Source organism: Schistocerca piceifrons, chromosome 7 (assembly GCF_021461385.2).
Source record: "Schistocerca piceifrons isolate TAMUIC-IGC-003096 chromosome 7, iqSchPice1.1, whole genome shotgun sequence".
In the NCBI taxonomy this organism is placed as follows: Eukaryota; Metazoa; Arthropoda; class Insecta; order Orthoptera; family Acrididae; genus Schistocerca; species Schistocerca piceifrons.
Window position 1 is genome coordinate 350,721,218 of NC_060144.1, and position 133,737 is coordinate 350,854,954.

A 133,737-nucleotide genomic window follows, 5' to 3' on the forward strand; every position below is an offset into this window, starting at 1 on the left:
TGAACAACCTCACCTTAATAAACATAGAATGTGATTTGCTACGAGATGTTGGTTTGACTACTGTTATCTATAAATCTGCCCAAATTAAATCGAAAAAAATATGTTTAGTGCTATTTTATTTCATATCCTGAAGTTTGATGCCTGCCTTAATACGGCACTGGTTGACATCAGAGAGTACACTCCTGCGGTCTAGCTGTGTTTTGATGTGACCGTTTACTGTGACATGTGTGTTCCATTTACTACAAATTTGTTACTACACACGTTCACAATGATGAACTGCCTGTCATATCGCTTGTCAGTAAAGTGATCTCGTCCTTCAAGGTGTCGCATTTTTTTCCGAAAAAAAAAAACAGAATTTCGAAGGAATAATGTTTTTAAAATTATTACATGTAGTGGAAGGTCGGGTAGTAACGGACTGCAGATGGTGTTGGACAGGACCTGTTTCTAAACTCTGTCGCCAGTGACAGCACCTGTCCCGCCACTGCAGTGTGAATTACGGAGAGACCACTCACATGATTGCGAATAAAAAACAATGGTGCTTTTCTGAGTGTCAACAAGTTATCTGTTCCTACTGAGTTTTGCGGTACACAAACTTCACTATACAGGACTGTGATTTGCTAGCAATACTGCATTTTTATGGTGTCTTTAGATACAACTGTTATTAAACTCTCTGCTGCACGCTGGGACAAGTCATAAAAATGGCAGTGTTATGCTACCACCCGAGTAGGCTCGGGTTGTATCAGACAAAGCAATTTCGACTGGTACCAGAAAAAACAGATAGCATGAAGGTTTAAATTTGTACTTTTTCTCTTTAACAGTGAATGAAGGAGACGTCATGATGTAAACGGAATGAAAATATCGTGAATGAAGCCGTAGAAAATGTCGGTCGTCTTGAAATAACGGTCAGGGAAGCGAATGAGAAATTCAGTTGCAAGAAGTACGTTAGGTCATAGATTCAAAGCTTTACCGAAAAATAAAACTGTTTTATGGGATAATAAGTTATTTCTGAGGAAGAACTGTGACGGAAGAGAAACATAACTGCACGATCAGCTTCAATATTTATACAGCCAGCTTATTCGTTTGAATGAAGACATGATATTAGATCTAGTGTACAAAAGAAACGTATTAAATCTAGTGAACAAATAAGCAGAGCAACCGAAAATAAAGCATCGGTTCAAGAAGGAGAAGGTGAAACGGAGTAAAGACTTTTACTAGGATTTTATGAAAATACTTGAAGACTGAGAACAGCTGAATCCACGAGTTTGCAACGGTCAGCAGGCTTCACAAAGGAACAAGTGGAAAAATTCCTTAACAGACTACGTGATCTGAGGGGCGCTTTCAAGTTTATGACTATTTACGATAGAACTGAAACGTTTTTGCTACAAATATGACTCTTTTAGACACTACAGTTTCTGTCCGATACAACCCGCCAAAAATTTAAACGATAGAAGTGAAAAGGTAGAAAACATATTTAAAAAGTCAAGGAAGGTACACTCTTATGACATCGAACCCTATAAATCAGTCAAGTTGCCTATCACAATATTGTTTAACGTGAAGAATGTACCAATACAAACACCAGAAAAAATGTCAAACAAGTTTACGTGTCCTACAGTACCCGACCTTCCTCTGTCCTATAGCCCATGAACAGGATGAAATGAAAATAAGAGAAAGTGAGATCTCAATTTCTCCCGGCATACATAATATTGAAATAACTTACGGGACCGCAGCCGGGTGACGTCGTCTACAACCGATGATATATCCGGATATTATTATTATATTTGCGAACAAGGACAATGCTACCGTTGTTTTGGACAGGCAGAATTACAGTCAAAAGATGGATTGTTTACTGTCTGAGTCAGCGAATCGCAGAATCGGTGCTGACCACACAAGAAGTGTTGAGATAAAGACTGACAGCCTCCGGAAGAAAAGTTGCCTATCGCACGATACTATCAAAAGTCTTAATTGTTATTGTGTTGTTCCCTTTAGGTTACATGTTCTCCCTGACGTCCACAACGAAGGGATTCGTCTTCGTCCGTTTGTAACATTGGTGCTCCGACATATCGCGTAGCAAAACACATTGCTACTCTGTTGAACCTTATAGTAGGTCGGCGTGTGCACCACGCTAAGAATTTTGCAGATTTCTTACGTCGACTGGAGGGAGTGCGTTTGAATGACTCTGATGTTCAAGCAAGTTCTGATGTGGTCTCTCTCTTCACTCGTGTTCCTCTGTCTCATTTGTTAAGATTGATTGGGGATAAGTTTGGTGGTGAAATAACGAACTTATTTCGACATATGATGACTCCAGTCACTTTTTATTCAATAGCCATTAGGAGCAGACAGTCCGCCCCCGGTAGCTGGGTGGTCAATCCTAAGGGCCCGGGTTCGATTCCCGGTTGCGTCGCAGATTTTCTCCGCTCAGGGACTGGGTGTTGAGTTGTCCTAATAACCATCATTCCATCCCCATCGACGTGCAACTTGCCGAAGTGGCTTCAAATCAAAAGACTTGCACCCGGCGAACTGTCTGCTCGACTGGAGGCCCTCGTCACAAGACATTTATATTTATTTTACGAGCAGACAGAGTTGCGATGGGAAGCTCTTTCTCACTTATTATTCCAAATTTTTTTATTGAAGATTTCGAGGAATGTGCCTTGGAGTCGGTGGCTTTGAAACCTGCGTGTTTCCCAGATATGAAGACGACACTTTCGTTGTTTGGCATCATGGCCGTCAGAATTTCAACGCGTTTTTAGTACACCTGAATTCAATCCACCCGAATAGTCATTTAACGATGGAGATGGGAAAGGATAACTGTCTTCCCTTCTTTGATGTGTTGATCAGGATGAAGGTGGATGGTACGTTGGGATATGCCGTTTATAGGAAGCCTACTCACACTGACTTGTATCTTCTGGCTGATAGTTGTCATCATCCGGCTCAACGTGAAAGGGTACTTCGACCCTTGATTCACAGGGTCCATGTCATCTTGGACCCTCAGAGTTTGTCAGCTCAGGTAGCCCATCTCCAAGCCGCCTTTCGTCAGAATTGTTATAGCGAAAGATGGGTCAGACGAGCCTTGGGCTGTCGACCAACTGTGCACAGGGTGACTGATAGCGAGGTGGCACCAAAGTCTACTGCCTTTTTGCCTTACGCAGGGAGTATTTCAAATAGGATATATCGTATTTTTCGGAGAAATGTAAGAAAATTGTATTAAGTGTGTTTTTCGACCACCATCTAAGATCAGGTTCTTTTAAGTTCCGTAAAGGATGGTCTTTGTTTGCGTAAGGCGTTGTCTACCGTATTCCTTGCAGTTGCTGCATGTCATATATTCTCCACTGCCGGGACAATGGAGGACCGGTATACTGAGCCTAAACGTCACACACACTCACAACAGCCGATCAAATGCGTCATTGCGGACCATTGTCTCGGCACCTGTCGTATAGAACATAGCAATACAGGGATTCTGGGTTGCACTCCGAGATAAATGCATAGTGTTATTAAGGAAGCTGTTGAAATTTAATTAGTAAGTAACCTTATCGATAGAGATGGCGCTTTCTTTTTTTTAATTCTGCATAGAATCCTGCTCTCTTCCTCGTCAAAAAACAGAGGGACATAGTTTATGCTACCTGCTACCTCACCCGTTGCCACGCGGGGTAGCCGTGCGGTCTCAGGCGTCTTGCCACAGTTCGCGCGACTCCCCCCCCCCCCCCCCCCCCCCCCCCCGTCGGAGGTTTGAGTCCTCCCTCGGGCATGGGTGTGTGTGTTGTCCTTAGCGTAAGTTAGATTAATTGGTGTGTAGGCCTAGGGACCGATGACCTCAGTAGTTTGGTCCCGTAGTCCTTACCACAAATTTCCAATTTACCTCACCCGTTGATAGTTAATTTTACTATCGACAACTTCTGACGTCGGTCATCTTTGGTCTGTGATCGCGCTAGTGTTTCTCTGGAAACCTTATTTAAATTCCCTTACACAGCGGTTACTTGCTGCATTTTTGCCTTGAAAATGGCAGGGTGTCCTCCGCTCGAAATACCGGCGGTGGTCGACGACGTCACCTGGCTGCTTTCCCGTAAGCTATTTGAACAAAAAAGAAATATCCATGACAAACTTAATTTTTGTATCCCAGATTATAAATAATACAAGGACTTCTCAGTTTTTCTGAGGCAGTACAGTGTGAAATAGCATCAAAAAAACAGTCTTTCTGCAGTTGTAAATTACCGAGCATCCTAACTTCTCAGCGTGTACTGCATCAGTGGCGGGAGCTCGTGTTTTGTAAACACCGCCTGCAGAACGCAACGTCATTGTCAATTGCCTGTTGGCGTGGCGCTTGATATAGTACAGAGGTCGACTGCGCGCAGCCTTGAAAAGAGCCGGTCTGCATCGTACCAGTCAGTACGCGCGAAGGTTGCTGGCAGTAACTTCCTTCGCGAAATGCTGGACGTAACGGCTTTGCTGATAGCGGTCTTTGTGATCGCAGTCTCTGCGAGCATCATCTCCAGGAAACTGTTCTGGAGAGAGTTCGAGAAGCTTCCTGGTCTCGTACCTCTGCCCTTCATTGGGTCTGCCTACGTAGCATTCTTCGTTAAGCGTGAAGGTAAGTCGACGTTTTCCAATTACGTGGCTTCCAAATAAGTCGTACAAGAAGATGTTGGCAAACGCAGGCGACTTCGTAGTTATTTTCCTCCTCTCCATTTACCAATCCCAAAATTACTATCTGTACACCTTAAGTTGTAGTTATGGGGAAACATATACCTTGGGGTACGAAGTGTGTCACAAAAATAGTGGCCACGCAATAATATCTCTCCGCAGTGATTATCCTACACCCATGAATAAAAAATGGTTGCCTCTTAAGGGGCTATTGTGAGTCGTCTGTTGGCCAGAAAATTAATCGTGGAAACATGTGCTCTCTGGACCCCCATCGCTTTACGACTACTGTCACTGTATATCAAAGATATTCAATCCACGTTGAGCTCTTCTACCAACTATTTACATGCAGATGTCTTCCGGTTGTATTGAAGTTCCAGCCCTAAGATCATTTAAGATCATTTCTGTTGCCGTAACCGGAGTGAAAATAGCTATGATCCGTATTGCCTTGTACAAAAACACCTGGGCCTTAAACAAAATCCTAAGAACTCACAGGTATCCTCGTATGATGTCGAAAGTTCGTAAGCGAACATTTTGTGAGACAGTTACTCCAATATTCCTTGCTAGTATCAAACTAGCCCACCAGAAAACAGTAAATGACTTCGCATAATCTTGAATGTGCGTCTACGTGCAGAATGACAAACAGTTACAGCAACCAGAAAGCGCTCCTTATATGTTTCGTTTTTCTGTCTTGCAACAGTTACGCGACTACAAAAACGTTCCAAACATTAATTAAGTGTGTGTACTATTTGATGAATAGCTGGGCGATTCAAAACCGGTCTTTGTAAATAAAAATTGAATCATTGCAATGATACTGTAATCGTTCTGCTGATAAGCCTATGTGTGAGCTTTAGCATAAGCTTCAATTGTGGTTTCTCCAATACCAATCAGAGGACTTTTCTTCTGTGGTTACAGTTTTCGTTTGTCATTCTCGTCGATTATTATCAAAAGAAGCGCGGCCACTTTGAATTCAGCTGCCCAAACCCTATATAAACATTTGCCACCATTGTATATGTCTTCAGTTGTCGATGTAAAATACAAAATAAAAAAAATTACGTCGGTACAGTAATACTGTTTTATGCTTTGAACGAAAGACACACATCAAGACTATTTTAAACTCTGTACCTGCACATAAAATAAAACTGAAATTTCATTCATATCCACTCCATCTGTATGTCAATCTAAACACTTTTACAGTGCCCTCACATAGTAACTTCGGCAATAACCTCAATGCCTGTGAATGAATGGCATCGGAGGGAACCTGAATATCTTTCCCTATACCTTGAGTGTTGTTGTAAGGTGATTATGTTTGTATCTTAGATTTCATGGTCATTAGTCGGACAAGAACGTGAGAAGAAATCACCGGTGTCAATGACTGATTACCCTGACGTAGATTCGAATCATACTCTCCCTGTGCCCAGTGTCTTCACCACAGAGACGTTTTGCTCGGCAGCTGTTTAATCCTAGGACGCTTATAGTATAACGATATCTGACTAATATAGCGACTTCAATCTCATTCTGCACAGTCGAGACATAAGGTCTCTCCCCATATCAGCGGCAACGTTATTTTGTGACCAGAATAGTGCACTGGGATAATTAACAACGTAAGAAATGAACCGTCAAACAATTTAGAAACTTAGAAGTACTCTTAAGAACATATGACGAGAAAAATAAAGAGTTGATACTTTTTTGATTCACTAAGGTGCACGATCTCACATCATACTGACCACACCGTACGGTACATTGGCCGGGAACTGGCCAAACAATCCCCTTAGGTTATCACTTGGAATCAAAGAAAAGTCTCGGTTTTCACCGTTTTTAAATACTGAGAGGTTGAAGTCTACTTTTGCGCAGCTAACTGAAATATTAAGTCGGCAAATTGTTTTCTCTGGTGAAGTCTGTCCCGTGCTGCCATAAGAGATTCGGGGACAATCGTAAATAGAGCGGAGAAGTTAGACAGTGTGTGTATGTGGATCTCACTATAACTTTTTGATTTTTGTATTTTGTTATCTTTCGCAGAAAGTCCACGGCTGCTTTTGCACAGCTTCTTGCATTTTTCAACGGAACAGACTGTCTTATCGCCATTTACCGCAATCGATAACAGCCTGTCTATATCAGTGTTTACGTACTTTATCAAGTGTTTATTCAGAATGGAGGTCACTCGCTGCGGAAAATCGATTTTAATTATGAATAGTTCATGAATTCTTCCAACATCAGCAGTAATTATATTTTCATAAAGATAAATATTAGTAACTCAAAGAGCTGTTCACAATTTAAGATAAAATTAGACCATAGGCAAGGCAATCGTGCTGGTGTGGATGACACACATAGACATGCTACTTTCACGTCATCGTTCGGACATCTAGAACACTCCAGATTTTCTTCACTATACTGACGGAAAAAAATCGCAACATCAAAAAATAATAAATGTACAGTAATGAAATTTCGGAAATACATTTGTCTACGTAACATATTTAAGTGACTAACAGTGTTAGATCCCAGGTTAACGTAAGTGCGGGATAAACTGTTACAAATGTGAAATGTTGGTACATTAATAACAGATGTAACCGCAAGATTGTTAAATGCAAGCATGCAAAAGTGCATGAATTGTGTCGTACAGGTGTCGGGTGTCAGTTTGTGGGATAGATTTCCGTGCCTGTTGCATTTGGTCGGTCAATACAAGAACGGTTGGTATTGATTGTGAATGACGCTGGAGTTGTTGTCCGATGATGCTCCATATGAGCTCGACTGGAGACAGATCTGGTGATTGATTAGGCCAAGGCAACATGTCGACAATCTGCAGACGATGTCTGTTTATAACAGCGGTATGTGGGCGATTGTTATCCTGTTGGAAATCATCCCCTTGAAGGCTGTTAATGAATGGCAACACAACAGGTCTAATCACCAATGTGACGTACAAATTTGCAGTCAGGGTGCGCGGGATAACGGTAGAGTGCTCCATCATAACTCCAAGTGTACGTGCAGTGTGCCTAGCTCGCAGATAGGTTGGTTGCTGGCCCTCAATTGATCTCTTTCTAATCCACACACGGCCATCACTGGCACCGAGCACAACCATATTTCATCAGAAAACACAACAGACCTCTACCTGCCCTCCAAAGAGCTCTGGCTATGCACTACCGATGTAGCAAATATCGGGTCAGTGGAAGGCAACGGGGCGTCTGGTTCGGAGCTGTCCTTCAACTAACCGATTTGTAACTGTTCGTTGTGTCACTGTAGTGCCGACTACTTCTCAGATGGCTGCTACAAATGCAGTACGATGCGACAGAGCCATTCGCCGTATACGACGGTCTTCACTTATCGGTAGTGTCACGTGGTCATCCGGAGCCTGGTGTACTTGCAACAGTACATTCCCGGGACCACCGCTGCCAGGGATCATGTACAATAGCTACATTCCTACCAAGTCTTTCTGCGTTATAGTAGAAGGAACATCCAGCTTCTCGTAGGCCTATTACACGATCACATTCAAACTCAGTGAGGTGTTGATAATGGTGTCTTTGTCGCTTTAAAGGCGTTCTTTACTAATATCAACTCACCACGTCCAATCACAAAGGTAATAAACGCTCACGACCCTTGCAGCGTGTATTTAAAGCAAACCTTATTTGCATCCTCATAGTAGCACTACTAGCACCACTCTCATGTGACTGGCGCGGAATTTGATCAGACATCAGCTTTCAGATGCGTAAACACGCCTACCAGGTTTCGTTTATGTTGCACAACTCTTTCTTGATGGTACGATTTTTTCAGTGCGTTACTGTCCTGTTGATAATTTTCCGCCTCATGACAAGAGAAGTCTACTAATTTCTGGGAGAAAGATAATAAAACGTAAAATACTTAGATATTCCCAGCATACAATCAATCAGAAAAAATTTATTTGCTTTGCCCTTTTGTCGCTTTCTTGTTGTGGTTAACGATTAGCGCTTTCGGTACCAGTTATCTTCACAGTACATGATTGAAAAATTGTTGAAAGGAGCATTTATAAAATATGCTCCTTTATGATACCTAACGTATGACACAAAGTGCAACTACAAATTTAGACAGCACCTCATTCCTGACGTTCAAACGGCAAGCTTGCCTAGCCGAGTAGGTGTGTCTGGTACAAAAAATCAAGCTCAGTGCTATGCTTTAAACGGACGCAAACTGCAGCCGTAAGTGATAAGAGTTCCACTATGTACGTGGTTCCTTATTCCTTTGAAACAGAATCATAGCGCAAAAGATATCTAAAAATAAAAATCACACAAAATGTGGAATATAAGCAGATAAATAACAAAACATAATGAATTAAATACTAACAAAAACGTTTAGTTTGGCTTGTCGTCGACAGGTAAATAATGACAAATGTTAGGTAAACTATTGCAGTTGGTCAAAGATGAGGGATACAATCGTTTAAAGCTGATACAAACATTTTCAGTATTCCTACTTAAGTGATTGGTGGAAACCATATCAATCTAAATATTCATAGACAGACAAGAATTTCATTCACACTCGTCTCGAATGCTCTTCCAGTACCTTATCCCGTTATGACAAAAAAGTAAACAAAACTACGCGACACCCAAGTGATACGTAACCGTTTGTGTCGTAAGTGCCACGTACCATTACCAAACACTATTGAAATTATTAACCGAACCAATCTAAATTAATTCGAAAGCAGAAACCAGGGAGGAGTTGAGCCCAGTTTATTGCGTGCGGCACAAACTCCGATAGAGGGGTGCTATCCGATTTTGTGTCCTAGACGATGGAAGGCTATTGTGAACTGTCTTTAACGTGGGGAGTCCGCTGGCACATCGTGAGCTAACCGTGACATGGAGCGCTGCATTGCAATACCTCGTACCACGTAGGAAGCCCTTATTCTGAGAAGTGCTGGCCCACGTTTGTGCAAAGATAAAATCTCTAAACTAGAATGAGAGAAGAGGTTATCTAACTCATTTGTGCTTAAAAACATGGAACTGCACGCACCAGGTTGTGTCAAGTTAATTTCATTAGTGTTGACTCCGTTAAGAAACAGTAAGAGCGGCTGCCATTCGATAACATGAATAAATTCTGGAGTAAGAGAACCAAACTCGCTTGTGGAGAAGGCATGGTTGGCTGAAAAGTGAAATACGACATATTGTGGGAAGCAGATGGAAGCTTTTTCTGATATCCAGCACTAAAAAAGCTTACGATTGACTACCATGTTAAAACTGAGTATGGAGGGGAGATAGTTGCAACCTTACAAGGACTTGAAAGGCTGGCATTTGGAAGCATCACTCTCATTGATGATCAAAATCACGCACAATGATCACACTCAAAAAGACGGAGTGAAAAAATCTACTTCTTTCTGGGAGAACTCAGTAGAGGTTCCTTCCACTCGAGTTATACCACAGTACCCTTCAGCTGAGAGAGGGATTACAGTTCCAGGCTCTAAGGGAGAGCAACCCACGTTAATTAAAATTTTCAGCAACCACAGTCACCACTCGCAGGCACCGATGTGTTGAGCAACTGCAGCAGTCTCAAATTAAGTTACAGAATGTGCTCAAAGGTTTCAGATTGACGTCGTGATTTTTACATTTTAACTCAACTACGTTCTTTAGCAGACCCGAGCTAAACATCCGAGTTCAACATATCTTTAACCAAGAAAGTCGGTGCATGCATGATTCTTTTTTGTACACTACTGGCCATTAAAATTGCTGCACCACGAAGATGACGTGCTACAGACGTGAAATTTCACCGACAGGAAGAAGATGCTGTGATATGCAAATGATTAGCTTTTCAGAGCATTTACAAAAGGTTGGCGCCGGTGACGACACCTACAACGTGCTGACATGAGGAAAGTTTCCAACCGATTTCTCATACACAAACAGCCGTTGACCGGCGTGCCTGGTGAAACGTTGTTGTGATGCCTCGTGTAAGAAGGAGAAATGCTTACCATCACGTTTCCGACTTTGATAAAGGTCGGATTGTAGCCTATCGCGACATTGCTGCTCGCGTTGGTCGAGATCCAATGACTGTTAGCAGAATATGGAATCGGTGGGTTCAGGAGGGTAATACGGAACGCCGTGCTGGATCCCAACGGCCTCGTATCACTAGCAGTCGAGACGACAGGCATCTTATCCGCGTGGCTGTAACGGGTCGTGCAGCCACGTCTCGACCACTGAGTCAACAGATGGGGACATTTGCAAGACAACAACCATCTGCACGAACAGTTCGACAACGTTTGCAGCAGCATGGACTATCAGCTCGGAGATCATGGCTGCGGTTACCCTTGACGGTGCATCACAGACAGGAGCGCTTGCGATGGTGTACTCAACGACGAACCTGGGTGCACGAATGGCAAAACGTCACTTGTTGGGATGAATCCAGGTTCTGTTTACAGCACCATGATGGTCGCATCCGTGGTTGGCGACACCGCGGTGAACGCACATTGGAAGCGTGTATTCGTCATCGCCATACTGACGTATCACCCGGCGTTATGGTATGGGGTGCCATTGGTTGCACGTCTCGGTCACCTCCTGCTCGCAGTGACGGCACTTTGAACAGTGGACGTTACATTTCAGATGTGTTACGACCCGTGGCTCTACCCTTCATTCGATCCCTGCGAAACCCTACATTTCAGCTGGATAATGCACGACCACATGTTGCAGGTCCTTTACGGGCCTTTCTGGATACAGAAAATGTTCGACTGCTACCCTGGCCAGCACATTCTCCAGATCTCTCACCGACTGAAAACGTCTGGTCAATGGTGGCCGAGCAACTGGCTCATCACAATACGCCAGTCACTACTCTTGATGAACTGCGGTATCGTGTTGAAGCTGCATGGGCAGCTGTACCTGTACACGCCATACAAGCTCTGTTTAACTCAATGGCCAGGTGTATGAAGGCCGTTATTTCGGCAAGAGGTGGTTGTTCTGGGTACTGATTTCTCAGGCTCTGTGCACCCAAATTGCGTGAAAATGTAATCACATGTCAGTTGTAGAATAATATATTTGTCCAATGAATACCCGTTTATCATCTGCATTTCTCCTTGGTGTAGCAATTTAAATGGCCAGTAGTGTAGTTCTTTCCTTCCTCCCTGATTAACGATCGACACTCACTGTGTTACATCCTTAAAGTTAGTTTTTTCCCCCGAATGTTGTGTTGACTTTCTCACCTCAGACTCATTACCAGACTTTCTCCAAAGTATGATATTTAATTTCCATTATAACCTATGTTAATACTGAATGTATCTAATAGTTTCTTGTGTTTGTGCAAGTGTGTGTTAACTTGAAATCTACAGCGAAATGAAAAAACGGGTTTTACAGTGACCATTGTTTTATTCATCAGTTTGATGAACTCCCTATTTTACGACTTTGTGAATTATAGCAGCAGTGTTTCACTTATGTTACGGCCATCCTTTTTAATAAAATCAGTTAATTAAGTTATCCATCGCGTTACACCGGTAATTACATTCGCATAATTCTATAGGGAGACATCTCCTTATCGGTAAGATCACCCAATACAGATCTTTCTGACGTCCACCGGGGCATGTTGATGTCTCAGTCATAATAGCAGGAGGAGGATTTCTGTGACCGGCCAGATTTTCGGTTACTCGTGGTCTGATTCAGTAGTCAGAACTATATTTACAGATAAAAATTTTGCCTTTCCCTTAACGGTCAGAGCAATGAATAAAGAATGATTATCGCAACCTTAATATAAAAATAATTAAGTCGCTGGTACGTAGCTAATGCATGTATTTTTTTTCAGCAAGAAGGGGTGGTGTGTATCTGTAAGTCGTTGTCCAGTTTGAAAATTTTCATTTAACTTTTGAAGGAATTTTATTTGTTTAGTCCATATTTTAAAGGGTTTTATTCTGTAGAGTATGTAGCTTTATCGAATTTAGTTAAGATCGTGTGAGCTGTGTTCAAGGTAGTTTTATCAGGGCATGCCGAAATTATCACGTGCATACCCGAGAAGTCTAGTAAGGATGAGCGAAATTGGAAGAGAATTATCTGGAATTCAGAAAAGATAGATAGTGGGTTGAACATAGATATTGAACAGGTGAGTATTCAGTATGTTGAGTGCAGTTAACTGCGGAAATAAAGCTCACAGAATGGAATAGTTATAGAAGAGGGCCAGATCAATACGCAGAGTAGGGGGACTACATTGGAAACAGACTCCATGGGCGAGGATAGCGTGATAGCTTCACAAGTGGAGGATGGATCTAAAGTCACCTGTCAAGAAACAGTGGCACAGAGTGTCGCAAACCGTGAACCGAATCCTCAAGATTCAGCAGCATTTGATCTGCAAGCTTTTTTAGTGCAGTTGCTCATAAAGCGTGACGAACAGTCTAAAAATCTTAGAAAAGAAAAGTGACGAAAACTTCAAAGAACGATCATAGTAGGAAGACGAGCGGGTGAAAATTCATGACGAACAATTTGCGAGATTCGATAAGAAAATCTGAGAGCAGGTTATAAAGATGCAGGAACAATTAACGAAGAAAACTGACGAGCGTGCATCTGGTTTTCACATTAAAGTAGAGTCACTGACACATAACATTAAGGGAACCACAGGAGAGTTAAGAAAGGACATTGATATTGATGCGAAGAGTATTGAAACAGTCAGCGGGTGGAAAGGACAAGTCACATGGGAGCCAAAGATTCTTAAAGAAAGTAAGAATTCGCAGAGGTAAGCAGTAGAGGAAAAAGATGAACGAGTCGAAGTTATTGACCACAGCCATAGAACAGCTGTCTATGCATAGTAATTTGTTTCTGACAGATCGTTCCAACTACTTTGCGTGATCATGAGGAGATCAAGGAGTTATTTCAGTTTAAAGAAACACAGAACCACATCAATTGGCAGAAGAGGAAATTATTGGTTGCATTACAGAAACAGAAAGATAGGAGTGGCAACTCAGAAAATAGTGGAAAAGATAGTGATGCAAATATGAGCGAAACAGGGAAGAGGTGAGAAGAGGAGCAATTGCGAGACCTAACAGACTTTTTTGTACTACTGAAGTGCCCACACATTCATCTCCATCTGTAAATTTAGCTGCTATGGTAGCAACGGTGTACCAGGGCAATGATGAGGATTAAATCCGAAAAACACTTCGTTTCACTACAAAAATAACTCATTCTACAAAAATACTCATTACTTCCCGGTACTTTATATAGTTTCAGTGCCAGAATTTGGGCTGAACCGTTTCAGGAGACACAGCCGATTTTGTGGGCACTTGCATTAAGAATAAATTTTCTTTTTGTGCATTTTCAGGAAGAGACAGCCACAAGGATGTGAATTATCATGAGAGAATGTAAAACATACGAACTTATTAAGTATGTATTATCGAACGAATAGTGGTAGAAAGTTAAACAAAATAAAGTTAGGAATTCTCATGATGGAGACATACACAGATTCCAAAGGGACAGATCCATTTTTTTAAATGTTACCGGTTTTGTTTTGAACTTGAAGTAAAGGTTTGTTGTGGCGTGTCTGAGGGATCGGAAAATAGAGTTAAAGTTCAGGGATAACGCAAAAGAGTTGGAAGAAGGAAGTTTTGAAGCACTAGTCTTGTTGTCATGGATAACAGTGAAGAAACATCTAGGAAGCGAAACAGAACCGAAGTGAGACGTGAGCGGCGAGGAGGCCAGTCAGGAAGAGGATCGTAGTGTACATGTGCAAGCACATGATCCCGAAATAGCCACCATTCCAAATTCAGTCACAAACAGAATTAAGATAGATAGTAAAGAGAAATGCGAGGATGACGGAGAGTGGGAAGACATGTGGACCAGCGGGTCTGAGGACGAAGAGATGGATAAGTGGAATGCAATGCGATAGAAGAGAGTGGTCATGCATTTGCTGTTTTTAATTTTAGGGTGTTCGTTGAGGAGAAGAAGAAGAAGAGCAGATGGGTAAAGATGAGAGCAAATTAGTTAACGGCGAGTGTACAGTGAGGGACCAAGAAGAAGAACATACTGTGATGAGGAGAAGTTCAGCGCTTCTGTTGATGGAAGCGCCAAAGGAGGAAGAACGCAACAAGGAAGGACTGGAAAGAGACAGCGACGGCCGTCCAAAGGGTAACCTACATAATGAAAGTTCACTGTAGAAGGGTAGTAGGTACTGGGAGTATTAGGAAGTATTGGCAAGGCTAGAAAGGGTTGTTACGCCTTCCAAAATAATTGCTTTATAGGTTAAGTTGTCTGTGTAACATGAGAAATTTAAAGAACATTTGTATGTGAATAAAACAGTGGTTTCTGGAAATCAGAAGGGTCAATACCAAAAATTAAATTCCAAGTTGGGGGATAAAGTCTTACTGAAATCAAGGAGAAGATCCACGAAAAATAAATACTCATGCAGCAAGTTCCTTTACATATTTTATATATTTTGTGGTCCATAATAAACGACAGTTTGGTGGAATTGGAGACGTTGCAGAGCCGCAAGTCGAAGGGTAAACAGCTCATTAAGGAGTAATTCGTAATAAGATGCAGAACAGTATCTCCAGTCTCGTACCCATTAAAAAAAGATGACACTTATGAACAGCAAGTATGCTGAACCATGTAAGACAGAGTCATATGATCGTATTTAGTATTTTTGTGTTTGGGGTAATACCAGTCGCCATAGATGGAGTCAAAGAGACAGTGTAGGTTATGCAGAAAGAGGAAGCATTAGTCAAATCATTGGATGAACTTAAACAGGGTAATATGTGTAGTTTGATAATGATGGTTTTGGTAAATCATTGATGAAGTAGTAATGTGCCAGGTGTACTGTAGAAAACTGAGCCATTGTGAGGTAGTGACGATCTGCTGAATTGTGGGAATGAACCAGCACAGCGCTGATGGGGATTTGTGTGAGTGAGTCAGTTGTGAGGCAGCACTTTACCATAAGTATTAGCCTGGTGATTAAGATGATACGCGACTTTTACATGAGGATACATATATCTGTTGAGAGTAGGATATGTGAATATTTTGTGTGCTTTACTGTTGATAGCATGGACATCTGAGCTATTAGAAGAAACACATACTGAACTAAGCAAAAACGAGCTGTATTATGAGAGATGGGATTTTTTAGGTACAGCAGCAGAAAGGGCTACAGTAATGATGAATACAAGAAAAATCAATATACAGACCATTTAAGTAACCTAACTCCAAGACGTATAAGTGGTGGTAGGACCAAATCAAGTAAGAAAGTAAGAATAATATGAAAAGACAATGTGCAAGATAAAGGAGTTAGGCTGTGTAATACTTTAGTGTGGAAATGGGCAGTACTATGAGAATGTTTGGTAGGCTGCAACGCAAATCAATTAGTACAGTAAAAAAGTGTGGCAACTGAGTAGGGAACGAAAGATGGATCATCAGATACGAAACGACAGTGAGCGAGAAGACCTATATGGGAGTACTGACAGGACGAGTTGAGTGGCCACAGTAGATGCATTGGCACTGTTATTTGTGAACCAGAACGTAACAGCAAGATATTTGCTCCAGTATCAGAAGACATCTTAGGTGTAATAACGTAATGCATGAATAAATGAATAACTGCATGCTAACTAAACCATTAACAAACCAAACCTAAAAATAAATAAGAAATGTTACAAGTTTAACTCAGTATTAAATAAGAAACTTTCACTACCTTGTTCATGGTTGATTTGTCTGTAAATAAAGCCAATGTAAATTGTGCTTTTGGATTAAAGTTTACTCAAAATCGTTACAAAACTTAAATTAAACTTCATAAGGAAAATATGTATAACAATTTTCGTGAATTAATAGGGGGGGGGGGGATAAACTATGATAAAAGGATGTAACGCTGTTCTACACTACTGGCCATTAAAATTGCTACACCAAGAAGAAATGCAGAAGAAAACCTGATATTCATTGGACAACTATATTATACTAGAACTGACATGTGATTACATTTTCACGCAATTTGGGTGCGTAGATCCTGAGAAATCAGTACCCAGAACGACCACCTCTGGCCGTAATAACGGCCTTGATACGCCTGGGAGTTGAGTGAAACAGAGCTTGGGTGGCGTGTACAGGTACGGCTGCCCATGCAGCTACAATACGATACCACAGTTCATCAAGAGTAGTGACTGGCGTATTGTGATGAGCCAGTTGATCGACCACCATGGACCAGACGTTTTCAATTGCTGAGAGATCTGGAGAATGTGCTGGCCAGGGCAGCAGTCGAACATTTTCTGTATCCAGAAAGGCCCGTACAGGACCTGCAACACGCGGTCATGCATTATCCTGCTGAAATGTAGGGTTCCGCAGGGATCGAATGAAGGGTAGAGCCACGGGTCGTAACACATCTGAAATGTAACGTCAAATGTTCAAAGAGCCGTCAATGCGAACAAGAGGTGACTAAGACGTGTAACAAGTGGCACGCCATACCATCACGCCGGGTGATATTCCAGTATGGCGATGACGAATACACGCTTCCAATGTGCGTTCACCACGATGTCGCCAAACATGGATGCGACCATCATGATGCTGTAGACAGAACCTAGATTCATCCAAAAAAATGACTTTTTGCCATTCGTGCACCCAGGTTCGTCGTTGAGCACACCATCGCAGGCGCTCCTGTCTGTGATGCAGCGTCAGGGGTTACCGCAGCCACGGTCCCCGAGCTGATAATCCATGCTGCTGCAAACGTCGTCGAACTGTTCGTGCAGATGGTTGTTGTCTTGCTTACGTCCCCATCTGTTGACTCAGGGATCGAGACGTGGCTGCACGATCCGTTACAGCCATGCGGATAAGATGCCTGTCATCTCGACTGCTAGTGATACGAGGCCGTTGGGATCCAGCACGGCGTTCCGTATTACTCTCCTGAACCCACCGATTCCATATTCTGCTAACAGTCATTGGATCTCGACCAACGCAGCAGCAATGTCGCCATACGATAAACCGCAATAGCGATAGGATACAATCCGACCTTTCTCAAAGTCGGAAACGTGATGGTACGCATTTCTCCTCCTTACACGAGGCATCACAACAACGTTTCACCAGGGAACGCCGGTCAACTGCTGTTTGTGTATGAGACATCGGTTAGAATCTTTCCTCATGTCAGCACGTTGTAGGTGTCGCCGCCGGCGCCAACCTTGCGTGAATGCTCTGAAAAGCTAATCATTTGCATATCACAGCCGGTTAAATTTCGCGCGTGTAGCACGTCATCTTCGTGGTGTAGCAATTTTAATGGCCAGTAGTGTACATTGTCTGTTTGTAAGGTATTTTTGTAACGCTGTTCGAGATTGGAAGAGTCAGAGATCGAGAAGAGATACATCAGAGAGACAGCTGGGTCAGGATAAGCATCACAGGGCACAAGGCATATGGCAAACCAAAGCTGAGCGAGGCCTATGACCTTGGCTACACCTAGAGTCTAGAAAACGAATTTGGCATGACAATAACATGGCAGTGCATGTGACATCGCACCACACTCAGATAATCTAATTCTGACACGCCCAGTAGTGACGTAATAGAGGGGTCATAGATTTAGCTCTGTGAGCTGACAGAGCTGCTTGCTGTCATGGACTAGTTCTGAAGGAAAGCACATTGTAATCCTATCACTGCTAAGTCAGAAGCACTCATTGAGCTGTCTGCCCAATATCCAAACGAATGAGCCAGAAATGATTCTCAAAAGATCTGGTGGATAACCATTTCACGTGAAGTCTTCAAGTGGACGCTACAGGAATATTCATAATGTATAGGCCACATAACCCAATGAAATAACTTTATACTGTATGAAACACTGCACTAGAACGACTGTGGTGAATGAATATAAAGTAGTGTGCGTGAGAGACAACTTACACATTACACAATAAGATTGTAGACAGGTATGAATTCTATTTTTATCTTGAGCCAATGTTGTTCGCTAAGTGAAAAGGGACTGTGTAATCCATCTCACTTTCAAGCAATAAATAATATTTGAACTCTTGAGCAAGTGAAAGGACACCACAATCTACTTAAGGTTCCATGAACTTCATAGTGTTATTGAATGACTGAACATGTGCTAGATAACATAAACTTGTGTATAATTAACACAAGAAAGAGTAGCAGTAATCAAATCACAGACTTGAACAATTATGAATGTAGACAGGGTGTGATCATAAACAATATGAACACCTGGGTAACTGAATGGAAACTAATGCATGACGAGAAGAAGATGGGATAAACTTTGTGCTGAGATGAATGTAGCAATTTCAGCCGATAGTTACTCAAAACCAGCTCTGCAGTGAAAATGTACATAGGAATGTACCAGTGAACTCTACCTTGTTATTTCGTTTTCCCGTGCCAGACTAGTGGCAGAAACTACCTTGTGTGATGAACAAACCAAAGGACCTACAAAAATGATAAACTTGTGCATTGGTTTCTTTTTTAAACAGGTACTGATAAATAAGCCTTAAAATGTTAGATGGATTAGAAATTTGCTTACAGGCCTTAACATTGGACAACAAGTACATTGCAATTCCAATATAAAGGAACTGCCAGTCTGATAGTAGATTAATAAAAACGCCATTGGAGGCGTAAATGTAATAATCATCGAATATTAGATGCAAAATCTCACACTGATTAAAAATATTGTGTTATTTTGAGTGCTATCACGTAAAGGATACAAAACTTATTTAATGCTTTAGCATAAGTCTTATGCTACTTTTATGTGCAACTACTATGGAAATGAACACGATTTTTTCTGATGCACACAAACATATACAATTGAAGTTATTTCTGATAACCTGTATAAATGCACGTTTGTGTTATTTATATTTTGATGTTGATTGTGTATTGATGGACATATATGCTGTTGAAGAGTCTGAAGGATAGTAAATATTTAATTGTATAAAGTAAGGGTAAATGTGACTTAACAATTCTGTGTTCAACAAAGAGAGTACCTGAAATAGTTCTTAAGCTATCAGTGAATGCCACTTCATAATAAATGACTGAGAATAAGGAATGTAAGTAAAGGATAATAGTTGTAAAACTGACCAAAAGAATGAAAGAACATATGTGAGGCTGGTGCTCTGTTTGAACATGATTTTCCATTAAATAAAGTTTACCTTCACACTACCAGTTAGTGTGGAATCTATTGTGGCTTACAGTAAGTGTGAATGCATTATTTGGTAACATGTATTCTTGTAAAAATCTTCTCCCTTACCTAACGATCTGTGTCGTTAATGCACACAAACCTTATGAAAGACAGGTGATAATTTCCTTGATGTACTTACCCCATGACAACTCTAAGTGCAATTATATTTGCACAAATTCTAAAACCGAGGGAGGAGCGATGTTATACGACCATTTTTGTCAAAACTGACATGTACCACAATCAAACTCCATTAAATTTATAAAATCAGCCAACCCAAATTAATTTTTAGCTAGAAATGAGAGTACTAGTATGGTTAGAGTTACCATCAATGATTTCCATATCTAATTACGAAGTTTCCAAAGTAATTTCTTATTCTGGAGTATTGCTTAAATGCTTAGTTAAAAATCCCACTGGTTGCATATTGAGCAGAGGCTAGATGAACAAAGGAGAGCGAGTCGGTGTCTGACCATTAGAGTGGCTGCAATCCCCTTCAACAAAGACCCACAACGACGGGGAAAGGAGAAGTTTTGAAGTCTACATCTAACTGTAATAAAGTCACTCTTTTAGTGATCACTGTTTCATTCAGTAGATTGCTAACTCCTTATTTCACCACTTTGCGAGATACAGCACCCTTCTTTTTCACACGCTAGAGCGACCCCTTTTTAATAAAATAAATTCATTAAGTTGTCCATTGCATGATAATAGGGCTTAAATTTACGTGATCCTATGAGCAGCAATCTGCTTATCGGTAAAGTCATCCACAACAGATTTTTCTGACATCTACATGTGTATGTCGATGACTCTTCCGCAATGTCACACAAGAGTCGTTTTGATCATTTAATTATTAATTTCGTTCTCGGATGTTACTAACATAGAAGAAGTTCACTATTTTCATCGTAAACTGCATAATTCAGTTTTCATCATTGTTCTTTACGAACCCCCGATGACCATTTTTCTCGTCTGTAAACATTCCTTCAGTATACGAATCTACTATAGAATTTTATAAACTAGTATTGTTACAGAAGTTTCTGTAGTGTTATCAGATTAGAATTTTATGTGTCAGTGGATTTGTACACCTTCTCTATATACCTGGTTGTTGATTTGTCTTTACGAAGACTTAACTGTCTTGCAGAATTTTCTTTGTTGTATTTATCCACTGTTATTTTGAATGCCTCCTTCTGAGGCGAAAAAGAAATAGAAAGAAGAACTTCATGTTCCATTTCTCAATTGTCTGATTGCTCAAATTGGCCCTCCTAGCTCTTTCGAAACCGTAACATTGCAAGGTAACATCTTTGCTTCGCTTCGTCGACGTATCTCCCTGTACACAAATACAAGCACATATCTGCATACACATAAAAATGGATGTAAATGAAAAGAAAAAGAATAATACCTAACTTCACGTCTGTAGTACAAAAATAAATAATTTCCTTTTCTGTTCATCGGCTTAGAGACGTGAGCAGTTGCATGACGTGTTAAGTGTTTGACTTTTTATTCCCAGATCGAGTGCGCAAATTTGATGAGTTGGCCGCAAAGCTCGGGCCAATCTTCCGAGCGTGGATTGGACCATACCCAGTGGTAATGATCCAAAAACCGGAACACATGGAGGTAAGTAAATATGTTTCTTTCGTTGCACCGAAACAGAACAATTCGCTACAGCGATTGTGTACAATACCTACAGTGGAATATTATACGATTAATTAAGAAATCTATCCCGTAGTTCGCTTCGCATTTAATTTCTATTAAATTCAGAAATAACGTAAAGTGAAACACTTCTTGATATATAAGTGATTTCCCACTTCTAGTACAGCAACTTAACTTCCATCCTCAGTGAGTGTCTTGTCATGACATCTCCCTGTTAGTGATCATTCACTGTGAGGGCGCGTCCACCGTAATCATAATACACAAAGCCGTCATTCCTGTAAATTAGTTGGCAGGTTAAAGACATTGGGTACCTAAAACAAACTTCTTTCTGTCTTCGTTGGCGATAGGATGTGTTGAGACATTCAATTCGCGTTTCGGGCAGTGTGGATTCAAATCATCGCCCAGCTATTGACAGAAAACCGCGATTTTCGTGTGAGTTACTGAATGTGAATGTTTGGATCATTTCCAAACAGGCCATAATATTTCTCTTCCCCACACTTTCTCCAAGCAAACCTATTTTCTCAACAGTGATGAGAGGCTAGTCATCTTCTGCACTGTTTTTACTCCCATGACTCGTTCACACTCATTACTCACGCCTTCAAACCACGAGAGGAATGCACAGCACTTGTATGGTGGTCAGCGTGTGGACAGTATTTCGGCTGTTGACACCAAGTTCACGAATACTGTTCCTCACACTCATGTTGCCACGTATATCTGCCACTGATGCAGAGTCAAAATACCAATTTGAACTTCGTGTGCATAAAAAATCTTTTTATTGGAAGATTTTTTCTGCCAGTTCAATGTGTCACAAACTTTCACTTTCAAACCGTGTTTGTCATCTACTGGAAAAGACACTTAACTGTGTCAGAATTACAAAACAAATCTAAATTAAATCTAACTTGTCACAAGTTCTGTAAATCACCAGTTTATTTGAAACCGAGTGTTTTAAATTTCTAGTAATAGTAAGCGTTCGCAAGAAAATAAGCCTGGAATCGTATAGGGTGGAGATGAATTCCCACGTACCTGCCTACCTACCTACCTACCTACATAACGACCTACATATCTCTCTACATACATAAGTTCATACATACATAACTGCATGGATAAAAAAGGTACCTTGCAATTACAGAATTCGTAGTTTAACAGTGTAATGAATATATTTTGTCATACAATACAGCAAATTTCAGAATTACTAAAAATAGTAAGATATTTATAAATTGAACATATATTCATGGCGGTGTACAAACCACCAACAAATGATGGAATAGGAAGTTCACACACAATCAGCCTAAAATTTTATTTTTTTATGTTGTTGATCAGAGCAAACATACGGAAGAAGAAACGGAAAAATCAGGGACCAAAGGGATGAACATCAGTTTGACTAAACGAAATGTAAACATATCAGATAATCAATTTTGACCTAATACTTGTCAATAAAAACGCATATCCCGTATGGAATTTGTCAAACTAGAAGGCGGATACTTGAAATGAAACTTCGAAAAGTCTTATCTGAGCTATAAGTAGACATACAAGTAAGTAACAATATCAGTAGAAGGCAAATGGGACTATATAATGCGGCAAATGAAGAAAGACGGGCTGCTATAGTTGTAAAGCAAGGGAAAAAAGGTAAATTTTGGACGAGAATAAGCTGTTGAAGGAAGTGGGCTAGCTACAAAGCACTGAATTTATATGAACAGTAAATGAAACAAAAACAAAGATGATTAAACGTGGCTTCGCTTAGTGAGAAATCGAGTCCAAACCTCAGTTACCTCTTCCATTTGATTTCTCTGTGGTTTCCTGGATGGAAATCTATGGGACAGATAACGCCAAAATAGTTCCTTTGAACAGCCCATAGCGAGAACATTCGCATACTACATCCATTCTCATGAAACACTTCCGCCATCAAAACAGCATAATTACAGAAACTCTGAATGCACTAAAAGCAGGTAAGTAGAGGTGACAACGGCCACGAACATGGAACATAGCTTTTCAATGTTCGTTTAGAACACGGTATCGAAAGAAATTGAACCACAATAAAAGAAAATTTGGAGAAAATGATTCTGGACGGAATCGAAATGTGGTTGACGCATCGTTCGGGATTTTACTGCCGACAAGCTTAAATTGCAACACCTTGAAGACGGCTTGCAAACACGCCAACTGGCATGAAATTTATTACATACATGGATAAACAACCCCACGAAGTAGCAAGGGATATCGCCATGCGCATTCTGATCATAAAGACAGATGACGCAATCATCCTAAGAGACACCCCTGTATGTGTTTGCGAAGATGAAGAAGATCCTAACCGTATATTCTTACAATGTCCTCAAAACACGTGTCGCATCGTCCTTGCAAGTAATCTTCGGGAGCTTGAGCATCAGTTCCCAAGCAGCTTCCAAACCTTGTTAACATCCAATGATAGTGCAATGTATGAAATACTATATTAGTCCCTCAATAGAGCCAACATCAAGATACAGCTCCCTGAGTGGCTAATCTAAAGCTCTTGCTAATTTGAATGCCAGGGGAAGACCAAAGCATAGTCAACTGAATATATTCTCAAGTGCTACTCAGAAGGATGCGGAACGTTGAGCATGTAAGTGTGTCACTATGTTCCTCCTATGTGTATGTGCATGAATACTCGTGCAACAATACGCGTGGCTGCAGTACCCAAGCCTGACTACTGTACAGTGTCCTCATATTCTGTCTAGATGGTACTCACAGACCTGCACAAATATTCAACTCACAGCTTTTGAAACAATTTGTACAAGACATACATAAGAACATTTTATTTTTAATTTGGATACGTAGCGATTATTGTGGATTGAATTTGGAAAATGTAAACCAATGCTGATTTATCATTTCGAATTGTGTTAACGGTAGAAATGCCATAGCATACTACCTCTGTGTATCCAGCGTCATATTTTCATCCTGTTTACTCGTCTCACTATACAGAGGTTGTAAAACTTATTTTATATCTTAATCTGTCCTTTGTTAAGCCTTTGTAATTTCGTACTAGTGCACGATGTATGTTCACCATTGTCAAAACAAACTGTGGTCTAACATTTCCAGTGTTGAGATGACTGTATGGGCACGCTCCGGAAGCCAATAAATTAAAAAAGAAAAAAAAAAAGGTTGTGCAGTGGGTTTCTTATACAGAAATCGCACTGGATGTTTTCGAACCCAGCCACTGCTTGAGTTTTGAATAGAAATCATCAGCGATGGTAATCGAAAGTGTCCGGCATAAGAAGTCACCCTCGTTCTGCCTTCGGGCTTGTCAGAGAGGGTGGAGGAGCAGACAGAGGCTCACGACACGTTCTTGGGGAGAGAAACTTCTTTAACGTCTCTGCCCATTAAGTTGAAATTAAATTATTATGAGTGAATGCTATCTAGTTACATGAACGGAAACTTTTGGGAGAAAGAAGTCTCCTCCGCAATATTTTTAACACAAATATCCCTTATTCCTACGTATAAATTTAATTCCTGTTTGCATTCTCAAGACTATAAAACAAAATATATTCTGTCTGCCTCTCGACATCGAAGTCAGCACCTAGAATAAAATTCCTGTGGCTCTGCAGAATTCCGGCGATAGTCGACTCTAAAAATTCTTAAAACAGTCAGAGGCACAATCGCAATCCGTTGGGAAGCCGTCTTGGGTGCTATGACGTACTCACTCTGCAGCGTGGCAATCAGTGTCCAAGCTGTGTATTAGTAGTAGTAGTAGTAGAAGTAGAAGTAGAAGTAGCTAGCTTTATTCATCTGTAGATCTCTTTCTACAAGTATATAGGACATGTCAAAGTATTTAAAAGTTTAGAGCAATATCAAATAAGCTAATTCGTATACACATATATCTACAGTCTTCTAGTTAGAGACAATCATTAGATTTACTCCTGGAATAAAACACTTTTTTTAACAAATAAATTATTAAATAATTTAATACTACACTGTTCACTCATATCTCACTGTCAGTCACTGCACACACTATACACACATTATTTCATAACACTTCACTCAGTCACTCAATACAAACACACAAACACATACACATACACACACACACACACACACACACACACACACACACACACTGGTGATTCCTGCACAATTTTCTGTACCGCAACTTCCCATTTGCTATCCTGAAAAACTGATTCAGCATCCCTCCATAATGACTGAGATGTTGAGCTCGGAAAGAAGAAGAGGTGTTAGTATTGTGCTATGCATAGCTTGGAGGTAAGTATTTCTAGAAAGGAAAAAAGAAGGAAAAAAACATAAAGTGAGGGTGTTATGTGGAATGTTGGATGTTTTATAATCCTTATTATTATTATTTCTTTGTATAACATTTTTTTATCAAACCCCTACTCCGTTTTATCTAAGTAATCTTTCAATGTATAAAATGTATTGCATAACAGGTACTTTTCAGCTGCCTTTTTAAATAAGTGTATTTTTGCAATTTCTTTAATCTCTTTTGGTATTTTATTGTACGGTTTTATTCCTTGGTATAAAATGCTGTTTTGAGTTCTATGTTTATTTTTCTTGGTAAATGTAAGTTGAATCTATCTCTTGTTGCATGTCACGGACAGAGCTGCTTGTGCAGTAATTACCAATTATATTTTTGATGTGTAAGACTGACTGGTAAATGTATTCACATGGAGCAGTTAAAATCCCCACTGTTTTGAACAGATTTCGATAAAACCCCAGAAATTAATCTCTCAAAATAGAATACAAACAACCGTGGTACAGGCTTTACTGATTTGCCAGGATACGAAGTTTCCGGCGATTTACAACATACCAAATAATGTTCTTGAGCCACAGACAAGGAAGATGTTGAAATAACCAAAGAATTCAACGAACCTTTTCCATTCATGAAATTATATTGTTCCGTGAATGATCTTCATAGCTGCATTTCAGGATACATACTACTATTGTATGAGATGAAATGTTATTATAATTAATCAAATTACATTCTCTTTTCGAAATTGCAGCTTCCAACAATGCTGCTAATTACAGTTCAGCTGCGATCATACACTCAGATTCCTCTCCGCAATTGCTAAATCAGAAGTAAGTCAGTCCATAGTACACGTAATATTCCACATTATATCCACAGAGTTTTTGTATCACGAGGCAGAGATAATCTCTCTCTCTCTCTCTCTCGCAGTCGCAGTGGATCTTTGATGCATATACATTACTTACGCAGTTATGCACAAGCATTTGCGTTAAAAGGCAATAAGTGACAAATAACGGGTGATACAACACTTCCTGTTAAAGCCGCAAGAATCAGTAATGACCAAATACATGAGGATACGTAAGGCAATGGAAACCACTGCATTAAAGTCACCACAGCTGTGTGCATGGGATATGTGGCCCGTCCTTAAATAAATGTGTCATAATGACCATTCCATTGACTAAAGATTCCGGATTAGGCTCCCATTCGGATTTCCGAAACGGGACAGCCAAAGAGGAGGTGACTATGAAAAAATATGGCATAACCAACGACGGCATAACGCTGTACTTGTCGGAGCATGAAATGTCGAACGTTTGAACGCAGTAAGAAAGCAAGAAAATCTGAATAGTGAAACACAAAGGCTCAGTCTAGATATAATGCGGGTCAGTGAAGTGAAATGAAACGAAGATAATGACTTCTGGCCAGATGAATATAGGGTAACATCAACAGCAGCAGAAAATGGTATAACTGGAGTAGGATTCGTTATGAATAGGAAGATGTGGCAGAGAGTGCGTTACTGTGAATAGTTCAATGATAGGGTTGTTCTTATCAAAATCGACAGCAAACCAACACCGACAACGATAGTTCAGGTATACCTGCCGATGTCGCAGGCTGAATATGAAGAGACAGAGAAAGTATATGAGGATACTGAAAGGATAATATAGTATGTAAAGGCAGATGAAAATCTAATAGTCATGGGGGATTGGATTGCAGTTATAGGGGAAGGAGTAGTTCTAGTATACATGGAAACATCGAAAGCGTCAGATGAATAGAAAACGCATTAGAGGATACTGAACGGGTAATTCAATATCTAAAGCAAGATGAAAGTCTAATGAGGGATTGGAATGCCGTTGTAGGGGAAGGAATAAAGGAAAAAGTTACAGAAGAATACGGGCTTGACAGTAGGAATGGGAGAGGAGGAAGACTAATTAAGTTCCACAATAAATTTTAGATGGTAATAGCGAATACTCTGTTCAAGAATTACAAGAGGAGAAGTTATGCTTGGAAAATACCAGGAGACACTAGAAGGTTCCAGGTGGATTACACTGTGGTCAGAGAGAGATTCCGAAATCAAATATTGAACTGCTAGGCGTAAATCAGGGTATCAATTTAGTAATGATATATATATTATACTGAAGCTTTAGAGAATCAGTCGAAAAAGTCAGTGTCGATGGAACAGAGGTGCTGAAATACTGAGGAATGACGGGACGCCTTTGAAATTCATGTGGATACTGTGTTAGGGAAATCCAGAGTGCACTCTGAAAAGAAATGGACATCTATAAAACGCAGAATCACAGATGCTGGACGAACGGAAGTAGGTGTAAGGAAGGTAAGCCTTGGTTAACAGATGATTTAGTAAAAGAAGGATGTAGAAAAACGTTCCGGGAAAGACAGGAACACATCAGTATAAATCTCTTAGGAATGAAATGAATAAGAAGAGCATTAAAGTTAATGCGAAATGGCTGCAGGAAAGATGAGAAGAAATCAAAAGAGAAATCATCGTCGGGACCAAGTCAGTCAAAACAGGCCTCGAAGAATTTAAAAGCAAAGGTGGTATCATTGAAAGTGCAATGGGAATTACACTATTAAATGCAGAGGAGAGAGCGGATAGGTGTAAAGGGTACATCGGGGGCTTCTATGAGGGGGAGGACTTGTCTGTTGTGACAGATAAAGAAGCAGGAGTCGATGGAGAAGAGATAGGGGGGCCAGTATCAGAATCTGAATTTGGAAGAGTTTTGGACGGCGTAAGTTCAATTAAGGCAGAAGGGATATATAACATTCCATAGGAATTGCTAAAGTGACAACCGAATGTCTATTCAAGATGTAGTTAGAAGATATTGGACTGGCGACATACCATCAGACTTTCGGAAGAAAATCATCCACACAATTCTGAAGAAAAGAAGTACAGATAGCGCGAGAACTATCGCACAGTCAGCTTAACAGCTCACGCATCCAAGTTGTTGACAAGAATAATGTACAGAAGAATGGAAAAGAAAACTGAGTATCTGTTATGTGATCATTTTGGCTTTGGGTTTTAGGAAATATAAAAGCACCAGAGAGGCAGTTCTGAAGTTACGCTTGATGATGGAAGAACAATGAAGACACGCTCACAGCATTCATCGACCTAGAAAGAACATTCGACAACGTAAAATGGGGAAAGGTGTTCGAAATAACGAGAAAAATAGGTGTAAACTATAGGGAAGGCCGGGTAATATTCGATATGTGCAAGAACCAACAGGAAACAATAGGCCTGGAACATTAAGAACGAAATGCGCGGATTACAAATGTGTTAGACAGGGATGCAATCTTTCGCTCCTACTGTTCAAACCATACATCAAAGAAGAAATCGCAGAAATAAAATAAAGGTCAAAGAGTGGGATTAAAATTCTGGTTGAAAGGATATCAATAATAAGCTTTGCTGATGACATCGCTGCCCTCAGTGAATGTGTTGAAGGGTTTCAGGTTTTGTTGGATGGTTCAAAAAAACCTAACCAACCTAAGCACATCACACAAGTCCATGCCCGAGGCAGGATTCGAACCTGCGACCGTAGCGCTTAGAACCGCACGGCCACACCGGCCGGCTTGTTGGATGGAGTGAACAGTCTAATGAGAAATGGATTGAGAGTGAACCGTAAAAAAAAAAAAAATGCAATGTGATGTAGCAGAAATGTGAGTAACGAGAAACTTAACAACAGAATTGATAATTGTTGTGTTTTCAGAAGAGCCAACACCGTGTTACGAATGGAGGCCAAAATGCACGCGTTTTAGCTCACGCAGGCTGGCGTGAGGAGGGAAGAACTATACTGACGTGAGGTCTGGAACACGACAAGGAATGAGAATTCAGAAAGCGGACGTAATTAGTTTGATACGTAACTTTAATCCATTAATGATGAACGTCGCTCTTGACGGCACATGATTCACAATATTAACTGTTCAGAATACATTCTAGTAACTGAATATGGCACCTTGCTATGTCGTAGCAAATGACGTAGCTGAAGAAACTGTCGTCTCTGCAAATGAGAGCGTAAGTAGACAGTGAACCATCGCTAGCAAAGTCGGATGTACAAATGGGGTGAGTGCTAGGGAGTCTCTCTAGACTAGACCTGCCGTGTGGCGGCGCTCGGTCTGCATTCACTGATAGTGGCGACACGCGGGTCCGACGTATACTAACGGACCGCTGCCGATTTAAAGGCTACCACCTAGCAAGTGTGGTGTCTGGCGGTGGCACCACAATAATCATGAAGCAGACGAGGTTAGAAGATTTTCCTACCTTGGAAGCAATATTACCCTTGACGGTCGAAGTAAGTAAGATATAAGAAGTGGATTAGAGAACTTTCCTGGCCAACGGGAGTCAACTGGTATCAAACATGGGTCATAATTTGAGGGAGGAATTTCTGAGAATGTACGTTTGGAGGATCGCACTGTGTGGTTGTGAAACATGGACTCTGAGAAAACCGGAACAGAGGCATTGGAGCTGTGGTGATACAGCCGATTGTTGAAAATTACGTGGGCTTAAAGGTAAGGAATGAGGAGATTCTCCGCAGAATCGGTGAAGGGAGTAACGTATGGAAAGCACTGGCAAGAAGAAGGTTTAGGATTATAGGAGAGTTTTAAGGGATCCGAGAATAACCACCACGGTACCAGAAGAAAATATCGAGGGTAAAAACTGTAAGAGAAGACAGAAACTGGAATACTTCCAACAAATAATTGAGGATATAGAGTCCAAATGCTACACTGAGATGAACAAGTTAGCCACGGGGGAGGAACTGATGGCGAGCTGAGTCGAACCAGTCAGAAGACAGACGACTAAAAAAAAAAAGTTTACGAACATGTGCCAGGTTCACACCCTAGCGAAACTGTGGTTAATTGTTCTGTGATACTGCAGCTAGCGTTGGTCGGAACCACACAATGGTCATGTGAGTAAGGATTGGATGGATTCATAAGAGCCATACTCAAAGCCAAGCAGAATCTCAACAGACCCGCGACATTAGCCTTCGAGAAGACAGACAAATCGTACTCGCAGCTGTTAAGGACCAAACAGCCACGTCACGTTCTTTGGGTCAGGAATTGGGACTGCCTGCAGCAAGACAAGTATCTGAAAGGACAGTGTGACGACGTCTGGAACACCACGGACTGTCCGACCGTTGTTGGGACCTCCGTTGACGGTGCTGAAGAGAAAGGTGCGCTGACATTGGTGTGCCCAATGGCTAGAACGTACCCAGGAGTGGTGCCACTTCGCCGCTTTAGGCTTTGAATACAGCACAATGAACGGTGTACCCGTGTTTGGGGAGTACACTGAGAAAACGAAAGTCATGGGATAGCAATGTGCACGTATACAGATCCCGATAGTATCACGTAAGCAAGGTATGAAAGGGCGGTGCATTGCCGGAGTCGACATTTGTGCTCAGGTGATTCAAATGAAATGGTTTCCGACGTTATTATGGCCGAACGACGGAAATTAACAAAGCGAAGTGGTAGTTGGAGCCAGATACATGGGAAATTCCATACCGGAAATCGTTAGGCGAGATCCACCGTATCAAGAGTGTTCCGAAAATATCAGATTTCAAGCATCACCTCTCACCACAGGCAGGACTGTGGTCCATGTCCTTCACTTAATGACTGAGAGCAGCGGCGTTTGCGTAGAATTGTCAATGCTAATAGACAAGCATCACGGCTTTCAATAACCGCAGAAATCAATGTGGGACGAACGACGAACATACCCGTTATAACAGTGCGGCGAAATCTGGCGTTAATGGGCTATGGAAGCAGAAGACCGACGCGAGTGCCTTTGCTAACAGCACGACACCGCCTACGCGCCGCGCCTGGCTCGTGACATTGATTGGACCCTACACGACTGTAAAACCGATCTGGTCAAATGAGTCCCGATTCCAGGTGGTAAGAGCTGATGGTTAATATACGAGAGTGGCTCAGACCCCGCAAATCCAAGGACCCAAGTTGTCAACAAGGCACTGTGCAAGCTGTCGGTGGCTCCGTAATTGAGGGGGCTGTCTTTACATGGAATTTACTGGAATTGACGTTTCTCTGCTTCGAGACCATTTGCAGCCATTCATGGACTTCATGTTCCTGTTACGACTTCTGCACCACTTGTTAGCAGCAAACATAGTGGCTGCGCCAAAGACTGACATGGCATGGAGTTTTACAATTATTTATTGAACTTTCTTTACTATTTCTCCCTCGTCGTCACTGCCCAGCCCTGAGGATCCCTCCGCCTGGCTGCTGCTGTGTAGATTCTCCGACAATGCGCGCAACGCGCGCCGCTGATCGCACTCGCGAGCCTCAGGCAATGTGTCAACGTGACGTCCCTTCGTTCGGCTGAAACAAGGAGCAGCCAAATATTTGGGACAGGCGAGAATGTAAGTGCCATTTAACCCTAGATTACTAAACTCTCGTAAAATTTACAGTTGCAGGTGGTACCAATTCGCGATTCCCGCCAATCTGGTATTGTGTGTAAAATTGGACATTTTTTACTTATTTTAAAAATGACACACCATTAGAGACCGTATTATTATAGTTTACTAGTGCATAAACTATAAATTACGACTTCCTTTCAATAAGATACGGAGCAGTAAATTTTGCAATGGTTCAGTACTATGTAATATTTTTGCGCTTTAGTGTTCTAGGATTTAGCTGCGCTCTTTGATTTCTGGCGAACCACACGCTCATAAATCGCTATATATTTGGGAATATTTGTGAGGTGAAGGAATCTAAATGTCCTTATTGGTTGTTCACTCACAGTAATTTCATCCTTCATGAAATGGAAGAAACCAATTACTGAGAGAGCTCGCTGTTATATGTAAACAACAGCGAGCATTCCACTTTGTATTTCCGCTACAGTATTTCCGTTACAGGAATACGAAAGCCCCAGAATTTGTTACGAATGTGAAGATGAAAAAAGGAAAAGATCAGATACGAACTTACGAATATCTGTTCCGCAACTGGAATTCTCCAACCACAGAGCAACAGCGATGGCTGATAACTTTTGTCTTTATTACTGCTCATGTTACAGCCAAAGAAACATGAACTGGCCTTATAACAAATCGTACCTCCAGTGAAATGTTTGTGATAAATCTTCATTAGGCCTTTGCGTCGAAATGACATAACACGCAAGGTACCTCCAAACACGATGAACCCCGACCTCTCGTAAGCAGCAAGCAAGGAACATCACGTCACCTGGATGCCAAACACATGCTGCAGTACTTGAGAAGCAAACTATTTTATACTACGGGCATCCGCAGCTGTTGAAAGGTATGATGTTAGCAAGAATTCCGCTAACAGCTGGTAAAATTGTTGTTTTTTAAAACACACCCGGTTTCGTGGCGTAAAGCCGCATCATCAGGCGCAACAACGTTAAAAGATCAGAGGCATACCCATCGCCCCTAGTCAAAATTTACTATTCAGTGGATATTGTCAATACTTTGACGAGTGGTAGGAGACAACGACGTGCACCATTCTTTAAAATTTGCCTGCATTGGTGTCACAGCAGGGCAACTCGGTGCTAGGTAGAGTAAAAGCGGCCAGAAAGTACGAGAAACAGGGACAATTTTACTAGGTGTTGCAGAGTTCTTCCTAACATCATGGCTTTCAAAGCAATCGTATTGGCTCTCGTTAAGCTGAAATGCTGTTGGTTATTCCTGTTTCGGGCCGAGACATCTCTAACGACGAGTCAGTTGGCGTGGCGGTGTGGCGTACCATTGGGCACACTGCACGACCACCTCTGGCTCATTTTAGTCTTTCACTGGAACGAAAGGTGATACTTGTCTGACGTAAGTCCGTGACACCTTTCTGCAAAAGAGCTCAAGACTGCACGTTTCCTGCAAAGTCGTGGCATTCCTCAATACTGAGAATGTTTGCCTGTTACCTTGCCAGCACATTCTCAAGAACTTCCATCCACTGGAAACACCTGCTTATACATTTCCGCGAGTATGACGTACCACCATTTTCTAATCACTACAGTTCATAAATTCTGAGTAGTTGAAGCAGCATGGAACGCCTTCCCAGTTTGTGTCACTGCAGATCAGCTCGACTCGATGCTCAGCCGGGTTAAGGCCGTAGCCTATTAACCAGGGCCCGTCTCAGCGCGCCAGACTTCACGACCGCCGGGAGTACGAAACGCGTGCGGGCAAAGGCCCGGCCTGTCTCAGCTGTACTCGGTCGCGCCTGGCAGTACTCGCAACAGCGCGGCGTTTCGTTGAGTATTGCGGTGTGACATTTTTCTGTTGGCGCAACTTTCTTCGGTTCGGCTGTGTACTCTTTGCAGGGTGACAGTTATTGAACTACACTACTGGCCATTAAAATTGCTACACTACGAAGATGACGTGCTAAAGATGCGAAATTTAACCGACAGGAAGAAGATGCTGTGATATGCAAATGATTAGCTTTTCAGAGAATTCACACAAGGTTGGCGCCGGTGGCGACACCTACAACGTGCTTACATAAGGAAAGTTTCCAACCGATTTCTCATACACAAACAGCGGTTGACCGGCATTGCCTGGTGAAACGTTGTGGTGATGCCTCGAGTAACGAGGAGAAATGCGTACCATCACGTTTCCGACTTTGATAAAGGTCGGATTGTAGCATATCGCGATTGTGGTTTATCGTATCGCGGCATGCTGCTCGCGTTGGTCGAGATCTAATGACTGTTAGCAGAATATGGAATCGATAGGTTCAGGAGGGTAATACGGAACGCCGTGCTGGATCCCAACGGCCTCATATCACTAGCAGTCGAGATGACAGGCATCTTATCCGCTTGGCTGTAACGGATCGTGCAGCCACGTCTCGATCCCTGAGTCAACAGATGGGGACGTTTGCAAGACAACAACCATCTGCACGAACAGTTCGACGACGTTTGCAGCAGCATGGACTATCAGCTCAGAGACCGTGGCTGCGGTTACCCTTGACGCTGCATCACAGACAGGAGCGCCTCCGATAGTGTACTCAACGACGAATCTGGGTACACGAATGGCAAAACGTCATTTTTTCGGATGAATCCAGGTTCTGTTTACAGCATCATGATGGTCGTTTCCGTGTTTGGCGACATCGCGGTGAACCCACAATGGAAGCGTGTATTCGTATTCGCCATACTGGCATATCACCCGGCGTGATGGTATGGGGTGCCATTGGTTACACGTCTCGGTCACCTCTCGTTCGCATTGACGGCACTTTGAACAATGGACGTTACATTTCAGATGTGTTACGACCCGTGGCTCTACCCTTCATTCGATTCCTACGAAACCCTAAATTTCAGCAGGATAATGCACGATCGCATTTTGCAGGTCCTGTACGGGCCTTTCTGGATACAGAAAATGTTCGACTGCTGCCCTGGCCAGCACATTCTCCAGATCTCTCACGAACTGAAAACGTCTGGCCCGTGGTGGCCGAGCAACTGGCTCGTCACAATACGCCAGTCACTACTCTTGATGAACTGTGGTATCGTATTGACGCTGCATGGGCAGCTGTACTTGTACACGCCATCCAAGCTCTGTTGGACTCAATGCCCAGGCGTATCAAGGCCGTTATTACGGCCAGAGGTGGTTGCTCTGGGTACTGGTTTCTCATGATCTATACACCAAAATTGCGTGAAAATGTAATCATAAGTCAGTTCTAGTATAATATATCTGTCCAATGAATACCCGTTTATCATCTGCATTTCTTCTTGGTGTAGCAATTTTAATGGCCAGTAGTGCATATGAAATAAAATTGTCGTAACTTCAGGCGTTACGACGTTCAAATTGCACAACTGGCCGGAGGGCATGATGGGAATTAGTATGATGTGAATATTGTTTAGTTTAGTGACGAAGCCCACTTTCACCTGGATGCCTTCGTCAATAAGGAAAACTGGCGCATCTGGGGGGCTCATAATCCTCATGTCGCGGTCGAGAAGTCTCTTCGCCCTCAGCAATTGACTGTGTGGTGTGCAATGTCCAGTGCGTTATTCCTTGGTGCCACAGGGACTACCGAACGGTGTGTGAAGGTTTTGGAAGATGATTTCGTCGCCATTATCCAAAGTGACCCTGGCTTCGACAGGAGAGTGAATTGCTGCAGGAACACTTTGGCGACCGTATTCTGGCTCCTGGGTACCCAGAGGCCACTGGCATGGGACTCGATTGGCCGCCAAATTCTCCGGATCTGAAAAATTGCGACTCACTTTTGTGGGGCTATATTAAAGACAAGGTGTGCCACAAAACCATTGCTGATCTGAAAACTGCCATTCAGGAGGTCGTCGACAGCATCGATGTTCCGACACTTCAGTGATCATGCAGAATTTCGCTATTCGTCTGCGCCACATCATCGCCAACGATGGCAGGCATATCGAACATGTCATAACCTAAATCCGAATATCTGTAGTGACATTTCCATGTTGAATAAAGTGTGTGAACGCCGTAGTTTGTAACTAATTTTCGTTTTCTTTCGTATAGTTCAATAATTGTCATCCTGTATGAAGGTCGTTCACAGGACCAATGGCTTTCTGCACAAAAAGAGGCACCTAACAATCTATCGTCACAAGCCAAGGTTTAGTTGAGAATGAAAGAGCAAGAAATTACAACTATCGAAAGATGGGATTCATTGTTATGTACGCAAAGAAGCACTTTGCGTTAAATTTGCAGGCGTAGAGCACTTGCAAAAGAAGAGTGCTGAGAGTTTGTATACTGAAAAGTATGTTGTTAAGTCAGAAGGCCTGCCAGGAACGAATTTCGATTTAAAAATCGCTTCTGTTGAATTTACGATGGAAAAAGGAGTGCAGGAAAGTAAATGAAAACATCCGGAATGCATTGCTCACCTCGCATTATAAGTTGATTTGACTGCACGAAGTCCACAGTAAGACACTGTGAGGTGAGAAAGAATTTCTTTCTGATTTGATGGGGACACATTTAGAATGAAAATCTTTTGTGGAAGGATACATTCTGACAAACACAGTCCAGTTCTCTAAGCTCACCGGCATTTAAGAAAACGTGAGATTTGAGAAATTCATTGTGGCCTTGAAAAATAACAAGGATAGTTTCCTAAACGTTTTGAGGACACTCCCAGTCTTAAATTTGTTTTCGGGCTGTTTTCGAAACCGTTTGCAGTTTCAGTTGAAAGCGCATCTGTACATATGCAGATGTAACTGATGGATCTGCAAGCTAATTCCTGTTTTAAAGACAAATCTCTCTAAAGTTAAAACTGTCCAGGACGTCTACATAGCTTTCCACAGTCAGAGTCACCGCGTCTCCATAATAGGGTTGCAAAAGTGCTACAATATTTCGATCAACGTTATGTGTGTAAAGACGGTTTTTGTGATTATGAAACTAAATAAGTCCCGATCACGTGGCAACCTGAGTGCGAAAATCCGTGACATCGTAATCTTCTGTCCGTATGCAGGCAGCTTGGTCAAATAAAAGTTATATTGTGTCTTCAGCACGCCAAAAGTACCGGATGATCAAAAAGTCAGTATAAATTTGAAAACGTAATAAACTACGGAATAATGTAGATATAGAGGTACAAATTGACACACATGCTTGGAATGACATGGGGTTTTATTACAACCGAAAAAATACAAAAGTTCAAAAAATGTCCGACAAATGGCGCTTCGTCTGATCAGAATAGCAATAGTTAGCATAACAAAGTAAGACAAAGCAAAGATGATGTTCTTTACAGGAAATGCTCAATATGTCCACCATCATTCCTCAACAATAGCTGTAGTCGAGGAATAATGTTGTGAACAGCACTGTAAAGCATGTCCGGAGTTATGGTGAGGCATTGGCGTCGGATGTTGTCTTTCAGCATCCCTAGAGATGTCGGTCGATCACGATACACTTGCGACTTCAGGTAACCCCAAAGCCAATAATCGCACGGACTGAGGTTTGGGGACCTGGGAGGCCAAGCATGACGAAAGTGGCGGCTGAGTACACAATCATCACCAAACGACGCGCGCAAGATACCTTTCACGCTTCTAGCAATACGGGGTGGAGGGCCATCCTGCATAAACATCGTACGTTCCAGCAGATGTTTATCAGCCAGGCTGGGGATGATGCGAATCTGTAACATATCGGCGTACCTCTCACTCGTCACGGTAGCAGTTACAAAACCAGAGTCACGCATTTCCTGGAAGAAAAAAGGCCCGATAACGGTAGATGTGGGAAATCCAACCCATGCCGCGACTTTCTCGTCGTGCAATGGAGTTTCCACGACAGTTCTAGGATTTTCGGTAGCCCAAATTCCGCAGTTGTGGGCGTTGACGGACCCTGGGGGCGTGAAATGAGCTTCGTTGGTCCACAACTCGTTACTCAACCAATCGTCATCTTCCACCATCTTTTGAAACGCCCACACCGCAAGTGCCCTCCGCTTCACTAAATCGCCAGGTAACAGTTCTTGATTCCGATGGATTTTGTACGGATAGCATCGGAGAGTACGCATAAGTGCCAACCAAACAGTAGTATATGGAATGCCGGTGCGACGCGCGATTGCACGAGCGCTGACTTCCCCGTGCATAGACGAACCCGCTACAGTCTCAATTACTTCCTGAACTGTCTCAGCAGCATTACGCCTTGTGCTTGGTCGGCCACTACGAGGTCTATCGTCTAAATAACCCGTGGCTTCGAACTTCGAAATCATTCTCGCCACAGCTGCATTTGTCAACAGACCTTTACGCGTTCGAATCCCCTTCCTATGGCGATAGGATCGTAACGCTGAACTAGCACATTCCCCATTCTGATGGTACAGATTCACTAAAAGAGCCTTTTCAGGTAGCGTCAACATGCTGCGACTGCTGGCGCATCTGATTCTCTCTCTCATTACAGCTCCTTTTGTACACGATCGTCATGCACAGTCACTGACGTTTTGCTGTCCAGCGCCATCTGACGGACATTTTCTGAACTATGTTTTTTTTTCTAATAATACCTCATGTCATTCCAAGCATGTGTGTCAATTTGTACCTCTCTATCTACATTATTCCGTGGTTTACTAAGTTTTCAAATTTATACTGACTTTTTGATCACCCGGTAATGAAATAACGCTGAAAATTTGTTTCGTTTGTGGTCTATGTTGTTGGGAGGTGTGAAATACAAAACCAAGTCGTATGCAATATGACTGCATTGCCATTTAAATGCGGCACATTCGCAGTTTCGCCCTATTCCACCTCCTCGCTCTCAGACTGCATGCCATGGTGATGGGGGATGTGTGCCAGCCGCGCTGAGTACTATATTATTCATGCAAGGGCGCAGCTCGAGAGTAAAATTCTTGGACACCCCTGTTATAAGCTATCCCTGAAGTCGTGCTTCACAGCTTCCACAAAAAACATGTTTTTGTACAAACTACACAAGCTGCAAACAATTTTTGTTTTTCTTTCAACCAGGTAGGTGATGATCTAGCTGAACTTTCATAATACTTAGTGGTTAACACTGCATGTCTACAATTTTAAAATGTAATCGATAGTGACAAATATGGATTATGTTTTAAAATTGTAGACATGCAGTGTTCCCTTTGAAATATTTTACAAGTTTAGCCAGATCATAGAACTGGCTGAAACACAATTACAACAAAAATTGTTGTCAGATTCTGTGGCTTGCTACATCAAAATATATTTTAATCGTGTACTCTTTCTACTATCACGTGCACACACATTAATTAAAATTTCTTTGTTTGATATACTTCCTAGTGTCGCACTTTTAATAGACAACAATGTGATAACAGGCACATTTTCGGACTGGCTTTTGCTATGATAGCTGTCGTGCAATCAACTAGGTGACGATCGCTTTGTTATTTGAATCGAAATTAATAACGCGGTAATCTGTCTGTGTGATGAAGATATCTTCGCCTTTAAAGCGACTATTGTTGTAGCTAGTTAGTATATGATGTACCAGTCAGTAACAGTGTTTGTCTTGACTCCTGTTGGTTGTCCTTCATAGCGAAAACTAGGAAACGTGACCTGTGATTGAGCCTGCATACAACATTATTTTACACCTTATATGACCTTTCCCTCTGAGCAGCATATACAATTTGTATAACTAAATGAAAAAGATCTCTAATGAATCGCCGGTCGCTGTGGCCGAGCGATTCTAGGCGCTTCAATCCGGAACCGCGCTGCTGCTACGGTTGCAGGTTTGAATCCTGCTTCGGGCATGAATGTGTGTGATGTCCTTAGGTTAGTTAGGTTTAAGTAGTTCTAAGTGTAGGGGACTGATGACCTCAGATGTTAAGTCCCATAGTTCTTAGAGCCATTTGAACCATTTTTTCTAATGAATCTTTGGCGTTTTTCAGAAAGTATTGTCCAGCAGCGAATTAATAGACAAGGCCGCAGTCTACTCCTTCCTGTACCCTTGGCTGGGGGAAGGTCTCCTCACCAGCTCAGGTGGGTACCTCTTGTATTCCAGGTATTACTCACTAAAGATAAGACAAAAAGTCATATAAACAGGAGCTATCACATTTACAAGCTACAGAATAAAAAATTTGGCAACGAAAGGTATTCAGTGATATTTTAATCAAGTACTGTTCCACATGCTACAGTCGGCATGGTTTCTCGGAGTGTGACTGCATCTGTACTAATAATAAAACTGAAAAACTGCCACGTATTTTTGTTTGAACGCGTTAATCTACAAAACTACTAAACCAGTCTTCCAGGGGTTTGCACAGATAACTTTATCATAGCTTGGCGCAACATATAGGCTTCATTTCATCGAGATCGCACCACAAAAAAGAAGTCACAATTTAAAATTTGACGACTCTGCTCAGCTTAGTAGTTTGACTGTTTACCTTAGCGACAGCATCCTCACGACTTAATACACCGAAGGACCAATGGATGGCGCTATCAGGATCATAGTATACCATAGATGCAGTATATGGTGCTCTTAGGGTTTTTACCTCAGAGGCAGAAGTATTTTAGGAATTTTAAAGTCACTGACAAACTTAAACGACGCAATCTCATCTCTACAAACTGACTATAATGAGTTACTGGTTTGGCTTTGTGTATTAAAAGCTTAAAGAAATTGCTTTACTTCTTTCGTTAAGATTTTTTTAATATATGTTTCAATCGTTGGCTAGGGAAAAACGAATTCATTCACAAAGTGATCGTATAGGGTTCCGCATTTACTGATCGAGGTACGGAACTCTAAAAAGCGACTGTATGCAAAGGCCCTTCTTTAACTTCCATTGTGAAGCACCGGCGTATAGATAGTAACTAATAATTTTTCAAGTGTAGCATACAGAGAAATAACACGGTTGGATGTATCTTACCACTTAGCATTTTTTTAAATTTTAATCACTTATTATCACGAATTATGAACAAAAATTGTTAAATTTGAGGTTAAATCGTACAGTAGGAAACTTCGAGAAGGCTGAAATCTAGGCTGATAGATTTGGGTCCTTATCCAGGACAGACATCTGTAGTTAAATGTTTTCAAATTAGCTGACAATGATGTATCCGCTGGTTATAAATGATGCTGCCCATCAACAAAGAGCGTGTTGCAGCATATGAAACTGTCGCATGCAGTTTACATATCTGCAAAAAGCAGTCACTAAATATAGCACAGGGACCTTTATGAAATTCAAATTTAACGTATGACATAATACACTCCAATTTAAAAAAAATCTTTAGTGTGATGTCTCCTGTGCAATTAATGTCAGCATAGACAAGATAAAGTCATATTAAAATGAATTTCCATATTTATGTTTACTTATTAACAAAATAATAAAAAATTGCCACTTGTTTGAATGTGGCATTCATATTTCACTGAATTTGGCTTTACTTGTTTTGCCCTGTTAAAACCAGGCTGAAAAACTGATTTAATTATGCAAACGACCAATATAAATAGAATCAATTTCTAACTGTGCGAAATCTCATTCAGTACTCTGCTTCTTGTGATGCTTTTTATCGGAGATAGTTTGTTATCACACAGTAGCAAACATCTAATGTTATTTAACTGCGGAATTCGCTAGAAATGAGAATACAAGCACTATGAATGTGTAATTTCATTATAATTTCTGTAGCATGGACTGTTGCACTTCTGCGTATCGCCTAACTTTAAAATCTTGTAAGTGGCAAGGTGGGATTAGTTAGTTATTGAGCTTCCACTTTCTTGGACATGGTTCTAGATAATATTTTTTTTTTTTAATTGAGAGAGGTTATAATTTTCAGTATGGCTGTGGTGAAACAGCGAACAATAGTTAAAAGCTCTAATAGGTTCATTCTGTTTTGGCACAATCGTTCCAAGGATCCTGTGAGTTGATTATAGATTAGAAATAATCTCACACCTGTAGCTAATGATTGTTACCACTGTTTTGAAAAATTAGTTGGATGAAATATTAAAAAGAAATACTGAAAATTGTTAATATTTCTATTATTTCTCTGTCACTCGGGGAAAGAATTGTGCATTTCTGGTAACCTTCGCGACCAGATTACAGTCCTTATCTTCTCGAATGTTTCATCGAAGATTCTGCTTAGTATCTTAATCTGGCTGCTGCTGGAAGGCAGGCCATCTTACATGAAGGTAGAGTTTTTGTCTCCTTGAAATATCAGAAAGCTTGCAGAATGTTATCCGTCGATAGCAAACACGTGAATGTATTTTTCAGTTTCTGTATCCCGAATATCAGTCGCTGTCGACCGTTGCTAATATCAACTTTTATATTTACAGGTTCCAAATGGCATATGCATCGGAAAATGATTACACCTGCTTTCCACTTCCGCATTTTAGACAACTTCGTCGATATATTTGCAGAAAATGGGAAGGTTCTAGTAGAGAAACTTAAACCTAAAGCTGATGGGAAAACGTTTGACATATACCCATTTATTACAAGCTGTGCGCTGGACATCATATGTGGTAAGCCAGCATAATATCAGTAAGGTAACTGAAACAAACTATGCGTAAAAGAGAAAAGAGAGTAGAATTTAAGTTTTATTCCAATTCTCCGACGCTTGTCAAATACGATCACTGCCGAAAAACCTACACTGAGACCAAATTATCCCTTATTCCTAAAATAGAAAAATTCATTAGCTGTATAAGGGAAAAATTACAATGAAAGTTTTTGCCGGACCAGGAATGGAACACGGATTTCCCGCTTTACATGAGCGATGGCCTTAATCGCTTTGGCTAGATGTACATGAGTCACGGCCAAACATCTATGCGTGTCCGAAGGAACATTCCATGATCTTTTTAACAACACAGCCAGCCACTGCACTATCGTAGTAATGCATCTACTGTCTCATCTCACCGATCTGATTCCAATAGCAGATCTCTCCCTAGAATGTAGTGCTAATTAAGTTATGCATTAAGTTATGCATTGGATTTTGGATAATGCAGTCTACTGTAAGGGACCCTAAGCACTCTATTCAGAGTGTGGCCTCTTTGGAACCTCTCTAATTCTTTACTATGATATGGGATTTACTAGCTATGAAAGTTATAATATCCATACTTTATTTCTTAAACAACAATGGAGTCTGCAAGGATTGAACATTTATAATGCACAGTCTCAGCTCAGTTCATGGATTACTGTTCACGTTGACAATCGTCATTATTGGATGCCAAGGTTCAGGAACGAGGAAAGATATCAGTCAGGGTATGACGCGATCCTATCAAACTTATCCTATCATACTTACAGACATATGAAGTCGTATGGTAGGAAAGCACTGACTGCACAGAGAGGAACTAACAGACAATGAAGATAACTCGTCTACTGAGGCGTATCAACCATTCTCAAGGCCCCGCTTCCATTCGATCGAGCGAATCGTTGTGCTTATCTGTACTAGCATGCTGTTGCACCAATGTATTCTCACCGTGAGCTGCAGCATCTGCTGCCGAACCATAGTACTTAGATGACCCTGCATCATTACTGGTAGGGTGTGCCCCAGCTGGCATCCTCTGATACCGTTGGGATGTTGCGCAGTTGCTCTCTTCCGTGTACCTCGTCCGAATGTTAAAAGTAAGCTCTTCGCCCCCCCCCCCCCCCCACCTGCTCCGAATCTTAATAGTCAGCCCTTCTCCGAATGTTACTGTTCTCTCTTTCTACTCTGTCAATAACCTCTAAAAAGCGGAATTATCTTCCCCAGCCTACAGCTTTTCGCATATTCTAAAATTTGCTATCCAATGTCACGCTTTGCCACCAACGATGGCCAGTCATATAAACTCATAAAGTCTCTCTCATTCCATCCATTAGCTCCTTGAAAGCATTTCTCCAAAATCATTTCTTTACTTCCCATCTCTATTCTAAAGGTGGAATATGGGCCGGATATCACAACGTGTCTGCCAATGATAGGTCACTTTCTTCTCACCAGCGCGTCCTCACCGCCATAGGAAAAAAGGTTAAAAATAGGTTCTGCTCCTTTAGCATTGTTTGAAATAGTTACTCATACCGCTATAATTGTGTTTTCTTTTGGATTGTGGTGCTTTTTTGGTTGGTTTTCCCAATTTCCTCACGGTGCCAGTTAGTTTTTCTCGCTCACCTGGCTTGCTCTATGCTGCCCACAGGCTGGGTTGGTGGAAATACTAGAGGTTCGCATGCTCACCGCCATAGCTCAGTCCGACCACATTTTCCTATGCCAGGAGAGGCCAGGGTCCAGTGCCTGACTACCCACCGACACAAAGGCTCGTCCTGCTACTTTGTTCCTCCTGTGAGTCCACGACCCATCTCTGGAAAGACACCCTTACGTGTGTCCTAAGGGAGCGACCTCCGAACGGCCCAGAATCCCCTTTTACACCACCTGTTATAGAATCCCAATAAAGAAGGAACAAGCGTAGATAGTTAATACTACCTCTGAAATATCTGCCACAACTGATCTTATGATTCTAAATGCAACTACTAATACTGTCTGTCATTATGTCTTCGTCAGATATCTCTACTCAAGGCTAACATGTGGCTAGCCGGGAATGACTGCGCTCTTTCATGTGACATTAATGTGAGCAGCATCAGGAACATTACCAGACAGTCATCGCGTGTCATTATAATATGGCCATGATGTATCAGTGTCATACCCAAGGACGGTGATGATGTCTCCAGTGCAGTATTAACTGGCACTCGAAGTTCTCAAAATTTCTCTCAAACAGAAGATACTTCATATTTCCTAGGTTCATACCGTCTTACTATATTGTCTAATGCTCATCAACTCATCCTGGAAAACAGATTGAGTGAAAGTTCTGTCAGTTATGAAGTCTCTAAAGAATTAAGTAGTAGCAGTGATATGTTACCATAAATATTGCTTGAACCTTGAACTATACTTGGGAGGCAGTGGGGTCTTAACTCTGCATGATAACCATCATTTCGATTTTCAGTGCCTTACTTAAATGATTTCGATTGAATACTAGATTGTTTACATACGAGTAAAATGTCCTATGTAACTCTGTATTCTATCCTCCTCTATGTGGGTTAGTGCAGAAACACTATCAGTTGATGACAAGTGAACCCTAGTCTCTTCTTTTTAAAAACAGTCACTTATTTGATTATCTAGCGTTCTTTCACAACAATTGTTTTTTTTTCCAGTTTCAACATATAGATCGGGTAAGAAGAAGCTACACAGATAAGACATCATCAACTGTATACTTGGCAGTCTCCTATCCTTGCTATTAAATACAGTTATCCCCATCGATTAGAAAAAATTTTAGATTTTAATCTGTCAAAAAAATAAAATGCTTTTAATAATGAACTAGGGCTCCACCTCAGCCTCATGTAGTGCAGTGGACATTATAATTGATTTAGATGGTGAGAAATTTGTAACTGAAACAAAACAGGTAGAGAGATTCTGAACTACCAAAATTATTTTCACCTACATAATTAGCTACTTATTCCATATACGAGTGTACCACAGTTTAAAAATAACTGATATTGATGTGAACAATGAATGGGCAACAAACTTTGTTAGCTTTGTGCACAATAAGTCAGAAGGTGTTTTATGGCCAACTATTTTATAGGGAAGTCTCATCAAACCTTTGATTGTACATAGAACAAGTTAGCAATTACAATGAATATATATATATATATATATATATATATATATATATATATATATATATGTGTGTGTGTGTGTGTGTGTGTGTGTGTGTGTGTGTGTGTGTGTGTGAAATTAAACATTTGAAATATGTAAAATCAATGGGTACAAAACCCACAGGCTAATAATGTGTGCTAAACTACATATTTTAAAGTCCAGTTCAAAGAATGCTTATTAAATAAATATGCACATTTATGAGAATTATGGCGTCACATAGATTTATCAACTGAAAGACAATGAAACACTTAAGTAATAATTAATTATGTATTGTAAAATGTATAGTGCAAAAGTCTAAAGTGAGCACCGCACTAAATCACAAAATCATATAAAAACATAGTTAGTCTTTAAATTAACAGCAAGTGCTTCAAGTTTCAAACTGCAATTCTCACTCATAGTCGCTACAAAATCTGTAGTTTATTAAATATATTCACAGCTGCAAATATGGACAACCATCAGTTGTAGAATAGAATGATGACAACGAAAACTTGTGCTGGACTGAGACTTGAACCAGGATTTCCCATTTGTTGCAAGTTGTCGCCTTACTGTTTGGCTACCTGGGTATGACTCATCTCCAGACCCAAACTTTGTCAAACACAGGCACTACAATATCATATAAATTTGATGTTTGTTATAGCTACTCAGTAACTATCATGACAAAACAGCTAATAAGTTCGTTACACTCTTATCTATACTACTGTATAAAGACAACAGATGGTTAAATATTGTTGCTATAACTCTCAAAAAGTTCTTAATTTATGTATTACAGTTACTTACATGATTCTCTAACCAATATTCAGATAGCTATAGGCTATATGTGTTTTAATATATGTGACATACAAATATTCATATTACATATATAGGAGATCCATAGCTACCAAACATTTCTTAAACTTCTTGTCCAGTTTACTTCAGATTTTTACACAATACTCTAATACGCATTTGGATGGGTCTACGATGTATATTTTAGATGTATATGATATATAAATATATATAACATATAATAGGGAAATGTTGGTAGCAAATATCTCGAAAATTTATTGATGTATTTACTTCAAATTTTATATGATGCTCAAATACACATTCAGACAGAATTGGGTTATATACTTTTAGTATAAATAAATATAATGTATGTAGGGAAAATTTTAGCAAAAATCTCGAGAAGTTCTTGATTGATTTATTTCAAAAGTTTATATGATACTCCAATCAACATTGAGAGGATATACATATGACCTGAAGTTAGTTACTCAGGAAGTTTATGAGGTTTTTGCTAATAAAGTTTCCCCCTCTCAATTTTCGAGATATTTGCTACCAACATTTCCCTATTATATGTTATATATATTTACAAATTATATACTTCTAAAATATACATTCTAGACCCATCCAAATACGTATTAGATATTGTGTAAAAATCTGAAGTAAACTGGACAAGAAGTTTAAGAAAGTTTTGGTAGCTATGGATCTCCTTTATATGTAATATGAATATTTGTATGTCATTTATACATAGCATACTCTTATAAACATTCAGATGGTCATAGTATACATATACTAAACTACAATGTACAGGTTTTTAATTGCAACTGACTGTGAGAGAGAAAATGCTGTGCTGTGAAACTTGTGATTTAGTTTTCTTTCTCAGAATCAATTTTAACTAGGACTGCCAGGCATTTAAGCTATCAGACAAACATGCAACAGCAAGTTTTGGCACCCTGTATATACTTCCTGAGGTCAATACCCATACTTTGGAAACCATGCTATCTAGAAGGCCGTGAACTGCCTTATCACTGTTACATCTAAAAGTTAGCATTGCAACTAACAAATCAGTCCTTTGTTTCTAGCACTAGTTTGTACAAAAATAGTGCACTAGTTAGTGATTTCTTTACTGTATTTGTATTTATTGTTCTTCTATATGTATATAAAAGAAATAAGTGTAAAAGTATGTTTAAGGAACTCACATTTGCAGGTAGCAAATCTGAAAGATCCGAATTTTCGTCTGAACCTATAGTAAACTATTATGCAAACAGTGAAAGGGGTCTAAACAACCAGAACAGCCTATCTAAAGTTACCACGCTTTTTAGTGATGATGTAACGCAGGATGTGAATGACTCCTTTAACATTGTTTTGGTTGGTCTCATGACCCCAAAGTTAGCAGTGTCTGTTGCTATAAAAATTTTTAAAGATGGGAACTATGAAGCACTGAAGGTTATGGAGAAGTTAGAGGTGGGATTGGCGCAGAACACAGTTGGTGGTCTGTGAGAATAGATGTGTGTCATATAGGTGAAGCAGATTTTGCTGCTCGGCACATGACAAAAGAAACAAGAAGGAAAAGTAGAAGGCATGCATTTGGAGATTGTGGCACTAAAGAGAACATAGATAATGGACCAGCACCAATGCTTGAAAGAGTCAGAACTGTAAGTCCTTATATATATCTGTCATTATAAAAAGGTTTGAACCTCAGTATCCCGGAATGACATCTTTCCCTGTAAATGACTAGCTGTCCCAAAAGGTGTTGAAGGTAGAAATCATGAAATTTTCACAGAATGCTAAGAATATGATTCAACACATACGGAACTAAAGTAATAAAAATATTCAGTCATTTAGTTTTTATATCCATTTATTTACAAATTTCTGCTAGAAAAATTTCGAGTCTGAAAAAAATTATTATAGCATAGCTTGTTGCAATAATTCTAGTTCACTATATGTACATAACAACATTCGAAAATTGGAAGTTAGTAATGGATCACTGAGATTGATAATTTAGCATTGGGAGCACAGAACATATAGTCTCCCCCAAACAGAAAACAGGGACGTTGTATTTATGGCTTATCAGCTTGTGATGAGAATAGTACCATAGGATTGAATCATCCAAAAAGTTGATAATCCTTTTCATTCAAAAATTGTAACTATGTGAAATACTTTCCTTGAAACTGTTATCATCACAGATCCATTAGCCAGGAAGGTGTCTCTCTACCCTGCAGACTGATTTATCAACTCATTTTAAGCGACTCAATCAAGAATGTTCTACCGACTGAGCTACCCAAGCACAACTCATGCCCCATCCTCACAGCTTTAATTCTACCAGTACCTCGTCTCCTACCTTCCAAACTTCACAGAAGCTCTCCTGCGAACCCTGCAGAACTAGCACTCCTGGAAGAAAGGATATTGCGGAGACATGGCTTAGCCACAGCCTGGGGGGTGTTTCTAGAATGAAATTTTCACTCTACAGCGGAGTTTTGCGCTGATATAAAACCTGCTGGAAGATAAAAACTGTGTGCCGGATCGAGACTCGAACTCGGGAACTTTCCCTTTCACTGGCAAGCGCTCCACCGACTGAGCTACCCAAGCACGACTCACGCCCCGTGCTCACAGCTTTAATTCCACCAGTACCTCGTCTCCTACCTTCCAAACCTCACAGAAACTCTCCTGCGAACCCTGCAGAACTAGCACTCCTGGAAGAAAGGATATCGCGGAGACATGGTTTAGCCACAGCCTGGGGGATGTTTCTAGAACGAAATTTTCACTCTACAGCGGAGTGTGCGCTGGTATGAAACTTCCTGGCAGATGAAAATTGTGTGCCGGACCGAGACTCGAACTCGGGAACTTTACCTTTCGCGGGTAAATGCTAAGCCATGTCTCTGCAATATCCTTTCTTCCAGGAGTGCTAGTTCTGCAGGGTTCGCAGGAGAGCTTCTGTGAAGTTTGGAAGGTAGGAGACGAGGTACTGGCGGAATTCAAGCTGTGAGGATGGGGCGTGAGTCGTGCTTGGGTAGCTTAGTCGGTAGAGCACATGCCCGCAAAAGACAAAGATCCTGAATTCGACTCTCGGTCTGGCACACAGTTTTAATCTGCCAGGAAGTTTCATAGATGTGCCTGCTTGTAGAAGTTGTACTTCCTGTTTATTACTGACGTCACATCATATTTAAACTCTACTAGTTGTTTCACTGACTCATTATTAATTTTATAAATTGTAGCAATTAAAACCATATATATCTCTCGAAGTATTTCATATGCATTTAAACTTAATATTGTAATCAGACTATCTCATTGGTACGGTTTCTCTGTTGTACTCTTTGCTCTCATAGTATGTATGTAAGGTATGGTACTAATTTTTCACCAAAAATGTACCATTCATTCTCTTTTCAACCATCTGTGGACGCCAGTATCCATTCTGCCTGGCATGAGAGTGTTATCACTCCCTGTATGGGATTTTCCCTGCTAAACTACTATACAGCCCCACTCCCTGGTGACCTGTTGGCAAACCGGTCGTGGGATCATATAATAATTATGTTACTGTGTCTTGCCTCGCAAATCAACCTCTCATAACTTTACACATAGATGACAGGTATGTGGAGCGTATAAACAGAATAAATATAGAACGCATGTCGTATATATTCTAGTCACAATTTTTGTACTGTAGTGTTTGCGGGACACGTTTTGCAAGAGGATCCATACTTTCAAATTTTTTTGTTTGTTACGCTACTTATTCATGATGTATTCGACATGTGAGGTGCTGCATTCTTTGTTGACTCTACTGTTACACATAAAGAAGAGCAATTTTGTAGTTATTTGCGATCTCTGTATAGAGTTAACAGCGAATTTGGAAAAACCTTCAGCTTAAGGTTTTCTTGTAGTTCACTGAAGCAGAAGCTCACACATATTAAACATTACACGTGGTGCACAGCACACATTGAAGACAGCAAACATAGAAAAATAAAGCAGTCACAAAGATATTCTTACACATACCCAACAGATGAAACGCTATGGATCGTCCACACGAGTTGCTACATTAGTCTTTCGTACAGAGGGTATTATTCTTAATAATCAGGATCATTATTTGTTTATATGTTCCAATTATGTATTTAAATAGGCTCTTAGTTATAGGTATTGCTTTCCTTCCTTATTTAAAGATATTAACTCTGAAGTAATTCCTTCATTACTTCCCAGTTTTTCGTTTAATATTTTGTCTTCATAGCTTTTTTACTTGAATATATCTCCTGTTTTTCTCAGTATATCTGTTTTATGACCTATGTTTAGTTTGTGAAGTACTTTGACATTTTGCTGTACATTTCCAAATGGGATCCTGTATTGTGTGACTATTGCTGATGCTGTGTCTGTGTGTTGGCTTTAAAGTGGAAATCTCGGATGCTTTTGCCATAGGTAGAACATGGGGTATTCTTGGCATGTTATTTTTTATATTCAGATTTAGAATCTGAATATTGGTTATGGTAATGCTTTTCATTATTATTAGTTTCTATTGCAGTTTATTAGATGAAGGGAATCCAGTTTTTGGTTTGTTGTTTTCGAATATTTTCTAAAGTATTGTGAGATATTGCCTATGTATGGAATGGCAGATATCCACATGTTTTTTTTTCCTCTTTTTCTTCTGTGCTGTTTATATTTGTCTCTCTTTATGTTGCATAGGACTGATTCAACCATGGAAGCTGTGTAAGAATTCGGAATTGCGATCTGTTTCGCTATGTGAATAACAAATGTATATCTCACATTCCTATGCTTTCGCAATGTATCTCACAAGATTGCAAATATCTTCAAATATCAAGAGGTACAAATGTAATAAACTACAACAGAAACTCAAACGTAACGTAAACAGTAATCAAGACCTATGTTCAGATTCTGGAATATATCAAATAACGTGCCGGGAATGTTCCATGTTCTACCTAGGAGAAATATCAGAGATTTCCACACCAGATGTATGGAGCGCAGTAAAGTCACAGTATGTGTAAAAATATCTCTCAGGCTGTTTGGTTTTTGTTCCTTTACTGTTTTCCATACGTACTGTGCACAATAAATTGTGTGCGGTGTTTAATAAATGTGGTCCAGAAGAAAAGTGTAAGCAGATGTCTTTTCCCAAATTCTTTCAAATTCGTCACTAAGGGGCTTTATTGAGGTCGACCATTAATTATAAAATTGAGGGTGATGATATATTACAGTAAAATCTTCAGGGCACTATAGCATCAAATACGTTGGAAACATCATAAATAAATGACATAATGCATGAAAAATGTACTTCGTTTTAGAAACTCATTTGCAAAAAGTAAATATAAAGAAAATCGTGACTCATAGCAGAAAATGTTATTTTGTAAGCAAATACATAGTATTTAATCTACATTTCAAACTGCGTAAACTATGTGTCAGACATTTTACTTCCACAGGTAGACTGTCCAAAGGTCTTATAACGGTGTGCCAAAGTTAGATTCACTGAATAGCAGTGCAGATTCTTTTTTGTAATGTTGCACTTGTGAATATTTCTGTTTCTCTCAAACTGAGATGGAATGTTGATAACAAACTTCACAAATGAACAATTGTATTGTGAGGCTCTGCTTAATATTCCCAGCTGCTTACAAGGTTGCCTACAAGTTAGTTGAAACCTACCTGCAGTTCCAATTGATTTCTTTTGTTCAATGAGTACTTGTTGACCAAATGGGTGGTTACCTCTGAACCTTATCCCATAAGACATCAGCAAATGAAAGTAAGCAAAATATGTTAACTTACTGAGATCTGTATTCCAAAAGTTGGCAATTATTCTAATGGCAAAATCAGCCAAGCCTAAATGTTTTAGAATGTCTACTATATGGTTTTTGCGGTTGCTAAATTTTCACCAAAATTGACACTAAAGAACTGAGAACACAAAACAGTCTTGGAGGACTTTTATGTATCACTGAACTGTTGGCTGTTGACATTATACAGTTTGCCCCTTTGGTTCACCAGTTAATGCTACAAGCTAAAATAGAATTTTGCAAAGTAGGCCATAAAATCTCTTATAGTTAACAGGATTTTATTTATATGCATATCACCTCAATATGTGACATTTCTTAATATTTCTATGTCTCATATATAAGTTTTGTGTATGTGTAATGGGCATTGATGCTATCTTTTGTGTAGACCTAAGCTATAAAGTGAATTCAACACAAAAATACGACATTGACACAACAGTGCAGCACCAATGAAACCTACTCCTTCATCATGTGAAACATTCATAGTTTATAAGAATGTAGGAGTTGTAATTCTGAACCATCATGCGTTTTCATTTTTAAAGGTTTTGAAATGCTGATATTGTACTTCTTTGTCATTGTGACCAGAAACAGCAATGGGAACATCAGTCAACGCTCAGCATGAGACACAATCAGCTTATGTTAACGCCATTTACAGGTATGTGTTTGAAAATTAAGTCCATCACATTACAGGTATCATTGCATTACTGTACCTTCCACTGTTTCCAGTGTTGATTGCAATTGTCTCAATATTCTTATTTAAGATGAACATTGTTTTTTTTTTAAGAGGATGATGGTACTGCATCAAAGTAGTCATCTGCTAGTTATCTAAAGTACCTCGCTACTAAGGTAGTGCTTTAATGCTGTAACTAATATAAACATAGCATTATTGAATCAGATATTAGTTACTAAGCCGAAGTTTTATACCGTCATTTGTGAGTAGGCAGCTCTTATATAAATACAGAAATTAATAGTGTTAAATGGTCTGTAAGATGACCTGTATCACATCAATCCAGTAAGAGTTTTCAGATGACCTAAAAAAGTAATTACCCAAAATAAGTCATTCATGCTTCACAATGAGACTAAAGTTTTAACTTTGGGTAGATGTTATTCTTTACAGGATCAGCGCACTAACCATAGAAAGAATGCTTAATCCATGGTTGTACCCTGAGTTCATCTTTAAAAGGAGCCGAACAGGAAAAGAGTTCTACAACCAGCTGCATGTCTTACATGGTTTTACAAAGAAGGTACTGAAATTGTGTTCCTTCCAAGTTTAAATTAGCTTTCTCTCCTTCTCTCCTGTATTATTAGGCAATCTTTACTTCTTAAAATAGTGTTACATTGAACAGTTTGTGCCATTAGTGAATTAATAAAAGTACCATCTGGAATTCATACAACTCGTAAAACATGGATAATACCCCAACAATACTTAAAGCTTTACTTGAAAACGGCTTATGAGCCCACTTAAGGTGCTAGAAGTGAGCTTATAATCTCCTTCTTCTGCCAGTGTGAGAACCACCTCGTCACGAATGTGGAGGTATTGCAGTTCTTATTATTCAGTCTCAGAGAACGACATATCTCGATACAGTAGAGCATAGATTATTCAAGGAACTATTGTGGGATGAGTAGTGGCAGCTTTAGCGCCTGTCACATGGATGGAGTAGTGTAAATAGAGAGAGAGAGAGAGAGAGAGAGAGAGAGAGAGAGAGAGACAGAGTCTGTGGTGTAATCGTAATGTATTGTTTGAAATTGTGTTTTAAACAGACAATGGTTAATTATTTTATCATAGATCTTCTTACAATCTTTTAAATAGTAAAAATGTTAACACAGACTTATTACACTTAACGCCTTGGTATGCTAAATAACTGATTATAATTATTTCCTATTATTGAAGTTACGACAATGTACAGGTACATTATTGCAATTACTGCATACTAAAGCAAAAACAACATAGGAACATGATCTTGTTTGGTCTCAGGGGTTGAAAGTTTAGGTTTCGTTTGTATGTATATTTATTAGTAATGCACTGATTTGTTGATTTTAATTGCAGGAATCATATTTAGTTATAGCACTCTGTAATGATGCCTAAGTAATAAATAAGTGATTCGATATTTGTGGCCCAGTATGGCAAAATTTACATTGAAAATGAAGATAGTGACGCAGGCATTTTAATATTTTCGTAAATGTATAATCTAAATTAGTTACCTCACTAACAGCTGTGTTAGAAGAACCAAATTACTAAAAACAGTTATACCGACTGCAATGGCTGACAAAAATAGGTTAAGATCGCAACTAATACAACCTTCAATAGCTGCAGGAAAGGACGCAATTCTTCTATAAATAAAAAATGGTTTCAACAGCAACAAATAACATCTTGTATTCTGAAAACGATTTAGATAAAACAGCTATTATTACGCTTATTACAGACCTTTTAATATGGGATGTATGAAGACTGCGTCTTGCTAGGTCAGCAGACCTACTCAAAAAATTACAATGTCTTATCTTTTATTGGGCTAATGAAAAATTACAGAATATATATTGTCCTGTTTACTCATTGCCTGCACGGATAATAAATCGTGCTTATTCTCTTTGACCTTTTCATGCACTTCACACGAAACATATTACAGAATAATATTAAGTCCTTATTTTTCAAGTATATACACAAGACAAAATTTGCAAGGAGTCGGCACAAAGCCCTATGGACTGTTTAAGACAATTACATGAAATGTTATGGCTTAACAGGCCATGTACGTCGAACTGGCGAAGTTCATTTTGTATATTACATACAGTCGCAACAGTTTTCATACATGAGTACATTGGATTGTAATTGCATTACTTGAGGTTACAAGGTTACACAAATTTTGTGTTTCATTTAGTGTAAAATAGCCTTTTCGTCATTACAGAAAATATTTGTATTATTGCTGTGTTTAGTAGTGGTGTATTTTATTATCATGTGTTGTCAAGGCAGACGTAGTCCAGAATATACTTCGTAGGCTTCCTGGGACTATACTCGTCTTTGCTCCCCCATATGGGTTACAGGACTGTGGGAAACCTGGGATTAACACCACACCAAGAGCCTGCAAACTACTTAACCTGATATGTGCTGTATTCTTTCACAAACGTTAATAGGATGTGTATGTATAAATATGGGAATTGCTTGTAATTTACGAAACTTAATTGAAAAACATCAATTCGTGATGAAGTTTGCAATATTCGTTGAAGATCACCAGTTCAGTCCACAATTTTGGGTAAAAGTTGTCATACATTTGAAAAATAGTATACTTGTGGTTGAAAATCAGTTCGTTTATAATGTTCTGGATAAACTCGAAGTTTGAGTGAAAGCAGGTCTCATGTTTGTATAGCAAATCAGTAATGCTTTCGTCAAATTTACAGTCTTCATTCTTGCTTTACATTACTACGTGTAGTCGATGGTAGACAGCTCACACCGCAAGACGATCCGCAACGCACCGCTCTCCGTGCTGTGGAGTCAAGCTACAGCTTCCTCTGGGGCTCGTACCTTCAAACTGCATGAAAAGACGAACAAGGGCAATCAGTTCACACAGCTAATACCTTACTAGCCTGCAAGGAAGGGAATTGCTCCGATTCACACACTTCACTCGCTCGTAGTTTGTAATTTTTGAATGTTTGTGTGTCTGTTATCACTACGTAGTGCAGCCTAATTCTGGCAGAAGTACTGTAATTGATAATGCGGACAGCACAGCAGTTCAGTGTTTATCACGTCTATCAGCGATGCACGTGACTGTATTTCATTAGGTCAACATTCCGCTACATTTTACTGGGCGCCGCGACGCCGCGACGATTGCGAAACATTGATTGTTAACCGCTGAACTGATACAGTCCGTGCCATAAGGTTTTGACAATGCACAATTCCAATCCCAAAGAAAGCAGGTGTTGACAGATGTGAAAATTACCGAACAAACAATTTAATAAGCCACAGCTGCAAAATACTAACGCGAATTCTTTACAGACGAGTGGAAAATCTAGTAGAAGCCGACCTTGGGGAAGATCAGTTTGGATTCCGTAGAAATATTGGAACACGTGAGGCAATACTGACCCTACGACTTATCTTAGAAGCTAGATTAAGGAAAGGCAAACCTACGTTTCTAGCATTTGTAGACTTAGAGAAAGCTTTTGACAAGGTTGACTGGAATACTCTCTTTCAAATTCTAAAGGTGGCAGGGGTAAAATACAGGGAGTGAAAGGCTATTTACAATTTGCACAGTAACGAGATGGCAGTTATAAGAGTCGAGGGACATGAAAGGGAAGTAGCGGTTGGGAAGGGAGTGAGACAGGGTTGTAGCCTCTCCCAGATGTTATTCAATCTGTATATTGAGCAAGCAGTAAAGGAAACAAAAGAAAATTCGGAGTAGGTATTAAAATCCATGGAGAAGAAATAAAAACTTTGAGGTTTGCCGATGACATTGTAATTCTGTCAGAGACAGCAAAGGACTTGGAAGAGCAGTTGAACGGAATAGATAGTGTCTTGAAAGGGGGATATAAGATGAACATCAACAAAAGCAAAACTAGGATAATGGAATGTAGTCGAATTATGTCGGGTGATGCTGAGGGAATTAGATTAGGAAATGAGACGCTTAAAGTAGTAAAGGAGTTCTATTTGGGGAGCGAAATAACTGATGATGGTCGAAGCAGAGAGGATATAAAATGTAGACTGGCAATGGCAAGGAAAGCGCTTCTGAAGAAGAGAAACTTGTTAACATTGAGTATAGATTTAAGTGTCAGGAAGTCATTTCTGGAAGTGTTCCTATGGAGTGTAGCCATGTATGGAAGTGAAGCATGGACGATAAATAGTTTGGACAAGAAGAGAATAGACTTTCGAAATGTGGTGCTACAGAAGACTGCTGAAGATTAGATGGGTAGATCACATAACTAATGAGGAAGTATCGAATGGGATTGGGGAGAAGAGAAGTTTGTGGCACAACTTGATTAGAAGAAGGGATCGGTTGGTAGGACATGTTCTGAGGCAGCAAGGGATCACCAATTTAGTATTGGAGGGCAGCATGGAGGGTAAAAATCGCAGAGGGAGACCAAGAGATGAATACACTAAGCAGATTCAAAAGGATGGAGGTTGCAGTAGGTACTGGGAGATGAAGAAGCTAGCACAGGATAGAGTACCATGGAGAGCTGCATCAAACAGTCTCCGGACTGAAGACCACAACAACACGCTTTCGTAGCAACTTTATTCCTACATCAGTTTCGGTTGTTCTTTTACTTAGTTCTAAAGTTACTTAGAAAATGAGTGTTTTTTCATTCAAGTAAAGAGATTGAAAGGCATTCTCAGAGCGTCTCTTTTCATCACTGATCACATTAATACGAAATGTAAGCATTGTTCATGTACAGTTCACGTTTAGCATAAATGAAGTAAGCACTCTCCTTTTTTACGTACTTCAGTGTGGGCCACTATCGCTTCTTATTGCAGTCTTTGTCCAGTTTCATTCGTCACATTTGCTTTGTGATTGCATACATCTTGTCAGAATCTACACCTGATGCTGCAGGAAAGGACACAATTCTCCTATAAATAAAAGATGGTTTGAACAGTAACAAATAACATATGGTAATCTGAAAACGATTTAGATAAATTAACAATTATTACACTTATTACAGAGCTCTTAATATGGAACGTAGGAAGAGTGCTTCTTGCTATGTGAGCGGTGCTACTCAAAAAGCTACCATGTTTTCTCTTTTATCAGACAAAGGAAAATTAACAGAGTACATATTATTTTCTTTAGTCATTGTCTACAATGACAATAAATTGTGCTTATTATCTTTGTCCTTTTCACTCGATACCTTTCACATGAAAAAATTTCAATGTTTTTCACATATTACAGAAAAATATTAAGTCCTTCTTTCAAGTATATTCACAAGCAAAAATACACCAGGAGACGGCACAGAGGAACAAGGGTGGGCTTACCCTTGAGTTTACATGGATAAAAACGGAGGACAAAATATAGCTTAAAACATTAATTTATTGACCTTACGAAATTCGGCCAATAAATTAATTATAACAGACATCATCAAATCTCATATTTGGTTTCTATTACAGATTAAATTTAGATATGTGAGCTGTGAATTTATAGTCACTGCATACGGTTCTTGCAGTTATTGTGTGCATTTTTGTATCTGCATCAACTAAAGGTTCATTGAGAAAAAGAATCAAACTCCCATGTATAAAACAGCTGCAGACATCTGATTATTTAACAAGTGCGCTAATGTGTCAAATATTTGAATTTAAGCATGTAAAAGCGAAAAAGTGTTTCAAAGGTTTCGAATTATACATAAAATTTATTGTAGGTTGTTACGTTTTTCTCATAATCAAATACCGGATAAACATAACCTGGGTAATTTGCGTCCCTTTTGAAGCAAATGCTAGTATTTAATGCATCTCAATGTTATGACGTCATATCACCTGAACTGTACATGTCGTACCACGATATAATTTTGCAGGTACATTAAGTGATTTATGTGGATACTGCTTAAAAACTGTGTTGTGAATAGAGTTGATAGTAAAGAATGAATAAATTAAAACCTCATACCTAATGAAATTTTGCTGAGTAGCATTTTAGGGAAAAGTTAGTTTTCACGTATCTAAATGTATATGACATCATGTCTCCTCAATCGTTCGCTTCCAGCAGGTTGAGTTTATGGCCTGGAAATTAACAAACATCTTGCTCACAGTCCAGATCTCATCCTAAATGACCAGACACAACTCAACACTTCCCCTCTCCTAAACTTCATATAATCATCTTTGTTGTTCATTACTTCCCACAATCTCTCTTCCTACATATTCCCATTTTCCTGTAGTCATTAAGTTGTTTTATTTGTTGCAGTTGTCTTTATATTCCACATATGCTCTAGTTTCAATAGTTAAGGGTTTGCTTTTAACTTGTACTTGTATTACTGTCCATGTTTAACTCCCCTTGTATTTGTCTCATCAAGTACTGTTCATATTTTACTTTGCTCATTTATTTAATGTAAACTGGTATACAGCCACTGCTTTGATTATAATGTTAATGTTAAAATGCAGTACCATCACACTCTCAAACTGTAGGTTCCCTCAAACACCTCAATTTTCCTGCATTTACTAATTTCTGTTTATCTTATTGATTTTGCTTAAGTTCCTCGTGTATTCTGTATTTACATTGACAACTGTCCATTCTTTTCCAATTGTTTGTATATCACTCTCCATGTTTCATACCTCTTGATGCAGCCTTGTCTAGTACCAATTTTATCTTATTTTATTAGTTTTGTTTATTAATAGAAACTGTTATGTAGGCATGCTATTCCTATTTTGTGCTAAAGGTTTTCCTGTCAACTCCATTGTTATTTATGTACTGTTCAGTTTTTACTATTTCATTGCAAAGATGTTACTCACTGTATGTTTCTACTTCACTCTAGATGTGTTACTTCTCTTCCAATGTTGTCTGCTAACATTTAACTTCTTTGGTGATAATACTCAGTAAATGTCTGAAGATAGCCCTGTAAGCCGAAAACCGGTTACCAATAAAAATAATATTGTAGAACAAAAGCAAACTGGTGCTTTTCATTTATTATTATAATGTTGTTCTACCAAGAACCAACGGAAGATTCTGTTAATATGAGAATAAAGCATTTGACTAACATTTCAATTCTACATTTCCTTTTATTGCTGGGGCCATAAATACAAAAGTCCCTTTTACTACTTCACTATCATCACTTCCTATGCCAACCTCCCCTAAATCTAGACTGCCTGGCATTTTCTTTCCGCTCCAAACGAACTATCAGGAGAGAAGCAAAAATATGGGGCTTCTGAATGGAGACAATATCAACACTACCAAAAATTAACAATAAATGAATTCGTAAGCTACATGGCACCTATAAACGTAACTATATCTTCCAGTACATGAACTCCCAAGCACTAACAGTAAAATGTTGACAAACATCCCTATATCAGGAACTTCATTACACCTGTATACATAAACAATTTTTTCCAATACTAACAAGCTTGTGTTAGCTTTCCATAAAAAATACCGTCTCTATGTGAGAGAACTGAATACATTTATTTAAAAAACTATCTCCTCATGTAACGTTTACTACTTTAGATATCGTGTTCAGTTGCTGACCAAAACCCACTGTTGGACTGTCCTGTGTAACGTATGTCGACAGTGTCGTGAAACAAAACTTTAAACTTCATGAGATGCAAAATCTGAAATAAAGAAAATTAATCTAATTACATGCCAAAATAAACTAACTTTGCACTCTATGACAACTATATAACTAAAACTTAGTACCGAAATACATTATGAACGTTGCCTGATGTGAAGTACAACGTTTGACTTGTAATATCCGCAAAAATAAATTAGTGCACTACTCGGAATACAATAACTGTTTGAAATTACCAATATTGTTCATTGAAAATTAATATGCTTGCTAGCACGACACCTTACAATCCCGACTACCCACTGTTTGCTCAGTAATACAAGGAGAGATCTACCCTGAAATGAAAGTGACTTACCTCTTACATGCTGTTTTTGTGTATCATGTACTGACGTTCTCAAAAGCAAACACAATCAGCAAACGCAGCAGCTAAAGATAAATAATCTACTATAAATTTTTTTGCTTGTCAGGAACAGTGTGTTGCTGCGTATTGTATAAGGAGCAATGCACGCACGGCAGAATATTTGAAACTGTACTATGCGTCATGGAGGTGGGTTTCGCATTTAAGAATTGTGTTTGAGGGATCAAACTAGAACTTCTGTTAATTTATTGAAAAAAGTGTCCACACTACCACTGGGAGATCTATACACGCATAAAATGATTAATTTCTTGGTGACATCAAGCCCCGTTAACTCAATAGCTGATATTTCAATGTGTTTGTCTCCACTTGCTGTATTGAGGTCATATTTTGATTTGAACGGTGTCCCTTTTCTGATATAAATGCATGATCCTTGACGCCTTGAAGCAGTTCTGCAGTAAGAGTTTGCCCTTTCATATGATAATAACACTACAGGTTGGATTTCTGTCTCTCTACAGCAGTGGTCAGTAACACAAACTACTGTGCAGTTCAGAGATTGGAGCCCAACTTTGAGTAGATGTATTTTATTTTTTATTGATTGCATGTTTTGCTAGAGGATTGTTGGGTCTGTGAACTACCCCACTTTACTCTTTCTAATTGTTGTTTTTCTTTGTAACATCTGGTATGTGTGATATTTGGAGTGTTAAAATCTGTCTTGCCATTTGGACCGAGTCCACCTTCAGTTGCTATGGCTACGGGTCAATAGCAGTGTCATTTGAGCCTCTCTGCTGACCAACGGTATATGACTGGCTGCACCCGCCGTACAGGCTCCTCCAGGTGTCACCGATTCTACTTAGTATCCATGACTGTAATCCGTCCAGTCACAGAAGACCTGTGACAGTCAGAGTGGGCTACAACCTCAGCCAATCACGAGACGCCATTCAATGTTCCTGTGGGATGGCCTCAGCATTGCTCCATTTCTAAGTGACAATAGTTTTCAATCAGTATTGACAGCAAACATTTTATCCTACAATAAAGCCATTCACTTTAAAGCACTGCTTTCGGGACTGGGAGGTTCGCTGGCCCCAGTAGAATCTAGCAAGTAGGTTAACCACGACGGTTAGTGTGCCAGGCAGCCTGTACGTGGATTTTAAGTGGTTTCTTCGAGCCCTATAGTTGAATAACAGGTCGATACCCTAGTACCACCTCAGTTACACGATTTACAAGTGTTAGAAACCTTTCGCCCATTTTCACATGAATAACACACAAGCAGACACCTTGGGCGCACTTATTCTGTCCGGGGGTAACTGAGTAGCAACAGGAAGAGCATCTGACCACCACTTCAATTAACTTCGACCAATCAGTTAATAACCATGCCAAACCTGCGCTGATACGGGGCAAGGACAAAGAAAAGAAAAGTCTGACAGCAAACCTGCGCACTTCGCGGTTTGAAAGTTGGCAACAGTCCTGCAGCTGTCAAGGACTTTCTTTCACCATATGGAATGCAGGGAATCCATTCTGATTTTTCATTGCTCTTGATGCTGTTACGATATTATATGGCCAAGTTACACTGACCTCTATATCGCTCACATTTTTATTGAGCAAGACTGGCCTTTGCACTGTAGGCACCAGGGCATACATTCGCTATTCAGATACTTCGTAACTTGACGTTCCAACTTTTCAACAGCGGAGATAGTTAGCCAGTTTGTAGAAAAATAATGTTAAGCCAAATGTAGACAATGAATACCCACATAAAAATTAGCCCTGTCCACTGGATCCAAAGAAAATACTAATGTGCACAATTCCAGCGTAGACAGTCAACAGTTCCCCATCTAGCTATATATAGTACTGAGAAATTACTTTTACGCTATAGTACATTCCTTTGATGTAGGTTTTCTCAGTTCCTATCATTTATCCAAAGTGGAAGTATGTCCATGGCCAGATAATGTGATCATATCAGCTACAATCAGGCAAACCGTTTTCGTAAATTTTTATCTGAAAAATTTCGTTTGTTATATTTAGCTATAGCTTCGGAAGCTACCATTAACCAACGTTAGGCATGTCAGCTGCGAAACAGTTGACTAAAATCATCTCTGTACTGCTTCCAAAAAAGAAGAGCAGAGTGTAATTTCTTTCTGCAAACAATGAATAGTGAATACTATCTTGCCACAACACTGGACGGAGCGCCAGCTCCTATAGTGTTCGACTGTAGTGTGTAAAGAAACTACTTGTACGATTTCAACACTTATTTGTCTTGCAGGTGATAAGTGAAAGGAAAGCAGTCCGTAAAACGAATGGAGGCCAAGTCAAGGAAGCACAGGAGGACGACGTAGGTACGTGCTGTTCTGTTTAGAAATGAGATACAATAACACTATGTCATGTGCTGTAAGGAAATCAGCACGTAACTTAAGAAACCTTTGCAGGCAGTAAGCGGCGTGTTGCTTTCCTCGACATGCTACTGGAAGCTTCTGAGGACGGCCATAAGCTCAACGACCAGGAGCTGCAGGAGGAAGTGGACACCTTCATGTTTGAGGTAACTCGCTGCTTTGGAGGGTAGGGCATTTCGGGTGAGGGAGACATCAACAGTCGAAATCTTCAAGTGAGAGTCAAATGAGAGCCAGACAGTTGGAAAATAAAGTACGAAAACTGTAGGGTTGGTGCATGAGTTGGCAGTGTTTTCCTTTGAGTTTAATAAACACAACAGATTAATGTAACGGAGACTTAAATCATCAGTAATCTACTCTCCTCCACTATTTATAACAGTCTACCAGCGTTGGGAAACTTTTCGATTACGTGAATGTCGAAATCAAGTGAATCTGGGGCGAAGAACTCGTTGAGCCATGTTCGGAGCGCATTTCTATCCGGAAAGGAAGTATATTAAAGGCTGTTTGATAGTGGAAAAGATGAAAATCTAGGGTCCAGTATCAGGTGAATATGGTGGGTGCGGAGTGACTACTCAAAACAGCTACTGTGTAATACTTTTAGCCGGTCTAGCAGAATGCGGATGGACGTTGCAGTGGAGTAATGTCACTTTATGCAGTCTTCCTGGCAGTTTTAGTTGGACTGTGTATGCAAGAGTCTGAGTTGTTGACAATAAATATCAGCATCGATGGTTACACCTCAGGGAAACAATTCGTTATACACCACGCCATCACTGTCTCACCAGATGCACAACATTTTATTTTATAAGGGGGAAGTTCGAGACTGAATGAAGGCTCTGTTAGGGATTCCCAGCGGAAACTCTGCGGTGTAGTTGAAACAATCTTGGGAACATGCCATTTCCATATTTTTGCAGCTTGAAGAAAGATATTTGTGACCATCGATTTGCTTCGGATGAAGAGATGAAAGCCTAGGTACAATCATGGTTCCATAGGCAACCGCAAGCGTTTTTCCATGAATTCATTGACAAACCTGTCCCAGTGGGATAAATGTGTTAACAGGTATGGAGATAACTCTTGAAATAATAAACGGTTTATTTAGTTTTCCTCACTTGTCTAGTTTTCAGTTGATTGCCCATTATAATATTTAGAGAACGTGTTTCGAAACCAGGGCGTGTAATTACTGATTCCGGAAAGGTATTGATGGTATAAATACAATAGTGCTACAGGAAATGCCGGAAACTCAGAACAACCCTCTACCCTTTTCAGGCAAGCGGTTATCTCGGACTTCGGTTGAGGACTTCCAGATAAGCAATTTTAAAGTGGCGCGAATAATGAACCACTGTGTATATTTCTCTGTCATTTGTCTCTTAGTACCATGTTCGACATACCATCACTACGTGGAGTATTCAGGATTCACACTGATACCAGTGGACGTTGAAAAACATAACAAAAGCAATTTGTTTCATATGTGAAATTCGACCATTTTTTTCCGTTACCATTGGCTGCATCAACTGCTTTAGGTACACTTTTCTTCATAAGTAAGAGAGATTCTTCAATGAATTCTCCACAGCATACAAATCATACTTAAAGGAGTATGAAATTCTAGAATTTATTTAATTTATGGAAAAATGAATGAGTTCTTACATTTTAAACTTCATGTTTAGAAAAAACTCAAATTTTATAGTTAATTTTCCCAATTTTTAATAGATTTGGAAAATTCTAGAGTTTTGTATTAAGGATTTTCTGTTTAATAAGCATACCAAGTTTGATAGTAATAGGATATTTATTTTGAATGCTACATGTACCTAAGTACAGAAAATTGTGTTCTGCGGAAAATGGCTTTTAACGTTTCTGCTTGTATTTGGCATAGTCTTAGAACTGTCCAGAACCATAAGCAGGTTCTTTTTCGGTTTCAATATCAGTTTCCTTCCTCTTCACATTCCTATGATGCACTCTTCTTGATTTTATGAACTCCAAAAATGATTTATCCGCTTTCACTGCACGCTCTCTGTCTATTGCGTACAAAGCTTTGATACAGTTCACTCCGGGCTTAATTCCCATTTTCTATAATACATATTTCCTGCTTTGCACACCGTCATTAAAACATGAAACTGCATCGTAAACGCCAATAGCAAGTGCATTTCTTCCCACAAAAACGGTTTTTGGCAATCTTTCGCCTACACATTGGTTAAAACTTTCATTTGGGTTTTGGGTACCACCATGAAGGCATTTCTTCAGTAAGTTTTCATATGCAAGGTCCCTGAATATAGGTTTGATGGCTTCCATTACAGCAGTCGGTAGAGGATTCCTATGATGATATTCTTCACCACCAACAATTGACCTTTGGTAGCCACACCATGATTCACTTCCTTTTGGGCATAAGTTGTGGACAGGGTTATTGTCTGTGGACATTTTGTGGAAGTATAAGGCCCAAACTGCTTGCTTCATATTTTTCAAGTCTCCTGTGTTCCTTCTTTTTGCCAAACCATAATATGACTGTAGTTTGTCAAGTTATGCATCCGTCAGTCACCCTCTCCCTTTTATTCCTTTCCCATCAAATAATTTTTTTCCTGACAAATCTTGCCTCAGCCTTCTAAGTGTAGTGCCAAGTCTTTTCTGTACATGTCCCACACATTCTAACTTCTGCAAAATAGTCTCAGCTCCATATGGTGCACACTTTTGAACCTCAAGGAAAGCTTTACTGTCACCATCACCAAGGTACTTCACATAACGCAGGCCACGGGAGGCAACAGATCTGGTAAACAAGCTTACGACTCCCTGCACTTCCATACCTCCACTTGAGCCTTTATAGTTCACATTACATACATGACCTGCAATCCCTTTCAGATAACTATGACAAAATTTACTCAGCACTTCAACATCTAGCACCTTACCAGTGTCAACAGATGTTGCTCTTACAACACCATTCAATGAAGTGTGCCCTCTTTTTTGCCAAGTACCATCAAAAGCAGCCACTATGTCCCTGTCACCATCATTTTCGACAATAGATTCTTCTGCAGCACTTGAAGATTCTGCAACTTCTTTTACAGCCTCAATCATTAAGCCATAATACCTCTCAAACTTCGCTGGAGGAGGAGGAAGATTCATCACTGCACAAAGTGTTCTTGCTGCCTTCTGTCCCCTACCAATACAGCGCATGCCATATGCTACCCTCAAATTTACATCATAACCTTTGTTTGCGATTTTAGATGTCATGCAAGACGCACCAACGTTGCATTTGCTGCATATCACAGATAAGTTAGTAGCAAGGCCTTTCCTGGGACTCTTATCTTCCACCAAAGAAACACACTGAACACCAAAGCAATGCTTGCACATAACATTGGGCAATATTAATTGTGACAGTATGTTAACATCAACGATAATATTACATGAACCTTCGGATTCACAGCCTCCATTTTCATTAGCACCAAAAACAAGTTTCCTTCTAGAAGCACTCGGTGGTGAATTGTTTACTGGCTCTGAGAGGTTGCAGTCTTGAGCCATATTTGTTGTAACACCCTTTACTGTGTATGTGTTGCCGTGGTGACGTTGTATACGGTTGAAGCAACGAATTCTAGGCATCCTGTGCCATAATATGCCACAAACGAACACAAAACAACACAGCAAAATGAAAATTGTGTCGAAGATCACAGCACCACACTGCACGCCTTTCAAAACATAGAACAAACAAAACCAGTGATCAAAAAAATGCATGTCGATAGCAGCAGAGAAAGTATCGATATCGATAGTCCTTTGTTTGACGTATGACTATCCTTGGCACAACTATTACATTCGAATTCTACAAAGCGAAATACACTTAGGTATGACAGAAGAATGCTGTGCAGAGGGGCGTGGCGCTGCACCTGCATACACTTAAGACCAAATTGTGTACCTTATAACTCCTCAAATATATATGTTTTATACATCAAATTATTCAGGAAGATGTGCGCTACAAAATAAGCATATTTTTGAAAAATCGTTTTTTTATTTTGTGACGTCCTACCCCCCTTAATTTTAGTTACTTCGTTTTACTTTGTCTTCAAGGAGTTAGCAGGAATGGCTCTGCCTCTAATATTATTGAACAACACTTTTAACTTATTGAAGCCTCACTATTAATTCCTTTTAATTATCTAGCAGCAAACAAATGAAACTGGCAATGATTTTAATACATTTATTTCAGCTATTTAAACAACAACTCTCGGATACTCAATAACAGGAAAGCAATACGACCCTAAACACATGACAATGACTGAGGATAATGACAAGATCAGATACCTACAGTTTTTACATACAACATTCATTATTGCAGTAAGTTTCACTGAGAATGAACCTGGGCAAATGTTAAGCCGTCGTCTTCGCTATCGAATACAATGCTCGCATTGCTCATTGTAATACTGCGAGTATACCTTAATTGGTTGGTTGGTTTGTGGGATTGAAGGGACCAGACTACTAGGGCCATCGGTCCCCATACTTTAATTCGCAATGACTAATTATGGGGCAGGATCTTGATGTTACTGGGGCCTCTTTCTTCTGCCCACACTCGTCATGTTCTTGGTATCTCGCAAACATTAGCTGTAGCTCACATAGTCCCGACAGCGCACGCCACTTACGTGAGTTCACTCTCACATCTCAGAAGCAGGGAAGTCTCCAGCGCGCTCTGCTCTAACGTCACACTCCAGTATAGAGATAGTGCTACTAAAACAGTTTTTTGTTCTCAGTCACGACATCGCTTTTCCTAACTTTCTCTAATGGCATTAACCCAGAATAAATATATCATTATACAAAATAATTTATGCAGACTATAGCATATGTCACATTTCTAATTAACACATACGAGTAGTACTTAAAGATTAACATAATGAAACAAGTGCAGTGCATCATATTTACAATAAACTAATGGTCAAAAATTTTAGGCAGCACATCTGTATTACAGTCTTAAACAGTGTTTCAGCTATTGAGTAACCTCGCTCGATACAATTATTTTAGAAATATTATTTGCAATTTAACTTTTGTCAGGTTTTAGTAATTGGTAATGAATAATTCATATTTTGTAAAAACTGTTCTTTTTAATTGCTTACAGATTGTATCCAAATGAAACAGCACAAAATGTTTTCAGTAATCTGTGTGCTTGGAACCTGTCGCGAGTAATTGACCAAAGCTCGAGTATTTCTACCAAGATGGCGGTTCCACAAATTTGCAGCTAGTCCGAAATTACATACTGATTGTGTTAAGCTGTTTCTGAGACATTCACATTTCTCTTCTTTTCTTTAAGGGCCACGACACGACGTCTGTTGGCATGTTGTGGGTTTTGGTACTGCTCGGACATCACCCCGGTATCCAGGTGAGTATTAACCCTTTCCTATCCTTTCCTGTGCATCTCGTACAGCACCAAAATTTACCACAACTACTTATTTCACTGTAGGATTGTCACTGGTTCTCAACCATATTCACGTGAGCTTGTACTGGCACACAGATAGTATTAATAGAAATTATTGGGCAGAAGAGGAAAGATGGAGGAGAGAGGCTATACTATTGTTTCGTGCATAGCAATTAAGTTTTTTCAGATTGTACTGATATAATGGCTCCATAGTTAGCAATCACATGCAATTGCTGTCTCGACGAAAGATCCGTATCTAAGGACTGAAAAACTGCACAGTTTACACCAATATACAAGAAAAAAAGTAGCAGTTATACAACCGTATCACTGACGTCGATTTTCAGCAGAACTTTGGAACATACACTACTGGCCATTAAAATTGCTACACCAAGAAGAAATGCAGAAGAAAACCTGATATTCATTGGACAACTATATTATACTAGAACTGACATGTGATTACATTTTCAAGCAGTTTGGCTGCATAGATCCTGAGAAATCAGTACCCACAACAACCAACTCCGGCCGTAATAACGGCCTTAATACGACTGGGCATTGAGTCAAACAGAGCTTGGATGGCGTGTACAGGTACAGCTGCCCATGCAGCTTCAACACGATACCACAGTTCATCAAGAGTAGTGACTGGCGTATTGTGACGAGCCAGTTGCTAGGCCACCATTGACCAGACGTTTTCAATTGGTGAGAGATCTGGAGAATGTGCTGGCCAGGGCAGCAGTCGAACATTTTCTGTATCCAGAAAGGCCGGTACAGGACCTGCAACATGCGGTCGTGCATTATCCTGCTGAAATGTAGGGTTTCGCAGGGATCGAATGAAGGGTAGAGCCACGGGTCGTAGCACATCTGAAATGTAACGTCCACTGTTCAAAGTGCCGTCATTGCGAACAAGAGGTGACCGAGACGTGTAACCAATGGCACCCCATACCATCACGCCAGGTCATACGCCAGTATGGCGATGACGAATACACGCTTCCAATGTGCGTTCACCGCGATGTCGCCAAACACGGATGCGACCATCATGATGCTGTAAACAGAACCTGGAATTATCCGAAAAAATGACGTTTTGCCATTCGTGCAGCCGGGTTCGTCGTTGAGTACACCATCGCAGGCGCTCCTGTCTGTGATGCAGCGTCAAGCGTAACCGCAGCCATGGTCTCCGAGCTGAGAGTCCGTGCTGCTGCAAACGTCGTCGAACTATTCGTGCAGATGGTTGTTGTTTTGCAAACGTCCCCATATGTTGACTCAGGGATCGAGACGTGGCTGTACGATCCGTTAGAGCCATGGGGATAAGATGCCTGTCATCTCTACGGCTAGTGACACGAGGCCGTTGGGATCCAGTACGGCGTTCCGTATTACTCTCCTGTACCCACCGATTCCATATTCTGCTAACAGTCATTGGATCTCGACCAACGCGAGCAGCACCTCAATCGCGATAGCCTACAATCCGACCTTTATCAAAGTCGGAAACGTGATGGTACGCATTTCTCCTCCTTACACGAGGCATCACAGCAACGGTTCACCAGGGAACGCCGGTTAACTGCAGTTTGTGTATGAGAAATCGGTTGGAAACTTACCTCATGTCAGCACGTTGTGGGTGTCGCCAGCGGCGCCAACCGTGTGTGAATGCTCTGAAAAGCTAATAATTTGAATATCACAGCATCTTCTTCCTGTCGGTTAAATTTCGCGTCTGTAACACGTCATCTTCGTGGTGTAGCAGTTTTAATGGCCAGTAGTATATATTGTGTTTGCACTTTATGAAATACCTCAAGAAAGCAATCTATTGACTCGTAGTCACCACGCATTCAGAAAATATCGATCTTGTGAAACACAACTGGCTCTTTATTCACACGAAGTTGTGATTGCTATCGACAGGGGATCTCAGATTGATTCCATATTTGTAGATTTCCGGAAGGCTTTTTACACCGTTCCCCACAAGTGGCTTCTAGCCAAATTGCGCGCCTGTCGAGTATCGTCTCATCTGTACAACTGAGTTTGTGATTTCCTGTCAAAGAGGTCACAGTTTGTAGTAAATGACGGATAGCCATCGAGTAAAACAATTGTGATATCTGGCATTCCACAAGCAAGTGTTACAGGACCTCTGCTGTTTCTAATCTACATTCGCTCATCCACTCCTCTGCAAAATTTAAAGAAAATATAGATAAATTAATATAACATATTAACAACTCAATGGAAATGAAAGGAAGTGCGGCAGAATGTTTCCAAAGGTCACCTAATCAAGCGTAGGAAGCTGGACATCACATGACGTGAGATGAGCGCGACTGTAGTGCCAAATCGGGCTGGTCCCGTAACACAAGACAGTTGAAAGAACGAGAAAGGCAAGGTGTGTCAATCAGCGAGCAGCTACGGTACACTGTGCTGATGGTCTTCATTACGACATGGTACAGAAACAACTTTTGGATGGCTTCACACAGGGAAGAATCATCGGTAAACTGGAAGAACGACGAAGCGTGACGAGTGTAGCCCAGGAGTTTGGGATCGCTCACAGCATTGTTTCACGTGCACGTCGAGCATTCTGAATCAAAGGGACTGCTGCCCCAAGGAGAGTAGCTGCTTGACCACAGTACACTACAGCAGCAGATGCTACATTGTGCAACAGGCAAGAACGGACGCACGTTAACTGCAACCACAATTAACAGGGCTGCAAGCTCTAGATCTACAGTAGTACGGTGACTGCATGGGGGTGGTCTCTATGCCCGACGACCAGTACGCTGTATTCCGTTGACAACTGCTCCTCGGCGGCTTCGTTTGTGATGATGCCAAGCACTTAATTGCAAATTGGAGAGGCATCATTGAGATACAGACGGTTTCATTGCTGGTACAATACTACAAAAAACACACATCAAAAAGTGTTTTGCATCACCTCGGTTCCGAGAGTTCCGGAACCTGCGCAGGAAATTGGAATAACCACAATTTCCGCCCTTTCTATTGCTCATGAAAACCACACTTTGCATGTTGTACCACCATACAGCGAGACCTTCAGAGGTGGAGGTCCAGACTGCTGTACAGACGAGTACCTCCAATACCCAGCAGCACGTCCTCTTGGATTGATGCGTGCCTGTATTCGTCGTGGCATAATATCCACAAGTTCATCAAGGCGCTGTTGGTCCAGATTGTCCCACTCCTCAACGGCGATTCGGTGTAGATCCCTCAGAGTGGTTGGTAGGTCACGTCGTCCATAAACAGCACTTTTCAATCGATCCCAGGCTTGTGCGGTAGGATTCATGTCTGGAGAACATGCTGACCACTCTATTCGAGCGATGTCGTTATCCTGAAGGAAGTCATTCACAAAATGTGCACAATGGGGGCGCGAATTGTCGTCCATGAAGACAAATGCCTCGCCAATATGCTGCCGATATAGTTGCACTATCGCTCGTAAAATGGCATTGACGTATCGTACAGACGTTACGGCGCTTTCCATGACCACCAGCGGCGAACGTCGGCCCCACATAATGCCACCCCAAAACAGCACGGAATCTCCACCTTGCTGCATTCGCTGGACAGTGTGTCTAACGCGTTCAGCCTGACTGGGTTGCCTCCAAACACGTCTGCGCGACAATTGTCTCTTTGTAGGCATATGCGACACTTATTTGTGAGGAGAGCGTGATGTCGCCGGCCGGGGTGGCCGAGCGGTTCTAGGCGCTACAGTCTGGAGCCGCCCGACCGCTACGGTCGCAGGTTCGAATACTGCCACGGGCATGGATGTGTGTGGTGTCCTTAGGTTAGTTAGGTTTAAGTAGTTCTAAGTTCTAGGAGACTGATGACCTTAGAAGTTAAGTCCCATAGTGCTCAGAGCCAGAGCATGATGCCAATCCTGAGCGGTCCATTCGGCATGTTGTTGGGCCCATCTGTACCGCGCTGCATGGTGTCATTGTTGCAAAGATGGACCTCGCCATGGACGTCTGGAGTGAAGTTGCCCATCTTGTAGCTTATTGCGCATAGTTTGAGTCGTAATACGACGTCCTGTGGCTGCAGCATGGTGGCGTTGCTGTCAGGGTTCCTCTGAGCCTTAATCCGTAGGTAGCGGTCATCCAGTGCAGTAGTAGCCCTTGGGCAGCCTGAGCGAGGCATGTCATCGACAGTCCCTGTGTCTCTGTATCTCCTCAATGTCCGAACAACATCGCTTTGGTTCACTCCGAGACGCCTGGACGATTCCCGTGTTGAGGGCCCTTGCTGGCACAAAGTAACAATGCGGATGCGATCGAACCGCGGTATTGGCCGTCTAGGCATGGTTGAACTACAGACGACACAAGTCGTGTACCTCCTTCCTGGTGGAATGACTGGAACTGATCGGCTGTCGGACTCCCTCTGTCTAATAAGCGCTGCTCATGCATGGTTGTTTACATCTTTGGGCAGGTTCAGTGACATCTCTGAACAGTCAAAGGGACTGTATCTGTGATACAATATCCACTGTCAACGTCTATCTTCAGGTGTTTTGGGAACCGGGGTGATGCAAAACTTCTTTTTACGTGCGTAGAAGTTCGTGAGAGTATTATCTATATGTGCGTTCGGTTTTTGTGCCCGGGTGTTCGGTTTATTTGGGGGTGTGTGTTTGTGTGTGTAAGGGAGGGAGGTGGGAACGGAGAGAGAAGGAGAGAGAGAGAGAGAGAGAGAGAGAGAGAGAGAGAGAAAGAGAGAGAGAGGAGGTGGAGGTACAGTGCATGTTTGTCTGTGAATGTGAGCGAAATGTTGCGTGTAAACTGTTTGACCGTGGAACGAATCTAACTGAGGCTGCCCTCTGCTCGTAGGAGAAAGTCTTCGCTGAGCTGGATGATATATTTCGAGACGATCCCAACAGACGTCCAACTACACATGATCTGAACAACATGAAGTACCTCGAGATGGTTATAAAGGAAGCCTTGAGGCTATATCCTAGTGTGCCCGGTATCGGTCGCCGAGCGACGAAGGAAGTGGAAATTGGTAGGTACAAAACATCGTAGATGATTTCTATTTAGGAGACTGCGAGTCAGTTCAAATGCTACGACGTACAAACTGTAGTACATTTAAATTTTTTATTTGTTACAAAATTTGAGTTTGATAGCGAGATAGTTGGATGATGAAGAGCTGATATTCTGTGGAGACAATTCTCAGTACGTTCTGATGCCTTCATCTGTTCTCAGAAGCCGGCCGAAGTGGCCGTGCGGTTAAAGGCGCTGCAGTCTGGAACCGCAAGACCGCTACGGTCGCAGGTTCGAATCCTGCCTCGGGCATGGATGTTTGTGATGTCCTTAGGTTAGTTAGTTTTAACTAGTTATAAGTTCTAGGGGACTAATGACCTCAGCAGTTGGGTCCCATAGTGCTCAGAGCCATTTTCTGTTCTCAGAAATATGTGGAATCTTTTCAATGTCCATAAATAGAAATTTTATCTCAACGTAGGCCACTGTAACAATGTAATAAAAGTATGAAATCGTATTTTATGTCGCTGTTGGGCCATATAACTATCTGATCTTAATATGTCGACCATCAGCTAGTAGCCATTGTAATCGCCGGCCGCAGTCGCAGCATCTAGACAAGCTGAAAGTGACTCACTGAAAGTGACTCAAAAGGTGGTTGGCCATTATGGAAATCCGAGGCCCGATCTCTGAGTATTCCTTCACCTGTCGTATAGGCATCTCGAGAAGTAAGTAACGCTGACCGCTCTATAGTGTAACAAAGGTCTGCAGGAATACTGTATATGCCGCAATGCAGTGCAGTGTGGGTAGTTATAAAGATCCCTAGCAGATTTAGACTGTGTGCCGGAACGGGATTCGAACCAGGTACCTTTGCCTTTCACGGGCAAGAGCTCCAACGACAGCTATCCAAGCAGAATTCACGACTCGCCCTCACACCTTTACTTCCGCCAGTATGTCTCCTGCCTTCCAAATTGGTGATTAGTATTTTGTTTCGTGGAAAGTGTTAAATTCTTGAAAATGCTGCGTGCTTTTTCTCATTCACTTACTTGGATTTATAGTTATAGCGAACAAAGGAAAGACGCATATGACAAGAAAAGTACAACAGACCTGCAAATTTAATCGGAACAGCACGACCGATAGATTTAATTATTGGTATTTTAGAGCTGCTTCTAAGCTAGAGTAAGCAGTTCCAAACGGAAATACTAGGTACAATATCTGCGTCAAACAAAGTTTGCTGTACACATTTGCAAAAAGTTCAATTCCTAAATGTACCAATTACAAATTATTGAGCTCTCCATGAGTTGGCTGTTATTTATCATGCAAGGATTTTTTGGATGCTTCTTGCTCATTACGGAAGACAATGTGCGTTGCGTCCCCATTATGCCTAAAGCATACTTTCCCTATCCCTGTGAGAACTACCCATTTGTGTACTGTCAATGCATCGGTCATTCATTATTCTATTTACTCTATACCAATATTGAAATAAGTAATCCCAATGTTTTTACACATTCTGTCATACAAACTTAACAAAACGTATATTCATTAAGAGGTAAGAACACGCAAGGCACTCAGGAATATTGCCGAACGTGATAGCTTTGATGGTCTAGGTTTTATTGTGTGTGAAAGTACAATGTTGTATGGGTCTAATTATCCCCAAATCTTTGAACAAGGTACACTCACCGCTCAACGTTGTTGCACTACACTGTAGCAGTTCTTTCTACGTATGATTCAAGTTTAGCCGACCTAAGTTACTTGGCTGTGACACATCATGCAAAAGCTACTTTCGTCATTAAGTTTGCAGACTAGTGTATATGTTGGACGTTGTATGCAATGAAGTGAAGCCTCTACATCATGTTGTCCGCAGCTCGTGGTCTAATGGCTAGCGTTACCACCTATGGAGCGTGGCGTCCCGGGTTCGATTCCTGGCCGGGTTGGGGATTTTCTCTGCCCGGGGACTGGGTGTTTGTGTTGCCCTCATCATTTCATCATCATCATCATCACTCGTGACAGTGGCTAGATTGGCCTGTGTAAAAGTTGGACTGTGTAAAAATTGGGACTTTGTATGGGCAATGATTACCGCGCAGTTGTGCGCCCCAAAAACCAAACATCATCATCTACATCGTGTTGTGCCACTGAAATTTCTAGAAATGAGCAGAAACCTGTGTATTTATGGTACGGAGAGCAAGATAACCTTCAATGTCTAGACCAAATTATTCATATGTAGCACTTATAAAGCTTAAAAGGAAAACATTAAAAAGTTGTACCTGTTGCAATTGGAGGGGTTGAAAATGGGAAACTTTAGTATTAGGGCGTATGATGCTAAACATCAGCAGTGACAGTAAATTATCGACAGACTTTGTCAATCTGTGGATAAACGTAAATCTCTCTCCCTTTCCTTCATTGTTACATCATTGTGTGTTTCATCGGAGGTGTTCTCAGAAGCGACGCACCTTTGACATTTTCAGATAGAGCAAGCTTGTTTTAAAATTCATTCCCACGTTTTATGGCGAAAAGCTTGCACAGAGTGGAATTCCAGGTAACTCTTGATTACACGCTTCTCATGTCTCACAGGTGGTTACAAAATTCCTGAGGGTTGCACGATAACCCTCAACATCCGAAACACTCATCGCGACCCTGACTACTGGCCGGACCCTGATCGCTTCGACCCGGACAACTTCCTGCAGGAGAGGGTGCAGGGCAGGCACCCCTTCGCCTACGTGCCCTTCAGCGCGGGGCCCCGAAACTGCATAGGTAAGACGTGTAACTATTGTATTCTTTAAATAATGAAAGGTACCAGATACTGCATACTTCGTCGAATGTGATGCACCTGATCCACCACTGAATCAGACTTCTGCTCACTTACAAACTCTTTCAAGGCTTTTCGCATTGGATGAAATAACTCTCGGATTATGGTAGATTATTCAGTCTCCGAACCAGAAATCAATAATTCCTCGAATCAGCTGGACTAAGAGCGCTGCCCACGGCCAACCCGTCAGTTTACTCATAAAATTCATTGCTGTACTGGAAATGGGTTTCAGTGAGACAGGGTCTAAATATAGTTTTTATATGAGGAGGAGGAAGGAGAGTAATGTTTAACTTCCCGTCTAAAACGAGGTCGTTAGAGACGGAGCAAAAGCTCGGATTAGGGAAGGATGGAGAAGGAAAGTGGGCGTGCCCTTTAGAAAGAACCATCCCGGCATTTGCCTTAAATGATTTGGGAAAATCACGGAAAGCTTACATCTGGATGGCCAGATGGGAGTTGATCCGTCATCCTCCCGAATACGAGTCCAGTGTGCGAACCACTGCGCTCGCCACTCGCTAGCTTCTATATGAGATACAAAATATTTGTTATATATGAAATAGCTTTGTTCAAATATCTTACTGGAATGCAGTCGAGTGACGTCGTCCACAACCACAGATATTTCGACAGGAGCACACCCTGCTTGTTTCAAGGCAAAACTGCTGCAAGCAAGCGCTGTGCAATCGAATTTAATACCTCGGTTTTCAAAGAAACTCCATTGAGATAACGCACGCACGCATGCACACACACGCACACACACACACACACACACACACACACACACACAGTAAACATTAGCGCCATCACAAACCTAGAGATAATCGACGGCCGGCCGGAGTGGCCGAGCGGTTCTAGGCGCTACAGTCTGGAACCGCGCGACCGCTACGGTCGCAGGTTCGAGTCCTGCCTCGGGCATGGATGTGTGTGATGTCCTTAGGTTAGTTAGGTTTAAGTAGTTCTAAGTTCTAGGGGACTGATGACCTCAGAAGTTAAGTCCCATAGTGCTCAGAGCCATTTGAACCATTTTTGATAATCGACGTCAGAAGTTATCGATAATGAAATTAATAATCAACTGGTGAAGTAGCATAAACTCTGTCCCTCTCATTTTTGACAAGTGGGAGAGCAGGATTCCATGCAAAATTTAAATAAAAACAACCATCTCTATTTATAAGGGTACTTGCTAATTTAATTTCAACAGCTTCCTTAATAACACTACCGCAATAGCTAGAAGTGCATGCCAGAATCTCCGTACTGCTGTAATCCATAGGATGACTGCTGCCAAAGACACTGTTCTGCATTGGCGGATTTGCTCGGCTGTTATAAGCGTGTGTGCCGCTTATGCTAACAAGGGAACATCCCCATCGCACCCACCTCAGATTTGGTTATAAGTCGGCACAGTGGATAGGCCTTGAAAAACTGAACACAGATCAATCAAGAAAACAGGAAGAAGTTGTGTGGAACTATGAAAAAAATAAGCAAAATAAACAAACTGAGTAGTCCATGTGCAAGATATACAACATCAAGGATAGTATTTGCGCATGAGTGCCGTGGTCCCGTGGTTAGCGTGAGCAGCTGCGGAACGAGTGGTCCTTGGTTTAAGTCTTCCCTCCAATGAACAGTTTAATTTTTTATTTTCAGACAATTATCAAACTTCAGCACTCACACATGATCCACTTCGCTCTCCAAAATTCCAGGACATATTCAGATTTGCTTGGACATACGCACGATTTGACGGTATACACACGGAAAAATTTGAAAATGTTAAAAACATATGTTTTGACAGAGCACAGGGAAAACTGTGCGACTGTGAAACTGTTGCATTCATTTGTTGCAGTTTATGTGACAAACTCTTATGTTTTCATCACTTTTTTTGGAGTGATTATCACATCCACAAGAAAACTTAAATAGGGCAAGGTAGAAGAATTTTTTTACCCATTCGCCAAGTGCACAAGTTTGGTGGGTCGACAACATATTCCTGTCATGTGACGCACATGCCGTCACCAGTGTCGTATAGAATATATCAGACGTGTTTTCCTGTGGAGGAATCGGTTGACCTATGACCTTGCGATCAAATGTTTTCGGTTCCCATTGGAGAGGCACGTCCCTTCGTCCACTAATCGCATGGTTTTGCGGTGCAGTCGCAAAACACAGACACTAAAAAAACACAGACACTAAACTTATTACAGTGAACAGAGACGTCAATGAACGAACGGACAGATCACAACTTTGCGAAAATAAAGAAAGAAAACTTTTCACTCGAGGGAAATCTTGAACCAAGGACCTCTCGTTCCGCAGCTGCTCACGCTAACCACAGGACCACGGCGCTCCTAAGCTCAGATCGACCTTGATGTTGCCTATGTTGTGCATGAACTACTCAGTTTGTATATTTTGCTTATATTTTCCATAGTTCCACACAACTTCTTCTTGTTTTCTCGATTGATCTGTGTTCAGTTTTTCAAGGCCTATCCACTGTGCCAACTTATAACTAAATCTGAGGGGGGTGCGATGGGGAGGTTCCCTTGTAAGTATACCGAGCCTCCACAGTCCTGATAGTCTGACCAATATACGACATGCCGCAACTGCAAGAAGTGCGGTAGATACGCGCCTTACGCCAACCAAGATCATCCTTTACCAAACTTAAAACGACCCTGATCTTGGGTGGTGTTCGAAAAACACTCTTCACGTCATATTTCCACAAAATACGACTAATCCTGTTTGAAATGCTCCCTGCGTAAGGCAAGAAGGCCGTAGGTTTTGGTGCAATCTCGGTATTATCATCACTGACCCGGTGCACAGTTGGTAGATAGCACAACGCACGTCTAATCTGTCTTCCAATATATCCATTCTGACGAAAAGTGTCTTCGAAATGGGCTAACACGGCTGCCAAACTCTCAGGGTCCGAGATGACATAGATCCTGTGAACCAAAGAACGAAGTACCGTTTCACGTTGAGCCGGATGAGATACAAGTCAGTGTGAGTAGGCACACCATAAACGGGATGTCCCAACGCACCACCCACCTTCCACCTGACCAACACCTCCATCGTGAAATGAATATTCGGGTGGATTAAATTCGGGCGCTCTAAAAACTGGTTCAATTTCTCACGGCCAAGACGCCAAGCAACAAAAGTATCGTCTACGTATCTGAAAAACACTCAGGTTTCAAAGCCCCCCGACTCCTAGACACGTTCCTCTAAATCTTCCGTAAACAAGCTGGCAATAATAGGTGGCAACGGGCTTCCCATCGAAACTCCATTTGTCTGTTCGTAGCACTGGTCATTGAATAAAAAATAAGTGGAAGTCAACATATGTCGAAAAGGTTCGTTAATTCAACACCATAACCAACCTCAATCAACCGTAACGGATCCGACAGAGGAATACTAGTGAAGAGATGCATAAAAACTTACAAGAACATCGGAATCATTCAAACGCATTCCGTCTAATCGAGGTAAGATATCCGATAAGTTCTTAGTGTGGTGCTCACACCGATCTCCTACAGGGTCCAACAGAATAGCAAGGGGTTTTGCTGCACGGTATTTCGGAGCACCATTGTTACTCACTATCGGAAGACGCTTGCACAGCACTTACTTGCTACAGTTTTCCCTTAAAAATGAGATGGTATGCTCCTGTAGAAATATCGGCGGATGTCGACGATGTCAGTCGGCTGCATTCTCGTAATTTATTTGAACGTTATATGCACCGGATGAAACTAAGGCCTCATGAATCTTTATTCACGAGAATCGTTGTAAATAAAGATACAATATCAAAGCTACCAAGAATATCACTTTGATCCACGTTCATGTCATTTAATTTTTCAATAAACGCTTTAAGTTTCTAGTACGTCAGTTCCACCAACATCAGTTTTCAGTAATGGGGGTGGTCACTACATGGTAGGGAGACCAGACAGAACATACAGAAGGTCGCAAAAGAACCTCTGGTTTGTGCACTTTTTATAAGTCGTATAGTCTGGACAAGTAAACTTCTGGCTTGCAGAGAAAGAAGATGCTTTTATCAGTTGATTGGTAATTCTTAAAATTTTTGTCCTAAAATCTTTCTGAAGCTTCGTATAAGTAGTCCTATCCTAAAGATATTTAATCTTTTTTTGTAATCTTCACCTTTCATCACAATCGTGGTGTTACCTTTGTCAGCGATGAGGACAAGGTTGCTACCGTCTGCACTGATGTTCCTTCCCTTCCGCTTGTGACAAATTACTGGTAGGTGGCTTGGATTTATGTAATATCCTAGCCGTTCCTGTCCTAATTTCATCCACGCATTTTGCTAACAAACGGATTCCTATCTCAGTATTTGCTTTAATGTTCTTCGTGGGAACCTTTAGTGGCTTCACAGTAGAATTATCTCTTTTGGATAGAACTGAACATTCATCTTTGGTTAATTCGCTGGCAAACATGTTAGTAACCATTCGAGAACTGACAGCGATTAAAGTTTCCGATCTGTTTTTCTATAAGTTACCAAATTTCCTTTTCTGTGTATTAGTTGGCGCCTCTGCACTGAGTTCCACAGTCCTGAACATCAGGCCATCAACCTTATTCCTGTCACAACACTGCATTTCTTTACTGATATGCAAATGGAGATTTAATAGATTGTCCCCAGTTCTACCAGCGTCAGATGGATCCGCTTTCGTAGCGTAGTTGGTTGCATGCGGATGTAAATACGATTAGCTTTTTCCGAGCGAAACATGCTCCTCACCCTCAGAATTTATAAAAATATCACAAAAAATACCCAAAGGGTGAAGTAGTTGTTCTCGTAAAGATCCCGGGTTTAATAACGCAAAGGAATGTTTACTAGCTGCGTAAATGCTGTCAGCAGAAGAGGATCTGACTAAGCTACTGACTCAACCAAAAACACGAGAAATAGTTACGTCTACACGAAGTATGAGTCCAAGTCTTCGTAGCTAGTCACTGCTACCATCTTATAAAATCTGTTCTTCATTTAATAAAATTGGTGAGATGAATTAATCTGAAGTAAAGATATGCAACTTCATTTATTTTAATACTTATTATTTGAGCTAAAGAATACAAGGATTTCATAAAAGACAAACGGACTGAGGTTACACGAGGTACTTGGCGCCCCCAGCACAGACATTGTAATGTTACCTTATTCTCGCACCTGTGTAGATTTTATAAATGTTTAGAACTGAAAGTAAAATATTTGCGGAATAATGCCGCATCATTTCGACAATAGCATGAGAACAATATAATCACGGAAAGGATCGTAGACTTTGAAATTAATTGACGAAATTAAACGTCACCTGTTTCATTGAATAGTCTAAAGATTAATTAATACCTGTGTAATTATATGTGCCTTATGGCACAGAAGTTGTTGTTGGCACGTAGGTAGGCTTGCTGACACAGGACCGTGATAATGTTAAGTTTAAATGCAACAAATAATTTACATAATAACAATGGTAATTGGACTTTGCAAAGAACATTCGATTTGAGGCTCGAATTGCGAAAAAGAGAAAGCCAAAAGATAGCTTGCTGAAGGTCCGTGACCGTTGCGTCACCTAATCAACCACTTCCAACTTACTTAGCTGGCTGAAATAAGATATAAAATTTAAATATTATTGGTAGAAGGACTTAACCACATTATTATCAAAGCCAAATAAAATCAAGCTTAATTGTTCTTAGTATTCAAACCAAATTACAGATAACCAAAGACACAGCACCGTACAGCTTTGCGGTCTAGATGCAGAAGAGAAGCAAGAAGAAAACTTACCGGATTTCGTTTTTCACAAAAAATTACGATGAATAAAAATCTGTAATTTTATTTGATTTGAAAGATATAAGCTCTGATTTAAATATAATGATGCGTAACGTAGGGACCTGTTCCACCGCACGAACACCTGATCCGCAACGCAAATCTCAAAAAGCACATAAGGTGCAAACCTTATTTGGTGAATGAAACACTGTCTTACTAAACCTGATCACGAATCAAGTATTGCCAACAAACAGAACGGAATCTGCCTCACTCGATAGTAACCGTACGTACCACTCTTGCCTTGCGTCATCAGTGCCTAAGAAATCTCGCCAATCCAATATGGCTCGGCAAATATTTAGCTGTAGACTAACGTTACCTTTTGATCCAAAACAGTTTCGTGAGACGAGCATTTTTAGTAGCACTTATGTATATCACCTTCTCAGCGTGTCTCTTATGTAGTAAGACCCCTCTGCTGGCAAATTGTAACTGAAGTAAACACTGTCAGTGAAAACCTACAGTGTATGAATTCCAAATGAGTTTCGTAAATTGTGTCTAAGCTGATTTACGACTGAATCAATTGCATACGATAGTTAAATTTGTTAGCCTTACATTCAGTTACATACGAAAAATAATTACCGACACACAGTTGCGCGGTTATAGTGTACGTAAAAGAATCTGTGACGTAATTCTCTAAGTCGGCTTTGTGAAACTTAAAAATTAATAGAAAGAAAAATCAAGAGACGTTCATAGGATTTGTCGACCTGGAAAAAGCTTACGACAACCTTAAACAGTGCAAGATTTTCGATATTCTGAGGGAAATAGAGGTAAGACATAGGGAAAAACAGCTAATATTCGGTACGTACAAGTACCAAGAGTGCTCGGATAAAATGGTGTAAGACACGGATGTAGTCTTCCACCCCTACTGTTCAACGTTTACATCGAAGAACCAATGACGGAAATAAGAGAAAAGGTCACGACCAAATTAAAATTCAAGGTGAAAGGATGTCAATGATAAGATTCGCCGATGACATTGCTATCCTCAGTGAAAGTGAACAAGAATTGCAGGAACTGCTGAACGCAATGAACAGTCTCATTAGTACAGAATATGTACTGAGAGTAAATCGAAGAAAGACTGATGTAATGACGAGTAGCAGAAATGAGAACAGCGAGAAACTTAACATCAGGATCGAGGGTCACGAAGTAGATGAAGTTACGGAGTTCTGGTAACTAGGCAACAAAATAACCCATGATGTACGGAGCAAGAAGGGCATAAAAAGCGGATTATCATTGGTAAAAATGCCATTCGTGTCCGGAGGAAGTCTACTACTATCAAACACAGGTTGTGAAATATGGGCTTTCGGAAAACCGGAGCAGAAATGAATCGAAGCTTTTGAGATGTAGTGCTACAGAAGAATGTTGAAAATTAGATGGACTGGTAAGGTATGCATTGAGGAGGTTCTCCGCAGAATCGTCGAGGAAAGGAATATGTGGAAAACACTGATAATAGGAAGGGACACAGTGGTAGTACATCTATTAAGACATCACGGAATAGCTTCCCTGGTACTAGAAGAAGCTGTAGAGGGTAAAAGCTGTAGAGGAAGACAGAGACTGGAATACATCCAGCAAATAAATGAAATAATAGTTCGCAAGTGCTACTCTGAGATGAAGAGGTTGGCACAGGAAAGTAATTCGTGGCGGGTCACATCAATCCAGTCAGAAGGCTGATGACACAAAAAAAGCACTGCACTTATGGCTACTTGAATAGATAACAGGCACTGCTACACCCACTACTGTTATAGGTAGCCACACATATAATCGTAAGATATTCACGCACAAATAACATGTACCTCTACACAGTCAAGGTATCCCAGTACACGTATCAGTTTGAACTTCGAATACGCGAAGCTCGGACGACAACGAGCTGTCCCTTTTGGCTTTGCCATTGTGATAAGCAAAAGAAACGAAAGATTACTCTTGATGTCCGATGTGAAATGTGGTTAATGAATCGAAAAACTTGTCATCACATAAATAAACTCTTTGATTTAGAGCCATATGCTTGTTACAAAAAATTTCGGATTAGTGGAAAAACGTATCTGAAGCTCCTAACATCCGCAACGCAGATGATTAAAAGCCAGTAGCGAATCGCGGGAAACACTATTAAAAGCCTATGTCAATGCTCCCGAATCACGGCTGGCTTCCACATACTCACATAAACTTCTCCTACTGTTTGTAATTGAGTGGTTTCACTTTGTTCGACATGGTGCCACTACGACGTATGATTATTCAAACTTACGTATTGTCGCTACACACACGCTCGGTCACGTGTGCCTTGGTATGATTACATACACTTCCACAATTGAAAGACGGCCAAGAGTCTGGCAGTTTGAACAGTTCATATTTCACTACAGACGGTCAGGCATCCACATACAAAGTGCTTGCCTCGCATGCTAGTCTAACATGCAGCTACGTAAATGGCCACGTTAAAAGCTTACGATGACGAGGTGCATTCGGCAAAGACCAAACCCATAACGGTGAGAAAACCACTCTAGAAACTCGCAGATAAATGCTACCTCAAATATACGCCCTCTCAGCATTGAATATAGAGGCCTAAGGCAGGGTAGAGTTACGTATCTCTTGATATTTTCTGGAGCTTAAAACTGAGTTTATAGTATCTTGTCGGTGAACATGCGCTACTAAACTCTACAGCTGAGGCATTACGTTTTCATTCTGCTAGAAGTGACAGATGCAAATTGTAGTGAACAATTGTGTCTTTTGCAATCTGCAGGCCAGAAGTTCGCCATCCTGGAGGAGAAGGCGGTGCTGTCGTACGTGCTGCGAAACTTCCGCGTGGAGACGGTGGACAGGCTGGAGGATCTGAAACTGAATGGCGAGTTTCTCCTGAGGCCAATGAACGCCGTCAACTTCAGGCTGTGGCCGCGGTAGCGCAACGTCTGTTGTGGCGCTTCTAGCTGTCTCCTGTACAATTCGCCGACGGTGCTTCACGTTCTCACTTAGTTATCAAGTGACCTGTATTTTTAATACCATTTTATATATGTTTTATAATATATTTAATAAACATTACTTTCTCAGTGATTTGCGTATTTCAATAACTTCGTGTATATTTTTGTAATTGACTAGCTGAGTCCCCAACATTGCCTGGGTACGTACTTATTCCAATCTTTAGCAGTCCATCTCGTTCTTCCCCTTCTGTCCACCACCTCCTCTCATCTCTGTCCATCTCTTATTCCCTCTCTAATTCCATCTTCCTCCTTGTCTCCACCCTTCTCTTTGTCCATCTCCTCCCCATCCCTTCCTCTGCCCATTTCCTCGTCCCCCTCTGGTTGTCCATCTTCTCCTTCCCCCTCTCTCCGTCTGTCTCCTTCCTCCTCTTTCCCTTCTCCGTCTATCTCCTCCTCTCGTTTCCCTGTCCTTTTCCCACTCCCCTTTGTCCATCTCCTCCTTACGGCTCACTGTCCACTGCCCCCTTCTCTCTCCACCTTATCACGCTCGCCCCATACGAGGCTGGGGTTCTTACCACTACAGTATTTCATTCCAGATTGTAACTAATATGTGTACTAAATTTGGATGAAATCGTCACACGCCAAATCTAATTCATACATATTTAACGTATTTTACAAGTATTTGAACGCATACTTCACCTGTACCTCTAGCGAAATTCCCCCTGCAGTTTCATTTTCACCGAGCTCAATGATCTACATTGACATAATTTTTCAGTTACATCCAGTGGTATATGTAGCTACTGTCCGCGAAATGTGTTATGATTAAAGTTAATAGTAAAGAAGTAATAAATTGAATGGTCATGTAAGAGGCCGCAATTTTTCACTCATCTCGGTGTCTATGACCCCATATCTCCCGAACTATGATTCGTGTTATAATATACTTACCTAGGACCATTTAGAAGCATGTGAGGATACTCTCTGCGAAATGTGTTGCGAACAGAGTTAATACCAAGGAAGTAATAAAATTAAACTCTTTGCATGCTGCGACAGTTTTCGACGCATGTCAGTGTTTATAACATCATATCTCTTGAACTATGTACGGTACAATGATATAATTTTTCTGGTAGTTTCAGTGGTATACATTAGTGCTGTCTGCAAAATGTGTCGCGGGTAAAGTTAGTGGTGAAGAATTAATTATTAAATCGTCGTGCTTTATGCGGTAATTACATGAACAGCGAAAATTCCTTGTTGTCGTTGTTGTTGTTGTTGTGGTCTTCAGTCCAGAGACTGGTTTGATGCAGCTCTCCATGCTACACTATCCTGTGCAAGGTTCTTCTCCTCCCAGTACCTACTGCAACCTACATCCTTCTGAATCTGTTTAGTGTATTCATCTCTTGATCACCCTCTGTGATTTTTATCCTCCACGCTGCCCTCCAACACTAAATTGGTGATCCCTTGATGCCTCAGAATATGCCCTACCAACCGATCCCTTCTTATAGTCAAGTTGTGCCACAAATTTCTCTTCTCTCCAATTCTATTCAATACCTCCTCATTAGTTATGTGATCTACCCATCTAATATTCAGCATCCTTCTGTAGCGCCATACTTCGAAAGTTTCTATTTTCTTCTTGTCTAAACTATTTATCGTCCATGTTTTACTTCCATACATGGCTACACTCCATACAAATACTTTCAGAAACGACTTACTGACACTTAAATCTGTACTCGATGTTAACAAATTTGTCTTCTTCAGGAATGCTTTCCTTGCTGTTGCCAGTCTACATTTTATATCCTCTCTACTTCGACCATCATCAGTTATTTTGCACCCCAAATAGCAATACTCATTTACTACTTTAAGCGTCTCATTTCCTAATCTAATTCCCGCAGCATCGCCCGATTTAATTCGACTACATTCCATTATTCTCGTTTTGCTTTTGTTGATGTTCATCTTATATCCCCCTTTCAAGACCACGTTCATTCCGTTCAGCTGCTCTTCCAGGTCCTTTGCTGTCTTTGACAAGCGATAAACGTTTGACTTTCATCATTTTGTGTGGATCGTCAGCGAGGAAAAGTTTCGTAAAGGTTTGAAATTATGTGTAAAGTTTGGTGCAAGTCACTAAGTATTTTTTCTAGTGGTTTAGGAGGAGATGTGGAACATACATACACACGTTCAACCATTTTTATAATATGTATGGATTAAATGAACATTCTTTTGTAATTCATTTAAGACCAGGGAGATGTACATAATACTGCTAAATATGAGTCATAACGATGGAACGTTATGAAGTTAACGTTCACTGTAGCTTGGTACTTCGTGTGGTGGGTACTGGGGCTGGATTTAAGCGATCCCTGCCGCGTAGACAGAGTTCTTTTGCAGGGTACGGAGCACGCCCACCTTTCTCACATTTCTATCGAAACTAATGCGACAAGCCCAGGTACGTGCTACTGAAATAACTCTGAAATCATATCGTAACAAAATACTACTATATCAGGGTTTATCATACTCCGAAAAATTAAGCTACATTTTTTTCGCTGGTACGTGTCTACAGTCCAGGCACACATTGATATCTCCGAGGTACAGTACCATATAGGGTACTAAAGGAACAAAAAAAAATGTTCAACCCAAATGCACTTCATCAACTGACTACGCCATTACGCTATATGGTTCCTCTGGCGGCGTATGTGGTACTGTGGTGAGGAGATTGCAGTTTATATCAGTACTGCAGACATATACGTGAAAACACACATAAAATTAACTACTCAGCTTTGTTTCTCCAGGTGATCATTGAAACCTCATTACTATTGTGACCTCATGACGGCCCATCGTACAGTGTTATCGGGAACAGTGGCTACATTGCTAAATAGCTCACCCGAGGCACGGTACCATTATCAGGTCACCTAACTAACGGCTTCAAGGGCAGCAAAAAATTTGATTTTCGATATTTCATGCAGTTATTGACCGATTTTAAAATTTAAATGCATAATCTACGCATTACAAACTGAAATCTTCTATTAAAGGCTTAACAGAATAAGTTAAGTATTACAGACGAAAACTGTATATTTTTCTGCAGGTGGTGTAGCTCAAGGCATAAATATTACCCGGCTTATATTCATACAATGTTTGAGAATGAGAGCACTTAGCGAATTCCGACGAGCTTTACACGGAAGTTCCAAGCCTTTACGAAACTTTTTCTCGCTGACACCCCCCCCTCTCCCCCCCCCCCCCCCCCCCCCAGTGTTGAAGGGGAAGAAATTATCCCTTACTACATTTCTGATGTCAAAGCAGTAGAACTGCTGCATTAGACATTAGGTTTTATTTTTTATTCTTTTAGTACCAACTGCATTCGCAACACACTTTATAGACGGTGTTCACCTATAGCACTGATTTTACCAGCAATATTCAAAATTGTATCATTGGACGACACATTTTATACATGGGAGTTCGATTCTTTAAAGAACCGAGGGTGAGGCTTCATTGGTTGTTTGCTAACCAAGAAAAAAACCCACTACTGTCCGACTTCTACCATTTTTTTCGTTTCCAGAGAGAATTTCCAAGAAAAGGTACGCATACACTAACTGTTGAAAACCAGTTGTTAAACTTATTCGTATAAGCTCTGACATCAACGATGTTTGGAATCTGTGGATGGAAATTAAATGCAGAGTGACGATACATAAAATAGCAACATAGGAAAAAAAATTAAGATTTCTGTTCATCAACGGAAATATTTTGATTCAAACACCACAATAAGTTGAAACTTCTTTGGCGGAAGTTTTAAGTCAGTGCACAGTCCGCTGCAGAGTGAATATGCGTTCCGGAACACAATAAATTTATGCTCGTACTGTCACAATTTAAATGGATTTATCGAAACAACTAAACCAAGTTCGCAGGTAAGATTGAGGCTTATCAGGGAGCTTTGTTGTGACGTTAATTTCGATTTACTAATTATTTACTCGACTGCTTGTCCCGATGGTGCCTCAGGCTACTTTCAGGAGCGTACTTCTTAACTGTACAGTCGATAGCTGCCATTGTGACGTTCGCCACCTGTAAGCTTACTTTATCACAGAAAATCTTTCAGATTGCTAAGCCTATAAGCAAGAACATAACTAGTCTAAAGGTTGTTGGTGACAATTTCCTATGGCGACGCACTGGTCTCTACACATCTTGCTTCACCTATGATATCAAAACAGTGACGTAATCTGTGTCTGGCACCATAGTGCACAGAGCTCTCATGGAAGACAATAAACTCAGTATATGCCATCGTTGTGTATTCACCGTAAAGCTATGAAATCCATGGAAACTTTATCTTCATGTAGAACGAGAGCGTAATCTTACTCATACCAGTATCCGTAAAACTACTTTCTGTCCCAAGCTGTTCTTGAAATAAAGTAGTCTGAACACTACATGTTTCCTCTGCATGTTTAGATCCATATCTTAGCAGCATAAGAAGAATGGCCGCATTCACTGAGCGCAATGTACTGCAACCATTCTGTTGAAACACTGATCCGAAAAAACGAAACAGTTCAAGAAAAAGCACACAGCGTAAGCTTACTTACATGATCAGAAGAGAGGGGCAGAGTCTTCAGTGCGTAGTTCCTTTTGTTGCTTCCGAGATGACAGCGGTTCAAACCCAAATCCGATCATCCTGATTTAGATATCCCGTGATTTCTCTGAATCGCTCCAGGTAAGCTAACGACGGTTCCTTTGAAATGGCACGGCCGATTTCTTTTCTCATCCTTGAATAAGTCTGTGCTTTGCTTCTTCTCTAATGACCTATATGTTGAAGGGACGTTAAACCTACTCTTCCTTCTTCCTTTCTTTTCTTATCACGTACTTCACAGATTAATGACACACATTAAACAAAATTGAACTCAAGATCTAAATCTTTATTTTGGCATTTGCAGGACACGCCCCCTAAAAAACGCGGTTCCTTAGCGGACTTCCGAGACGTCTGCCTTCGCTCATCATCCTCCGACGAGTGTCTCCCAATATCACCCAATATAACACTAGATATTTCTAGTATCTTTCTCACACGTCAGACTTCCATAATGGATTTTCAGAAAATTTATTCTCATTTTAACGGCCCGTGATTTTCTAACGTCCCCCCCACCCCCAGTCTCCAACCAAGCCAGTTGTATGAATCCATTTACATGGCTGAAGGGCGTATTCGCAGGTTTCCTACGTATGTTAAACTTCAGTAGACTGGAAAACCACCTACTCATAATGTCCATCTTCAGATGACGCCAAATGTGCAGGATAGGAGTGGATAGCGATCATGCACACTTCTCTACACAGTAGACCATTAAGGTCCAATAGTATTGAGATCTGGAGACTGTGGAGGCCTACGTAGTTAAGACAATTCATCCTTGTGCTCACAAAACTAGCCCTGGACGATGCGGGCTGTGTGAAAAAGGGCCCTCTGGTCTTAAAATACAGCATCGTCATCGATGTGCAAACATTGTTGCACGGGTGGACATGATCACCTAAACGGTCACGTAGTCCTTAGCAATAATTCGAGCTTGCAGAGTAAACTTGGGGCCCATGGAATACAATTATGTGGCTGCACAAATCATCATCGGACCTCCGCCATATTTCACTCTTGGGATGTAAACTCGATGAAAGTTGACAACAGACTCATCCGTCTAAATGGCTTTCTCCCATTGCTCCATTCCCCAGGTTTTATGATTTCGGCACCAATTTTCCCTTCACAGCCATTTGCACAAGGCTGAGTGATTTTGCAATTCCAGGCCACCCTTCAGTACCCTGCTTATGGATCTCTCTCTGTGTAGCTTTGATGCTGACAGATTCCGTGACTACGACATTCGGTACTGCAGTGACTTTTGTAGCTGTCGTCCTCTTCATTTTCATCACAGTCTTCTTCAATGAAACCGTGTCACAAACACTCAACTCACGCTGCTGTACGCCTTATGATTTCGCTGATGATGTTTCTCCGCTATCCCTATAAGCGGTATAAGTCTTCGATGCGGCGCGTTTATTAAGTCATATAAGCTGCTTCGTTCCACCGAGGATTTCTATTTCGAAGTTAATCATGTTGGCAGCTGTTCTTGGTTCGACTTTTGGAACGTTCTTGACATCTTTTGTGGAACAATTTCCGAAAACGGTGGTTAGTAACTCTACTTAAGTGCCACTGTAATCGCTAACATTGCCATTGCTTATCACACGATGAAGGTGTTAAATGTGTCTTGGAGCTGGTGTACTTTACATATGACCACATGTTTCTTGGATTTTCGGCCAAATTTCGAGCCAGAGTTTCGTTATGAAAACTATTAAAAGCAACTCGCATTCAAGCCCGCACTAAATTTCGAGCTTCAGTAAATATATCGCCAATCTTGAACATTTTGCGTTGTTCTAAACTGGGCATGCTTTTTTCGTTGCCTTCGCAGCAGACTTCTCACCATTTTGTGTACCATAATGGGACCAGTACCATCTCTTATTAATTATCGTTTACTGAACAAATTGTTCGTTCCCGCCAGCTTCCCCACCACGCAAGTCGTTCAACTTCCAGGTGCCGGGGTCTGCTCGTATCCGTGCTAACGCTCTGGAAGAGTCCACCCAAAGCGTTGGTTTGTAAACGTGAAAGGTGGTGTCCTTGCAGTACTAACATAAGTTTCGTTTCCAACAACGTAGCTAGCAATTCTTGATGGGTACTAAACTGTTTCTGTTGCAAGAAGGATGTGTACTATGTTTAGGCCTTCCTCACACTTGATGTATAAGCAAGTACACTATGTGATCTAAAGTACCAGGACACGTGGTTTAAAATGACTTACAAGTTCGTGGTGTCCTCCATCGGTAATGCTGGAATCCAATATGGCGCTGGCCCACCCTTAGCCTCGATGACAGCTTCCACTCTCGCAGGCATACGTTCAATCAGGTGCGGGAAGGTTTCTTGGGGAATGGCAGCCAATTCTTCACGGAGTGCTACACTGGGGATACGTATCGATGTCGGCCGGTGAGGCCTGGCGCAAAGTCGGGGTTCCAAACCATCCCAAAGGTGTTCTATAGGATTCAGGTCAGGACTCTGTGCAGGCCAGTCGATAACAATGATGTTATCGTCGTCATACCACTCCGCTACATGCCATACATTATGAGCAGGTACTCGATCGTGTGGAGAGATGCAATCGCCATCCCCGAATTGCTCTTCAACTGCGGGAAGCAAGAAGGTGTTTAAAACATCAATGCAGGCCTGTACTGTGATATTGCCACGCAAAACAACAAGGGGTGCAAGCCCTCTCCATGAAAACCACGAACATACCATAACACCACCACGTCCGAATTTTACTGTTGGCACTACACATGCTCGCAGATGACGTTCACCGGGCATTCACCACACCCACACTTGCCATTGGATCGCCACATTATGTACCATGATTCGTCACTCCTCACAAAGTTTCTCGACTGTTGAGTCGTCCAATGTTTACTCTCCTTACTCCAGCCGAGGAGTCGTTTGGCATTTACTGGCGTGATGTGTGGCTTATGAGCAGCCGCTAGACCATGTAATTCAAGTTTTCTCACCTCCCGCCTAATTGTGATAGTACCTGCAGTGGATCCTGATGCAGTTTGGAATTCCTGTGTGATGGTCTGGACAGATATCTACCTACTACAAATTGCGACTCTCTTCAACTGTCGGCGGTCTCTGTCAGTCAACACACGAGGTCGGCCTGTACGCTTTTGTGCTGTACGTGTCCCTTCACGTTTCCACTTCACTATCACATCGGAAACAGTGGACCTAGGGATGTTTAGGAGTGTGGGAATCTCGCGTTCAGACGTATGACACAAGTGAAACCCAATCACCTGACCAGGTTCGAGGTGCGTGAGTTACGCGGAGCGCCCCATACTGAGAGGTCGCTGACATGGAATACCTGGCAGCACAATGCACCTAATATGAAAAACGTATGTTTTTAGTGGTGTCTGGATATTTTGATCACATAGTGTACAATATACTCAGTCAGAAGAATCGCAAAAAAAGGCTGAATGTGCGAGCTTCTGTTCTCAGAGACAGAGATGCACGCAGGTGAAGAAATGTTAAATGGATCCAGAAATGGCCGCGTGGTTAGAGGCGCCATGTAACGGATTGCGCTACTCCTCCTGCTGGACGTTCGAGTCCTCCCTCGGGCATCGGTGAGTGTGTTGTTCTTAGCATAAGTTAGTTTAAGCAGTGTGTACGTGTGGTCTAGGGGTAGCGTCTGTGATTCATAATCGTAACGTCTTCGGTCCCGGGTTCGATCCCCGCTACTTCCTAAATTTCGATAAATAATCAGCATTGGCGGCCGAAGACTTCTGGCATAAGAACTCAGCCTCATTCTGCCAACGGCCTTGTCAAAGAGGGCGGAGGAGCGGATAGAGGTTCAGGGCACTCTCTTGTCCTAGGGGTGGGAAATTGTCCCTAAAGGCGGTAGAATCAGCAGTGATCAACGACATGAGGATGCAGAAGGCAATGGAAACCACTGCATTAAAGACACGTGACGTGTATCCACAGGAAATGTGGCCTGTAATTGAAGAAGTGTCATGATGATCTCTCCATTGGCAAAAGATTCCGGAATAGTCCCCCATTCGGATCTTCGGGAGGGGACTGCCAAGGGGGAGGTTACCATGAGAAAAATATTGAATAATCAACGAAAGGATAACGTTCTACGAGTCGGGGCGTGGACTGTCAGAAGCTTGAACGTGGTAGGGAAACTAGAAAATCTGAAAAGGGAAATGCAAAGGCTCAATCTAGATATAGTAGGGGTCAGTGAAGTGAAGTGGAAGGAAGACAAGGATTTCTGGTCAGATGAGTATCGGGTAATATCAACAGCAGCAGAAAATGGTATAACAGATGTAGGATTCGTTATGAATAGGAAGGTAGGGCAGAGGGTGTGTTACTGTGAACAGTTCAGTGACCGGGTTGTTCTAATCAGAATCGACAGCAGACCAACACCGACAACGATAGTCCAGGTATACATGCCGACGTCGCAAGCTGAAGATAAACAGATAAAGTGTATGACGATATTGAAAGGGTAATGCAGTATGTAAAGGGGGACGAAAATCTAATAGTCATGGACGACTGGAATGCAGTTGTAGGGGAAGGAGTAGAAGAAAAGGTTACAGGAGAATATGGGCTTGGGACAAGGAATGAAAGAGGAGAAAGACTGAGTTCTGTAACAAGTTTCAGCTAGTAATAGCGAATACCCTGTTCAAGAATCACAAGAGGAGGAGGTATACTTGGAAAAGGCCGGGAGATACGGGAAGATTTCAATTAGATTACATCATGGTCAGACAGAGATTTCGAAATCAGATACTGGATTGTAAGGCGTACCCAGGAGCAGATATAGACTCAGATCACAATATAGTAGGGATGAAGAGTAGAATCAATACGCAAAGAAGTGGGATACGGAAGTACTAAGGAATGATGAGATACGTTTGAAGTTCTCTAACGCTATAGATACAGCAATAAGGAATAGCGCAGTAGGCAGTACAGTTGAAGAGGAATGGACATCTCTAAAAACGGCCATCACAGAAGTTGGGAAGGAAAACATAGGTACAAAGAAGGTAGCTGCGAAGAAACCATGGGTAACAGAAGAAATACTTCAGTTGATTGATGAAAGGAGGAAGTACAAACATGTTCCGGGAAAATCAGGAATACAGAAATACAAGTCGCTGAGGAATGAAATAAATAGCAAGTGCAGGGAAGCTAAGACGAAATGGCTGCAGGAAAAATGTGAAGACATCGTAAAAGATATGATTGTCGGAAGGACAGACTCAGCATACAGAAAATCAAAACAACCTTTGGTGACATTAAAAGCAACGGTGATAACATTAAGAGTGCAACGGGAATTCCACTGTTAAATGCAGAGGAAAGAGCAGATAGGTGGAAAGAATACATTGAATGCCTCCATGAGGGTGAAGATTTGTCTGATGTGATAGAAGAAGAAACAGGAGTCGATTTAGAAGAGATAGGGGGGTCCAGTATTAGAATCGGAATTTAAAAGAGCTTTGGAGGACTTACGGTCAAATAAGGCAGAAGGGATAGATAACATTCCATCAGAATTTCTAAAGTCATTGGGGGAAGTGGCAACAAAACGACTATTCACGTTGGTGTGTAGAATATATGAGTCTGGCGATATACCATCTGACTTTCGGAAAACCATCATCCACACAATTCCGAAGACGCCAAGAGCTGACAAGTGCGAGAATTATCGCACAATCAGCTTAACAGCTCACGCACCGAAGCTGCTTACAAGAATGATATACAGAAGAATGGAAAAGAAAATTGAGAATGCGCCAGGTGACGATCAGTTTGGCTTTAGGAAAAGTAAAGGGACGAGAGAGGCAATTCTGACGTTACGGCTTATAATGGAAGCAAGGCTAAAGAAAAATCAAGACACTTTCATAGGATTTGTCGGCCTGGAAAAAGCGTTCGACAATATAAAATGGTGCAAGCTGTTCGAGATTCTGAAAAAAGTAGAGGTAAGCTATAGGGAGAGACGGGTCATATACAATATGTACAACAACCAAGAAAGTGCGCGTATTAAGAAGGGTGTAAGACAAGGCTGTAGCCTTTCGCCCCTACTCTTCAATCTGTACATCGAGGAAGCAATGATGGAAATAAAAGAAAGGTTCAGGAGTGGAATTAAAATACAAGGTGAAAGGATATCAATGATACGATTCGCTGATGACATTGCTATCCTGAGTGAAAGTGAAGGAGAATTAAATGATCTGCTGAACGGATTGAACAGTCTAATGAGTACACAGTATGGTTTGAGAGTAAATCGGAGAAAGACGAAGGTAATGAGAAGTAGTAGAAATGAGAACAGCGAGAAACTTAACATCAGGATTGATGGTCACGAAGTCAATGAAGTTAAGGAATTCTGCTACCTAGGCAGTAAAGTAACCAATGACGGACGGAGCAAGGAGGACATCAAAAGCAGACTCGCTATGGCAAAAAAGGCATTTCTGGGCAAGAGAAGTCTTCTAATATCAAATACCGGCCTTAATTTGAGGAAGAAATTTCTGAGGATGTACGTCTGTAGTACAGCATTGTATGGTAGTGAAACATGGACTGTGGGAAAACCGGAACAGAAGAGAATCGAAGCATTTCAGATGTGGTGCTATAGACGAATGTTGAAAATTAGGTGGACTGATAAGGTAAGAAATGAGGAGGTTCTACGCAGAATCGGAGAGGAAAGGAATATGTGGAAAACACTGATATGGAGAAGGGACAGGATGATAGGACACCTGCTAAGACATGAGGGAATGACTTCCATGGTACTAGAGGGAGCTATAGAGGGCGAAAACTGTAGAGGAAGACAGAGATTGGAATACGTCAAGCAAATAATTGAGGACGTAGGTTGCAAGTGCTACTCTGAGATGAAGAGGCTAGCACAGGAAAGGAATTCGTGGCGGGCCGCATCAAACCAGTCAGTAGACTGATGACCAAAAAAAAAAAAAATGTAGGGACCGATGGCCTCAGCACTTTCGCCCCCTAGGAATTCGCACACACACATTTAAAGTTTTGCTGGGGAGGCAGAATATCTTCAGTAGTGGGATAAAAAGAGATCAAGGACAGAACGTCCCCTAACCTTCCCTCTCCTCACTGATGTAGATGTGGCAACATGACACTTTTGATATAAAATTAAGTAATTAAACTGATCAATTAATTATCCCCTCCCACCCTCACCCCTTCTCTCCCCCCCTTCCTCTCACCACATAGAAAAACAGCAGGAAAAATCGCTCAGTCTGTCGTGAGTTGCTGTTGTGGAAGGACACAGAGTAGTTTGTTTCCTTTATTTTGGATGTTATCCTGTTGGAAACTGGCTGGAAAAGATCATCATTCTCTGCTGTCTACTTAACTGTAGAAGATGCAAGTGCTGTAAAATATTTCGAAAAAAAATTATCAAAATTAAATACGTAAACAGATCACTTTTTCTGACTGCACATGTAATAGAGCCACGGAATTGGCAACATCAGCATAACCACATGTAACTACCGCATGTAATTACTCTTCTACAGATCGTAATCATAACACTAAACATAGTCAGAACAGACGTATCTGGCAAAACAGAGGTCTTTTTGACGGTAAATTATGCATATTGTGAAAGTGGTTTGTTAAAAACGTCGTAAAGGGTAGAAATACTCAAGAAAAGCCGCGTAAAACAGAGCTGGCACCACTTCACACCGATTACACACGCATAAATTGATGATAAATCATAAATATCGCAAATAAGCGGTGGTTAAAAACAGGAAAAAACACAGTGCTAATGATAGTGAAAGAAAAAACGTAATTAGACGCTTGGGGAGCACTTGCTTCATCCATGGGAATGAGCAATCTGTGTGTATTGTAGAACAAACACCGAACTCGTAGTTCCTTCAGAAGCACCGACCCCTGTGCGCTGTCGCCCTACATTTACTAGTGTTGGAGTCAGCTAGTTGTGGTTGTATCAAAGGCATTTCCTGGTAGGAGTGCTCACTTAACAACATACTCTCTGCCCTCTGTCTGAAGAACGCTCTTCCCTTGTGAACCACCCCATCCTCCAGCATGACTGAGCCAGCAGACCTGTAGTGGCAGCATCAAAGACCTTCCTAGAAAGACAGTCAAGGAATTGTGCGTCTTTTGTCATCACACACAAGCGCTTGCTTCAAAGGCATCCGGAAAAGTGGTATGGCAAACAACAGGAGGCTGACATTGGCTCTGATGTAGCCAACAACTGTTTTTCTGGGGTAAACTAGTAAACACTGACACAGACATTCCTGGAGAAAAAATAACGGGTTACTGTTCACCTCCATTTAGGGAGGCAACACCTAACATGTCTGAATTTGCTCAGGGTTTTCCATCTCTATAAGCATTCTATTAGTTCCAGACAAATTTGTGGGTGGAGCTTGAATCTATATAAATCCTACCCCCCCAACACTCACCTTCAGTCTGCTCTAGTCTGTGGCTATATTCAGCTGTCATCATCATTAATGCATCTGTCCACGTCTTTCGTCGAGTTGTCGATAGCGCGTCTAACACCATGAAGCGATCAGCATCTTCAAACAGTGTCAGTAGTGTCACTGGTAGTCGCAAGTGAAGACAGCATCACCAAAACACAATCCTGTGCAGCACACCTCATCTGACAGGAGGAGGCTCATGGCTATATGAGCCACATCCACCTCAGCCATTAGCGCCTCGCCACTGCCGCTGCTGGCACTACCCCCTCTGCACCATTTCTCTAGCAGCCATGGGTGACAAATGGTCCATAGGCTTCTACCCCTCTGACTACACTCCACCAATCCATTAGGATGTCACCAATGGATGGGTCAGGGGTAACCACCACCACCACTGCTACACCTGCGCCATTGCTCCTGCAGTCATGGGTGGCATATGGCTCACAGGCCATGGCTATGCTCCATCCAATCATTAGGATGCCGCCATCAACTGGGTCAGGGCTAGGTGTTGCCAATACACCAAATCCCCCCACACGGCAGCCATCTCATCAACGCAGGTGCCCCTCTTCGACTGACATGGCTGCACCTCGCCACTGGCGTCCCCAAAAGGGTGATGCACCATGTTATGTACCTTATCACTCCACCCTGCAGCTGGCCTTGCCTGTAGGATGGTCACACTCCTCAGATGCTAGTCATAGTTGTAGTAATAGCGATTCTGTGGCTAGTGGCATTTCTCTCTCCCATCTTATTCTAGATGGACAAAAGATTAGTAATGTGATGCCAAAGCTAATCTATGAGGTCACTGAGGATGCAGTTGTGAAGTGCATCTCATTTTCGCATATATAACACCTATGAGGTGGGCACAGAGCCCCAATCGATTTTCTGAAAGCATGCCTTCTTGTTCTGGAGGCAGAGCTCCTCAAAACCATTAATGATCCGTGGTACCCCACCATGAAGTGCAAAGCTGTGCTCTGTTGTGAACTTATGCATGCCCCCAAATAGGACTCTGGTGTTGAGAAGATGATCATTTTATGTGTTTGGGAGCAAATAGCGTCACTAAGTGGTTTCATGAGTCCACACATTGAATGCTATGCAGCCCAAGTTTTCTGAGAAGGATGTTCTTCGATCCAATAAATGGAGGGCTCAGCTATATCAAGCTTTTCTAAGGCTATAGCTGATGAGTCCAAAATAAAAAAGACATCTAATGTTTTGCATGGTCAATCTTTGCTTGTGAAAAAAATTACTTGTTTCATCTGGAGCGTACATCTCAGTATGGCAGAGATATTGAAGTTCATAGGTTTTATAACTTGGACAGTATCGAGTTCCTCATTAAGGTATATGACATTTCTAAATTTGAGGGGCAGAATGCCGGGATATAAGTTCATGTTTATAGTCTGAAGATGGTAAAGTTACAAACTTGGATCCCTTCCTTTCTCTGAATATGCTGGTCAGAGTAAGGTGCTATTCTCCAGAGAGATAGTTATCACTATGTATGGATCAGAGATATGTCCTGGCACCCTTCATCCCAGTTGAGTAAGCATTATGGTAAAAAGCATATTTGCAGTATGTGCCTCAATTCCTTATCTACAAGCGACGTATTAGGAAACCATATGTGACTGCTCTACCAGGAAACTAGTATGTGTCGTCATGACCACTGAGGAAAACAAAATCTTAAAGTTTAAGAATTCCAGCCATCAAGATATGCCCTGATGACTTCGAGTTCCTCCTCACTCTTGTGACATGCTGTGAAGGCAACACTATAGCTTCAAACACCGCCTTCACAGAAAAATATGTACCATATATGGTGGCATACCAGGCTGTATGTTCAAATGATTCGAATCTTAGCCATTACAAATCATGTGTTAGGGATAATACTGTAATTTGGCTGCTCACTACTGGAAAAACTTTTGTGTGAGGTTGATTAACTTTACAGCACCGACAACCCTATGACCAAGTCAAAGGAGAATGATGATTAGTACACGAAAGCGGTTTATTGTCATAGCAGGGAAATTCCATGGTGCTGCCCATAACACATGCAACCTGAAGTATAAATTATCTTGACATATGCCCATCTTTACCACAATCTGAGCAGTCATAATGCTCATTTTCTTGTTGAACACTTGGCTGATTTCGGTATGGAGAAAGATCAGGTCAGTGTCCTGCCTGACAGTGTTGAGAAGTATATCTCATTCTCCAATCAAATGACGCCCAAAACTAAGCTTTGCTTCCTAGACCCATTACAATTTATGCAGGCACCACTCTAGAAACTTGTTGAAACTCTGCCTCAAGAAGATATGCATTTTATTCAAGGTGTGTATTCCAGTGACCCAAAGTTTCTGTTTGTGACAAGGAAGGGGATTTTCTCATAAAATTATTTGGACTCTATGTGAAAATCCAACAAAACCAGACTACCCAACATAACTACATTCACCAGCAATCTTACATTCGATGCCATATCGGATGCATAGTACGACTCTTTAGGAGAGAATGTGAAACTTTAAAGGACACAAACGCGCATTTGCTTGCTGATGTTTTCGAGAAATTCCAGACTGTATGCATGATCATATATGCTCTGGAGCATGCCTTTTATTACACAGCACCTGGCTTTTCTTGTAACACCATGCTCAAGAATCCGAAAGTTAACATTGAACTAGTGACTAATGTTCACCTGCTTCTGTTATTTGGTTGAAAGTGTGTATCCATTTAAACACCGAGAAGAGAGTTTCTGTGATGAATGATCTCGAAAAACACTTTTTGAAATTATTGAATAATGCAATTGCTGGGAAAATAGTGAAAAATTTGAGAAAGCACCACGAAGTTCTTGTTAGAATACAATGAGATGGGCATTGGGGTGTAAGGAAATCCATCACCAGACCAAATTTTAAATGGGTCACTATCTTCTATACGAATTTTGTTGCTGTGGAGATGGCGAAGATTGCAATAGAGTTCTTGAACTCTGTCTATGTGGAGATGTGCATTAGGCTTGTCCTAACTCCACATGCACTAATGCCATTATGAGTTTGCAAAAAATTCATTTCGGTGACCCAAAGTTACATCATATGGCTACAAACAGCTTCATCTACTGAGTGAAGGACTGTGATCCATAAGAAGCAATGAGGTCCCATGTCAATATAATCGACATGTCCTCATATATGTCTGATAACCCTTATGGTGTTGATCCACAGAACAAGAAGGTTATCAGTCTAATGAAAGATGAGGTGAATAGGTTTTCCAGCTGTGGAGTTTGTGAGCCTTAGTTCCAAAATCTATGTGTATGACACATTGGGAGGCGCCACCCAGAGCCAGGCAAAGGATGTATGTTGTGAGGCATCAGTTGTCCTCACAACTGAAGATAATTGCAGTGCCAGTACAGTAGTGTTCACAGTGGTCCCTACAGCAGAATATGGTACAGCAAACTAGTATTCAACTGTGAGGGCACAAGGTGTACACTGTACTTCAATCTAAAATCAGTATGTCACCTCATGTTGATGAGTGGGTCATTTGTGAGGACTGGAGTGAAACTCGCCTGTGCTCACACTGTTCACTTGATGAGAGTGATGTGAATGAGAAAGAGTAAGAGTGCATGTGAATAGTGATTGTATATCGAATGGTATGATCTGTTTATCACAGTGTGAACATTTTTAGTGTAGCATATGCATTCTCTATGTGCTAACATAGTCAGGCACCTATAAATACATGCATACCATGTGTGCAGTGGTAATGTAAATAGACCAAAAATCGTGTAAAACGTATGCACACCATGTGTGCTGACAGAATGCATAATTGTGAATAGCCCTTTAAAGCATACACTTGTAAATAATCCCTGCATATGACGCAAATAGAGTAGCTTTTAAGTTCCACCTGGTGCTAGTCATCCAAGTTTGATTAGTTTTTAGTGTAGATACACTTAGCCCCAGATCATTGAAAAAATTATGAATATTTTCAGCAAATGCTTTTGTGTTACAAAAACTGTAAATGCCCAACCAGTGCTACTGCTGGGTGGTCTGTGTGTTCTTTTAGCTATGACCATTAGTATTAGCAACAGTATTTAAATAAAAAAGTATCTCTGCATTGAGAAATATTACACGAAAAAGAACCAAACTGTATCAGTGTTGTGAAGAAAAATCAGATTTTATCTCAACAACCAAATTGTATCAGCATTGTGAAAATAAAGAATAAAACTGTATCTGAGTAAACAGATTCATATATCTGTGAGGCTCGTAAATGAATTTCGTTACCATATGTTTTTGTTGTTAATTACGGAAAAAAATCTATATCCAGTGCATTCTACACATGAAGAGTAAGGAAGGCACACATATCACAGTTCTGAACATGAATACTGTAAAGGAGGTGAAGTTTAAGATGGAGAATGAAAATCTATATATTTATTGGTTGCATGGGATTTCGCCTAAGGCTACACGTATTGGGTTATGAGAGTAGGTGGCATGTGACCATGTCTGCCTACAAAGACATATACCAGACATGTGTAAAATTATATCTCCTTTGTTTGAGGAGAGCCACAAATACAGTATCTGGACACAGTCTCATACTATACAACTGTCAAAGTGTGAGCAGGGTGATATCGGTAAATGAGTAGACGGAATGTGGGGTAAAAATTCAGTTATTTGTTATTCAGTTTAAAAGATATATATTCATAAGCAAACAGCAACACTGTTTTGACACATCTTCTTCCTCTTGAGCTGATGGAGAGCAGAGCATCCACACAACTCCACCTCTTGAACAGCTGCGTACTTGTAAGTTTTGCACATCCAAGTGATCTTCTCCTTTCCTTTGACGTAGATGATGGTATCTACGTAGTAGAATAATCAAAGCAATGTCACCATATGTTTATAGGGTACACCTGGATTGTTCCAGTGAATTCCGTGGAAGAAATGTGTTAACCACTTTACACTACTCCACGTTTTAGCACACTCCACATCTTTGAATGGCCTCAGTGATGCTATACTTGCTGAGAGTGTATTACACCAGCTTCTACTGTGAACGCTATAAATGCAAATCTTTAAATACGACCCATCTGAGCTCATTATTATAGAAACCTTGACCGTCTGCAGTGATGTTCACACTTTGAGATGCCATTGTGAAATGCTCTTGGTATGGCATAACACCTGTTCATTTATACAGCTCGCTGCACAACACCAGTGAGCAGTCAAAAGTTAATCACATGGTCATCTAGAAACAGAGCATACGCCACAATGGATTTTGGGAAATTCGCTGAAGATTCTAATACAATTTGTATCTCTATTGGTCCTGATGTAACTCTCTCGTTCTGTTTTGAGCAGTCTATTACGATGATTGGTGACAGTTCCTTGAATTTCCGTGAGCTGAATAGACATCCTTCCTCTTCAACACATTCATGGTAAGAAGATGGAACTGCGTATACAGTCAGATGCTAGACTGTATACATTTTCATCCTACTGTAGCAGTAAATTGTCGTGCAGATAGGATTATGAATTCAATTAGACTCTGGCATTAGTTAACTTGAAGGTGCCAAATGCAGGAGAACAGTGGAATTCTTTGATGTATTCCACCTCCACCTCCCATCGGTGTGAAATGCAAATATGATGAATCTCGGAGTCTCCAATTGAACAGAGGTTTTAATAGCCCACGTTTGTCTGGTTGCTACAGGTAGCATTGGGTACCCAAAAAGCTCTCCTGAACAGAAACTTAGTGATAGGTATGCACCAGCATTCAGAACTTCCAAAAGCTTCTCATCTGCAGCAGTGATGTGTGGTATTTCCCATATTACTTTACTGATGATGATCTCGTTCTCGTCTAGGGATCCTTGAATGTAAAAATTATTATCCATCGAACTCTGTACCACAGTACCTTCCTGTTGAGCATTCATAATAATTCACCATATGTCCTCAAGCCGTTTTTGTGGTATGCATACAGTAATTCTCTTGTACGCTTCCATTGGTCTAACCACTGGTTCTTCTGTGAACCATAGTGCGTTTTCTAAAACTCCCCATGCTGATGGTGAGGCAGAGACATATGTTTTAAGGGTTTATGTTATGCCTACTTTATGTATATGGTCAGCTCAACCCCACTGAGTTCATAGTGCATCTCCTGAAATAGGAATGCTAAAACGCTAAAGCATTACATATAAGCTTCGAGCCCACTGTAGTAGAACTATCCTTCCTCCTAAAAGCCCCATCAAAAAATGTGAAACTCTTGCACAGGTGGTTTAAAATCTCTTGGTGCTGGATGACAATCCTAATTTCGTTGTTCTTGTTAATTGTGGTTGAGGCATAAGTTTTATGCAAGAAGTACTCTTGGCATATAACTCGCTCATCATATGCCACCAGAGACATTGTATTAAGCGTCGTCGTTGCAGGGTGTAAGGCCTACTGATTTAAGAAACCCATAGTTCGCACTTGTTTTCACCTTTCGGTTCTGCTGTGAAGTGCTGCGGTGCAGGTTGTGTGTGCTGGTTTTGTACCTTACACGCATCCTGTCTTAGAGGTAGCTGCACCATGAAAATCAACAAGTTGATTATTCTGGTCCGCAATACACAGTTTCAGATACCCCAATGTATGGACCGTCACTGGAAGCTATATAACGTTGGTGGGAGTCTCAACAATCTTATACCTTAATCCAGCTGATGGGAAGAATCTGTAAATTGTGTGAGTCATGCTACCATTGAGATGGGAATTCGTTGCACTGGTTCATTCGACGCAGATTGTACTGACAGGGAGTATATTCACAGTCTGATCATATCTGTAAAATTTATTAGAATCTTTCTTCAAAACCTGTACATTTGTGAAACCCATTCGTGGTTAAAGTCAATCAACGCGATTGCATCCTTATTTCAGATTGTTTTAAAATTTTGTTTTAATGTTCTGTTTTCACAATTCCATTTCTGCCATTAATTTCCAGATGCACGTTATTGTTAGCCTCTGTGACATTTGGGATGCTGTTGTGTGTCTGCAGCCCAGTCAGCGCAATACTCTCTTCTCCATTGCTCAAATCAATCAGTGGGAAATACTCATCTTTTGGATCTACAGCTTTTGTCTTTCTTTCCATGTTTGCAGATGAATTATTTGATATAGGGTCTGCCTATTATGCAGACCGAATTACACACAGGACCTAAACACAATAAAATAGATAACAGAGGGAATTGGTTACACACCCCATATGAGAGAGAAAATTAAACCAACTAATTTGTAAACAGAAAAGGAATGAATGTACAACACACAAAGAAAACCTCACACAACACAAATCAACACAACATACAATAACTACATGCAAGGAACAAGAGTGCTACAACACAAAAACAAAACAAAATTGCACATACTCACCTACAATAACAAAACTGTCCACAGAATAGGTAACATATTGAACAAACAGCGACTTCAAATATGAAACAGGACAGACATCACAACGCAGAAACAAACTCAGAACACAGGACACATTCACAAAAAAAATGGTTCAAATGGCTCTGAGCACTATGGGACTCAACTTATGAGGTCATCAGTCCCCTATAACTTATAACTACTTAAACCTAACTAACCTAAGGACATCACACACATCCATGCCCGAGGCAGGATTCGAACCTGCGACCGTAGCGGTCGCGCGGTTCCAGACTGTAGCGCCCAGAACCGCTCGGCCACTCAAGCCGGCAGACTTTCACAGATAAATTCAACAGATAAGGGATATATGAACTCACATGCAATAATTGCGAGTCAGTATACACAGGACAAACATGTAGGAACTTTAAAACAAGATACTCAGAACACGGCAGAGCCCTAAAAAGTAACAGCACCCATAGCACATTTGCTGACCACCTAATAGCCCATAACCACCACCCAACTACAATAGCAACAGATATAAAAATACTGAAATCCAGCAGCATCCTATACCACAAGCTAACTACAGATGAAAACTTCCACATACAGAAGGCACTAGCAGAAGGCAAACAAGTTTTAAATTAAATGCTAACCTCTGTAAAGGCACATTATTTAACACATTAAAGGAATTTTACAGAAAAGGCAACATAAAGAGCAAAAGGAACTTACACACACACACAGAGAGAGAGAGAGAGAGAGAGAGAGAGAGAGAAAGAAGGGAGGGAGAAAGAGAGAGAAAATAATAAGAATTCAAATTCGGCGTCAAACTCTGTAGGAAACAAATGAACGCCAACGGGTTTAGAAAACACAATAACATAGTGTTCACAGCGTTTTGCAAAGTGAAAAGGCGTTTATAAAAACTATATTACACGAAGTATATTAATATTTGTGTACAGAGCCCTCAGAAAGCAAAAGAAGAAAGATTAGTCAAACAAAACGTGAATAATAACAAATATATAAACAAAATATTTTGCCACACCAAAATCATGTTTAAAAAAAAATCAGAGGTGCGTTAACTCGCCGATGAAATTCACATTCACATCGTTTGGTTTGCAGATGTACAGGGCACCATACAGATGGTCCTGCAAGATCGTACCATATAACGTAAAATCACAGTAAGAAGAAAAACGAACAAAAAAAAACTTCTTTGGATCCCACTTTGTTAGATCAGTTACAACTAAAATACGTTCATTTCCTACAGTTTTCAGTAAACAAAACCCACTGATGATGGCACAGAGGTTCTGAAACATGTCTGGGTAACAAGAATAACCAGTGGTTTTGTACAAAAGCTGGAACCTATATCCAGTGGGAAGTAATTCACATCGATAGTGATGATCGTCCTTTTAAAATTAGTGTATATGACACTACATCTGAACCTCAACTATTTAATGGGTGTTTAATCACCTCCTTATGTATTATTCCTCTTAAACATCAGGATGAATATGATACACAGGCGACAACACAGCTAAATATTAAAGTCATGGTAGCGTTGAAAATGGTAGAACACTTGTCTTCTGTTAGTGAAGTATCAATGTAATTCTCCTGGAGGTTGCAGTTCACTAAATGAGTTGAAATAGTAGACGTTATTTGTATTTTATTTTCAAATATCCCACCCAATGCATTCCGTGCCCTCCAGCAACATCTAAATTCACAATTTCACATTCTCTGGATGTCCACGTAATCTTTGGTAATGTATCTCGCATAAACACACTGCGGAATATTAGAATGTAGAAATTTTTCCTAACAAACATAAGCAGATCCGTATTTGTAAGCGTTCTATCCGGTAGGATGGCTAAGAGGCCTTTTATTATTTATGAAGAGACCTAGCCCTTTCTTGAATTGTTTCAGGTATAATCTTTTACTGACGTCTACGGCTTCCATCATGCATTTATGTGTTCTTGCTTCCTCCAGCTACTCATGGGAGTTTGGACGTCCTTGACTGTTCTAACATTAGCCACAGCACCACCAGCCAGTGAACCCGTTGCTGAGAGAACTGCGAGGGCGGGAATAAGAAATGGGATAATTTCCCCTGATGTTTGGGGTATCAGCAGAATCCACAGTGCTTGTACCGCTCCTTTATGCTTCAGAGCGCTTTTAGCTGCTTACATTGCTCCCAGGGTACTGCCTTTTAAGCATCCCTGCTCTGTTTTTATCATCATCATCATCTTCTTCTTCTTCTTCTTCTTCTTCTTTAGTGTGTGACGTGTTGTGTTCAAAACTTGCTTGAAATTCATCACCAAACCCAACTTAATTTTACCACACATGGTTTTTTCAACCTCAAATGCCACAATGCGTTGATCTTCCTGCAAGTATTGCCTTGGCCCTATCAGCTTTTCGATGTGCAGCTTGACACCCTGGAAGATATTTGTTTGCTGCATATGAAATGTCATGCTCCATACACGCCTTGCCAAGCAGATTAATCCATTTGTCACTGCATGCCAACTATATCTGAAGCTTTGTTCCAGGTCCACAGTAGTTATATCTGGGAATGTGTAATTCGACAGGCAGTTTGTTCAGAATACCACCGCCTCCTCTAATGCATCTCCTGTCACTCATGTTACACTGCTGTGGTTACTGTTGTCTGCACACCCAATTATATAGAAAATCGCCAGCGTCAATCCAACTGTTTTCTCTAGCACGAAAACCAACCTATTCAACTACTGCTCTATTCTGTGCTCATCTTATGACTCTTTAAACAAGAAACGCAGCCAGTTCTGAGGTTTTCTGCACTTCCTCTGCGTAACAGCACCCTGCAATTTCAGTACTACTGCTATCCTTGTCCTTGGAAACTACAAATATCTCAGTGACCAGTTTGGTAGGTATGACTTCTCAAATCCTGTTTTGTGTTTTAAAATATGAGGTTTTACAATGGTTTTGTATTTCACACTGCTTTCGCGTTTTGGTACTCCATTTACTTTCTTATGCAGATCAGTCAAACACAATATTTCACGATACATTTCCTAATCTTTACCTGAATAATTTAGGAGTTTCTAAGGTCTTAGAAAAATAAGGTTAAGCAGATCTGGTGTTCATTGAAATTCCCTATCAAACAATCTATATTATGTTATCAGTTAATCTTACAGGGTGTGTGCCCAGCATGTATGGTCCTACCCAGCTGACATCGAATATTCTGTCTGTCCTAGCATTGTTGTGGTGATCAATGAAAATGCTGAGTCATCATAAATTGATGTGATAAATAGCATCAGGCTAGCATAGTAAATTTCTGGGGCAGCAAAAACGGGTTATACTCTGTAGTCACCTGAGCATTGATGTAGGGTATTGCATGACGTAGACCTTCCCACCTGAGCTCGGTAAATGGCATTTTAACACTGTTCGTTGCATTTTCAATCTCAGTCAACACATGCCAGTCACTGTCTCCTGCTTCTATGCCTCTATTCAAACACTTTCATCCACTAGCAGTTAAATTATACGTTGTTGTCGTTGTTGTTGTTGTGGTCTACAGTCCTGAGACTGGTTTGATGCAGCTCTCCATGCTACTCTCTCCTGTGCAAGCTTCTTCATCTCCCAGTACTTACTGCAACCTACATCCTTCTGAATCTGCTTAATGTATTCATCTATTGGTCTCCCTATTCGATTTTTACCCTCCACGCTGCCCTCCAATGCTACATTTGTGATCCCTTGATGCCTCAGAACATGCCCTACCAACCGGCCCCTTCTTCTTGTCAAGTTGTGTCACAAACACCTCTTCTCCCCTATTCTATTCAATACCTCCTCATTAGTTATGTGATCTACCCATCTAATCTTCAGCATTCTTCTGTAGCATCACATTTCGAAAGCTTCTACTCTCTTCTTGTTTAAACTATTTATCGTCCGCATTTAACTTCCATACATGGCTACACTCCATACAAATACTTTCAGAAACGACTTCCTGACACTTAAATCTATACTCGATGTTAACAAATTTTTCTTTTTCAGAAACGCTTTCCTTGCCATTGCCAGTCTACATTTTATATCTTCTCTACTTCGACCATAATCAGTTATTTTGCTCCCCAAATAGCAAAACTCCTTTACTACTTTAAGTGTCTCATTTCCTAATCTAATTCCCTCAGCATCACCCGACTTAATTCGACTGCATTCCATTATCCTCGATTTGCTTTTGTTGATGTTCATCTTACATCCTCCTTGCAAGACACTGTCCATTCCGTTCAACTGACTACAGCCCTGTCTCACTCCCTTCCCACCCGCTGTTTCCCTTTCATGTCCCTCGACTCTTATAACTGCCATCTGGTTTCTGTACAAATTGTAAATAGCCTTTTGCTCACTGTATTTTACCCCTGCCCCATTTAGAATTTGAAAGAGAGTATTCCAGTCAACATTGTCAAAAGCTTTCTCTAAGTCTACAAATGCTAGAAACGTACGTTTGCCTTTTCTTAATCTTTCTTCTAAGATAAGGCGTAAAGTCAGTATTGCCTCACGTGTTCCAACATTTCTACGGAACCCAAACTGATGTTCCCCTGAGGTCGACTTCTACCAGTTTTTCCATTCGTCTATAGAGAATTCGCGTTAGTATTTTGCAGCTGTGACTTATTAAACTGATAGTTCGGTAACTTTCACATCTGTCAACACCTGCTTTCTTTGGGATTGGAATTACTATATTCTTCTTGAAGTCTGAGGGTATTTCGACTGTCTCATACATCTTGCTCACCAGAGGGTAGAGTTTTGTCATGACTGGCTCTCCCAAGGCCGTCAATAGTTCTAATGGAATGTCGTCTGCTCCCGGGGCCTTGTTTCAACTCAGGTCTTTCAGCGCTCTGTCAAACTCTTCACGCAGTATCGTATCTCCCATTTCATCTTCATCTATATCCTCTTCCATTTCCAAAAAATTGTCCTCAAGTACATCGCCCTTGTATAGACCCTCTATATACTCCTTCCACCGTTCTGCTTTCCCTTCTTTGCTTAGAACTGGGTTTCCATCTGAGCTCTTGATATTCATACAAGTGGTTGTCTTTTCTCCAAAGGTCTCTTTAATTTTCCTGTAGGTAGTATCTATCTTATTCCTAGTGAGATAAGCCTCTACATCCTTACATTTGTCCTCTATCCATCCCTGCTTAGCCATTTTGCACTTCTGTCGATCTCATTTTTGAGACGTTTGTATTCCTTTTTGCCTGCTTCATTTACTGCATTTTTATATTTTCTCCTTTCTTCACTTAAATTCAATATTTCTTCTGTTACCCAAGGATTTCTACCAGTCCTCGTCTTTTTACCTACTTGATCGTCTACTGTCTTCACTACTTCATCCCTCAGAGCTACCCATTCTTCTTCTACTGTATTTCTTTCCCCCATTCCTGTCAATTGTTCCCTTATGCTCTTCCTGAAACTCTCTACAACCTCGGGTTTAGTCAGTTTATCAAAGTCCCATCTCCTTAAATTACCACCTTTTTGCAGTTTCTTCAGGTTCAAGCTACAGTTCATAACCAATAGATTGTGGTCAGAGTCCACATCTGCCCCTGAAAATGTCTTACAATTTAAAACCTGGTTCCTAAATCTCTGTCTTACCATTATATAATCTATCGGATACCTTTTAGTATCTCCAGGGTCTTCCATGTATACAACCTTCTTTCATGATTCTTGAACCAAGTGTTAGCCATGATTAAGTTATGCTCTGTGCAAAATTCTACTAGACGGCTTTCTCTTTCATTTCTTACCCCCAATCCATATTCACCTACTATGATTCCTTCTCTCCCTTTTCCTACTCCCGAATTCCAGTCACCCATGACTATTAAATTTTCGTCTCCCTTCACTTCCCGAATAATTTCTTTTATCTCATCATACATTTCATCAATTTCTTCATCATCTGCAGAGCTAGTTGGCATATAAACTTGTACTACTGTAGTAGGCGTGGGCTTCGTGTCTATCTTGCCAACAATAATACGTTCACTATGCTGTTTGCAGTAGCTTACCCGCACTCCTATTTTTTTATTCATTTTTAAACCCATTCCTGCATTACCCCTATTTGATTTTGTATTTATAACCCTGTATTCACCTGACCAAAAGTCTTGTTCCTCCTGCCACCGAACTTCACTAATTCCCACTATATCTAACTTGAACCTTTCCATTTCACTCTTTAAATTTTCTAACCTATCTGCCGGATTAAGGGATCTGGCATTCCATGCTCCGATCCGTAGAACACCAGTTTTCTTTCTCCTGATAACAGCGCCCTCCTGAGTAGTCCCCGCCCAGAGATCCGAATGGGGGACTATTTTACCTCCGGAATATTTTACCCAAGAGGACGCCATCATCATTTAACCATACAGTAAATCTTCATGCCCTCGGGAAAAATTACGGCTGTAGTTTCCCCTTGCTTTCAGCTGTTTGCAGTACCAGCACAGCAAGGCCGTTTTGGTCAGTGTTACAAGGCCAGATCAGTCAATCATCCAGACCGTTGCCCCTGCAACTACTGAAAAGGCTGCTGCCCTTCTTCAGGAACCAAACGTTTGTCTGGCCTCTCAACAGATACCCCTTCGTTGTGGTTGCACTTAAGGTACAGCCATCTGTATTGCTGAGGCACGCTAGCCTTCCCACCAATGGCAAGATCCATGGTTCATGTGGGGGGTTAAGTTATATGTGGAAGCATATACTAGTAATAGTGCACAGGGAGCAATTGGTATCTTCTCATCCAGCACATCGACATTCTCTCCTTGCATTATTACAGGAATGTTCCACAGTCCAATTGATGGTTCGTATGTTGGAGTCAAGAACTGACCAGTACTATAATGTTTGCAACCCACAGTGTGCTTCTGGAAGACGGGGACAAGATGGGTTCTTCACTGATGAGAGGCACAGACAATAGCAGCTCCTTGTCCTCGTCCAATATGCTGACCAGGTGCGCTACAGGATCCCCTATGTTGGCTGCCACTACAGGTCCTGACAAGCTGGAGATCACTGCAGGTCCTAACAAGGTGGAGGTTGCTGCTGCTGCAGGTCTCGACACACTGGAGGTCACCTCAGCTGCTGAAGAGAAAAGAAGAAAAACTGTTACATATGAAACAAAGAAATACAGCTGGACAAAGAAAGAGCAATACCAGTAGCAAAAGCATGTAATTAGTATTTACTCTTACACTTCTTCCTATTCTACTGTAAGTCAGTGACCAATCTCAGCTACTGCTACTATTGACATATCATGAGCCTTCCACTGACTGAGACTAGTGGGCTACCGTGTTTGCCTTTTGTCCCTGACATTATGACAACAATAGTGGATGCTGCATTTTCATTGGTTCCTGCCAATTTTTTCACCCATACCATTACAACTTCGAGCACCTACTGGTGGCGGAATTGTGAACTGCATATCAAGGTGAGTACAAGCACAAGAAAAATAAAGAAAATTCCACACTATGTCCTTCCCGCCATTTTTGTAGGTGGTGCAGAGGAGGAGGAGATGGGTGGGGTGGGATGGGAGGGGGAAGGGGGTAATTCATTGATCAGTCTAATTCATTGATTTGATATCAAAAGCGGGATGATGCCACATCTACACTAGAGGACAAGGTGAGGGTCCATCATCTTGCATAAATTAAAATTGTTCTAGAACTCTCTTTATACTACTACTTTTGTCCCAACACAATCATAGTATGAGCACTGAATAAATGTTCAGTTGCCAATATCCCAAAAATCATTTATTCGTATAGATTATGTGTTTTGGCAATCTCTGTTGCCATCTTCAGATCTGCAAAAAGTCGTACACCAGCTTGTACAAACGGCATGTTTGCTAACAAAAATGCTAAAAATTAGTTTTAGCTGTTTTGGTAAATAGAAACAACGTATATTTTCCAAATAAAAATATCGTAATTTTCAATTGCACCTTTGATTTCGAGCATTTATAGATGTAAATAAAATTAGCTCACATGTGGCATTATTAGACAGAGATAGGATTTTCTTTAACTTTTAGGCTTATCTTGTGTAATTTGGTTTTTCAACAATTTTTAGAAATATTTTTGAAAAAATATTTTTAAAAGAAATATTTGCACATAATGTAACGCTGTAAGAAAATTTGTTTTAAAGATTTGTTGTAAAATATTTTGAAAATTAAGGCTATAATTTGTTACATGATGGCGTTTTTGACGTCGCTCATGTTGGGTAAATATTAAGAAAACATATTTGTTCTAACACAGGCATGTGTAAAAGTGTACTAGACCACAGGCTAAGTTTAAGAGTGATTGCAGTCCCAGATGATGTAATAATAGTACAATGGTTGTACTAAACATTGAAAGACTTAACTTTGGTATCAGGTGATCAGATTGCATGTAGGCGTCAGGCGACGAAATTTCACCTGGACCTCGAGCGACATGTTGTATGGATAAGCTCATGGAAACATCGTGACTGAACAAAAGTGCAAATATTAAAGAGCTCTGTTGTTGGTAAATACACTCCGAAAGTATTCTTGATGAAATATCAGATCTGTGTCAATAGGTACAGAGGTACTCCTCGATGTATTAAACTCATCTTACATATGATACCATTAGATGTACAAAGAGTGGTTGTGGACTGTCATATTGTTTGTGCTTTTGTATAAAGAAAAATTTGGTAAGGAATTTTTAAGAATTCTGTAAAAGATTGCTTTTAAAAATTTTTAACTTTTTTTCTAAAATGATATAAAGCGATTTATATACGAAATATGTTTTATGAATGTTGCAGATGATTTTGAAGACAGTTTTTCAAAACAGTAGAGTATGGACTTGGCTTATTTGTTATACGGAATTGTATATCCATGTCTTACTGTAATGTTAGATGATAATATCTATTCTTGCCACCACTGCACCATCTGATTTAGCTTATGTATCACTAAGAATGTTTACGCTGGGATCTGTCAGTTGTAAAGCGGTGATGAATCTGAGCACTTGTCATCGGCGCAATAACACATGTGTACATATGCGTCATTTTAAAATTGAGATGCCAACTCCTAGTATAGCCAACACGGACGTTCATTGTATAGCACCACTTTCTGTACTGAAGGGGAAGATCGTGTAATGATGTAAACGCAGGTACGATGTTATTCCCTGTATAGCAAATCTTGGATACAATTATATATGCTGTTATGTTAGTTGCTGTATCCTAGCGTTTTCGGTCCCACCGTCTGTGGATCGGAAGATGGCAACAGAGAACTGCTGAAACCGGCAGTCTACATGAATAAATGATTTTAGCTACCTTGACAATTGAAAATTCAGTATTCATAATACTACAGATCGCTCCCGCGCTGGCGATGTCGTAAGTGTGCGATCCTAGTAACCAAATGTCTTGGAATAAAATCTTTCTGGTGATGGACACCGGCGGCATAAAACCCAGAGGATCGTAGAAACTTCCAGTAACTCTTAAGAAATATCTTTTGGTTGCTATCAAGTCCTATGTTTTGCTAGTGATAGCCGTTTAAAGAAAGCATGTCTTTTGTAGTGTCCCATAATACACCCAATAGTGCAGCATTCGTGTTTATGTCTTGTTTTTTTCTTTTTGGACCTTCGATGTTTCGTTCAAGCGCGTTTGAATTTGGTTGTATTTATCTGCAGAGCAAAGAGCGATCTGTTTGCTTCTTCCTCTAGAAACTCTATTAATTTTAGAACGTCTTCAGGTAAGCTATATCTTTTTACGGGATTACCCACGCAAGATTTCTTCTTGGATTGTTCGCAGTATTTTCAGGAATAAAACTCTGCCATAGACAATGACGTCTTCCCCTAATGATTTTCATGCCTTTCTTCTTCGTTTAATTTCTATGAACATTAAATTGAGATTTTTCGGATATACGAAATGAATAGTCGCAGTCGCTTCCAAACATCTAGGAGCGACTGAATGACTCTATTAATTTCTATAAAAATCTAATATCTATAAAATTATTAAAAATTCTTTGCCAAATTTACTTAGTAACTTCGTTAGTGGACACGGTTACGGTGTCAACAAGCATCTTAAGTTCATCTTCGGGTAGCCTCCAAAGAGGACATGCTTATTAACAATGGACAAAGAGGGATTGCTACCCGCTGAGGTTCCCAATTGTTCCTAAAATCTAGGCCAGGTCCCCACGTCTCATAAGGAAGGCTCTAATTCTGTAGTTCCCAGCCTTTTTTAAGCCATTACCCTGAAGTACAATCGGATATTTTGTAGTAGGCTACACTCCAACCGCCTTCCTCCCCATCACCAATTTCAGCAACTTTAGAATGAAAAAGAAAACGCTTGGAAAATTTTAGTTTTAAAATTATGAAAGATGAATGATATTTAGTTTTTGTGGGTGTACGAACTAGTGCGTCAAGGAGACAATTGGTACTGCTTATTTGTATTTGAGTTGTTCTCAATCAGTGTACATCATAAATCACGCTCCAAATTCATTCACTTCCTTGTTTTTAATTACATTGCTATCATAGTCAAAATTCTACTCTGACATGTTTAAATCTTGAATGGTACACTTCTTTTTCATTAGCTGTGTTCTGGCAGTGTGTGTGTGTGTGTGTGTGTGTGTGTGTGTGTGTGTTGGAATGAATGTTGATGCAGTTCCCAGTGTACTGCAAGAGCTCCCTTCAACTCCTTTTGAGACAAGTAATCTGACTATCCACAGTAAGCGTGGACACTTGTTACAAAACATTTCTCCTCCGCACTACCCTTTGCCCTAGCGGTAACTCCTTCAAGTGACTGTTCATCCCAATCTAAAGTAAATTAATTTAAAGTCTGTATCCAGTAATTACTGTTTTTAAATTACTTGATTGGGTTCCTTACTTCTGCACAGTGAGAATCTGGTACACTTCAGACCGTTAACACTTTATGTCTGGTGAATATAAAAATAATAATAATAATGATAATACTGTGTAGAGTGCTATACTAACCGTTTGTACTTACTGTTGTTTCGTGCTGTCAATTATGAGGGCGCCCAGAAAGTAATGCACCGCATTTTTTTTCTCAGCCGAAAACAATGCTACGAATGCGGAAAGTTACAAATGTATTATTTGAAATCACCTGAGTGAGAGCGCCAAGTTTCCGTCGCTTCCGACCGATAGCGTAGCAGCAGGACAGTTTCAAAATGGCGTCTCTAGGTGATGTACGTTACAAGCAACGTGCCGTCGTTGACTTTCTCACTGCAGAGAAAGAAATTGTGGGAAGATTCACAAACGCTTGAGAAAAAGTCTATGGAGCATCAGCTGTCGACAGAAGTACAGTTAGTCGCTGGGCACGAAGGGTGATGTCATTAGAAGGCGGTTCGGCGGAGCTCCACGATTTGCAGCGGTCGGGAAGACCATCCACGGCTGTCGCAGCTGACATGTTGCAGAGAGTTGATGTCATTCGCGAGGACAGCCACATTACGACTCGGCAGCTGACGCTGCTCTGTCAATCAGCAAAGGAAGTGTGGATGTAATTATCCGCACTCTTGGATTTTCAAAAGTGTGTGCGAGATGGGTCCCGTGGTGTCTAATGGTTGATCACAAATCACACAGAAAAAATATTTGTCTTGATTTGTTGCAACGTTCTGAAGCTGAGGGGAAGGCCTTCTTGTCCCGGATTGTAACAGGTGATGAAACCTGGGTTCACCATTTTGAGCCCGAAACAAACCGACAGTCGATGGAATTTCGCCATTCCCACTCCCGTCAGAAGAAAAAATTCAAAGCAACTGCTTACGCCGGTAAGGTCATGATCATGGTGTTCTGGGACAGTGAAGGTGTGATTCTCATTGATTTGATGCCAAGAGGCGGTACCATTAATTCAGAAGCACACGGTATGTCAACAAATTAACAAAACTCAAGAAGCGCTTATGGGAATTTCGGAGCCTCAACAACCTAGGAAATGTTTTGCTGTAACGTGATAGGGCTCAGCCCCACACAAGTCTAACGACTGCTGAACACATCGCAAAACAGCGTTGGACAGTGTTACCCCATCAACCTTACAGCCCTGACCTACCCCCCTGGGTCTTGCACTTGTTTGGGTCATTAAAGGATACCATACGTGGAAGACGTTTTGAGGACGATGGAGGAGGTGATTCACACAGTGAAGCACTGACTCCGCCACCAGCACAAGGCTTGGTACCGACAGGGCATACATGTCCTTTTTTGCGCTGGAGGAAGGTCACAGAACGGGATGGAGACTACGTGCAGAGGGAATAGCATTCTTTCATGTCTGTAATTCTCATTATGTTCAATAAAGAATTTTCGAAGAAGAAAAATGCGGTGCATTACCTTCTCGGCAACCCTAGTACTTCATTTATGAGATTCAAAACGAGTAATTACACAATTTTTGGTGTACTGCAGGAACTATCTGCAACCTGGAGAGCATTTTTTAATCAAATATTTAATATTTGTTGTGTGTATGTCTCACTTTTCCCATTATCGACCTATGGTAGAAAGCAAAAAGTATGTATTTTGTGAGTGAAATGTGTGAATAACCAGTAGTCTCCACCGCATAGTGTCATCTATTAATGTAAGTAATTGAGAAAAATCATTATTTAGAAAAAGTAACTAGGATAACTCATGTAACTAATATTATCATTTAAAATAATTTAATTTTGTGATAAACAGAAACAATCGCTTGTTGTTTTCACGCCTCAGAGAATTTCGTTTTACCCCTCATGTGATGATTACCCCATGTTGGGAACCACTGCTCTAATTAGATGGAAGGTAATTTTACTGTCGTAGTAACTGTGTTGGCCGAAGAGACCACATTATTGAAGATGACACGGATGCAGACACATTCCTTTCGATACTGTCAGGCGCCATGATAAGGGCGTGATTCGCTTCATCAATACCCCTGATGCTCACATACAGTTATGACCTCATATGTAACTATGTTACACCCTTGGTCTAAAAAAAATCAAATGTGTGTGAAATCTTATGGGACTTAACTGCTAACGTCATTAATCCCTAAGCTTATACACTACTTAACTTAAATTATCCTAAGGACAAACACACACACCCATGCCCGAGGGAGAACTCGAACCTCCGCCGGGACCAGCCGCACAGTCCATGACTGCAGCGCCCTAGACTGCTCGGCTAATCCCGCGCGGCCACTTGGTCTAGGTGTAATGCCTACGATTAATAATCAAAACATTATTGGTCCCGATTCGAACCTAGACACTGTTTAAATTTTAAATAAAAATCATTGTCAATGCCAGCCGAAGATTTCAGGCTTAAGAAGCCACCCTCATTCTGACAGCGGCCTTATCAAATAAGGCAGAGGAGCAGAAAGAGGTTCAGAGCAATCTCTTGACGCTGGGACGGGAAACTGCCCCTAAAGGCGAAAGAATTGGCAGCGGACAACGGCATGAGGATGCAGAAGACAATGGAAACGGCTGCATTAAAGACACCTAATGTGTATCCATAGAACATGTGGCATATAATTGAAAAAGTGTCATGACGACTTCTCCATTGGGAAAAGATTCCGGAGTAGTTCCCCATTCGGATCTCCGGGAGGGAACTGCCAAGAGGGAGGTGACCATGAAAAAAAGCATGAATAACCAACGAACGATAACGTTCTACGAGTCGGGACGTGGAATGTCAGAAGCTTGAAAGTAGTAGGAAAGCTAGAAAATCTGAAAAGGGAAATGCAAAGGTTCAGTCTAGATATAGTAGAGACCAGTCAAGGATTTCTGGTTCTGTGAGTACAGGGTAACATCAACAGTAGCAAAAAGTGGTATAATGACTTACTATGAACAGTTCAGTGGTAGGGTTGTTCATATCAGAATCTACAGCAAACAAACACCGACGGTTCAAGTTACATGACAAGAGACAGAGACAGCATACGAGGATATTGAATGGGTGAACTAAAATCTAATAGTCATAGGGGAAGGAGTAGAAGAAAAGATTACGAGACTGTATTGGTTTAGTGAGACTGTATTGGTTTAGAACGAGAGAGGAGAAAGACTAGTTGACTTCTGCGATGAATTTCAGCTAGTACTAGCGAATACTCAGATCAAGAATCACAAGAGGAAGAGGTATACTTCGAGAAGGCCGGGCGATGTGGAAAGAGTCAGATAGATTACATCATGGTCAGCCAGAGATTCAGAAATCAGACACTGGATTGTAAGGCTACCCGGGAGCAGCTATGGACTCAGATCACAGTTTAGCAGTGATAAAGAGTAGGTCGAAGTATAAAAGACTAGTCAGGAAGAATCAATGCCCAAAGAAGTGCGATACAAAAGTACTAAGGAATGAAGAGATATGCTTGAAGTTCTCTAAGGCTATAGACGCTGCGATAAGGAATAGCTCAGTAGGCAGTTCAGTTAAAGAGGAATGGACCTCTCTATAATGGCGAAACACAGAAGTTGGAAAGAAAAACATAGGTACAAAGAAGGTAACTGCCAGGAAACGATGTGTAACAGAAGAAAAGAGGTAGCACAAAAATGTTCAGTGAAATTCAGAAACACAGAAATACAAGTCGTTTAGGAATGAAATAAATTGGAAGCGCAGTGAAGCTAAGGCGAAATGGTTCCATGAAACATGTAAAGAAATCGAAAAAGAAATTATTGTCGGAAGAACTGACTCAGCATACACGTGAAAACAATCTTCGATGAAATTAAAAGCAAAGATGATAACATTTAGGGTGCTGTGGGAATTCCATTGTTAAGTGCAGCGGAGAGAGCGGATAGGTGGAAAGAGTACACTGGAAGAATCTATGAGGGAAGACTTGTCTGATGACGTGATAGGAGAAGAAACGGGAGTCGATGTAGAAAATACAGGGGATCCACTATAAAAATCATAAGTTTGGAAGACTTAGTATCAAATAAGGCAGAAGGAATATATAAAATTCTGTCTGAATTTATAAAGTAGTTAGGGGAAGATGCAACAAACCGACTATTCATGTTGGTGTGTAGAATACATGAGTCTGGCATATACCATCTTTCGGGGATTTCGAAGATTGCAAGAGCCCATCAAATGCGAGAATTATCGCACAATCACCTTAACGTCTCATGCAACAAAGTTGCTGGCAAGAATAGTATACAGAAGAACGGAGAAGAAAATTGAGGATCTCTTACATGACGATCAGTTTGGCTTCGGGATAGGAAATACACCAGAGAGGCAATTCAGACGTTGTGGTCGATAATGGCAGCAACACTAAAGAAAAATTAAGACACATTCATCGAATATGTCGACCTCGAAGAAGCGTTCGGCAACGTAAAAAGATGCGAGATGTTCGAAATTCAGAGAAAAATAGGAGTAAGCTATAGGGAAACATGGGTAATATACGATCTGCACGAGAGCCAAGAGTGAACAATAAGAATGGAAGACCAAGAACGATGTGCTCAGATTAAAAAATCTGTAAGACAGGGACGCATCTTTCACCCCTACTGTTCAGTCTATACAACGAAGAAGCAATGACGGAATAAAAGAAAGGTTCAAGGGTGGAATTAAAATTCAAGCCTAAACGATATCAACGGTAAAATTCTGTGATGACAGTGCCATCCACACTGAAAGTGAAAAAGAATTACAGCACCTGTTGAAAGGAATGAATGATCTAATCACTACAGAATATAGATTGAGAGGAAATCGAAGAAAAATTAAAATAATGAGAACAGCGAGAAACTTAACATTGGAATTGGGGATCTCAAAGTAGGTGAAGTTAAGGAATTTTGCTAGCTAGGCAACAAAATAGCCCATGGTGGACGGAGCAAGGAATACATAAAAAGCAGACTACTAACGGCAAAAAGACCATTCATGGCGAAGTCACCTAGTATCAAACAGAGCCCTTAATTTGAGGAATAAATATCTGAGAATATACGTTAGGGGCACAGCTTTGTATGACAGTGAAGCACAACTGTGGCAAATCCGGAACGAAGAGAATCTAAGCATTTGAAATGTGGTGCTACAGGAGAATGTTGAAAAGAAGGTGGACTGGTAAGGTAAGGAATGTGGAAGGTCTCCGCAGAATTGGCGGGGAAAGGAATATAAGGAAGGCGCTGAGAAAAAGAAGGGACAGGATGGTATGACATTTGCCAAAACATCACAGGATAACTTCCATGATACCAGAGGGAGCTGTAGAGGGTAAAAACTGCAGAGAAAGACAGAGATTGGAATGCATGCAGCAAATAATTGGGGACGCAGGTTGCAAGTGCTACTCTGAAATGAAGAGGTTGGCACAGGAGAGAATTTAGTTGCGGCCCGCAACAAACCAGTCAGAAGACTGAAGACTCAAAAAAACAAAAAAATACAATTGTATCATCGTTGCTACTCTACTTTGACGAAATGTCGTGTATTTAGTCGTCCAGCTATTCAAAAACTGACAGTGCGTCCTCGAAACGAGCATTATCGTGTCTAAATTCGGAGAGCGGTGTCTCAACTGAAATTTCTCCCATTGCGTTGACGAATTGGGTAATATTTGATCTCTCTAGATTACTATCAAAACTTAATAACCTTCTTACAAGGCAGTAGGTGTCGTGTACGAACCAAAACGGTGGCAGCAGCAACTAACAGAAGTTGACAGCTGCTGCTCACAGAAGCAGCACGGGAATCGACCAGAAATAACAACAGTCGCGAGTCATGGTAATCTTCAGGACACCAAGGTTTGCAGTTGGGCTTTTGATGGCCTGTAATTTTCTCTGTAGGAGGATCAAGTCGAATTACATAAAAGGCATGAAAGTGCCTCCTTCCGCGAGCGTGAAGGTGATATTGCTCATGGTACCTTAATATGATTGTGTGGCTGCTTGTTCCTTCTTATTAGCGTAGATAGAAGTGTTGGTCGCAGAGCAGTAGGGCTTTGGAACAGATGCACACAATTATAGACCCATATCGTTGACGTCAGTCTGTTGTAGAATTATGAGACATCTTTTGTTGTTGTTGTTGTGGTCTTCAGTCCTGAGACTGGTTTGATGCAGCTCTCCATGCTACTCTATCCTGTGCAAGCTTCTTCATCTCCCAGTACCTACTGCAACCTACATCCTTCTGAATCTGCTTAGTGTATTAATCTCTTGGTCTCCCTCTACGATTTTTACCCTCCACGCTGCCCTCCAATGCTAAATTTGTGATCCCTTGATGCCTCAAAACATGTCCTACCAACCGGTCCCTTCTTCTAGTCAAGTTGTGCCACAAACTTCTCTTCTCCCCAATCCTATTCAATACCTCCTCATTAGTTACGTGACCTACCCACCTTATCTTCAGCATTCTTCTGTAGCACCACATTTCGAAAGCTTCTATTCTCTTCTTGTCCAAACTGGTTATCGTCCATGTTTCACTTCCATACACGGCTACACTCCATACAAATACTTTCAGAAACGACTTCCTGACACTTAAATCTATACTCGATGTTAACAAATTTCTCTTCTTCAGAAACTATTTCCTTGCCATTGCCATTTTATGCTAAAGAATTATGTCGTTCTTGAATAACGAAAATCTCTACATAAATCAGCAAGGATTTCATAAACAGAAATTTGGAAATTTGTGGTAAGTATCTATGGGACCAAACTCCTAGGCTTACACACTACTTAATCTAACTTAAACTAACTTAGGCTAAGGATAACACACACACCCATTCCTGAGGGAGGACTCGAACCTCCGACGGCGGTAGCCGCGCGAACCGTGGCAAGGCGCCCTTAGAGCGCACGGCTACGCCGCGCGCCTCATAAACAGAGATGTTGCGAAACTCAGCTCGTTCTGTGCCTCCCTCAGATCCATAGCACTGTAGATAACGACGCTCAGGTGGATGCTCCGTTCCGTAACTTCAGGAAGGCATGTGACATCGTCGCGCACTGTTGGTTAGAGAAACTTGCGACTGGATTCAGTACTAGCTTGCCGATAGCACTCAACGTCGCTCTTAACGGAACAAAATCGACAGATGTAAAGGTAATTTCCGGGTTACACAAAGTTACTGTTTACAATGTCTGTAAATGATTTAGTGGTAAGCGTCGGATGGTCTATGTTCGCAGATGATGCGGTTATCTATAACACGGCAGCAACGCCAGAAGACAGTATCGATTTTAATGATGACCTGCAGAGGACTGATGATTGGTGAAGTCTCTGGCAGTTGAGCCTGGAACGTAAATAAATGTAACATAATGCGCATGCATAGGAAAATAAAACCATTACAGTACAATTACATTTCTGATGCCAGACAGATTCGTAGGAATAATATTAAGGAAATATAAATTATCCGCGAAGGAAGTGGTTTACAAGGCGGTTGTCCGATCGATTCTTCAGTACTTTTCATGAATATTGGATCCTTACCAGGTAGGACTGAAGGAGAGATAGAGAACATTAAACGAAGAGCACCACAGTCGTAGCAAGATCGTTTAGTCGGCACGAGAGCGTTACCGAGTTGCTCAACAAATTCCATTGACAAATTTTACAAGAGAGTCGTCGTGTATTGCGGAAAGGTTTACAATTGAAATGTCGAGAGAGCACTTTCCGCGAAGAGTTGTGCAGCATGTTACTTCCTCCCATATACGTCTCGCCTAGTGACCGACAAAATTAGAGAAAGTAGAGTCAATACAGAGGCCTACTGTCACATTCTCCCCACTTTTTATAGGCCATTACAGCAGTGTTGCCCCTCACGGAAAAGGCGTTGCTGGGTACTAGCACGTTTTCCGGAGCGTACTGAGTGCGTCTCGGTTTTCCTGATGCGTTGACCGGACGCTTACCGTCGCGCCTGCTGTGACGTCAGACACGACGGATTGAGCCTGTCGCAGGCTTTCTGTTTCCTGTGCGAACTCAAAAGCCTCAGAGATACTAAACACCGCTTTTAACGAAGAATCGGAATGCTGCAAAACTTTCGTGTGCACGTACTTATTAGGGAAATATCTGAGAAGCAAGTCCCTAATCACTGTGTCGGCATTCGCGATTTGCATGTTTCTTCGGCGTCCTCAAAGGCACAACGACGACTATGAGCTTGAAGGTCGGTGACCCAGATCTTACAGCATTCTGACGGCTGTTTACAACACCGGTAAGAATCTAATCGATCAGTCTCCAGTTGGGATTAATACCCATAATTATTCAATAACAATTTACAAAGTTCAGTGAAAGCTAAACTATCAGTTTTTCGTGGACGGGGGGGGGGGGGGGGGGGGGGGGGGGGGCAACATGTAGAGCAACACCAACACACCATGTGAAGACCACGGCAGATAAAGTGATCGTTTTTGATCTGAATCAGTTATCCTGTAAGCAGTAAACTGTGAGGTGAGACGACATAAATGTTTCCCAGTCGTGAATGACGTCGAGAAATGAAGAAAACGGCGGAATGCCCGAGGCATCTCACTTCTGATAGACAACGCTGTTATGTAATTACTACTGTGGTGAGGGCAGTTGCTGTAGCTATTTGTCCAGTAGCTGCCAATCAAGCTGTCGTTGTTTCTGCTATTGTAGAAGACACTGTTTCGTGAATTCTGAATCCATGATCCATGTTGCCAGATTTATCGCTGCACTGTGCAGTCACAAATACTCGTCATCATTATTGTAGTCTGCATTTCAGATTTATTGGGATGAAAACACATACATTGCATAGGCTCGCGATTGCTCCAAGTAATATTAACGTGACACAGAACGAATAAAGCCAGGTACAAAAAACATCTACCCAAGTCCAGGTTCAAGTCAGTGGCCTGTCTATTGAATGTTCCATGAGCTCAGTCCCAGAAGAGAGCGCTCGCTCCAGGCTGAATTGCACAGTTAACCCCAGCGGGCGGTTAGGGGCTCTCGTAGCGTGATGTGAACTGAGGTCTTGTGATGTGGCCCAAGGCGACAGCGCCACTTGCGGTGGACGCTCGGTGTTTGCGGTGCTACCATTGGTGAAGCGCTTGCTTGACGATTGATCTCCAACTACTACCATAACTCGATATCGCTGTCGGAGTTGGTTGCATGAGTAACTACTACTGTTAATGACTAATTTCGTCATTTTCCATAAAAACTCTAGAGCGAATCAGTACAGCATCTTTCTACATTGGGCAATTTTTTTATTTTTTTATTTTTTATTTTATTTATTTATTTATTTATTTTTTTGTCAGACGGAGGCAAAATTTAGTTTTAAGGTCAATAACGTTGTCTGCAAACATTACGTACTTTATAATCAGTTCTGAAATGTGTAAGAGAACTGTAACTCGACTTACATTAAATTCCGATATAAAACCACGCATTAGTTTGTCGTATGGTGGATTATGGGCTGCTTCAGTGCAACAGTGAAGTTAAAACTATTTCTGCTATGAATGTAAAGGCAAAAAAAAAAAAGAGTCAGAGATTCCAGAGTAAACGTTAGTGCACTTAGCTATTAATTAATTAAATGTAATCAGAATACCCAAGAGGTGTGTTGGTTACAGGAATTTCTGGGTAGCTGTAGCATTCAAAATGAAGCTAACAAAATGTTATGCCGTCGAAAATATAAGCGCGTTACAACGGCAGAAAATATGTGATAGCTTGAAACGCATCTTGGCATAAAATAGTGCTGTAGAACAACTGGTTGGTTACTGGATTTATTCCAGCGGAAACAATTTATAATGTAAAACTGACGATGTTTCGAACAGCAACTGTTGATTTCTGACCCAGATTTAATTTTTTTCTGTTTCATTCTGTTTCATAATTTAGGTCAACTTCTTAGCTCATTCAAATACCACATAGGAACACTGCGTTACTAAGCGATGGCAAACTGTGAGTGTCGTCTATTCTCCACACGTGAGAGCTACTGTTCGCAGACATACAGAACGCCAGTTATATGCCAGCGAGTCTAGATAGCTTAAAAAAAAAAAAGGGAAACAGCGTACAACAGGTACAACAACGTGTCTGTAACGACCTTCAAGTCGAGAAGTGCCGCGATACTAAAGGCACGGTAATCGTCTCCGAGAGGAGAGTGGTCGTATTTCCGACTCGACCAAGCAGATTTAGGTGTCCTGCAGTTTCCCTAAGGCCAACGGCCTTGCCGTTGTGGTAACACTGGTTCCCGTCAGATCACCGAAGTGCCAGACTGGGCTGGGCTGGGTTGGGCTAGCACGTGGATGGGTGACCATCCGGTCTGCCGAGCGCTTTTGGCAAGGGGGGCTGCACTCAGCCCTTGTGAGGCAAACTGAGGAGCTACTTGATTGAGAAATAGCGGCCCCGGTCTCGCAAACTGACATACAGCCGGGAGAGTGGTGTGCTGACCGCACACCAGTCCATATCCGCATCCAGTGACGCCTGTGGGCTGAGGATGACACGGTGGCCGGTCGGTACCGTTGGGCTTTGCAAGGCCTGTTCGGACGGAGTCGTTTCTCTAAGCCTTTTCAGGATTTTCACAGAAGTTTTTTTCTGAAAATGCTGTGGTCAACGACCTACTCCTTCATTGTACACTCCGAGGTCGTGTTCGGTGCCTACGCTACCTAACAGAGTAAGTGGAACACCCAGTATGGGAGGAAGAAACTAAAAGAAACTTCATAGGTAGAGGGTATGTGATGTTACTCCGTTGATTAAAAAATCGACTCTACTTTACAAAGAATTTGGCAGTATGGGCCTACTTACCACTGTGATGCTGCACACTCTCTGGAGTGGATGAAAACACTGTTTTACTTGGGAAAGGCGTCGTACAGCAGTTGTATCTTCTCCTGCGGCAACCTGGCCCACAAGTGTTGTAACTGGCCCTTGATATATTGGGTACTAATACTGGGACGGAGTTGACGTCCGATCTGGTCCATCAGAATTGCCACGGGGTTACCTCAAAGTCACGCATAGAGTTAATAAAAACATGTGTCACTTACGGACGAGCTTTGCCCTGTTGAAAATGGCATCACGATATTGTCGCTTTAGCGGTAACAAGTGAGGACGTAGGATGCCCGTGACGTATCATTGAGCCTTGAGAGTTCGCTAAATCACTGCCATCCGACACCTGAAGTCGTAAGCAGTAGCTCTCTACACCATGACACCAGGTGTGACACCGCTGTACCTCTCTAAAACATTGGAAAAATGAGGCCCCTCCCTAGGTTGTCACCATACTCGCCAACAATGGTCATCGATGTTAGTGTAGAATCGCGATTCATAACTGAACACAATGGGACGCAATTCATCAGCAAGCCATGCAAATGATCACACATCAACTCCAAACCAACTGTTTGTGTTCTGGCGTTAATGGCAGCCCCTAGTCCAGTTTCTCTAGTCTACAACCAGTGGTGTGGGATGAAACAGAATGTTGCAGGGCGTCCATTACACATTATAGAATGGCAAAAGCGAATGTGGAGAGGTTACAATGTGCTTGGTGCACAATCAGTATGGTAACCCCCCCTCCCTCCTCCTTATGGTAGTCAGACGTGGTCGACTGGACCCTTGGCGAAGAGTATGCTTGCCCTCACATTTTCATGCAATCCGTCATCGGCCTAGTATCAGACCGAACAACCCACAAATCTGCATATTGCACAATTTGATTAGTCGGGCAAATGGAAATTTACAATGAGGCATCTTTTAAACACTGTCAGGTGTTGATAACGCTGTCTCACGTGCGTATAGGGCATGTCCGTGTCCTTAACAGTGATCATTCAACATCTGATGCTGTTCACGTCCATTCTATACTCTACCGCGCACCGTAACAACACTAATCACGAACAGCCCCTATGCACACAGGTGGCCATTGTATATGTCACAGAGAATTGCAATGCTAATCATTTACATACCAGCCTATGTTATGTACGCGTACGGTGTTACTTTGATATATGACACTGTCTCCAAGATGTTTCATTATTTTTGTCAGGTGGTGTACATACCTCGGCATCCACTTAAGGGTTCGCTAAGCTTTGAAATTCCCTCTTTCCTTTCTTTCAAAGCTTAACTCAAATACTATAACGATTTGAGGGGATTTACGTCGTCACTACAAAGTAACACTCGGAGCAGGATGTTTCTAGACAGTATTCTCACCATGTACTCTTACAGAAATACTCTGTAGACCACTATAAAGTGTATGGCAGAGGGTATTTCCCCTTGTACCAGGTATTAGGGATTCTTCTCGTTTCATTCACACACGGTGCTTAGATGCCTTTGTGCGTTTGTAGCTAGTCCAATCTCATCCTTACAGAGCCGAGCCGCTACGAACGGGTATGGGGTATATTCCTAGATTCCTCTCTCAATACTTGTTCCCGAAACTTTATAAGTGATCTTTCACGAGGAAGGTGGTGTCTGTCTCCAACCTTCTACCATTGAGTCGTGATTACTGGGTGTTGTGTGATGTCCTTAGGTTAGTTAGATTTAAGTAGTTCTAAGTTCTAGGGGACTGGTGACCATAGATGTTAAGTCCCATAGTGCTCAGAGCCATTTGAACCATTTGAACCATCTATCATTGAGCTTCTCTGGCAGACATTTTTAATAACAGGGCCCTCCCTTTTCGAGTAACTGACTGTTGGTAATCATACGTTTCAAAATGTTCGAAGAACATGCATTTCCACCAACATTCGGATACGAACGGAGAATTAAACATAACAAAACCGAACATGACCTGAGCGTTAAATAATTCGCAGCTAAATGAAGTAAAATAGCGAACAGCATAGGGACCAAATATCTTACAGGCCAAATAAACGTTAAACACGTATGACCTCGGTAACGCATATTTTAGAATTTTGGCACAGCATTCAAGAAACTTCCGGAGCGACGCTGACGACATATTTAGCTGTTCAGCACAACTCCCTCACGCAGAAGACCAGATGTGTTCAATAGAATTTCAGTCGCCTGTCTCAAGAAGACGGTCAGTCCTCCAACGTGCGTGACTGGTCACACCGCTCCATAGCTGAGTGACCAGCGCGGCTGAATGCTGTATAAAGGAGCCCGGGTTCGGTTCCCGACAGGTTCGAAGTTTTTCTCCACTCAGGGACTAGGTGTCGTGTTTTCTTTATCATCGTCCTCATATCATTCCCATCGACACGTTAGTGGCATCAACTGAGAAGACTTGGACCAGGCGACCGGTCTACCTGACAGGGGGCCCCAGCCGCACTACATTTCATTTCACCCAAAGAATATGACATAGTGCTGTGGAACGATAAGATGGTGTATTTCGTTTTTCAGTGTGCACATCTCCATCCGGAAGCTGATTAGTAATTAACGTTCTGACGTTACTTGCAGCAGATCGCCGTATTATTTGCCTGCGAGAGATTGTGTCTACATCTACATGATTACTCTGCAATTCACATTTAAGTGCTTGGCAGAGGGTTCATCGAACCACAATCATACTAACTCTCTACCATTCCACTCCCGAACAGCGCGCGGGAAAAACGAACATCTAAACCTTTCTGTTCGAGCTCTGATTTCTCTTATTTTATTTTGATGATCATTCCTACCTATGTAGGTTGGGCTCAACAAAATATTTTCGCATTCGGAAGAGAAAGTTGGTGACTGAAATTTCGTAAATAGATCTCGCCGTGACGAAAAGCGTCTTTGCTTTAGTGACTTCCATCCCAACTCGCGTATCATATCTGCCACACTCTCTCCCCTATTACGCGATAATACAAAACGAGCTGCCCTTTTTTGCACCCTTTCGATGTCCTCCGTCAATCCCACCTGGTAAGGATCCCACACCGCGCAGCAATATTCTAACAGAGGACGAACGAGTGTAGTGTAAGCTGTCCCTTTAGTGGACTTGCTGCATCTTCTAAGTGTCCTGCCAATGAAACGCAACCTTTGGCTCGCCTTCCCCACAATGTTATCTATGTGGTCTTTCCGACTGAAGTTGTTCGTAATTTTAACACCCAGGTACTTAGTTGAATTGACAGCCTTGAGAATTATACTATTTATCGAGTAATCGAATTCCAACGGATTTCTTTTGGAACTCATGTGGATCACCTCACACTTTCCGTTATTTAGCGTCAACTGCCACCTGCCACACCATACAGCAATCTTTTCTAAATCGCTTTGCAACTGATACTGGTCTTCGGATGACCTTACTAAACGGTAAATTACAGCATCATCTGCGAAAAACCTAAGAGAACTGCTCAGATTGTCACCCAAGTCATTTATATAGATCAGGAACAGCAGAGGTCCCAGGACGCTTCCCTGGGGAACACCTGATATCACTTCAGTTTTACTCGATGATTTGCCGTCTATTACTACGAACTACGACCTTCCTGACAGGAAATCACGAATCCAGTCGCACAACTGAGACGATACCCCATGGGCCCGCAGCTTGATTAGAAGTCGTTTGTGAGGAACGGTGTCAAAAGCTTTCCGGAAATCTAGAGATACGGAATCAACTTGACATCCCCTGTCGATAGTGGCCATTACTTCGCGCGAATAAAGAGCTATCTGCTTCGCACAAGAACGATGTTTTCTGAAACCATGCTGATTACGTATCAATAGATCATCCCCTTCGAGGTGATTCATAATGTTTAAATACAGTATATGCTCCAAAACCCTACTGCAAACCGACGTCAATGATGTAGGTCTGTAGTTCGATGGATTACTGCTACTACCCTTCTTAAACACTGGTGCGACCTCAGCAATTTTCCAATCTGTAGGTACAGATCTATCGGCGAGCGAGCGGTTGTATATGATTACTAAGTAGGGAGCTATTGTATCGGCGTACTCTGAAAGGAACCTAATCGGTATACAATCTGGACCTGAAGACTTGCCCGTATCAAGCGATTTGAGTTGCTTCGCAACCGCTAAGGTATCTACTTCTAAGAAACTCATGCTAGCAGCTGTCCGTGTTTCAAATTCTGGAATATTCCATTCGTCTTCCCTGGTGAAGGAATTTCGGAAAACTGCGTTCAATAAGTCCGCTTTAGTGGCACAGTCGTCGGTAACAGTACCATCGGCACTGCGCAGCGGAGGTATTGACTGCGTCTTGCCGCTTGTGTGCTTTTACATACGACCAGAATTTCTTCGGATTTTCTACCAAATTTCGAGACAATGTTTCGTTACGGAACCTATTAAATGCATCTCGCATTGAAGTCCGTGCCAAATTTCGCGCGTCTGTAAATTTTAGCCAATCTTCGGGATTTTGCATGCTTCTGAACTTCGCATGCTTTTTCCGTTGCCTCTGCAACAGCGTTCGGACCTGTTTTGTGTACCATGGGGGATCAGTTCCATCTCTTATCAATTTATGAGGTATGAATCTCTCAATTGCTGTTGCTACTATATCTTTGAATTTGAGCCACATCTCGTCTACATTTGCATAGTCAATTCGGAAGGAATGGAGATTGTCTCTTAGGAAGGCTTCTAGTGACACTTTATCCGCTTTTTTAAATAAAATTATTTTGCGTTTGTTTCTGGTGGATTTGGAAGAAACGGTATTGAGCCTAGCTACAACGACCTTATGATCACTAATCCCTGTATCAGTCATGATGGTCTCTATTAGCTCTGGATTGTTTGTGGCTAAGAGGTCAAGTGTGTTTTCTCAACCATTTACAATTCGCGTGGGTTCGTGGACTAACTGCTCCACAGGCCGACGATAATAGCGGATTTGTGTTCCGTAGATTAGGTAGATTTCAAGAGATTATGACGGATCATTACTTTATTTTAGCACCTATTTACTTTTTCCGCAAGTCAGTAACGTACACGTCTGATGTGGACTATCATGCTAACAGAAAATACCAAGTCCAATGCATACCGAGAAAATAAAGAACGGCGATAGGCCGGCCGTAGTGGCCGAGCGGTTCTAGGCGCTACAGTCTGGCACCGCGCGACCGCTACGACCGCTACGGTCGCAGGTTCGAATCCTGTCTCAGGCATGGATGTGTGTGATATTCGTAGGTTAGTTAGGTTGAAGTAGTTCTAAGTTCTAGGGGACTAATGACCTCAGGAGTTAAGTTCCATAGTGCTCAGAGCCATTTGAACCATTAGAACGGCCATGGCAACAGAAGGCATAACAGAACACAGGCGAACTTACTTAACATATTTAGGAGTCTTGGAGGTTAGATGATCTTCACCACTATTATTTCCCCCTTTCTTCTTCCATTCCCAATTGGTACTTTCGAAAGAGGACTTCGGTATGTCTCCGCACGATCTCTAATTTTTTTTTCATAGTAGTCACTTAAAGACATGCATATGGGATGAAGTCATATGATCTTCTCTGTCTCTTCTGAGAGAAAGACTCCAAGACTGATAAGCGGTACTCAAGGGTCATCGGAGGCCACCTTCAAAGAGGTATTCAGGTCATGCGTTATCTAGTTGAAAGATAATATCATGGGGACCTCGAAGATAAAGGACACCCAACGGCCCACAGAATTCAGAAATGTAACCGTTGATGTCCACGTTACAAGCTGTACGAACCAGAGGTGGTCGTGTTGTGTGCCCTGTGTCACCCCATTACGTGCTGCACCAGGTGCTGCAGGGCCAGTATGACAGTGACGAGTGCAGTCTGCAGCCACCACACGCTGACACGCCCAATACCCTAGCAAAACCGAGACTCATCTGAAAGGACGACGTGATATCACTATTTATTTACCTCCGGAGTATTTCCGGGAAGCAAAAAACTTCATTAAAACTATAGCTAGTAATAACGGCTACGAACTGTCATTGGCAGCCCGAATATTGGATAATAAAACCAATAAAAAATGTTCCACTCAAGGAGATTACAAACGGTAAAAAGAACATAAAGAGGAAGGGAATTTCTTTTCCATGTCGTCTCCAGGAAATATTTCATTTAAGATATACAGCCCTCTCAATAAAAAGTTTAGCTGTAAAGTCTCCTCTCCAGCTAACAACGGTCTTTGGAAAAATTAAAGCATAATGACGAACCTTTTTGTCATTCTGGTGTCTATAAAATGAGGTGTAATAACTGTTCTTGTTTCTGTAATGGGGCAGATAGGAAGAGCAGTCAAAGTTTGATTCAAAGAACATTTTCTGGGTAAAGGGTGCCGTAACGTTCACGGCTCTATTTATGCAGAGCGTCTCATACAATGTGTACACGCCCCTATTAAATTGAAAGACAAGTTTATTTTGCATACGAAAGAGATGGGTTTTAGATTGTACTTGTAGCAGCAATTTCAAATTTTTAAGCACAATTTCATTTTAGGGACTTCATTGCCAATGATAAATTACAGCTTAAAAACAGAAACATTTTGGATGACTTTCAGCCTCTTCTTAAATTGACACAGCAGCTGTATCGAGCTTTTCGCGCTGTTTCGAGATGTTTACGCTTCTCAAAGCCGTTATCTGTCAGTATCTTGCTTCAACTTTCGTCGTAGTTTTCTTCCCATTTGCATATGTTTACATGCTCTTTTGCAATATTTGTTATGTTGTAGGTCGGCTGTTCAGGTTTTTAGATTAGTAACGCCACGTAGCGCTCTGTATGAAAATCACTGACTGTGCTGTGTGCAGTCTGTGGCTGGTTTGTATTGTTGGAATTTTTGCTATTGTAGTGTTGGGCAGTTGGATATGAACAGCGCGTAGCGTTGCGCAGTTGGAGGTGAGCCGCCAGCAGTGGTGGATGTGGGGAGAGAGATGCAGAATTTTGAGTGCGGACGATCTGGACGTGTGTCCATCAGAAAGAAAAAATTTGTAATACTGTATATCATGAACTGATATATATATATATATATATATATATATATATATATATATATATATATATAATTCAAAAGTCATCATATATATATATATATATATATATATATATATATATATATATATGATGACTTTTGAATATTATTAAGGTAAATACACTTCGTTCTCTATCAAAATCTTTCATTTGCTATCTATGCCTATCAGTAATTAGTGTCTTCAGTAGTTAGAATCTTTTATTTAACTGGCAGTATTGGCGCTCGATGTATTGCAGTAGTTCGAGTAACGAAGATTTTTGTGAGGTACGTGATTCATGAAATGTATATGTTATTGTTAGTCAGGGCCATTCTTTTGTAGGAATTATTGAAAGTCAGATTGCGTTGCGCTAAAAATATTGTGTGTCAGTTTAGTGTTGAT

General features: G+C 41.1%; 1 protein-coding gene across 1 annotated transcript; it reads left to right on the forward strand.

Moving 5' to 3' along the window:
- Nucleotides 1-4,406: 4,406 nt before the first annotated feature.
- LOC124709115 (cytochrome P450 4C1-like) lies at nt 4,407-84,831 on the forward strand. Its single transcript, XM_047240770.1, has 12 exons — nt 4,407-4,582; nt 21,173-21,279; nt 39,791-39,881; nt 42,160-42,345; nt 52,598-52,667; nt 53,130-53,256; nt 62,800-62,872; nt 62,963-63,072; nt 68,193-68,261; nt 73,079-73,250; nt 75,794-75,973; nt 84,524-84,831. The coding sequence occupies exons 1-12, from the start codon at nt 4,420-4,422 to the stop codon at nt 84,679-84,681; spliced, it is 1,506 nt and encodes a 501-aa protein (XP_047096726.1). The 5' UTR covers nt 4,407-4,419; the 3' UTR covers nt 84,682-84,831.
- Nucleotides 84,832-133,737: the final 48,906 nt, after the last annotated feature.

What these genes read in the sequence shown, in the direction of transcription:
- LOC124709115 (XM_047240770.1), top strand. Translation starts at nt 4,420, where the DNA reads ATGCTGGACGTAACGGCTTTGCTGATAGCGGTCTTTGTGATCGCAGTC. An exon ending in AAAAACCGGAACACATGGAG is followed by an intron (nt 21,280 to 39,790) that starts GTAAGTAAATAT and finishes GGCGTTTTTCAG; the next exon opens with AAAGTATTGTCCAGCAGCGA. An exon ending in AGCACAGGAGGACGACGTAG is followed by an intron (nt 62,873 to 62,962) that starts GTACGTGCTGTT and finishes AAACCTTTGCAG; the next exon opens with GCAGTAAGCGGCGTGTTGCT.